The following is a 144179-nucleotide window of genomic DNA, read 5'->3' as shown; positions in this document are numbered from 1 at the left end:
CTCTACAGTTAGCCCTTCAATCCGGTGTGGATCTTGGCTGCCTCACGGAGAGGTTTCGGAACATTGTTTTACGAGAAATGGATGTTAACCACTTGCTTAATCTATTAGATCCATGCTCTACTTATTATGTAGAGCATACCACGAGGATACTACGCCATGCGGTTCCCTCAAGACTCTCTGCAGCTCATTAGAATTCTTGCGTCCTCCTAGGCTGCCAACATCTGCAAGTCTTCCATTCACACACTGTCGACGATATTTATTATCTAACATCGCATCTCTACCTTAAGTATGATAAGAGTGTACTCATATCCAATATTAGTAGCAAGAATGATTTTTTTTTTTTTTTTAAATAATTAGTATAAAATTTTACCGATCTTGTGTAAAGAACCGTCACTTGCTAGAATTAATTGCATATGCAGTACTAGTATTTGGTTTTAATCGAGTACAACCGTTATTAAGATATAATTAGTTATTTGCATAAAAAGACGTAGAATCGAAAAGAAGTGAGGGTCCATGCCAAACTATAATTATATAGTTATGATGACAAGAATCCACATAGATAATCACTGTTATCAGTTATAACGTATTTTGAATTAAATGTATTTATTGTAAGACAAACATCCGTAATATTAACATATTATTGTATGTTTTCCAATAAATAAATAAATAATTGTCAGGTTATTTTTATTAATCAGTACAAATGTTTTGTAGATATACCTACCCCTTTTTACCTGCGCAAATTTCAGTGGCATTTAATTTTTTATAAAAAACATATTCGTATGAGGAAACTGGGATTGCAGTGCACCTTCATCGTTGCATCTGCTCTATGCACCTGCTTTAATATACTACTTGCTCATTTTGGTAGTGCATACTTGCACATAAACGAATGTAACACATTGACATATATAGGCATTTACATATTATTTTTAATACCGTCTATACAGGAACTATAGAGGTAGATTTTTATTATGAAGTCATCCCTTCATGTCATATTTTTTCTACTTAGTGTAACTAAGCGTATATTAGGTACATAAAAAACTAAATACCTATCAATATCATACCTAAAATCAAATATTTTGGTAAGCATCTTCCATGAAGATGGAATTTAAAAACATATCTGAAAATGCAACGTTAAAAGGCATGAATGGGAAGTGTGCCTACTTAGAAATAACAAAGAACTTTATAAAATGTTAAGTTATAAGTTAATTAAACTTTTATTTGTACTTATTCCACAATAATTTTTGATAGTGTCTAGAATCTAGATAAATTTTAGAACTTAGAGTTCTTATGAATGGATAGTACTATTTTATTATTTTCTAGCGATAAACCATAATTTTGTCCACGTGCAATAAAAGTTGATATACAGAAAAAATAGGCTGATGCGATTTGATTTTTTTTAAATTGGTAAGATATACAACAGCTGAATCTAGACGCGTGTCCCTCTACGCTCTCTTACTTAACCACTATATTCTAACTATCTGACCACTTTACCAACTTGCGATCAATCGTTGTAAATTCGTTTTTGGTGACTTTCAGCCTGCTGTCCAAACCTTGATGCTGAAAAATTATTCTTGAGAAAGAGGACAATACATCTTATGACGCTGGATGCGGCGTCGAAGACCTGGTAGCAAAAGTGGGATACTTCTACCAAGGGCAGGCACACATATTATTAAATATAACTCATATAAACAAATTTTGTTCTTTCCGAATATACAATGGCGATTGGAGATAACCAAATTGACTCCTGACCACTACAACATCAGTCAGTTTTTGATAGGCCATGGTAGTTTCGCTGCCAAGCTCTATGACTTTGGACTTCTTACCCGGCCAACGTGTCCATGTGACGGAGAACTACAGGATGTTAACCACATTCTCAGAATGTGCTCCGAGAGGGAAGAGATGCTTAAGTTGGTCCAACCAGCTGTTATTTAAGTCTCCGTGTCTTTTTGTCCGATGGCACTTTTTATTAAATTACGTATTTCAGTAATCTCAGTCAAGAGCGTGGCGATCTCAGTCTTGGGTATCTGCTACTGACACATTCTCAGGCGTAAACAACTGCTGTTGCTTCACATCCAAATGTAGGGTCTCGTGAATCGTGATACGCTCGATTAATACCGAGTGTGGTGCGGGGTGAGTAGATTGGGTGGGTCCATGTTTGTGTTGTTGGAAAATAGTACCTGTCGAGAAGTTTTCTTTAAGCTTCGGAATCTTTTGAATTAGGTATTGAGATTACAAGCAAATTCATCTTTGATACATTGGACGCTAAAGACGCGCCCAGCGCGTAACAATTAGGTAGCCATTCGACATAATTATCCTGCTATTTAAATGTGGTAATTAAAAAGTATAGCAGTCAATGTGTTGCTATGTAAATTTTGTTGTAATAAACTTGCAGACAGAAATATAGAATTATTACAAAAAGTGTAGATTGTACTGATGAACTTATTTAACATGAAATACAAATTATATTAAACTTATATCGCAACACTTTACAGTGTATATTTTGCGTAAATTTAATTGAATTTAATATTTCGTAGCGTGTTGCTAGATGTCTCTAGTAACACTACATTTTTCTTGAGCCTGGTGTAAATAAAAAGGGGAAATTTTGGAATAAACATCCTTAATATTTAATATACCTATTTAACTCTAAATATATTACGCCGGCAATCACAATTACATCTAACAAAGTAACTATAATATTATTTATATTAATATTTTAGCTATTTTTTTGTATTAAACAAATAATTCATAAGATATAAAAATGTAAACAATTTTATTGACCCCGCCGGGCGTCGTATATATTGAAAAGATTTTTTCTAGTGGCTATATTATATCTGAGGTGTTTTCAAATTATGTATTTTCTATAAAAATATTTTTGTTAACAATTTGTTAGTTTTGTTAGATTAATATTACATGAATTTTTCTATAGAACAGATTTGCGCAACCTTTTCATTATAAAAATTTATAGACTTTTTTAAACAGGTGTTATTTTAAATAATTTATATTTTTATAACTCACAGGTTGAAGCACTTATAATATTTAGATCTTAATATTTTTATAACCTTTTTCTTTAGATAATATTATGTTTCTTAAATGACCAATAGAAACACACTTCTTTTTTCACTATTACTACTTGTTGGAAAGAATTGGTAATAATAAAAAAGAAATCCAGTCGGAAGCCAACAGCGGTGGAGTGAGGTTGTACAACTTCGCTTGCGTATTCGGGACGCTATTCGCCTGGTTACTCGCGAACGGTTATAAATACGGGATACAACAAAAATAATATTGTTTGTAAATGAATTTGACAATAAACTCAACATGTGTGGTCCCATGTGATTTTGACAAACAGTGCCAGTGCTTGAGAAAAAGTGAAAAATATTTATTGTTGCACGGATAGTGCTCTTTGTGCGGGGAGTGCGTCAAACGCTGTGAAGCGAGAGGTTGTCCACACTGTTTTTTGTTCACACTGTTGCGCGAATTCCAAGACCGCGTGAACGGCAAAAGCAATAAAATGGAAAACACCACGATGGAAGTGAATGAAACCAAAAAAACGAAGAAGAAAAGAAACGATGATGAAGAGGAAGTGGTTGGAGAAAAAGAAGAAGAATGGCAGACGGTGACCTCTGGAAAAAAACCCAGAAGAGACTCTGGGGTCACTCCAAAGGGAAACCAAAACATCGTCATGATAGCGACGGGAAGTAAAATTCCATTAAAATTGAAAATAGCGCAGATGCTGCATAAGGCAGGAGTAAAAGTACAGAAAATTTACAATAAAAATTTAAAGACGTACATCCAAGTAGAAGACGAAAAAGAAGCAGATAAAGTGAAACAAGCTGGAGAGCTCAAAGATCTCGGTTTTGTGACCAAAGAGAATGACTCCTGCTCTTATGGAGTAATAAGAAAAGTCGATATTGATATGGACCTCCAAGAACTGCAAATGGAAATCAAAAGTGATGCAAAAGTAATCAACCTTAAGAGGTTGACAAGAAAAGGTGATACAGGAGAGCTGACAAAGACCTCGTCAGTCAGTATTAAATTTGGGGAGAAAATATTGCCGAGAACAATTTACATATATGGAGTCTCTTTTGCTGTAGAACCGTATGTATTCAGGGTTATGCAATGCTACAAATGCTGGCGATATGGGCATATCGCGAACAATTGCGGACGTACAGTAGAAACGTGCCCTAAGTGTGGTGAAAACCACAAAACCTGCGAAAAAAATGAGGAAATTACGTGCATCAATTGCAAAGGTAACCACGCGGCAAACAGCCAAAAATGCCCAAAGTGGCAAGAGGAAAAGAATTGCAAAGAAGCAATGAAAAAAATGAACATACCTTTCAAGGAAGCAAAAAAAAATATGTTAAATAATAGCTATGCTGACATATTAAAACAAAAAAAAATCGTAGGAAGAGATGAAAGCGAAACAATTCAAAAAACTAAGGAAAACAAAAAGAAAGAAGAAGCGGTGGTAGAAGCTTCAGGCTCAACAATAATATCTACAGGTAGTAGCGTAAAGCCTACAAAAAATAAGAAAAAATCAAAGGGGAAGACAGAGGTTAACGCGATGGGAGAAATTATGAAAGTCTTGCTGAAAGGGGGAGACTGGCAGCAGATCATTAAACAACTAATAATTAAAGCAGTGGACTGGGTATGCAAACAATTCAAAGAAGGACACTTAAAGGAAATTCTAGGGGAGGTTCTGGAGCAAAATGGATAATAAAAAACAAATTAGGATTTTACAATGGAATGCCAGAAGTATGAAGCAAAAAAAGGATGATATAGAACTCTACTTAATAAGACAAAAAATTTCAATAGCATTAATCTCAGAGACTTGGCTGAGGTCTGAATTAGACTATCTGAAATTCAATGATTACACGATGTATCGAAAATACAGAAGGGATGGATACGGAGGAGAGCGATTCTGGTGCATAAAACACTGGCGTCTAAAGAAGAAAGAAAGAAAGACGGAAGAGCTAGACAAAATAATTATAAAGCCATTTAACAGAATAGGAGTGAGGACCTGATCGAAGGATCCCCTTCTAGAAGAGAAGAGGCGATATGACAGCGAGTCGCAGTCAAAGCCTCGGTAAAATCACAAAAAAAAAAAAAAAAAAAAAAGAAATGCTTAATTATGTTAGTAATCTTATTTTGTTCTTTTACATTAAATATTTCTAAAATTATTTTATTTACTCTAACACCATTTTCGTTCATAAACATTTTTAATTAGCGGTAGGTAAAATACCTACCCATTAAGTTTTAAAACATCTTACTTGAAATGACGAACAGAAAATACAGACATTTTATCAACAAAGTTATAACATAATAAATACATAATTTGTATTGCATCGTTCTTTCTGTTATAAAAGTTATTAGTATTGTTTCTGCTGGATATATCTATATAGTATGTCTTCAAACCGGTAAATTTTTAGCAAACTGTGTAAGGCCGTGCACATATTACGATATCCACTAGTGGTAAAGGGTGAAGGTAGGCTGTTAAGATCCTACATACAAAGTGTACACTAAACTTTGTCAGTAAAACATATCTGTTTTCATTAAACTAAGACTATAATGTGTAAATAGTGGTTAGTTTTTTAAAATTCATTTAAATCCTGCCTAGTCCAAGCCATAGTAAATAATTGATAATAGTCAAAAAATATTCTTAGGGACGTTTATCTAGAAAATATCAAAAATTATGCCATTAAACCATACATCATTTTAGATATTTTCTATTGATGAATTTTAAAAATAAACTAACACAGTCTGTAATATGAATACGTGTATTAATTAAGGCGCTAAGTACCAAAATAATAAAAACTGACATTTTTATAGAAAAGTGTTCTACATAACAACGCCAATAACTTCAACTATAGTCTAAGTGCCTCAAGCAAGTCAAAAAAATACAGCAAAATAATTAAACCTGTCGACGTTGTAAGTCCGTTGGCGTGTTTTATTTATAATGGTGTAAGTAGCACTGCAGTGGTCAACGGCATTAAATATAAAATAGCTGACGATGGTGTGTTGACACTTGCGAGTTCTTAATACCTAAAATTATAGAAGCTGCCATGATTGCTTCACACTGTAAAACTACATTTTTCAAAAGGTCTGCTTCATGAAATTTTACTGCAATGACTCGGTATTTTGTAAATACAGGCAATACTACTTTTTGGTACTTAGAGCGTTATTTAATACACGTATTCAATATTATATTATTATTTCAATGAAAACAAATAAGTATGACCGAAAAAATGTGCGCTATTTTTGTCAGATCGTATACAGCATACCTAAACTATTATGATTTAGTTTAGGTAGGGTTTAATAGAATTTTAAAAACTAACCAGCATGATCTGCAAATTATAATCTTAGTTAAATGAAAACAAATAAGTATGTTTGTATGTAAGTTTAGTGTGCACTATTTATGTCGAATCTTAACAGTCTACCTCCACCCCTTGCCACTGACATCCACCATACTTTACTACGAGTCTCAGCAAAAATCAAAGGTCATTGAAGTCAATAACGCACCAAATCGACCCACCCCACCATTTACCTACGGTCATAATCGGGCTTATTACGGCGACGTACGTTTGGATGGAAAGCATCACCACTTTTTATTATTAAGTCTCAAGAGTAGTAACTCAAGTCTGAAGTTGTTAGGCATTCAAATTTGTCTTGGCTAACTAAATACATGAATTAGTTAAGAGTGTCCATTAAAAAGAGGCAATATTAAAAACTATAATAAAATATCAAAAGTTAACATAAAACTACCAAACAATGTAAGTGATGAGTAGTTGAACATGCATCAAGTCGAAGGTCATAGATACTGTCAGCACCACTATTATATCCTGTCAAGAATTCACAGGTCATGTACGTATTCATTTCACTTCTCGAAGCTCCAGCGCGCATTATTCGATGTACAAATTATTCCGCCGGATTTATTCGCGTGCGGTACCTACGTCTCAACCATCTCTGAAATAAACACCTGCCTTACGTTTTCCTGTGAATTAATTAAAACATCTAGCGGTTATTCTGTCACAAAACATCAACAAATTAAGATCTCCTACGGTGGTGACGCGATGGCGACTACTAGTAAAAAATAATTGTATGAAAAATATTATTTTTATCGCCATGTTGATTTACAAGGAGATTGTAAATCTTGTCGTGTGACAGACGTGTGTATGACAAAATCCCTATCTAATGTTACCGTCGCAAGCCAACACTCCAATATGCCTACATGCGTTTAGTGTAGGTACTTATTTAACCTGAATTTGCCACTTTTGATAACAATATTTAATCAAAATTCGATCTTATGTTGAACAAAGAAAGTTGTAGTTTACTTATACAAATACTTTAATAAAATATGGATTAGAAAGTTTACGAATAAATTATTTTATAACTAATTTATTCATGATCAGTATACTGGCGCGAATCCAGCAGATACAAGTTAAAGTCCCGTCGGGTATCGTATTTTTACAACGTTTTTCTTAGCTCGTATTCTTATTTGTCCGGTGGTTCTTTGTCGGGTACAAATCTTGCAATCGATTTTTAACTAACTTTCCGACTAACTAGACATTTGAAACATTTAGAATATATCAGAACACGATGCCAATGCATTTTTTTAATACTTTTAGCCATCTTTAAGTAGAATTGAATTCATTTTCAGTTAATTCTGTTTTGTATGAAAAGTTATTTCGACACCATTATTGGTTGCTAGGGGTCTGGGGTCTAGGGTCTGGGGTCCTAGCAACTAAATTATTAATATATACGTGCGTTACTATGGAAATCAATATGACATGTCAAAATGTCATTTCAGTATTATTTCTATCAAGTACAATTTTTTTTGATCGTTTAAGCTAGTCAAGTCAAGTTTATATGATTTATCAGAAAATTTAAAAACGTTGTATATAAAAAGTTATTTTTATCTTGTAATTATTTTTTTACAAAATGATTTTTTTTTCTAGTGGTTGTATGCATGAAATGTTTTAAATAACTTTTGTTTTAGCAACCTAGTTAATCATAAAATGAAATAGTTAGGTATACAAATAGTTTAAAAATTATAACAATATAATATAATAATGTACGTAGTAGGTACCTAAGTATTTTTATAAAATTCGATTATTACTGTTTTATTAATTAATATTTCGACGTGATGACATTGAAATTTTAAAAAGAGACTTGTTAACGCAAAAATAAAAATAAAATATATTTAATTATTATTATTAAATATGTTTTAAAGAATAATAATAAGATGTTTTATTTATTAAAAGTTTGATATGCAAAAGTGTTTCTACTATTTTTTTTATTTTAATAAAGCTTCTTTTTAAGACTCTACATTATTATGATGCTGGTATTTAAATCAGTAAACATTTTCAATTATCTTCATGACCAACTCGCGTAATGAGCTTTTAAAACACCTTACTCGAACACCTTCGTTAGAAATTCGTCGAAATGTTTAGCATAAAAATACAAGAAGCTCATTAACTGAATACCAACTGGCCAGGCAATTACTTCAACAGATTTGTTCAAAGTTTAAATCACTTTTAAGTTTTTGGCTGTCGGTTAGACCCATTAATCGATTCTCGTCATGATACCGCAAAATCGATTCCTCACCCTTGTAGTACACGTGTCCTTTATAATTAAGTAATTGAATTTTAACAGTACTAAACATCTCCTAACAATGTTTTTTTATCATATTCATTACAAGAGCTAAACTTTTTCTAAAGACATTTTGTAGTATTTGTATTTTATTTTGTAGACACGATCGTATTTATCAAAACACGTGGCATGTTATAAATATTACAAATAAAATTATAGTAATAAATTTTGGATTTATTATAGGATGTTTCATAAAGCGCAATCATATTTTCACAATTTTAGATTCACTAAATCAGCAAACACTATAAAACTATCATATCTAAAAAAAAAACTTAAATGAAGTATGAAACATATATTATTATTTAGATGAAAAATCACAAACAACTGAAATAACAGTATGACATACAAAAATTATAAATAAACTCAAAACAGCTCATCAAACATGGTGGTTATAAATAAGAGACACCCAAAAGAGATAATATTTTTTTATCCTTAACTAGTCAATCAACAAAAATGTGAAATTGCTATGAAGTGTTTTAATTTAAAAAAAAAAAAAAAAACCTATGACTTTATAGGCCGTCATAATGATACTTAAAAGAAGCTGTACCAATACTCATTCATTTTTTATAAATAAAATAACCTTCATTATTTCAATAAAAATAGCTTATTTCGTTTTCATGGTGTTAGGTAATTACTACATTTGTATGGAAACAGCTACCGCCAAAATCATTTAAATGCAATTAAACGCATGGGTGAACGATACATTTATATGTAGTTGTAAGCGATTGGAAGTCGTATGTAACAATATTGGTTAGAATTAGCGTAGTATTTTCTTAACAAAATGCCAAAAATTAATATCAAGCGCCTGTACACGTGCATAGATACTGGCAGCAACATTATGTATTTTAAACTACCGTAACAATAACTTTACTATTAACACGTAAGTGCTGACTGTTTCTCCAATCTTATTCTTTAAGAGTGATGTTGTCATTTTATGTTACCTAGTATTCGACAGGTCATAAAAATCGGCCGCGGTATAGTTCGTTTATTAGCCTATACGTTCGCCACTATCGTTTTACTGCGCAGGCGCAGATCGAAAAAAATCCAACTGTCGAAATCTATTTTCAAAATCCAATCGATTGCATGGTACCCAGTTGTCCCTGCGCCGAATTGTCCTATACCCTGATTTAACGGTGGAAAAACTTGAAATAACACTTATTATAGCTGCTTATGTTACAAAACTTGTATATTGTGAAGTTTCCAATACGCTACACGGAATGTACGAGTATTACACACTGCAATTTAATCTAATACCATAGTTTACAGGTAATTTTCTATATAAATCGATATGCAACTAAGTGTACCTTTTCTTCAATATATATAAGTGCGTCGGCAATCATTTTGTGATAGGAATATTTCACATTAAACGTTTCAACGGAGCTACTATCGGCTCCCGTTCTCACTATCTTCACTCTCCCTATTATGTAATAATATGATATACCAGTCTTGCATATTATGTACCTATATCGTAAAGGTTTGATTATCCGTTGCTTATATTTTGATGCCAGTAACGCATGTTTTAATATAAATAATGAGTGTTTCCTATTAAATAAACGACTATTTTTATCCATATAAAATAATTATAACTATAATAAGATTTTACCCATCAAATTGTATTGAAATTATATACTAATTTTATTGTAAATATCCAAAATTCTTAAAGTAGTTACGTCATAGTTTCCTTAGTTAAATAAACAATACCTAAGTAGAGCACATATACGTTTTATAATTATGCACTTTTTTACTAGACTGATACGCCTCTATGTCTGATTACCTCGCATAAAACTAGATCAAACAATATTCACATCTTGTATTAATAAATAATATATATTTTTAGAATATATAACACCATTTTTATCCTACAGCCGGAGTGCAATGTTATGAAGCGTATACTGCCTTTCTAGGAAAGAAGGCAGTAACTGACTCTCACACACTTTCGAGATAAATGACATAATGTGATGTTTTTCAAAATTTTAGTAATACTGTAAATAATTACATAATACATAACTGTGATATTTTTTATTTGTAGGATGTTAAAATACAAACAAAGTAATAATAAACAAGCATTAACTGCAATAAATAGGTGCAATGACTGCCTTTTTGCTACGAAATGTTTATCACCAAGGATTTTAACGGTATTTTAGTGATAATACTGATTTTAAGTGAACAGAATAATATATAGCTTTCAAAATTACCTAACGGATGGTATTTATAACTCAATTTCACAATTGGAGACATCGTTGAAAATTAAAACAATTATTAAAAAAAAAACAATATATATGTGAAATGGTAAATTACAATTTTTAGTAAGAATTAGAATTAAATAAGATCATAAAGATAAATAAATAAGAGACTTTTGTTAAGTTAGACACTCACTATAATACATATGTATTTGTTTCTTTCAGTGAATTGAATTCATACTGAAACGTAAAGTTATTGTTAGTGTAGAAAAACAAAACAAACCAAACGATTTTTTGTCATCATTTTCTTGCTGGGACAACTTACTATTTATTTCTTTAGTACTTACTATTTTTTTTAATTTTGGTATACTTAATGTTGTCAAATAAACAAATAAAACAAATGATATAGAGAAAAAACAAAGAAAGTTTCTTTGGTGAACGTGTTTGATCACGCGATAATCCTGTGGATGTATATATAAGTATAAATAATTATTAATAAAACTCAGTAAATAATATGAAATTTGTTTTATTGGCAGATTAAATAATCATCTTTGTACCTAGATTCTTTTTATAATCAATGAGTGGACAAGTAAAAGTAAAATTCAATGATACAAAAAGTGAGATACTATACTAAAAAAATGCTATACTTATCGAATCAAAAAAAAAAAAATGTGCGCAAGCCTTAAGTCTGTAAATAGCATCACGTGTATTATGATGGACGCCGCCTTAAAGCATATAATCAGTACCAAACGGCGCATTTCAGATGTGCAGACGATATAAAAAATTAATGAATATGTGCGATTACTGTAACACTCGTTACAAAATCGTATACGATCGCCTCGAACTTATGTTATTTATGAAACGCGCACTTACTCGTACATGGTTCATAATATGGAAGTTTTTAAATTAATAATTTCCACCTCGAATGTTATTTATTTATATTTATCACTGTAGAATTTTTACTGTGGTTTTATAATCAGTACGAATCTTGGTAGTTATTTTTCCAGTTGTATTATCACAAAAAGTATATTATATCCCTGATAACAATCTTAGAAATAGAGAGCATCAGTTCTTTATTCTCCCAAGGTGCAGAACCAACCTGCCAATTGAGAGGGCGATAACTATGTTTAACCAAATTGCTTCGGGTGTTGATATATTCTGCTTGCGTGAGGGTGAGTTTAGGCAGACACTATTTTATGAATTCCTAAAATAGGGTCTCGTTAGCAAACTTGATGTACTTCTTTGAACTTCTTTAGATGTATAATTTTATTTTCACAGCTTTTGTATGTTTAATTTATTATTATGTTCTCATTTTATATTTTCATTTTTATCGCTTCTATGTCATGTTATAAGCGTCTGAAACTTATAATTTGTAATGTCCACAAAAAAAAATTGAATTGAATTAAAATTGAAATAAATTGAAATTGAATTATTCAATACACAACACTCATAAGTCACAAGCATAACGTATAATACTACTCAACAATGAACACATTTAAAAAAGAAAAGAAAAAATATAGCATCGTTTCACTTAATCAAAATATTTGTATAGTTAGTTACGCACTAAATAATAGTGCAAATCTCCTAAAATTTTGAACATACATAATTCTGAAAACACTTCTGAGAAAATATGTAACCAATAGAATCAGTCTTTTTTGAAAAAAAAATACGACACACAGCAGGAAACGATCCTGCGTCTCTCGAGTTTCGAACCCACGCATATTGACCACAATTCTATAGGTATCCTATCTAATTGCAAAAATTTCAACTAATGGCTCTTACAATACTCACTGAAACGCTTTCCATGCTTTTTCATATTATATTATTTTCTCAAGTGTTTTCAAAATTATGACGTACTTATTCAAAATTATGTATGTTCAATAAAAATACAGTTACATTCTTAAATCTTGTGAATTATTCATTGAATAAAAATATGGTTAATTCATAATATTTTATTTAAAAAAACACTATACCAGGCCATGAAGTCCAATGACAGTTGTGTATTTATAATAAATAGAAGTAAAACAATCACAAACACCCAGGCTTTGAGAAATCTACATAAATATATTGTGACCTCACCATCAGTCGAACCTGGAACTCCCGGATGAAAAACCAGCGCCTTATGCACTGCACCACGAGAGCTGTAATATATAAAGTATAACTGAATTAGTTTACCTTATATTAACATAAGTTGGGATTATAAACAAAAATCAACTAATCCACTACAAAACAAAACTACTTGCTCCACAATATAAAAAGATAAGTAAGACCTTTTCAGTTATAGTTTTTTTATCTTACTCCTCTTATAACCAATGAATAGAGTATTTTCAGAAATACTAATACAGTGGCAATAAATTTTATTAAAATATAACATTTATTTGGTCTCCATACAATGTTCATAAACAAAACTAACTATCGACCTGAAAGCTTTGGCAATAACTCATGTATAGTTTTTAGATTGAAATATATTATGTGATCTATATTTCGAAATAATACTGCATAAGAAATGCATTATTGGGCGAGGGATAAAGGAGCCCTAAAATCTAGTAAGTATAATATACTAGTGGTGTTTTCACCTTTCTCCTATATAATATATATATATATATCATCATCATCATCAGCCGGGGTCAATCCACTGCTGGATGAAGGCCTCCCCAAGCTTTCTCCAACTCTCTCGGTCCTGTGTCGTTCGCTGCCACGTATTTCCGCCGAACTTTACCAGTTCATCAACCCAGCGGCTTTTAGGGCGACCCTGTGGCCGTTTCGTACCCCTTGGGTACCATTGGATGACGGCATTTGTCCAGCGGCCGTCCTTTCGGCGAGCAATGTGCCCCGCCCATCTCCATTTCAGCTGTTTGGCAACGTCTATTACATCGCGTACTCTTGTCTGCTTCCTAACCCATTCGTTTCTCTTGCGGTCCTTTCGCGTGATGCCCAACATGCACCTCTCCATGCCTCGCTGTGTGACTCTTAGCCTTTGGACATCTCTCGTGTTGAGGGTCCACGTCTCGCAGCCGTATGTGAGCACGGGTAGCACACATTGGTTGAACACCCTACGCTTAAGACATTTATATATATATATATAAATGTATGTATGTGCATCTTTGTGTTGGTGATGTGTCAGTACAATTGTGAGTTAGAACATGTTATTTTTAATGGTTTTAGTATTATTGGAAAGTGAAGTTTTTTAAATTAATTAAAATAAATTATTAAATGCTCTTGTGAGTCCAAAAACAAAATACTTCGCTTAGTGTTAATGTAGAGCTTTTATACTTTACAGCAAAATTATACATATAAGTAACTGTTTTTACCAGAATTCTTCAGAAACCTGTTTGATTTATACATAAATATTATAACACATTATACCGCGTAGGAAGTTTATTTTATTTGCAATTATATTGTTTTACGGCCGTTCTCGCAAGTGATTCGCCTTTACGACCAAAAAAGTCACATGCATGCTCACATTATTTTGCATCTACAGGGCAGGGCGTATTATAACACACTACCAACAAGCCTGTTTATCAGAACACATTTTTTAAATATGAAAGCATATTATTATTCTTTATTTTTTAAACTAGCTTCCTTTTTTATAAAGTACCTATATAACATTGCTTTGTAATGGAATCTGGTTTATAATGCAGTTTTAGTCTTTTTTTTAGTATAGTTGGTATTGTTATTGGTATTTATTAATTACTTAGCTGAGAAGGGTGACCAAAAATTGGCTGTACTTTTTATACTACTAAATACGTTTGTTATTACAATGTTGATGAATATAAAATATTCAAAAATAGTAATTTAATCAGCTGTAAGTATTCCTAAATAATGCGTGTTTAAAGTTATGTAAGAAATACTCCAATCAATATTATTATTATGCGTGTTCAAACAAAATGAAAAATATCATAATGATAAGTGTTGCCAAATACTGTCGACTATAATTCCGTATATAAATCTTCCGGAATTATACATACCATCATCATCGGTTAGGGTCAGTCCACTGCTGAATGAAGTCCTCCCCTAGCTCCTTCCATTCTTATTGGTCATTAGTTCTTCGCTGCCACGTACCTACATATACAGAATTTTATGAGTCCATATTATATCCAGCGGGTTTTAGGTTTTAGGGCATCCCTGTGGGCGTTTAGTGTCTTTCATCTACTTAGCGACCTTTATAATATCGCTTACTCTTGTCTGCTAGCTTATCCATTAGCTTATTTTGGAATACTTCCGCATTATGTCCAATACCTATGCATATTTCCGTGCCACGTTGCGCTAACCGTATTTTTTTTATTTATCTTACATTAAGAGTGCATATTTTCAGTGACGTCCCTAGACAAAATGCCGCCCCTAGGCAGTGCCAAAATGCCGCTACATTTTTTTAAACAGTACCTTATAACATCATTCTTTCATGTCTCCAATTTCTGAGAAATATGTGTTGTATGGATACATTACTAACAATATAAATCTAATTTAATACTTTGGACGTGGAAGACGCACACGGCGCGTAATGACCAGGCGGCCGATCGATGTAATTAACGTGCATTTTAAAGGGGGCAATTAAAATCTCATTATCTCTTCAGCAGCGAAAGCGTTAAATGCCATCTCTGCTTCAATAGACAATATTGCGAGTCTACGATTTCAGATAGATACATTTAAAAATACACTTGACAATTTCCAAAACTCGTGAGTGACTGGCAAACATATGTGGATACATTTTAAATTAGGTATGCACGTGTCATTGCTGTTCACCAAGAACGTGACGTCGAAGGACAACGAAAGTAAACTAGACATCGCAAACCCGACAAAAATTCCTTATTCGTACCTAATTAATACATTTTGTTTCCAAACAGTGAGCTGAATTTTTTAATGGAAAGATATTTCCGTTATTACTAAGTTTAGGTATTTATTTCTATATATACCTAGTGATTCTCCTCAATTTGCCGCCCTTTGGGTAACTGCCGCCCCTTAGCCTTATTTCACACGCATATTTGAGCATATGTAGCACACATTGGTTGAACACTTTACGCTTTTACACCATTCATGCGCTCAAATGTATTCCGTGATAGTTTGGTTCTGCGAGCAATCGCGTCATACATAACACCACCGTCAACCTACATAACTTTTAATATTAATCGCCATACTTAAGAGGAACCTACGTTGACGATCTTTTCTTATATAATATTATAATAAATTATATTGAAAAGAACATAATATTAGGATTTCTTCATATTATATAAACACTATTGCTATATTTATTATAATAATACATATCATGTTTATCATAAAACTTTGTTCACTGTTCTAATGTGAATAATTAAATCTTGAGTTTATTATAATTATTGAATTCCGTCCAACAGGCAGTTTTCACCACAGGTATAGTATGCTTTATTAAAATTATATGTATAATATAATAAAATACCTTAATAGATTTTCAAATCTATATTGCAATGAAAAAAATGCTAACCATGCAATCTTTAAAACATAATAAAAAATATTATATTTAGTCAGTAAATACATACGTGGTTCGCGGATTATCAGTTAATTCTGGTATTTATGTTTTATGTTTATAGTACAAGAGTAAATGTACAATTAAACAATAAATTGATTAAAAAATTCGGAATCCCGATCCCGGGGTCCATTCCGATTGATTTTGAAAATCTAGGATTTCTTATGAACTTAAGAAAATGATAACTATATTCTTTATGGGTACATTTTTTTCTTATTCATTATGATTAAAATAAATCTTTTTTTCTATTATTTTAACAGACATATTTTTTTATATAAATCTAGGTACTACCAGGATTCCGAGAGGAGATTATTGTATTATATTGTATATATACATGAAAATCGGACATTGGATTTTTTTCTGAATTGAAATCTTTAATCGTATTTCAGATACTTAGGTGTTACAACTATTTTAAATTAGGTTATTTAAAGTTAACATGATAAAGAGGTATAACTATTGACAATTTGAATCTTATCGAGAAAGGATGCGTGTATTTCCGTTTTTTCTCAATGAATTTATTTATAAGTGTAAATAGTATATAATACTACCTATTATAATCTACGCATTCCAGATAAGTAAAATCGGTTTATATTTACTGACAACAAATTGACAATACAAAAACTGATGAGATTTTTAAAATGTAAATTAGAAATATAATCATAATTTAAATAAAAGTTATTAACAAGTACTGTTCTGATGCCATGTTAGAATCTTGATTTAAAATAACAAAATATTATTGCAGTGTCATTTGAAGGAAATTGAAAAACTACTCAATATATCGACATGGATAGTACTGTCTCTTTCTCTTTCTGTCACTTTCTCCCAAATACCGATAGATGTGGTCTTGAACAACCTTGCTGACTGACACTCCTTGCTGACTGACACTGAACATCACCTTCACCGCGCTCCTGTCTGCTCGCTATACCGGCCCGAAGACTTCACCGCCTCGCCGCTATCATCGCCGAACCAGAAGACTCTTGGCAGAAATCCACCATCGTTGATAAGTCTTTATCAAGATAATTGACGACAGCCGACTAGCCCAGGAATCTACTGCAAGCCATCATAGCGGAGACGCCTGCCAACAGTATCAACAAAAAATGAGCAAAATATCTTCGCTCGTTGGTTTGTTGGTACCTGAGTGCCACAAACAAGTGGACGACAACATTCGAGTGGACCTACTGAATCTCCATGGACTCAAGAGGAAGCTGAGGGCAGCGGACTTCGCCTATATCTACGGCTTCCTCACGTTAGCCTATGGAGTCCAGCCCCACGAGACACTCCCAGACCTTCAAAGAATAAGAGATACTCAGGACAGGAAGAGAAAAAACAAAAACATATCAAACTATCAAAGGGTCCTTGACGAAATCAATGCTCTGGACTCTGGCCTCAAGCCTTCCTCGGACGAGGAAGACGAAGAGTACGAGGACCTCGACATCGATGACTCGGACTACTTCGACGACGACTCAGACGATGCCGATGACTCCGGCAGACCATCACAGATAAAAGACGCTGCCAAACCCGCCCAGGCTTCCACCGCGGCCACTTCCAAGGCCCCCGCCGCGGCCACAGCCAAGGTACCGGCCACGAGCGGCATGTCGGCATCCACCTCCCAGTGCGAAAAAATGGACACCACTCCGGCGGCTACATCCGTTTCGCTAAAACCAGACCACCAAGCGGCCACGCCGGTGAAGCCCACCTTAACCGGCAAGCCTGATCCACGCGCCGCCGCGCCGGAAAAACCCGCCTTAACCGGCAAGCCAGACTCTCGTGCAACCGCACCGAAGAAACCTGCCACTACCGGCAAGCCAGATCCTCCTCCAAAGTCGTACGCAGCTGCAGCCAAATCCTTGCCCAAAAAGGAAGGAGCCAAGCAGTTTGAAGCGCGCATGATGAAAATCAGCGAGAGCCTCCGCGAGGAAACGGAGGAGTGAAACAGAAGACACTCTGGAAAAAAGGCGACAAAACGCCAAACACCCGACCAAGCTGACCAAAATGCAGCTAAAAAACCTGCCACGACTACGCCAAGAAAGCCAGATATGCCACTCATCGACGAGCCGGCACCGAAAAACAAGACCACACCCAGGAATGACTCAAGAGCTAAAGCGCCCTCGAAGAAGCCTGGCAAGAAAAACATGGACCGCACGAGCACTAAAAAAATACCTCTGATCATCTTGCACGATAAAAAGACATACAGAGAGAACATAACGATGCTGAAAGAGGCAGGTGTAAGTATCTCTGATGCCAAGAACATCAGAACAGGGATAATTCTGACCATCAAGGAGATAGAGACCTTCAGAAAAGTAGTTCAGATATTAGACTCCAAGAACATCGAGTTTCATTCATACAACCTCTTCGTGGAGAAACCCCTCAAAGTGGTGCTCAGGGGCATCCTATAAGAAACGACCGCCGAAAAAATTTGCCACGAGCTCGTAGATCTGGAATACTCCATAAAGAGCGCATACAGAATGACGCAAGGCCACCGGAAGACACAGATACCGCTGGTCTTAGTGGATGTTGAAAGCACCAGCGATGCCAAAAACATTTATCAGCTAGCCCAAATATTCGGGCTATCAATACAAGTGGAGTCATTACGCAGGAGGACGACGGACGGGCAGTGCCATCGCTGCCAAGGCTTTGGCTACGCCGCCTCCTGCTGCCACGCCAAACCGATGTGCTTCGGCTGTGTATACGATCACCTTACAGCGGATTGCAAGAAGCCGAACGCCACAGACCCAGCTACGTGCGCCAACTGTGGTCGCCCTCATCCGGTCAATTACAGAGGCTGCCCAAGGCACCCTAAGCACTACCGACGCGGATAAAAGACAAACCGAGAAGACCAACGACAGATACTCATTCAGGCCTGCCTGGATGAATACGCAGGAGAGACCCCAGCCCGAACAGATACAAGACATGATAGCTGCGCTGAAAAACACCATCGAAAGCGCAAGCATAATGATCGCCAAGCTGACAGACATAAAATAAACCAACATGACACGACCTGAAGTCCAGCAGTCACGACCAGAAGACGAGAAGAAACGAGGAGGTGACGAATTACTTTTTAATTTTTGATATTCATCATCGCCATTCCACAAAACACAGTAAACGATATCCAACACGGAACTGAATGCGTTACATGGAGCAGATTTCCACCAAACGACAAAATTCAGATGAAAGGGACAGGGGGCAGAGCCCCGGGATCCCTATAAGCCAACCATACCACAACAACATCTTGAACAAATTAGTTCACTTTCTTCAAAGAGTTTACTAAAGCTTTTCAAAATTAAATTTGTTCAATAAATTATGTAAAACTCACATAATTCATCACTTGCTTTACTTTTATACTGTTATTATACTTATACCGGTTATTTATATTTTTAAGTTGTGATGTACCAATCCGTTTTTCATTAATTTTACTGCCGCCAAGTTGGCAAGGTTCCCGCTGTCATACTATTCACATTACGTATAAGGCAAATCATTTAAAACCTATTTTTACTTATTTTAAAGGTTGGCTAATAAAATTATTATACAATTTCATACCAAAGTTTAAAATAAATAACTAACCTAACAATTAATATTATAATTTTGAAAACACTTCTGAGAAAATATATTTATAACCAATAGAAAAAATCTTTTGAAAAAAGCAAGTCACCCCAGGAATTAAAACTGTATCTTTCGGGTATCGCGCCCATGCACATTGACCACAATGCTAAATGAGTCATACTTAATTACGACAAATTTTAACTAATGGCTTTTAATACTCACTGAAGGCCCTTTCCAAGTTGAGCTACTTTGTCAATCGGCTTTAATGAACTAATTAAAAATGTATGTTCAATAATTAGAATGTTACATTCTTAAATCTTGTGAATTATTCGTTGAATAAAAAAATAGTATTATATTTTCAAAAATTTGATTGATATTATTATATAGGTAATAGCTCTATTAACCAAACCTTTCCGTTAAATATTAATACTCTGGCAGTATAAAAAAAAAATTAGTCACACTGTATGATTTATAATTTAATAGTTAATTATAATTACTATTTTAAATGCCTACCTCCCTAATATGTAAGAAGGAAGTAATTATCAATAACATCTTTAATGCTACAATACTTTATCAATTAATTTTTTTTATTAATAAAATAAAAATTAGAGTTTCACACAATGTTATATTATGTGTACCTATAGTATTTAGGTATGCAGTCCTTACATTAGGTTTGTTCCGGCAGACAGTCGGCGGCGAACTAAAGCCCACCGTTGTGACACGTAGTGGTAATCTGGTGAATTAACTGCATTCTGTGCTTATGTCACGGGACTGATTCGATATCATTATATCATTTAATCAGGGTTGCCAGCATTTAAATGGCCTCATTTTATATTTCATTACAAATAATACCAAAAATAAAATGTCCCTAATACCAGATAATATTATCAGTTTTAGGTCTCTTTTTCACTTCGTTCTAAAATAACCCACATTTCTACTCACAATAAATAAGTAAGTTATTTCATAAAGCCCTTTTTTTATGTGAGTAGTTACTCGTGCATTACATAAATACTTTGGATTCTTAAAGTATGTACAGTTTTAAATAAATGAAATACTACGTAGTAAAATATTAATTAACAGCAAATTGTAATATTGAACTATGTTATGTATCATTATTCTCATCATCACTAGCCTAGATCAATCTTCTGCTGGATTTAAAAATGAAAATAATAAAAATAATTACGATATATATTCCGAATTATATATTTATATCGACTGTGAAAGAAAAAGGGACGTAATCCACATAAATCAAATTTTACAGGAGGCACAAAAACGTTTTTTTTATGGTTTTCGGTCAAACTTAAAATAAATAATTACAAGATAAAAAGAACTTTTTATATTCAACCTTTTAAAATTTTCTGTTGAATCACATAAACTTGACTTGACTAGCTTAATACTTTGGACGCGGAAGACGCACACGGTGCGTAATGACCAGGCGGCCGATCGATGTAATTAACGTGCATTTTAAAGGGGGCAATTAAAATCTCATTATCTATTCAGCAGCGAAAGCGTTAAACGATCAAAAAAAATGTACTTGATAGAAATAATACTGAAATGTCATATTGATTTCCATAGTAACGCACGTATATATTAATAATTTAGTTGCTAGGACCCGTAGCAACCAATAATGGTGTCAAAATAACTTTTCATACAAAACAGAATTAACTGAAAATGAATTCAATTCTACTTAAAGATGGCTAAAAGTATTTAAAAAATGCATTTGCATCGTGTTCTGATATATTCTAAAAGTTTCAAATGTTTAGCTAGTCGGTAAGTTAGTTAAAAATCGATTACGAGATTTGTACCGGATAAAGAACTACCGGACAAATAAGAATACGAGCTAAGAAAAACGTTGTAGAAATAGAAATAAACGTGAAGCGCATGATAATAATTAATAATTTGGTTTTTGTATTACTAATCCGATATTAATTATTGAGTCAAAAATGATGATTAAGTCGTTTTTCCCACTTTACTTCCTTCTTTTTTTTTTAAATTTGTCAGCAAAATTTAGATACATCGGCATGTTCAGCATACTGAACGTAACGTATATTTTTTAATCGTGTATAACGTAATTATCAAATAAAACCTCTTTAGAAAAAATTGAGTGTTACGTCATTTTTGCTTTCTACAGTCGATATCCATTCCAAATTATAAAAAGTATGTCATAATATTTTTTAATTAGCAACAATTATAGAATAATATTATTATTCAATAACATGAATATAATATATGTCATTTTATTTTCGTCATGGTTACGTGAAAGCTAAATATACCGTTAAAATCACGTCCAAAAAAGTGTAAAAATACTACTTACCACTCTCTGGATTTATAATTATACAATTTAACTAATTATTAGCATGCAAGTCGCATTTAATATGTGTGACACACATTTTATCAGCAGTCATCCCAAGGTAATATTTCAGATTTGAAAAGTAGCAATTAGTCAGCTTTGTGTCAGGGTAAAGCTAACAATTTGACGGTATTTAACCCGAAATACTTCCCAAATTACAAATTACTCTTTTTTTAAACCAGTTTTTGTTATAATGTCTCATTTTCACACTTATAACACCGCTTTTTAAAGTGGTTTTTAATATTCCGCGTTAAACGTGAATACAAGTTATTATAAGAAATCCAGAAAAAAATGGAATCATGTTAATGAAATAATGACGTGAGTAGTTAGAGATCAGCTACTCATTAAGTCCTACAATTAATTTATTGTTCAATAGTTAATATATATTTTAACCAATGTTACCATCAATCTAATAATATTCAATTTCGTATAATATTGAGAGATGGAAAGATAGAATGACGGAAGATAAAAATGGATAAAGCAAAATGTAGCATTTCATATTTCAATAAAATTATGTATTAATACTGTCTGAGAGACATCATAAAACCACATTGGATGTCAATATTACTATTTATATGTCGATTTATTAAAATACCTGCTTAAAATTCAATAAATTATTACGATATGACTATATCGGTAAAAGTGACATAGGTAATTGAAAAGAGTCAATAAAAATAATGGTATAATGTATTTACCTAGTAATAGACAGAATATTTTTGATAATATATTTTAATTTATTCACTCGTATATTGGTGAACTTAAGATAACTTCTTATTCGGCCATATCCGTCCCTTAGTTGGAGCATACAGACACCACGAGGCACCTCCAAGAATCTCTATCGCTCGCCAGTCTTCTTGCATCGTTGCAGGTCAAACCAGCATTCCGTAGCTCCGCCGTATACACTATATAGATAGTATTTCGGTTTGTTTGAAGAACAGGTAAACCAGGTTGAAGTTCTCTTCTGGCAGCCGTAGCACGTGGCCGAGCAAGTCCAACGTCGCCTCTTCACTTGCATCATGATGAGAAGCTGCTTGGTGCACTATCTTATCTCCTCGTTACTCCTAAATTCATACCACCGCACACCCAGTATCCGTCGCAAATATCTGTTTTCGAAGCTTAGTATACGGTTGCTCTTAGCCTTCGTAAGACGCAATGATTAGCTACTGTAAATCAGCACCATCAGAATGCATGCGTAAAATGAGCGGCATTTGTTTTGACCGAGTACAATCGTGAGCCCAAGACACTGCGCATAGAGTTGAATGTTGCTCCAGCCATTCTCATTCTTATAGCGAGCTCTCTCTGCATAATGCCATCTCACATGATGTGTACCCCCAGGTATTTGTAACTGTCGACGCACTCGATGTTTTGCCTCTCGCTAGTCAGACGAGTTGTCATGCAACCCGTTGATTGTCTCTTGAATGCCCTCGATTGAGTTGTCGAATAGGACAGCGTCATTGGCGTTTTCCAGGTCAAATTGCTTTACCGTGGGGGTAACAGATATGCCTCGGTCAGGTGATATTGACTTTCGTAGTATAAAGTCAAAGAAGACGATGAAGAGATACGGAGAAAGAACACAAACTGAGTCTGACAAGCCTGACTCCGGTCATGTCTCCGAACCATTCCGTGACAGTCTCACCAATTCCGACACAGAATTTGTTATTGTGGTGCAGGCATTTGATTATGGCAACGATCTTGGGGGCGATCCCGTATGCTCCCATTATCTTCCATAAGGAGAGGTAGTGCGGACTGTCAAAAGCAATATCATAATCCACAAAGCAGCAGGGCAACGGACTATTCAGCTCGTGGCTCTGCTGGAGAAGACACCGAAGATTGTAAATTTGGTAGAAGGTAGAAACCCGGCCTGTTTTTTCCTGATTATGTGCATTATCGGGTTTATTATTAATTCTCATCAAGAGGATGTTTGCCAAAATCTTTCCCGGAACGCTGAGTAGCGTAATTCCTCGGTAATTGATGTCGCAGTTAAGAGGGTCACCTTTTTTGTGAAGTGTGATGATTTTACTGTTCACCCTGTCCCTCAAACAGTGCTCTTCTTCCCACACCTTTGTCATCAGATAAAACATAGGGTGCAGGATTGCGCTTAAGCTATACTTGGGGAATTCTGGATGTATGCCGTCTCCACCCAGTGCCTTTCCGTTTTTGAGTTTTTTTACAGCCATTTCACATATTTACTTATTCATTTAAAAGAACAAAACATTGTCGACATAACAAATCTAAATTCAATTCTACACAAAATGAGATTTACATTATAACAAATTTTACTCTCACAAGGGAGAAGATGAGAATATATAAAATAATAAAAAATAAAATTAAAATAAAAACATACGTAAGTTCAATTTTATACAGAAAAATAATATTTTGAAAACAAAATAGATAGCACGTCACCTAAAATATCTACGTCTTTGGGGAGCGCATTGACCAGTCTTGCACCCTCGCTAATGGTGCCTGATAGGCTTGACACGATCACGTTCGTCCTCAGTAATAAATTATGCTAAGCAATATTAAATGAAAAATTAAATAATATAGAGTGACTAACACTGTCTGAATTTTCGACATATTGTATTATAAAAATCTTGCCGAAATTGCCAAATGGAGGGGCCGTTACGTTCGGCCACTGTAATCATATGGCAAGAGCCTTGCATTTACTCGGACCCCATTGAGAGTTGTCACACGCCTCGCCAATAAGCGGTTTGCTGGCCGTAAATGGGGCGAGAAATGAGGAGAAAAGTTCTTCCGTCCAATTTTCTGGAGCCCTAATAACCAATTAGCTGCACCGGTGAAATATACACGCCTATGCGTAAGTGACGGCATTCTCTTTCGCGAAATAATTATTTGTAATTTGCACATTCGTAAAAAAAAATATGGAATAGCTACTATGTACGCGGCTGAGTAATGTTAGTGCCATGCTTTCAATGTTACAAAGAATGTAATGCATTTTTCCACGTATGATCATCCTAATTAAATAATGTTCCTTGATTGGTTATGTAACAACAAGAGCATTTTTATATGATAATAGCACTCACTATCATAATTAAGGTTACATTACATTGCATCCCATTCAGGAGCGCATACAAGGGAGGTTTCCGGGTCCAGATCCGCAACAGAAATGAAAAAAAAAAACTAATTATTTATTTTTTATATATTTTTTTTATATTTTATAAAATATTTAATATTTATTTTTTACAAATTATTTTTTATAAATTAAATGTATTTTTATATAGGTAAATGGGATATTACATTTTCTTTTTCTTTCTCATGACTGAGGTTCGTAACCCAGATGATTTGCCTATCGAACAGCCTTGTCAATGGGTTAGCGTCACTGCTCTCGGCATTCTACGAGACGCAATGCATGTAGTCCCTGGAATATACGTGGCACTAATTAATTGGGCACTTTTTTTAATTGCTCTAATATTCCAATTCGGTATGTTTAGAGATAAGACAGCGCTGACGACACATACGGACACTATACGACGAAATAACTGCAAGCCATCTATTTATCACTAGACTCAACGTATAGAGTGTCTGAGTCTGAGGAATGTATCTGGAAAAGTCCGTGATTGAAGCGACGAAAAGTTTTTAGTAGTCGAGGTAAATTTGAAATGCTGTGGCACCTACTAGATTTTGTTACCCCCACCCCTTACGCTTACACGGTATTAAAGTTATTATTTTTAAAGCAAAATAGACGTCCCCAAATCATTTTTCAGTATGTACACCTGAGCCTATCGTTTTGTTGATTTATTTGTTATGTACACTATTTGCGTCTAACAAATATTAAAAAAACTACATCTGAATTTGTCAGAACCATGATTCGAAATCTAAAATTATGATGTCATAATTACCACTCTTCCATCACGGGTTTATAAGCTCCTGTAATATCATGTTGAAATAATTGGTGACAATTGGAGATTTTACGTTAATACCTATCAATATAATATTAAAAAAAACTAAAACTAGGTTAGAAAATCAATGCTACGAAAAACTGGAATAACCGATACGATTCTCACGTCATAGTGTTATCTGATATCAATGACATTATTAATTTACAACGTACCCAATACAGTAGCTAGCAAGTAAATTCGCCCAAAGCGACATTCGCACGTATATAGGTAGACGTCACGCAATTTCCATTATCCGATATCACGCATCGGGAATTTATGGCAATATCACCTTTATTGCAATGGCGTTAGAACAGTGTTTCTAGTGTCAATGTTTATTTGAGCGAACCCGTTCGAACCGAACCATTCAGCAGACCCAACAAAAGGCATCGGGAATTTAGAGCAATATCACCTTTATTATAATGGTGTTAGAACAGATTATGCCATTCGGCAGACCCGATAAAAAAGTGAATGTCATTTTTTTCCAGATGCTTCGTCCATATTAATTTCATTGTCTGATATATATAATTATAGTAATATACTACACCAGTTAAGACAATATACTGTCACATCATGTGTGGCAACACAGCTTTAGTGTGTAGTATATAACACCTTAAACAAAAACAAGGATAAATGATTTACATATTTTTTTTTAACGGGTGACACATTCCTTACATTATAATAAATTATTCTTAGCGTAAATGCACTAGTTATCATAAAATTACAATACAATTTAAACAAACAATGGTCATAATATATTTATTAAATATCAGAAGTATGTAAACTTTATTAAGAGCTTTCAAGGCAATATTTTATTTATTTTACTGTAGAAAATTTAAAATGAAAATAGGTACTTTTTTAATATTTATTTAACTATATGATGATAAATATAATAATATGTTTGTACTTTATACCTTGACAAGAAAATCATAAGTGATATTTTGACGGTACTTTAGCAGTAATGCTAATTTACTGGACACAATTTTTACAGTATTTTGGTGGTAGATAATGTGGAGGAGATAGAAGGTTATTGTTGCTTCTTTGTTTGGAGGAGAGTTTATTTATCATTACGATACTAAATAAATACAATAATAAAGATGACTGCGTGAGGCTATAATCGCGGATACGGATGCACTGGTGAGATCGATGAGATCGAGAGATTGGTTATATTAATGAACTGAGAGACTGGACTCGAGTGAATTCGTGATGATAGTAGTACGTCGCGGGACGGACTCGATGAGTGAGTAAGGATTTATGGATGGTTCTACTTATTTATACTAATGCAATATATATTACAAGATACATTGTCGCAATTATTAAATCATAGCATACCCTACTGATCTAGTTATGATTGAGGAAATTCTGATATATTATATAGATAATTTTCGCTCTATTATTTTGTTTTGACAACAAAACATACATATTAATGTTTCATTCATGTAATGTTGAGTGGTATAATTGCTACAGTATTATTATCTCCATTTGCGCCGGTTACATATTGTAACACGTTAGTTACAATATGTCGATAATTTTGTGACAAAACGACAAATGATACAATAATATTATTATGTTATTCTGATACTAACCGAATACGTGAAAGTTTACTATCGAAACAACAAATGATACATTACGCTATTATGATACTTAATCAGTTGGTTATATTGGAGATACGCATCATATAAAAAACATGTTTATGAAAGGGATGGAAATACGTCCTTTTAATACATATAAGAGCGAGTTTTTTTGAGTATAAATGTCTAAAAATCAGAAAATACCATTTTGGTTCATTCGTTCTTATGATACTTGCGTCCCTTGATGTGTCAGTACTGTGCGATATATTTTAAAAATACTATAATCTCAAATGCAACATCAAAACTGCTTTAAAGATAATTTCAGTTGGCATTTAATAATATAAATATATAATAATAAATTATTGTAAAGAAATTTAAAAAAATATCTTTCTTACACAGTCCGTAGACACAAGTAGACGTTTACTATATAAATCTAAACATAACTATATTTAAATTCTGAATTCAATTTCGATCATCATTAAAACAATATCAAGAAATATGAAACATTGCCACCATTTAAAATAACGAAACTAAAACAAAGACCATTCAAATTAAATATACCGCATTTTGCACTGTTGCAATGTTGCACTCAATTGCGTGCAGTGAGGATTTCTCATAAGCTTGCTGTTGGGAAAATCCATTTAAACCAATATTTAGGCAGGTATATTACAACGTTTTTATTAACTCGTATTCTTATTTGTCCGGTGGATCTTTGTCCGATACAAATCTTTCAATCGATATTTAACTAACTTCCCGACTAGCTAGACATTTGAAACTTTAGAATATATCAGAACACGATGCCAATGCATTTTTAATACTTTTAACCATCTTTAAGTAGAATAGAATTCATTTTCAGTAACTTCTGTTTTGTATGAAAAGTTATTTCGACACAATTATTGGTTGCTAGGGGTCTGGGGTCCTAGCAACTAAATTATTAATATAAACGTGCATTACTATGGAAATCAATATGAAATTTTAGTATTATTTCTATCAAGTACAATTTTTTTTGATCGTTTAAGCTAGTCAAGTCAAGTCAAGTTTATATGATTCAACAGAAAATTTAAAAACGTTTTATATAAAAAGTTCTTTTTATCTTGTGATTATTTTTATTAGCACTCACAGAAGTTTTTGGTTCAATGAAACTATATTTAGTTACATCATTTGGGAGATAAAAAGTAAAAATAAATATTTCTTACACTTAATTATATAACAACATAATACAACATAAAAATTATAATACTTATGCATCGAATGCCGTAAAAATAAACAGTAAATAAAGTATATTCAAGCATACAATGTTATCAAGACAAAGTATATCTAGGCATGCTCCGTATCAACAGCTTCTATGAACCACATTCCACTGATCAACATATTGATGTCTCCGAATATGTGTGATCTAAAACCTATATAATATTATTATATAATGAGAAATCATTCTTTAACTATATTTCCTGTTTTATCATTTATTTTTATTTATTTATTTAAGAATACAAAACATTGTGGACATAACAAATCTAAATTCAAGACGTACACAACATGAGATTTACATTATAAGTCAAACATTACCCTCACAAGAGAGAAGAGAATATAGAAAAATAAAAATATATATTATAACAATAATAATAACAAAAAAAAATAATCAAAACATACTTAAGTACAATTTAATACAGAAAAATATAATTTTTGAGAACGAAAAATATACAATTTTATACAGAAAAATACAGTTTCAAAAATAAAATGCAAAGTACATCATTGAAAATGTCTATATCTTTAGGGAGCGCATTTACTAGTCTTGCACCCCTCGCTAATGGTGCCTGATAGGCTTGACACGAGGAAACGGTTCCAATCCAGAATAAATCATGACTGCGACCACGTAGGTAATTGTAAAATATGCTTTGATGAACAAAAAATCATGTGCCATCACACTCATGGTTTGCTATCTCTTACTTTCAAACGTTACAGTATGTAACGGTTAATAATAACTTATTATCATAATTGAATATTGAATTTTTTTACACCTTTTTATTTATCCGATATGAATACCTGTATATATTTTATATGTATGCATCGTATGTCCATACGTACAGCATTACACCATACTATAATAATATTTTAATGTAGGTATGTATTAATATAAGTAAGTTTTAACATTGACATTTTTACCAACTGTTTAAATAAAAATATTGTTCATTTTATGAAAAGTGGTTATTAATTGCATTTGAAGATGATGTACCTAATTAATTATTAAAACTTGCTGTAGCTCTCACTACCATACACTTCTTCGCAATATTATCTTTATTTGTTCATAAAAATATTTATCTAAATATTAAGAAATTTTGTTTTCTATGGATCCTTATTAGAACCGGTACCCGTGTGTCAATCTCGGCCCGATGAGCGTTTTTCATAACTTTATTTTAGTTAGATACAATATTCATACTACTTACATGAAAAACTGTACAATTAATTAATGAAAATAATCTCTATCTAATCTAATGCATATACAGTAAAAGCATATATTTAATGTATAATATTATGTTGGCTGATTCACATTACATTAAAAAACGTGAGCTCGAGTCTAATCTGCTCAACTTTTTACCCTAGATTTTAATTATTGAAGACAGATCAAACTCATTTTAATTTGTGGGACTACTACCACAATTTATTGTATAAATATATAATTTATATATTACGACTCCGAACGGTTTTGTTTTTACAACTTCTACAATTTGAATTAATGTTAATTGGCATACATCTAAAATAAATAATTTTTTCAGAAAAAATTGGCATATTGTGTAGTATTTTAAATTTTAACCTATTTGGTAAAGCTTGTTGTCCGGATTGTAATGGATGTGAATTTAAGTCCCATTAAAAAAAAACTAATATATTTCTGAGATTATAAAGTTGGAATTTTGTACGTTTTAACATTTTAAAATTTTGTGTAATACTCAGCACTAAATTTTGAGTTGTCACTCATACCAAATTATTTTTTGAATGTTAGTTCTTTTTACAATATTATATTTGTACGCAAATATTTTTGTAATTGTATCAGTTTTGTTCCTACACAAATTGGATACAAATGCCTGTGTTGCTTCCTACCAGAGCACGCGTGGGTGAATTCGCCAAATGAGGCGCCTAAAATTCACAAGAACTGGCCTCGTTTGTTGTCGAAAGTGCCTTCACGCCCTGAATGGAAAGCGTGATGTCCTGACAAAGTCTTCAATACTGTCAATCAACTGGATCTTGAGAAAAAGTAACAAATGCAAGTGAAAACTTTTAACAAGAGTACTTACACAATTTGTTTTGTTTACCATACGTTTTTAGTTTGTTAACATTGCTGGGTAACTTCACATATAAAAAAAAAACAAACATTATACATTTTGATTGCTACATTGTAGTGCCTATTGAAAAATTGTATTTCTCTCTGTAACTGAGTAAATAAAATGCAATGGTATATTATGTAAAAGTGATTTACTAGTAAATACTATCATTTTGTCTTTCAATTGTTTCGATAGATCAATTGAAAAAGCCCAAAAAATCTAGTAGGGTACATATTGTATATAATATCTAAAATTATCATGATTTGACCAAAGACTACAGAATTAATCTTGTCATTTACTTAAAAAAAAAATTGGGTGTTTATAAAAAAATAAATTTAGCTAGAAATCTACCCTCCCTTTTAGTAAATAAAATCCTAATCTACCTATGTTTTTAAATATACATATTATTTTTAATTACTGAATATATACCAGGTGTAATATTAGAAGAATCTATGATGATAAAATTACATATTTTGAAACAGCAGCAATAACAAAGTTATTATAAAAATCTTGCATCAAATGGGATTCCAATACAAAATATTTGCTAGCCAAAATACTCTTGGTAACGATAGGATAAAAATTTTGCGTTACTAACAAGCTTACGTTGTGTATTTGAATTTTGTTGATTTCAAGTTCTTTGCTGATGTTATTTAAAGTTATGAATAATGTTTCTCTTACTAAATTTGTATTTCAATTTTACTTACAAACTAAGCATTTTTACTAATTTAAAAGAATGTGTAATTCTGAATCCATAGGTATTTACATCCATAAGTACCATTTTTAAAAACCCTTTTTTTTATTTTTGATGGACAATCACACGTCATTTTTTACAAACTTCTACCATAGTGAAACAAATTGCAATACAAAAGTGCCTGTCGGCTGTGAGAAAAATATAAAAGAACAGCATTTTTATATAATCACCGAGGTGTAAAATGACTTTTTAACGAATCTACCGCTAAGTTATAATAGTGACGAGGCAGAAAAATATTCTTAGTATCCTTTGCCTACCTTTTGGCAAGCAATTTCACTAGAAATATTAGCAGCATCATTCGACTATTATACGTAATCATGAACGCCTTAAAAAACAATGAGATGAGAGCTTTTGGAAAAGAAAACCGTTGTTTATAGGATAAAAAGCTCTTAGTTATTTTACTTTTTTGTAAAGGTATGCATAGAAAAAAGTTTACGCTGATTTCAATGTTTGTTTTCTTGATTGAAGATTTTAACACACCGCTTTGTGAAACATCAAAATATCTTTAAAATTTTAGTTAGGCTTTTTTCTCAAAATGAATAATGCATTAGTGACTTGGAAATTTTATTGGTCGATAAAATCAATAAGCAAGTATCGATAAATTATATGAAATTATCTATTTAATGGTTGAATTTAATAAAAAAAAAATTTTAAGTGAACACAGTAAATATTAGTTACTAAGTATAATAATATATAAAGATATGGCACTTAGATATCTTGAGCAAAAAAAGTATTTATTAAAACACAATAAAAATAATTAACCAATATTTAGGATTATTTGAGTCTGGCTATTTTTCAGTTTGTATAAATTCTCTAAATAATAAATTAATAGAACACTATCTAAAAAAATGAAAACAAATTTTAGTCTTAGACATTTGAAAGGGTTTTTATTTATACAAAACCGAAGTGACAATCAATTTTCATTAAGTATAAAATATATTATATTAATTTTCGCATTTCACTAAAATGTATGATTTTCAAATTTATTTGTGATAGTATTTATATGATTTCTATTTGACAGCAGTATATTAACAAAATTATTTTATTTTTCGATATCAAACCTATAAAACCATTAAGTAAGTATAATCATAACTGAATTACATTTTTTTAATGAAAAATTTGTTTTTTTTCAACGAATAATAATTCACCAGTTTTAGGAATGTAACACTCTATATTATATTGAACATACATAACATGAAAACACCTCATATGTACCTACTAGATAAAATTACATTTGTAAAATCAAAAATCAACGCAAAAATAACGCAATTTGATAAGCATTTCATGTAAGACCTACTAGTTGAAATTATCGTAATTAAGTAGGAGGTCCGTAACTTAATTGGTTAAAGCATATTGGCGCGATAACATTGGATACACGGGTTCATTATCAGGCGTCGTATTATTTTCTAGTGGGTATTTTCAAGGCATGTAAATTACAAATTATTTAAGAAGGTATTGTTTTGTTTTGAAAAGTATTCTTGATAATTAAGAAGGAAGTATTTTTTTAATATCATATTTTCTCGACAGAAATATATTTTATTTATTATAATGGGTATAACTAATAACACATAAATAATGTTTATAATTTATTTAAATAATAATAAATTGAATCAGTGTAATAAAGGTAGGTACGTTAATTTCACATTTTAATACACGAAAAGCTTTTCTTACAAAACGCATCTTCCTGAATGGTATATTTTAAATTTTGATCATAAAATTTAAATAAATTCTCACCGCATTCTCAGTTTCAATAATTATATATTAAAGTTGTTTTAAAATGTAATGAAATGAGTAGCCAGCATTTAATAATCATCATATAATTTATATGCAATTGAATTTATATGATCTTTCATTATTTTTATCACTTAACAGCTTTAAAATAATAAACGTTAGCACCTACTATATAATTAAAGCATTAGTATAATTTTAACCAGAGGGTTTTATGGAAGTAAAATATGATGTCAATTATCATTAAGAACCTTTGTAATTTGGAAGATTTTCTACATCCATAAAAAACTGGTTACTGTAAAAAAATATATATATATATATATATTAATAACGTACGTAATGCCAGTCTATACGTAAAGTTGGTAAATTACCAACGTAATTTGCATAACTACGACAAACTACTACACGATATTATTTATTTAATATTGTGTATATATGTAAAAAAAATACCACAATAGTTGTGCACTACTAAATCAAAATAAAGTAAAAAGAATAATTATTTATATTATTTCCCGATAAAACCTTCAGATTAAGGAAATCTGGATATATTTAAAGCTTAAAATAAGTTAACTATAATGTTGGTGAAGAAAGGGTGAACAACTGCAATCAAGATAAAACACATAATTTTATAATTAACTATTTCTTTTATTCAACGAATAATTCACAAGACTTAAGAATATATCATTCATCATTCATTTATAAATTATTAGCAAGTGCAAGTAGTTACTTCTAAAAAATATTGGAGAAATTCCACGACGTCGGTTAGTAATCGAAGTAATAGTAAATAGTTACCTACTTTGATTTAAGAAACACAAATCGATTGCCAAAGTAGCTTGATTTGGAAGAGCACTGATAAGTAGTTATTAAAATTGACCAATAGCTAAAATTTGTCGCAATTAGTATGTCACCTCGTAGCATAGTGGTAATGCACGGATCAGGGCATAAACCTGGGAGATACGGGGTTCGATTCCCCGTCGGGTTGGCTTACTTTTTTTAAAAAAAAGATTTTTTCTATTGGTTATAATATATTCTCTCAGAAAGTGTTTTTCAAAATTATATATGTACATAATTTTATATTCAGAATTGTCCAAGATCTGGACATCTGAGAAATAGTGACTTATTGCCATTATCCTTTTGCATACTTACTAAATTTATGAGTTTACATCTAATTGCATATGAGCAAAGACACAATCCAGAGATAATTATAATTAATTCAGTTTGGCAAATAAATCGCATGATTTTAATACGCATCATTACGGCCAATTACAAGATGTAAACTACATTAAATGTAATTTTAGTGTAAAAGCACGTCTTACTCATTATTTACACTGGATATATCCAAAAAACGGCTTAAATGTATAAAATAACATATGAATAAAACATCATATTTAGTTTAAAATATATGTGAATTAGCATTTTGAACAATTAATTCTACAAAATTGTTATAAACAGTGAAAACGAAAAAAATTAATACATTTCTTTTTATGATGTCCTACAGTATAGACGGATATCATATTATATAATATATTTAATAACATTCCACTGGCTAAATACTTAAAAATCAATAATTATTGCTGGATTGATATTTAATAAATAGAAAGAAAATGTATTCCTGAACGATAAATATGTATTTATGATGAGGGTTTATACTCTATAGGACAATTTTAGAAATAATTGTAGCAATATTAGTAATTTTAAATAACCTAATATTTCGATACGAAAAATAAAAATTAATTTAGGCAGTTAGAAAATTTGGTACTGTTCGGTTATCAGGAATACAGCGGAAAACACATTTTTAAAATACCCGATATACTGGATTATTTGTTAGTTTTGGATAGTTTAGGTTAGGTTAGGTTGGGTTAGGTTTGGTTAGGTTAACCCAGGGGTCCGCAAACCGCGGCTCGCGAGCCGCATGTGGCTCTTTGGGTATTGGCGTGCGACTCTTTGCCAAATTCCCAATTTTTACAAAAACTTTTGCAAAATTCACAATTTTTATTTTTGATTTGTACACTTATTGTAATATAATGACATTATCGCAAGTCTAATTTTTCCTCCGTGATGGTTGATGCAAAAAGGTATGATTGTGTTGTTTTAAATCCCCCCATTGCAAAAGTCGACATATTAAATTTTTCTTCACTTGATATTGACACGAGCACTTTTGAAATACAATTTTATTGGTGGATTTAACAAGCAAATAGTTATGGAGCTAAAAATTTGTATGTCTTGCCACCAAAATTGAGGATTTGGAGTGAGATAAATGCAATTTAATTTCACAACACACAGATCTACATAAAGTAGATACTACGATCGAACTCATATTCGAGTCTACACAATAATATGTATGTGAACAATCATTTTGAAACATGAATAATATAAATAGCATTTAGATAAGCCAAATAACCGATGAGAAGTTTTTGGAGTCGCACCTGAAATTAAAAACTACAAGTTACATACCAAACATACACACTCTCCATAGAAATGCAAGGAAGGTCATTGTTCATATTAGTTTTAAGGAATGCGTAAAAATTGAATGTAATTCATATTCTGTAAAAATTATATTTATAATGTCAACCTTAAAAACATATAATATTAAGTATTTATGTTAGTTTTATTCGGGAAATATTGTCCACTTAATAAATAAACAATTATAAAATGTAATTAATTCATTTAAATAAATCATATTTATAAAAATATACGTATGGCTCTCGAATTTTTTTTAACCGTTGTGCCACTCATATTTGGCTCTTTTGGTTCAAGAGTTTGCCGACCCCTGGGTTAACCTAACAAATAATCCAGTTTATCGGCTGTTTTCAAAATGTGTTTTCCGCTGTATTCCTGATAACCGAACAGTACTGAAAATTTCTAGTTCCCTGGCGTAAAACTACCTTAGGATTTTGTTAGTACGTCTATATTATGTTGTCACATTATTAATGGTAATATTGTATCGAAGCCCTCATCAAATATCCTATTCATAAATATCAGGGTATTCTCATAAAAAAATAGATAATTTAGAATAGAAATAAATAACTGTATATACATCATGGTATGGTGCATAATTATTACAAATTCGAATTGATATTTTTACAGTATATTTTTCCTATTCTGTTATTGACATAATAATTTTGCATTTTTTTGCTGCACATTGTAATAATACCTAATGCGTTTTGCATATCTTCGTCTATGACATAATCGGCTACCGTCTATAAACAACTCTACATAGATAATTTGTATGTAATGATTTGTACATATTATTATGTCCATGGTTGTCACATTAAAAATAATATAGTATTACAGAAATAAAATATAATTTTAAATAATTCTATCGAGAACTGATTTTTATTAAATTTAAGCCGGTTTTTTATAACCATGTTCATTATATGTATCGTATATGTAAACAATTATCGAAAAATTGAGTTGTATCATTCCAAGTAATAATATGATAAGATTATACTAACAATAATTATTTCAATTCGTATAGTACCTACCTACTTTGTATCAAGCAATACTATAATGACGATCTTTATGTCCGAAACTTTAAATTCAACCATTTTGTTTTAGATTTAGTGTATCGACTTAGATTCGGACAGTGTGTTCGTTTATTTTATGTGTATCATTAGAGAAGGTCTATAATGCCATTTGATCACCGTAAAACGATCAATGGAACTAAATGAGATTCTACAAAACTTTTCAAACTTTACAAACCGAACAATTAAATTTGAATATTTTGAATTACTTTTTACCTATAATATCTAAATAACGAATATTATGTGAACAATAATTAATCGGTGCCGTAGATTAAATAAGTACTATCAAGGCTTAGAATTTATAAAATACTAGTGTGGCTCCCAACTGATCTCCCGCCAGACCTCTAACTGTACTTTGATATTATCAATGCGTTAAATGACAACATGCACCAATGCAATCTTTAAGCTCCATCATCTCAAAAAGTATATAAATGACACCCTTTTCTTACATTAGTGATGGGTTCAGATCGGTCATGGCATTAGTAATAAAAATGTGTTTTTTTCGGACTGCGTTCAAATTCTAATAATATAATCACAGAACAGATATTCCCTGAATATAATATATTTTCACTTAATTAGCATGTTTCTCCCTGGGTATACAGTAATTAAAGTTCCCACCACCACCCGTCATATATGTACAGCCGTGGATATGCACGGCCGCTTTCTATGACGCTTTAAACGTGTCTGAAAGAAGTGATTTTAAGTGCTCATTCCGTCCCGAGACGGAGCCGCACGGGACTGATGCTGCAACCATGCACCGTAGTGCTTAAAGAATAAAGTTAAGAAAGATTTTTTTTTGGACTGGCTCTGCTGTCCGCTGACATTAAGCGCTTCGTGTACCCGCATACTGAGTGTCACGAATTGAAATGGATGAGTCTACAGAAGAGTCGGGACTATCCCGCTCCCCATACGAAACTGCAAATTTCTCGAATACCGCAAAGTTGGCCTCGGTTGCTACCAGATCTCCATGACCAATTGGGCTCGTGTGAGGACGGACCCTGGCAAACAGCTCCACTCGTTCGAGTTCCATAAGCGGGCAATCCCAGAGGATGTGTTTAACATCTTGGTGGTCATGCCCACATGTACAACCCGGCCCATCTACTATCAAGCCAAACTTCGAAGTTGCCATGGCCGGTAAGAAACTGGCTAATCCAGTGCGAAGGTTGGAGTCTTCTAGTTTGGTGCCTGCGTCTGGAAAAAAACGGTAAGTGTGCCGCCCCTCGGGGGAGGCGATCCACCTCGCCTGCCATGCCGCAAATGCGGTCTTGTACACAATGTCACTTATTATAGAAAAAAAATGAGCGGAATACAAACATTGCAGATTTCAGCTTATATTTTACACAGCAGATAACAAATATTCAATTTAATCGCAATCGAACCAATTGCCCTTTTACATACATATTTGGTAAACGTGTAGTTTTAATTTAGATACGAGAATAAGTCCTTAGAAAAGCCGACAGGTGGCGCGACTAGTACTGTAAGCGGTTTGTTTTCATGCAGCGGCACTACCGATTCAGTATGCTGCGAAGTTTCAATCAGATTGGTCGGGTTGTTGTGTGTTTCTCGTACATTTAAAAAAAAATTTGCTTGTGGAAAATAGAAAAATGGAAAATGGAGAAAATTGAGTTTAGAGCTGTTATTAAACATTTTAATATAAAAGGGTTAACAGCAAAGGAAATATAAAATGAGTTGGATTTAGTTCACGGCATATCTGCTCCTTCACTTGCAACTATTTATAACTGGTTAAATGAATTTAAACGTGGTCGTACATCAACAAAGGATGAACCACGCTCAGGACGTCCTGTAGAGGTGACTACATCAGAAATGATCAATAAAATCCACGATATGGTGTTAAGTGACCGAAGATTAAAGTTGAGTGAGATAATTGAGGTTACAGGGATCTCAAAAGGTAGCGTCATTTTTATTTTACATGACAAATTGGGCATGAAAAAAGTTTCTGCAAGATGGGTGCCGCGTTTGCTCACAGTCGACAATAAACGCAATAGGGTGGTGGCCTCTAAAGCCCTGTTGTCGCTCATGCAACGCAATCCGGATGAATTTTTTCGTCGCTTTGTGACTGTAGATGAAACATGGATATACCACTATACTCCCGAGACGAAAGAACAGTCAAAGCAGTGGATTGCGAAAGGCGAACCATGTCCAAAGAAGGCGAAAACCGTAAAATCATCTGGTAAGGTTATGGCTACTGTATTTTGGGATGCACGTGGAATTATTTTCGTTGACTATTTGGAAAAAGGAAAAACAATAACAGGGGATTATTATGCACCTTTATTGGACCAGCTAAAAAACGAAATTGAAGAAAAACGGCCTCATTTAAACAGGAAAAAAATCCTCTTTCATCAGGACAATGCCCGTGTTTACACATGTTTACGATCAATGGCTAAAATTGAAGAATTGAAGTTCGAATTGGTCAACCACCCGCCGTATTCGCCAGATTTAGCCCCCAGTGACTTTTTCCTTTTCCCAAACTTAAAAAAATGGCTAAGTGGACAACGTTTTTTTTCAAATGAAGAAGTCATCGATCGGACAAATGCTTATTTTGAGGACCTTCCGAAAACTTATTTTTCTGACGGTTTAAAAAAAATTGAGAAACGTCTAACCAAGTGTATTGAGCTCCAAGGAGATTATGTTGAGAAATAAAAAAAAATAGAAAAATAAAAACTGTTTTAATGCTTTTTTCTAAGGAATTATTGACCCACCCTCGTATCTAGCGAAAGAATACGAAACATGCAATTTAATACAATTTACTGTTAACATCATGTCATGTTTAGGTAAGTGATACAGGTCCCTGAAGAGTCTTTACTGATATACTGACACGTCGGTGAAAAAAAAACTCAAAACAAATAAAATCTGACTAAAGAACTGACATCTAAGCCATCCGAGATAACCAATTCAAGGTGGTGATTTTATACGCATGGACGACAGAAGCGTTGATAGGTGTTGAAGGCCCCTTACGAACATTTTGGCTATGTGTTAAACCCTCATTGGGTAATTATTCAAATGTAGCATTTCATGATTTTTATTAATATTCAATTGATTTTACATTCCGAAAACTATCTGAGCACTGCTTCATATTATTATTGTATATAATATTGTGTAATTAGTGTCAAAAGATTATATGTGCTTATAATTCCTCATTCATTCCGACCATGTCCGATCCTAATAGGTTCATATGGGCCTCCACAGAATGTAGGTTTGTATTAACAGATTTTGTTTTTTTAGGAGGAATGGATGTCACCCACTTCCTCTACCTATTAGGTCCATACTCTGACTCATCCACAAATTGAAAAAGAATATGTGTACTTGCCAGACCCAGGATTTGAACCTGGTACCCACGACACTATAAGCCGACGCGTAAGCCGCGCGGCCATCGTGGGGTTTATTATATTTTATAAAATATAATTAACGTAGTTTTAATCAATGAATATTATTATCTAAGTTTGTAAACCTATCTAATGAGAAAATAGTCGTAAAAGAATGAAGGCTACGATGCATGGTGACACAGTAAGTCGAACCCTTTCGAGTAATCTAACCCAAATGAAATGTGTATGATTACTCAGAGACGTATCATTTGATGAGTAGAAGCTAATTAGATGGATTTTATTGGGTTCAAATGGACCACCTAGAGAGCACGTACCAGCATTCATACAACAAGCCTCGTGGTCCTATTAACTTGCGTAGGAGTTTTATTGATCTTTTCTCGGGCGGATTGTATTCCTGTTTTTTTAATGACGCTACCAACGATTAATAAAAAATCGTAGATGTGGACTGGTATAATCATTCAATAATCAGTACTGACATAATTATACTCTAAAATTTTGCTGAGAGTTTAAATGAAAATAATACAATACAAATTAATACAATCAAATAAAGGGTTTGTTTATTGCAAAATAATATTTTCTGGAGCCGGCAGTAGAGTGGTAACAGAATGTACCTTCGCCTCCAACAGCATAATATTCCGGGTTAAAATTCTACAGTTGTCTTAATATCACTTGGTGTTTGTTCAATGCGTATGTTAACCAAAGGATTTTTAGTATAATTATATCCAATCGTTCCTTATTAAAACATGGTTTTCAAGTTAACCTTCGCTCTGTGGATACATTGGAGCCATATTCGAAAATGAATGTTTTATATTATTCTTCTTCTTTATTTGCCATATCCGCCCCTTAACTGGAGCATATGGATACCACGCGGCGCCTCCAAGAATCCTTGTCGCTCGCCAGTCTTCTTGCTTCGTTCTAAGTCAAACCTGCATCCCGTAGCTCCGCCGTATACACTCTGTAGATTGTATTTAGCTGCCTTCCAGGACGCCGGAATCCGGTCGGCTTGAAGAACTGCCAAAGCTTGTAATTTCAGTATATAATAACCAACCTCAGTAATGAGCCAAATGATATGGAGAGCGATGCGTTTATTTATAATTTATAGAATATTTAGTATTTTTTTAAAATACGAATTTGTTATTAGATTCACATTTAATACTGTTGTAGATGAATCCTTTATCAAGCAACCAAATTAGAAATAATGTTCTTCATTTCCCTTGATTATACATACAGATTAGACATATGCAATTAATAAACCAGATTAGTTTGCAAAATGCGTTTTTAAACTCTGATTTTAATTGACGATGATTGATGTAAAACGCACACGCATATGAGAGTTTAGATTTAAAAGTAGTACGTATCAGTGGAATTATTCCAGTTGCCTAATTGATACTTAGGTATAAATGAAGTCCATGCAATTTCATCTCAATTTAGAAACTCATAATTGCAAATACGTTTTTTTATTTGAACCTGAAACGAATTTGTAAGCAATCTGTTTTACACGTATTTAATGAAAATACTATAGATAGAGAACTCGTTATGATTCGCATTCGAAAATGCATCATTTCAGCAATTTTAATCAAGTACTTAAACATATTGTGTTGAATTGGTAAATATATATTATAAAAAATGATTATTTTGCTTTTTTATAGCTATAACAGTGGCGAAGGGTGGAGTTATACTGTTAAGATTCGATATAAATAACTTTGTAAGTCATACTTATTTGTTTTCATTGAACTATGAATACAATTTGCAGATGGTGCTGGTTAGTTTTTAAAATTCAAACCCTGCTTAACCAAACCATAATATTTTAGGTATGCTATGGGCGATCTTAAGAACCTCCGTGATTGGTACGAGTGCAGCTTCACTGAACTGTTCGGGGTAGCAGACGACAAAGATAAGATCGCCTTGATGGTGGCCGACCTCCGATAGAGGATAGCACAATAAGAAGAAGATGGGCGATCAGACAAAAATAGTGCACACCTTTTCTGTCATACTTATTTGTTTCGTTAATTTAGGAATACACATTATAAATAGTGGTGGTTAGCTTTTATTCATTAAGCCCTGCTTACCGAAACATAATCGATAAAAAATATAAATATAAAAATATTCTTTTATCTATAAAATATTTAAATGGAAAATATTTTATAGCTAAACGAAAACTTTTTGGCTATTATTTTCTATAAATTCGATTAGGCAGGGTTTAATTGAATTAAAAAAAAACAAACGTAGTGTTCTTAAAAGCCTTCCTTCGCCCTTCACCATAGCCAGAGTAAAGAATAAAATTGATATAATATAGATAGATACTCACCGATTTAAAAAAATATATTAATGTTTTAATTTTTTAAATAGGTGCCGGACAATATTTATATTCAGTCCCTATATTATTTAGTTTATTGCATTCAGAGGAAATATTTTTATATACATTAATTAATTAAATATTTTTTTTATTAAAAGATGTCAAAAATTCTATATGAATTTCCTTAATTATATAGATTTTTTTTAACTTTTTGTAAGTACCTAATTTTATTGTTGTCATAATTTTATTCATCTAATTAAATTATTTAATACTACTGCATTTTACAAATTTAGCATAATATACAATATTGTTATATTTATGTCTTGGCTCAAGAATGAGTGAATAGACTGGTTTGAACGTAGAATTCCATCCCTATTTAAAACAATGACAGGCAAGGAAAAAATACCCGAAATCAACTTCCGATAACTGAAATGGCTCAAAAAGATGAGATACTATAACGATATTATAAAAAAATATATATTTTAATAAGTCATACAATCATCATTTATCATATTGATATCATGATGCAAGGATTAAAATGCGGGTATTTTTATAAAAAAAAAACTTATCGAAATGGAATCAGATGTTCCATTTTTTCTGGGAACGAAAACGGTAAAAATATAGATCGTGTTTGGATAAACACCCCCTGCTTTTAATAGCAATATGATTTAGTATTATTATTTTGAGGTATTATTTTTATTATTTGGTCGATCCACCCCGGGGGGGAATTGGGAGCCGCCTAGTGACAGAATGATGAAATGAGAGAATCAAACTAAATGACGTGTGTAAAATTTATAAAAAATCTCGAGTCTGGTGGTCTAAAATTTGACGAAGATCGTTGTAAATAATCAAAATATTTATAAATTTTGAATAATACCGTCAACTAAAATAATCAAGTATAATCTAAGTTTTTGATAATAGTATTGGTTGGTTGCCTTTATTTTGAGTTTTATCATCTACCGCAGATATTGTTGAATAAAAATATTTAATTTCAAGCAAACTTAAGAAAAATACAGAAATGTGTCATCAAACATAATATTATCTTCAATCTCATGTAATCTATTGAGACTTTCTTCGTAACAATCGATAACACAATACATACCAGGTTGGGCCATTTATGTTCCCATTCTACTCCTTATCTCCTCACACACCTCCTAATCCCCAGTGTTATTGTTACAAGACATTCAATAAGCAATTAGGGGTCATGAGAGACGATGTTACAAAGAACATTCAGTTGCATCTCGACAGAGGACGCGTGCGGTCTTCTAATAGTTTTCCGTCGCTTAAGTGATTGATTCAATAGATACAGACTCATCCATAAACTATCATCGTCATTCATACACCCTCACATATAATCCATAAAACTGTGTCACAAAGTGCGTGAGTGTACACGAATCGGGTGACCCAAAACAACAATACCGCCCGAGCGACAGTTGAAACCAGACCACGGAGCCATCAAACATCATCACAAAAGTCAGTGTCTGGTATTCTGTTCCATCTCCCCCGCCCCTAGATCCGACCTCCTCATCTTCCCACAAAATAATTACAGTCCACTTAAAAAGCTCAACCAATACATATCAACCGCTTGCGGAGTTCACATTTTATTTGCTTATATTATGAAATCTGCTCTGTTGAGTTTCTTGATAAGTTTCATTATCCAAGCATACAGAAAATAATTGTATTATGAGACCAGCAGTTTTTTTAAATAGATATACGTAGTATGTATTTATGTTTTTATGGCACCCATATGTGTGAAATGGAGGTAAAACAAAACATCTGTATGAAGTTACTTATTTGTATAAACATTGAAAGACGGGTTGTGCAACGAGACATGGAAAGGTGCATGTTAGACCTAACGCCGACAAACCACAAAAAATAATGCTTTAAGATGGCAGATAAGCTGGTTAAAATATGGCAATGGTCTAGACATGACTTAAAAGTCGCTAGATAAAATAACTAACTAAGTTTGACAGATATATGTGACAAGAAAAATTGAGGACCCAGATGTAGCTATAGAAAGCCTTTACCCAGTAATGGAACGAGTATGGTAATAAAATTGAGCAAAAATATATAACAACTTGAATATTCAGTGCAATAATATTGATTCTAATATTTGCAACATTTCTTTAAATTTTTTTAAATCAGATAACATTCAAAATCAATTTGATAAATTTCATCTTAATAAATTGATAATCTTTCCAAAAGTATCAATAATCTGATGACGTATCTATATGTTCATGGGAAAATCTTGCAATCGGATACAATTTGTAGGTACAATGACATTTTGACAATAGGCCATAAACGTTTTGTCAACTTGTTCGTTTCGGAGGACAATGCTACTATGGTTTGGCCGGTCAATTTAAAGAAAACGATACGCAAATATTGCATTTACAGCAGAAGGAGGTTTCCACGTCATTATAATCCACATTCATAAATGTCAAGCTTACCTCAGCCCCAGTATATGCAGTTTATTGCAGAGCGTGTAACAAGATAATGTGCACTCAATATGGATCATTGTTCGAAATATTAAATATTTACGTGAAGTTAAAGTTAAAAAAATATTTACCTGTTTGCATAGTTAGTACTCAATGAAAAAGAATCATTGAATTTTATTTTTTAAGTATTATCAAGCTTAAAATTTCATTGCGCTTCTCCTTCGTTGAGTTTGCTTTTCAATGGGGCTTTGAGGCTTTGTGATCAAGATATCCTATTTTACCATATTACACCAAGTACACCCAACAATGTTTTCCTTGGGAAGAGGGGAGAGAAACTCTGCAGGCCTTACCCATTTTAAAAAAAAACTTAAAGATGTTAAATCCGCTTCCCGTGCGGATAGTCAGTTTTCTTTGCTGGAGATATTCAGAAATAGGGTTGGTGCAATGTTAGCTTCATTGCCACTAATGCCACTTGCAAATTTTCTTACGTCACGTTTGTCACTATAAAATAATGATAAATAAAACAGATATAAAAGAATTTCATCAAAATTTATTATGGTTTTGAATATTGACTTAGATCATAAAATCAATGTATGTACCAGTAGCTATAACTCTAGTACAAATATATTTATAGGCGCTATGTAAACATTCAAGATATAATAAGAGTGCCTACAATGCTGTAACAGCTCGCCTAAAACTTTATAAACCGTCTTATAGGTTTCTTACTAATAAGGTTTTTCTAAAAGATAATAAGCTCTCATCCAAGTTTACACATTGAAAATTCTTCTCATGTGATTTGATTTGAGATTTTTTATCTCATTCAGATGTCATTTTTGTTTTTGCGATATACTTAAGAGACCTCCAGGATAGAATAATGCAAAACTTTCAAATGAAAGTCGCAAAGTAGGCTTAGAGAAAGTCACGAAGTCAAAAGTATTTTGATAAACAGATTTATTGAACCAAAAGCGATTCTCATCAATTACACCCAAATCGAGCGGATTAACAATTACGTATATCTTAGATAACAAAATTTCAATAGACTGTAGGATATAACATGGCAAATTATATTATGAAATAAAATACAAATTCTCAATGTTTGTTCATTGTTTTAATGAAGCTTCATTTCGTATCAAGTGCAGTTTATAGTCTCAACTTTGGCAGAGATTAAACTGACGTTCTCAGCGGATGCAGTAAAATTTAGACAAAAAGCTGCAACGGGCTTCATCCTATCTTCACTCTCATATCAATATCTCGTTCGACGTATTATGCAAAGCTCACCTCATATGAAGCTTTCTTGACTTGAATTCAGAGCGCCGGATCTGTGTTCACTACAGTACAATCTTACACGCGCCAGAGTTTTTAATGGTCTATTGTATTTATTACAAAATATCAATCGTCTGCAAATATAAAAATTATTCAGAGATACTTTGAGATATATTATAGGTATATAACATTTTTGTGGCGTCGGATATTACATTTTTTTTTTAATTATTTTAACTTAATAACCTACTGAACGATTGTAAGCACAAATTAATATAGTGTATACTGTAGTTTTTTTCCATATGTAGCAGGTAATATTGATAATAAAATCAATATGTTTACACATAGTTATAAACGATAATATAGTTTCACGTGAATAATATAATATTAAATTGACTGGTAATTAATACACTAAGTCACATTTGTTCACATAGAGAGTAGTACCGGACGGCTAGTAAATTAATTCGATAAAACCAGTGATATTTTATAAAAAAAATAATGTTAATAAATTTTAAAGTAAAAGTAAATTGCCATTAAGCATAGATAGGCTTCCGCATTGTGGAGGTTATTCTAGATTTTTTTTAACGTAATTTTTAGCCAAATCATTCTTATCTTCATCAGTCTGGATTGACCCACTACTTAATAAATGCATTTCCAAGCTAATTCTATTCCTCTTAGTTTTGGGCATTTTATTATTCACTGATCCATTGGCCTCTAGATGTACCTTTAGGATCATTTCCACTGAATAACTGAAATATAATAAAAAACGTTAGGTACGTATCTCACAAAAATGTCGTTTATTTATTTAAATATTCCAAGTAATTATTAATTGTAATAGTTTAAAGGTAGCAATGCTATTTACCTATATAATCTATGCTTTTTAAGAACCTATCTATGCATATTGAAACGTGTATCGAATCATAACGATGTGATGAATGCTGTGAACTTGTACTGTATGCAGATATCAGTGAATAAATGCACTTACCCAATAATGGTTCGGTGTAGCAAAAATATATCATGACTCACCATACATTGATCAATTACTGCGCAATTTAAATAGTAATAATTGACGTATAATATCTATATATTATTATGAAACAAAATATAGATAACATTTAGGCACGGTCATAATCCACCAAGAATCATATAAAAAGAAGAAGAAGTCATAATTTCTGATAGAAAAGCATTTTTTCGATTTAAGTATTCTTATATTGTGTATTAGGAAAAGCTGAAAATTGCATAGTGAGAAAAATAATGTGATTTACTTAGACCAAAGAGTTTGGATTATAAATTTATTGTAATGGAAGCAGTCTTACGAATATTTTCTATTATCACACATGATTGTAATCCCTGATCGTTTTTAGTGTGATTAAATAGATAACCATAGCGAACAATATTGTTATCATTTTTCTATACAATGGCGACCGTGGTTAAGAAACCTTTAATTATATACTAAGAAAAATTTCAGTCCACTAAAAAGCTCAGCCAGATACTGAGATACATTATTCAAAAAGGTCTCAGAAACTTACCTATTAGAAAAAAAATTGACAACCAGGGAACTCAGAAATAATGGAAACTGAAATACACAACGGGTAAGGCGATAGCAGGTAACCGACTCGAGTAAGGATGAATCCTGGTTAAACTTACACACGTGTTTAGAATACGTTTAACGTCGAATACTGAAAACTGCTCTCGGTTTATGCATTTACGCTCATTTAATGTTGGTGTATTACACACACTATTGCACGTGCATAATGCGTGCTTCATTTTCGTAGGACACTCACACATTCAAAAGCCTGCTTCACCATGCGGCGTATTGAATATAGCCTATTGGTATTCTATTTATTATCTGTTCTGTGTTGACAACGCTATAGATGCCGGATGGCATTTGAGCTCTTATTCATTGGATTTTGACAAATTTTCCTTTACCACAAAATAGTCGATCGCTAATAAAAACGAAATTTCATAAATACTTCAGTTGTAGTATTGCTATCAGTTAATTCCGTCATACTTATGTATGGTGCCAGTGGCTAAATTCAATTAAGAATATTACATTCCTAATTCTTGTAAATTATTCGTTGAATGTTTAATTTTAAATTTATTTATTTTTATGTGTACAATAAAATACTGACATATTATTATAAGTCTCCTTACGCAATGACCTCACGCACATCAATGGTAAAGAAGGACGCGACGTTTTGCATTCGTTCGTATATCAAGATACTTATCAAGAACAGATTTACAATAGTTTGAGAATGCAGAATCAAAATACTCACTGCAGACATTCCCTGGCATGTCTTTTATTCACAGTAAATTTGAGAAACATGTGAGTATCGATTTCACGTCCAATGCGAAGAAATGTTTGCGGCTTCTCTTATTCATGACAGCACATTAGTTTGACAATATTTACGTTAATTGTTAAGAGTAAACATATCATCAGAGATTTCATAAATTTTAATTACTTATTATAAGCGTAATTTAAATTTATATAAACCAGTATTTTAAACGATGAAAATATTCATAGTAGGTAACATTTATCTCACACTCGGTTTTTATCACACTTAATTTTTTTTAGTAAGTAGTGTTAAAATCATAAATAGCAAACTTAATCACGTATCTGTACCGTAAATTTAAAATTATGGTATCCATACAATATAATGCTTACTATTATAAACAAGTACGTCAACCAGGAGAATTGTTTCTTTTTTTAAATTATCATCAGTGGTTTTTCATCTACTTACGCATTGTATGTAGTCACTAACAACATCTAGTAATAGACATCCGTTGAAGAATTTTATCTTAACCAAGATGGTTGCGCTTTTCGTAGTGGACTGTAATTGATCGGTAGAATGATTGTGATTGTGGATGTGGATACTGGGGGGCGAACACACGTAGGATGCCAGGCACTGTGCCTATATGATGTTCTGTCGTCTGGCTGGAGCTAGTTTCTGGTGCATGTTCCAACGTCGTGGTAGGTTCTCGCATGGTATACTTTTGATAAATGATATAATAAATTAGAATATACCCTGTGCCGGTAACACGAACATAGGTGGTTCGATTAACGGAGTTTGCACGGAGAACTGAATAGAATTATGGTTTCCAACAACAGTTGCACTAGACACGCTCGTGGTATCCACTCCACTGAATCAGTTTGTAAGCTTATAATTACTCGTTAAACGACGGTTTAGCTGTAACGAGCCTACACCCATCCGTTGTCTTGAGGTAACTGCCTGTTATTCAAATCACGTTAGAAACAATAACTGGGAATTATAGGTAGGAGGGATAATATAGGGAAATACGGGGCAACCATAAAATTGACCCAACCAATAGTCATATTTTTTTAAAACTGAAATGCTAGTTAAGTTTCATCCAAGTATCGTTAAGATTTTTGAATACCTAATTAATTTATAATTTTAATGTTTTTTTTTATTTAACTTAGGAAAACATCGTTTTTTCAGAAAACTACAATTCTAAAATAGTAACTTGAAATTATTATTCGTATTTATACCTAAGTGAGATACAATAGTGTACTAATTGGAGCAATCAAATTTCAAATATTTATAATAGTTTAATTGACTTGTTATAACAATTACCTATTTTAAAATTATATTAGAAAACATTGTAACAGAACAGTCACAACAGAACACAAAAGTAAATATTATTGTAACTAAATTTTAGATTCACTATCTGCAACTTGGGGTGCATTGGCAATTTTTAAATATGCACATTGAAATTTTTACATAACCCATAAATCCTGGAATAGACGTCCGATCCTCGCTTTTGGGTTCAACGATAGAGTGACAATGTTGTCGTTGGCAAATCTCCCGCGTCAATTGACAATAGATCTCTGATGGATGATTTCGATCGGTCGCCGATTGGCCGATTGTCTCCAGGGCGGATATGCAAAGAGCGGTCGATTTTTGGGATGCTAATTTTGAAAGAGATGCCCACAGGTGCGTAGCTGCATCACAGTATCCACGAAATGCATAAAAGTACCTACCGAGAAAAGCAGGAATGAGCAAGACTTCACAGTAATTGACGCGAAGTGCTGTATTACTATAATAGTTTTACTAGAGTTATCTACCGTTAGAATTCAAAAACATAATTTTAATAATAATTTGCACTTTATTATATTGTTCAATTAATCAGTACGTATCTAAGACATTCAAACGCATTCGTTTCAAAAACAGTTTCGTCTGATTATTATATTATATTATTTTATGATTTTTAATTTGTAAATAACGTAATTTTTAAAAATGTAGTTTAATAAGTTCTTTCGAATAAATCTCTGAATTATGAGTATTAATTATTAAGATATTATTAGTGAATAATTGTATTAAATTTAATGTTTCATATTCAGTCGTTAGATGATCTTGGCAGCACTTCACTTCCTCTTAAACAACATTATTCTAAAATAATATGAATGGTTGGGCCAATAATGGTCGATCTCATCCCTATATTTCACTCTTACCTAAAATCCACAGTTATTTTCGCATGTCCAGGTGCAACTCAGTTATGGGTCATCAGTCGATTAACTAACATATAGTTACCTCAATACAACGGGCACGCCTAGGCTTGTTATAGCTAGACCATCGCGAATAATTCAAAGCGCATACAGACTGATTCAATGTGTCCGTGTTACCGGTACAAGTTGTCTCTTCATTTACCATAAACCCAAGTGCACCGTGCGAGTTCCTATTAGGACATAAAAGCATACACCAGGGACCACCTTCAGCCAGACAGCTGAACATCAGTAGAGATAGTGCCTGGACTGACTCCTCGCCTAACTAACCCCCCCCCCCCCCTCTCGGCATCTACATCCACCATCACAATCATTTTATCAAAATCAAAACAGTCCACTATAAAAAGCGCAACCAATAAGAATATAGTGGAAAAGTACCATGATCTAATTTTATGTACTTTAATTTATATATGACACAATATTATGATAATTAAAAATATGATGTGAATACTTTGCTTTTAATTTCATTCAAACATGTCTCGTGCTCAAAATAGTATTACCTAATTCATAATAAAAACAATTCTATTTGTTATTAATCAAATAATACAATTACCAGGGTAGTTTATCTTTATGACACTATAATAATGTAAAACAGATAATAATTTATACAATTAACTCGTTAAGTGAATTTAAAATGTTTTTTTTATGAATGAGGGCTACGATATTATTTAGGTTACACACTACCAACTACTCCACTGGTTGCCAAGATGCAAATTTTCCCTTCAGCCTGATGCGACTTTCGGGATAACCTCCCTGGCGTAATATATTGTGAATGCGGTGGTCCGAATCTGTCATCGATTGATGTAAGTACACGATACGGGTGGATTTGCTATGCTACATGATATATACTTTGAGGAGAGAGGAGGAATTGAAATGATAATTTATATAAAATGACGCTTGTACACTTGTTATTCATACAAAAAAGTAAAATCTATATTTACTTAAACTTAAACACAATCAGTAGACAGGAAGGTGAAGTAAAACAAACCTTTTAATTTTATTAAATGTAAAATGCATGATAGATTAGTCAGTATCCTGATTGGTCAAATCACTTCTCACTAAACGAAAGACGTGTAAAATTTCCATTCTGTTCAAGATTTTTTTTATTAGATTATTCTGATGTGAGTGTCGGAACGCTTTTAGGTTATTTATTTTAAATAATGATTTCTTTTAATTCACTTCGGCGGCACTTTTCAGTGGACTGTGATTCGAGTGCTCGGCCGGGGGGTTTACCAAAAGATGCCAGGCATTGACCTTTAATTATGACGATACTGGCTCCATGGTTTGGTTATCACTCACTCGCACTACCACTCTCGCGTGATACTGTTTATTGAGTCACCCTGTGCGTGTGCGTTTTACAGGTTATAGGTGCTTACAAGCACACGGTTGCAGTATGACTGCCTGTTAATAGTAGTCCTGGCAAAGGATAATGGTGTCAGGTGATTGGCCCAACCAGACTGTGTTTTTATGTGGATCTAACGAAGTAGTTTCTTAAATTGCTCAATCGTTTGGGTACATTGACTGAGAATTCAAATACACATTGAAAAAAACAACATGTAAATTTGTCAGACTCGGAATTCAAAACTGAAACCCATGTCTTTATTAGTGGATATTGCTCGGTCATTAAAAAGAATAATACATTTTTAAATCTTCTGTCATAATTAAAAGATAATTCATTAATTACATAAATCATTTATTGTTTGTTATTTTGGTCATTATTTCGATGATTAGAATCGTCTTTTTGCCAGTGTTATTTTGGATGGTCTACGTGAAACTTTTTAATAACAAAAACAACCTACCACGACTAAAAATGTCAACCCACGCACATCTGATCGTTATCTTGATTAAAAATTGCCAAGTACAAAGAACTGCCGCTTGGCGATATCAATTACTTGATTGATTTTCTTAAACGTCGTAACTGGAAGGACTTTATCAATCGAAAAGTAATTCAATTAAGGGGCGAAGAATGAAGATGGATAAATAACGATTTCCTCTTGAGACAGCGCAGTATCGCCCTCTGGAACCTGTGCCTTGTACTACACATGTTTTGTCAATTTGAACTGCCACAGGCCGCGTACTAAATCTGTACGAGACAATCCAACGTTCAATGTACTAAGAACACTAAATGAAAGAACATGCAATACTGACAAATCGTGAGTTAGACTAAAAAATATATCAATTTAATATATTTTGTAGACAGAACAATATATACGAACACGATACAATATAGACGAATAAGTATAATTTTAGAATAAGTGATTATAATAATAATATGATTGTCACATACTTATTAAGTATGTGGCAACAAAAATATTAAGCAATCCTAATGCTATTGTTGAATCAAAATTAAAGATATCATTAGGTTGATTTATATTTAAAGGATTGTAGACAATACATAATATATTGACGAAATTGAAGACATTCTTAGTTATATTGTATTAAACATTTAATGATCCGCAACAAGAAAACTTGGACTCAGTTCAATTTTTTTACTGGGATTTTTTCTAATATGAATGTTTCTAAGACTTTCCAAAGTCATAATTTCTGAATACATTTTTTGCAGATTAATTCATAAACAATGTATGTAAAAGTACCTATATGTATGTACACTTAATTATTTTTTATTGGGGAATAAATTAATTTAATATATTATGTTGATACCTATAAATCTATTTTAAAAAAATGTAAAAATATTTGAATTTAAATAAATCAGTTAAAAAGAAAACCTAACATAAGTAAGCCTTCAGAGTTTATTTGAACGCACGTTTAACTTTCTTTTCCCTCCACCACCCGCCACGTCTCCACACCCGTTATGCAGTCTTAAACCATGGCGTAACGAACGTCAGGCGCTCTTTAAAGTTCACATGAGTAACTTCCCGAGATCTCGGTTGGGGCGCGCTAGAGTGTGCGTGGTTCCTATACTGATATAATATAATTATTACGGTAGTATAATGATAGTATCCCGCCTGTCACACGTTTTCCTATGAATAGTTGTTAGTGATTTAAAAAAACCCATTGGGTCTTTACACTAGATCAATTTTACATTTAAAAAAACTATAATTTATTAATTTTTAACAATTATTATTTATTGCGTTCCAAAAATTGGACATAGTATGACTATAATATAATATTATATGGATTTTTCACAGATTAAGTAAGTTTAAAGGGCGGATGCGAAGCGGAAATAAGAGGGCGCATACAGATTGCAAAAAATGGAAAAGAATCATCCAGAGACAAGATAAAGGAACGGCTCTCGACAATATGTCTGTGAAGAATTCTGAAGTTTTTTTGGACATATTGTCAGGCGCGGACCGGACTACCTAGAGAGACTGGTAGTTTTGTAGTGGAAGGCCAAGCAGAGGAAAAGCGTCTGCGCGCTGGAGCGACCAAGTGAAAGAGCTGACTGGGGGCACCATTAATTCTGTCCTGAGAGAAGCGGAAGATCGAGAAGGATGGAAAGTCGTGGTCGCTCAAAGGATGGCAAAATTAAAATGTGGTCACAATCCTCAGCTATGAGTGTACGACCAAGAAGAAGAAGTAAGTTTTGCTGATTATTTTTTCTTTTAAAATTAACTCTTTCTATTGTCATAATAGCAATAATTCATAAATATCGATATAGTGTTCTTAAATTTGGTGATAACGTATTAGATCTTGTTACAAAAATTATATTTTACCGCGTGACGGTGAATTGTTTGGAAACATATATTATTTGTATTGTTCTCAAAATGTAAAAAATAAGTTTCCCAAAGTTTTTGTAAACTTGACAGGGTAAAAAAGACCACCAATGTTTTTTGGCATGTTTACTGACGTCATGACGTTGACGACTGAAAAATGATGATTGGCACTAAATTTTCGTATTTAAGTAAATAATGAAAATAGCCATAATGATATAATAATAACGGTACAATCCATTTAATTATAGAATTAGTTGTATTTTGAATGCATAACAAAAAAAACAGTAAATTTGTAGGAAATGATACAAATACAAAACAGTTATTTCAATTAATAAGTTTACTCTCATCATTATGACCATCGTCATCCAGAGTTTATACATTGTTAGATAAAAACCTCCTCTTGTACAGGTAGAACAAAAATAATTGTATCAATATTTCACGATTTAGGTAAAATGAAAGGTCTCGTAGATATATCAATAAACAATTAATTAATTGTTGATCGAGATAGACGCAGCTTCTGTTGACATACTTATTGACCTGTCGAATTCATTGATGACAATTATTTTTGGGTCAACAAAGCACTTTTTAGTTTGTATGTATTTAAGAGCGTACATAAGTGAAACGGCAAATAATTTTCAACAGTATGTGGGACGTAATTTCGGCTGCGTTGCCAGTCGGAGAGCGATAGTCGATCTGTGAGCAAGTCAATTTGTTTTGTGATGGCGTCGGAGGAATATATTCTTACATCGTGTAAAGATGACGAAAAAACGTTCCGCATATACTTGAAAAAGAAAACATGTCAATGAATATACTATTATTATTACGAATATAATAATAAACATAACATTAAAAGGACGCATATTGAATTTTTACGACAAATTATATTTCGTTCGGCACGCGTCATTTTCACAATCCGCGCATCGCCTAGCCACGATCTTTTTAGACCATGCCTCAACTGAAGTTTAGCATTAAATAAAATTATAAATCATTTTGTAGGTAAGTATATTGATTTTTTTATTTACCAACCTTATGAATATACATTTCATAAATTTCAAAGTCATTTATTTTTACAACCCTTTCGGGTAAACCTTACAAAGTTTTGATATCTAAATATTATCTGCATTCAAAGCCCTTATTGTTCGAATAGCTTTAATGCGTGCTTTTCACGCTGTGTTGTGTGAAAAAGAAAAAAAAAGGAAATGAATAAATTGTAACAATAAAGGTATACTGTCGGATTCGATTGAGAAAATTAATATATCATACACACATGACAACACTTTGATATTAATTCAGTGTGAAAACAAATGTCGACACCTCTGGGAGGTCCACCGAAGCAGTAAATTTTGTATCATTCTTGTATAAATTATGATAATATTATTCTAAAATAAGTAATTTATTACATTTCTCTGTTTGTATATCACAATATTCTTAATTTAATAACCCATAGTATAATATTAGATATTTATTATATCGAAATATATATTTTTTTATATATAAATTAGGTAACAATGGTTAAATCTATGCACGCTCCTCTCTCTCCTCTATACCAATAATGAAAAAGTTTATTTATTATGTGAAAATAAATTTAAAATATAAAAAAGAACACAATTTTGAACCGTATTCATGATCTCTGAGCATCTCTTGCTTTGTCAGAATCTTCTAAATACTTAACAAAATGCTTATTATTTACAATATGAGATTTAACAATATTGCAGCATAGATCTTGGTATATTCATCTTATAAACTTTATAATATAAAATAATTTAACTAACTAATTATTTTACGGCTATAAGTTTATTGTCTTAATTAACATCTTTGTGAGGCACATGATCACTCAATGCCAATTACTTTCACATAACTTAAACAATTCCTGCAGTTCAAAGTATGCTTGCCAGTGGGTCTATTATTTGAGCACCGCATCAGTTGAAGTACGGTTATGGGAGAGTGTTCAAAAAATATTCTTGAGACTCATTTACTTGAAGATGTATAGATACTATACGTGTGTTTATCCAATTGACTTTCTCTTAGGTATTCTGACATACTACGAGTATAATTAAAAAGTCAGAAGAGATCTATTTATGACTATGTACTTTTCCGACTTATACGGGGCATAAATGAGTTTTCTGCCATTCTTGGCAATGCTGACCTATGTGTATTTGATAACTACTGTTTTAATAATCTAAAACATCCGTTATTTGTTTTCCCAAGGTGCCATTAGTAATACCAATTGTGCGGGCAATAACTTTGTTCAACCAAATCGCTTCAGATATTGATATATTCCATCTACGTGAGAATGAGTTAGGATAGACTTTCTTTCATAAATTCTTAGAATAAGGTCAACTTTGTTGATTCGGCGTACTTCTATGTACCTTATAATTTTTAATTTGCTCTATAAAGAGTAAATATTGTAAAAAGCGTATAAACATGTTAATTATACTGTTTTTCTAATAAATAGGTACCTACTGCTATATTTCTGTGTTTTATGTCATATTTTGAACGTCTTGAATTTCTTACTTTATAAGTTCAATAAATATGTAAATAAATAAATTTGAATCAAAAGTCATTCTCAATTTCATCATCATACTGACAGCTTTCCATTAAGCAAATGAGGCACTCGTTTCTTCACACAGTTTAAAAATCATAAAGATAGGTATGCGATTTGTATTACAATCAATATCTACCTATAAAATATTGTAATATGGGCAACGTAACTATTGTTATATATTTACCACCCAATGATGGTTTAACCGTTTAAGGCTATACCTCAGTTGAGGCATGGTCTAAAAAGATCGTTGCTAGGCGATGCGCGGTTGCGGGTCGTGGGTGCAAATGACGCATGCCGAACAAAATATAATTTGTTTCTGACAATCATAAATCCTGTTTCCATGTTCTGTTTATTATTCTATTAGTAACAATAATAATATATTCATTGACATGTTTTCTTTTTCAAGTAAGTGGGTAACGTTTTTAGTCATCTTAACACGATTTAAGAATTAATACCCCCGTCGCCATCACAAAAAAAATTGACGTATACACCTCGACGTTTGCTCTCCGAATGCCAGCGAGTCTAAAATTTCGTCGCGCCTATAGTTGAAAATTATTTGCCGTTTCACTGATGCATCGTCTTACATCTACACGCATATGAGTCTTCAAACCTATCACCACCTTGAGCATCCACTCCCCTCAATCACTATTTATTCTTAATACCAACTATAATTAATTAACCCTATATTATTTTTGAAATGTTAAAAAATTAAGTACTTATACACATATATATATTTAAAGATTTATATTTTACATCTATACAGCACAAATTATATATAATATATTATTATACATTGTGTGCCTACTTTAATCATAAATTAAAAAAGGTTCTATCTTCAGAATAATATTTATTAATAGCGCATCCGGACGTGATTTTGATCCTTATTCATTTTTATTCAGAATCTTATCAATAATAACTACATTGTATAAAGATGTTATTTCAAACACTTTTGTGTGCTATTTTTCATTTATATGTTAAGAATAGGAAGCGACAATTTCATGCCGAATTTGAAAATCAAGTATTACAAAATCATCTCCCCTTTTGCACGTGTTCAAAAATCCTTACTTCCGCAGATTTCTGCAAAAGGATTGAACCCGGTCCGGCTCAATTGACATCCCCACCTGTTGATTGTAGTAAAGGTGCACGCATTGATGCCATTGATAGATGTCTCATCTTCTGCCGTATGAATGGTACAAGGGGATTTCTGATGCGCGAAATTGCATTGAGGGATACTTTAAAATGATTTCATTCGACAAATCTTAGTATTGAAAATATTGATATTAATATGTGACGAAGGGTGGAGGTAGGCTAATAAGATCCGACATAAATAGCGCACATTAAACTTTGTCAGTCAAACATATTTATTTTCATTTAACTAAGATTACACCGTATATAGATAGTGTCAATTAAACCATACTTAATCCAAGCCATAGTAGATAATATAGTCAAATATTCGTTTATATCTAAAACCATACCATTAAACCATGTATAACTTTAGATATTTTATAGCTGGAAGATAATTTTTTATCGATTATGTACCTATAGTTAAAATTTTAAAAACAAACCGAATATAATATGGTATGTATATTGTATATATTATATAATATGTATTCCTAATTCAATGAAAACAAATAAGTGTGATATAAAAAGTGTGCACTATGTTGTCGGATAGCCATAGCATACCCAAACTATTGTGGTTTGGTTAGGCAGGGTTTAATTGAATTTTGTAAAAACTGACCAGAACCATCTGCAAAAAATTTTATTCTTAGTTTAATGAAAACAAATAAGTATGACTGACAAAGTATAATGTGCAATAGTTATGTCGAATCTTACCAGCCTACATTAACCCCTAGCCACTCTAATATACATATTATAAAAAGGTAAACAAAGTATTTTAGAACGTCATATCTTTTCATTGTCTGTAAGACCTAACCGATTTTTTTTCAACGGTACATGTTCAAACACGCGCGTAAACATCATTTTACTCCCTACTTTAATTATAATTTTTCAATTTATGGCTACGGCCGTATGTTGTAGCTTAACTACTGGGGAATGCCAAAAGAAATGGCGTATTAAAAAAAAACACTACCTTATTCTTAGGTCAATAATTATTATAAAGCAATCATTATTCGTAAGATGTTCATCACACTTGAATGGTCAACGGCATAGCTTATAATCAATATCTTTAGAATTATCTTCAATAGTGTTAATCTTGCCCATTTTTTGAATAATAAAATGCCCAATTCTTGTCAAATTTGGGATCACAGAGATTATCAATATAATTTTTTATCGTAAATATTTCACTATAATAATTTCGATATAAATTATACTGATAGTTTTATAAATGCGTTTAAAAATTAATAAATGTAAAAAATCTTAACACCACTGCACATTTATGTACTGAAATATGACTATTCTAAATTATTAGAGCGAGAGGTTTAAAATAATACTATTTTATGTAATAAAAATACTTTATGCAGTCATCAAATGTTTAAAATAAATATAAAAGATAATAAGGCTTCAAAATTGTATAAATAGATTATCTACAACGTTTAAGGTATGTCCAGGATCATGCTTTGAAAATAGAACATAAGCTCCATTTTGACCTACGCTGAGCATGTCCCCCCTTAAATTTTAAATAAAATAGAAGAAAAAGTAAAATAACATAAAAGCAGCTTATCAAACTACGAAAGAAATGAGTAGGTAAAGACCAGAAAAAGATCATATATCACATTTAAATTAATATCAACAGTTTGAACATCAGTCAAAGCATTTATAAGCAGAAATCTTCTCGCTCTCTATACTTCGCAAAAATCAAAGTGCTTTTGTTTTAAGAAAAGCCTTACGTTATAATCTATTTCGAGACCAAACTACTTGAATAAGGTCATGGCAATATTATTTTATTATTAAACTCTCTGCAATAAACGTTCGTGACAAAATACGCGTTTAACCATACAGGTGATGGCTTTTTAAAAATCTGAAACATGGGCAATTTTGTGCTTTAAGCCATGTGTACTTCAGTAAGTCATTATAAAAATCAGGTAAAAGAGCCTGCTGCTGAAAGCTTTGCATTGTTTTAATGAATTATATTTATGAGCAGATGTGGCACCTTTCTTTCGTAATGAGGTAAGGTGTATAAAAAGCTTTGCCTGTTCTGATACAACCGAAAGTCTAAGTAAATGAAGTACATAATGTTTAAATTTTACTCTTATTATTTTAAGTACGTTTTATTGTGTAATTAAACATCATAATATTTTCTTAGAATACTATAAAAACTAATGCACATCATGTTTAGTTATTGAAGCAAAACTAAAAAGCAGTCATAAATGATTTTTTTTGCTTTTAATAATTTTGTTGTTAGATTATCTATGTATAATATTTTTATATACTGTGAATTAAAATTATCTATTATTGTTTGGTGATTGATGATATTGTAAGCAGATATAAACTAATAGAATATACTATTCATTTTATTAGAGATACCATCTTTAAATGTATAAAAATAGTGACAAATAAAGAATAACTGCAAATAATGCGAATAATGTAGAAAAGGTATTTTTTTTTTGATAAAGAGGAATTCTTTCGCCTGTGGCGCTGACAAAGTTCACGTGCTTTAACATCATAATAATTATATTGAATGGGAAAGAATGAATACTGAGGTAATAATATATTGAAAAATTATAACATAATTATCTATAAAATATTAATTATCTATAAAAAATTTCATTGTAATAATCATTTGTAAACTCATTTCAAAGTTTTACCGAATACATTTTACCATATAATTCGGGTAACGAGTAACAATTAATAAATATAAATACAATACTTTTAGAGATGTATTGATTAATTCAAATAATTTATGGCAACCCTTGTGTGAGCCTTGACATCCAAGGCCTGAACAAAAACGATGCATAAGTGCGAGTGAGAATGTATTCGGCACCCTTATAATCTCTGCGACACGCGCTAGAGTAAGATAAAAGGTTTACAGATGTGTGGGATGGTTTGCTATGCTGTCGCCGCCAAATCTTAGTTTGTTGCATAGCTAAAAGTCGATAACCTGTGAGCGCGTGTTGCTAAAATTGATATTTTTTTGTGTTAAACATAAAGTCAATGGTAAATATTTTTAGTTCATTAAGTAGAAAAAATGGTATTGTGTGTTGCTATAAAATGTGGTAACCGTATTGATAAGCAAGAAGATGGTATTACGTTTCATATGAAAGTTGATACATGTTCGTGATAATTTATTTGTATATTATTATATATTTTAATATCAGTGACCTAGTGTTTCTTTAAAATAACTTAAATTATGGATATCTTTACCTAATGGTTGCATTTTGACCCCTTAAAAATACTATATAACGTAAAAAAAATAGAAAATTATATTTTAATTCTAAGCGTCTAGCGCGAGCACTTTGGGCGGGCACTAGCGAAATGGTCTATGGTCTCAGACATTTGTATATGAATGCGTTCGCTTGCTCACAAACCAAACGCATGGCACGCAGTTTCATTTAGCAATGCAATGGGTGGCGTCTAGATGTATCTATACCACAGAACAGATAATAAATAGAATACCGATAGGCAATATTCAATACGCCGCATGGTGAAGCTGGCTTTTGAATGTGTGAGTGTCCTACGAAAATGAAGCACGCATTATGCACGTGCAATAGTGTGTGTAATACACCAACATTAAATGAGCGTAAATGCATAAACCGAGAGCAGTTTTTAGTATTCAACGTAAAACGTATTCTTAACACGTGTGTAAGTTTAACCCGGATTCTTCCTTACTCGAGTCGGTTACCTGCTTTCGCCTTACCCGTTGTGTATTTCAGTTCCCATTATTTCTGAGTTCCCTGATCTATACTCTAAGTTGACATCCTACAAAAACTTTCTCTCTCTTGGACGACCCAGCACTGACACTTCCTAGTTACTTTGGTCGAGTACATATTCTAAAATCTCCAGTAGCGTTCGTTGTCCATCCATCTTAGATTTAGCCGTCCGGGCCTGTTGACTTCATTGGAAGCGTACATAGCACGCCTTGCTGTTACCTTCTTCGGCATTCTTTGCACATAGCTAATCCAGTTCCTTTTTTCTCCCTAAAATATTTACAGCCCTTCATTCGGATTAAACCTCGATCTCTAAATGCCAGCTTCTTGAATAGCCCCAAACATTCTTCTCAAAACTCTTTTCTCAACAATATGTATATTTATCTCATCCTGCTTGCTGAATTCCACGCACTCTGATCCATACGTAATACTAGGTATATGAGAGCTTTATATACAGTTTTTTGGCTTTCCATCATAGAATTGCCTTTAAAGATGAAAATAGCAACTGTTGGCAAGGTTCATCCAACGATTGATTTAGTCGTTTGTGTAATTTGTTTATATGACAAGGGACTCGATATAAACAAATTACTCCACCGTGTCAAAAACATCGCCACCAGCAATAATGCTGCTATTATCATTTTGTTGATGAACTGTAAAGTACTGGCATGTATTATGTTTTACTTACGTTTATTTGAAGTTTTTGCCGAACCCAACTTTACTTAAATAAATGATTTTTCGAGGGCTTATTGGGACACAGCAATGATACCAATATCATCTGCATAACTATATCAATAATTGAAATGACTTATGGAATAATATACTATTTGGTTTCAAATTTTGCATCACGAGTCACCTTTTTAAGGATGAGGTTTAAGGTAGGCAAGTGAGTCCTCCTGTATCACTAGACTATATTAAAATAACACACAGTTTTTTATAAGATGACATATTTTTATTATTTCTCATTTAACTTTTTTGAAAGATGTCACTGCATAATATAATAATATGTTTCTATTCAAAAAAAATCCTAGTTTACGAGCAAAATTATTGTTTAAACATAACAAAAGTTAACTTCACTTTCATTCAACGCGGTTTTGTCATAAATATTATAACTACCTCTTTTCCAATATTACGATAAATTGTGGTTACTAGTTCCTTTTAAAAATAGTATTACAATAATTTATCACAATGTGTTATTTGTACGGGTAATCGCTATATGGTGGAGAAATACAAATATTGCATGCATATTAAGTATTTTTTTTGCTTAACTTCTTACAGTTCACCAACTTAATACCTATAACCTCAATTAATAATATTAATAGTATTACATAATGACCAAATATGTTATATTTTGATCGGATAGTAATTTAATCATGTGTATTATTAGAAAGTTTACACGTATTTCCAACATAAAAAAAATACTGAAAGTTTATCGGTACTTTCTTGACACGAAACACTGACAGAACAAATCAAGATTGAAAAAATATTTAATTTTGGCAGACATCATATTATTATTTAGTAACCGATTGACAATCACGATTTTCTGACATAGAAGATAATTTCAAATATAAAGTTTATTTATTCAACTAAAACAAAATGGAAAATATTTAAAAGAGATTAGATTTCATTTTTATTCAATTAAGGGAGACATGCTCAGCGTAGCTCAAAATTAAGCTTTTGTTCTATTTTCAAAGCATGACCCTGGACATACCTTAAACGTTGTAGATAATCTATTTATATAATATTGAAGCCTTATTATCCTTTATATTTATTTTAAACATTTGATGACTGCATAAAGTATTTTTGTTACATAAAATAGTATTTTTTTAAACCTCTCGCTCTAATGTTTTAGAATATAGTCATATTTCAGTACATAACTGTGTAGTGGTGTTAAGATTTTTTACGTTTATTAATTTTTAAACGCATTTATAAAACTATCAGTATATTTTATATCGACATTATTATAGTGAAATATTTACGATAAAAAATTATATTGATAATCTCTGTGATCCCAAATTTGACAAGAATTGGGCATTTTATTATTCAAAAAATGGGCAAGATTAACACAATTGAAGATAATTCTAAAGGTATTGATTATAAGCTATGCCGTTGACCATTCAAGTGTGATAAACATCTTACGAATAATGATTGCTTTATGATAATTATTGACCTAAGAATAAGGTAGTGTTTTTTTTTAATACGCCATTTCTTTTGGCATTCCCCAGTAGTTAAGCTACAACATACGGCCGTAACCATAAATTGATAATTTATAATTGAAGTAGGGAGTAAAATTATGTTAACGCGCGTGTTTGAACATGTACCATTAAAAAAAAATCCGTTAGGTTAGGTCCGAGAGGTTTAAAAGAATACTATTTTACGTAATAAAAATACTTTATGCAGTCATCAAATGTTTTAAATAAATATAAAGGATAATTAGGCTTCAAAATTATATAAATAAATTATCTACAATGTTTAAGGTATGTCCAGGATCATGCTTTGAAAATAGAAAAAAAGCTCCATTTTGACATGCGGTTCAATTTGCCAAGATTAGGTATTTAAAAAAAACTAAAAACAACGTTTATAAATAATATTATAGCAACTTCTTTAAAATTATGAATAATTATTGAAATTTCCCAGTAATCAAATAATATACACTGGTCAGTGGATACCTTGATAATTTAACAACCATAAAATACACAGATAAATTTAAAAAATCTGTAATTTAAATATATCGTCTGCGTCTGAATTAATTATCTGCAACGTAAATTTTTTATAAACTATATATGGAGTGCCTAGTTTCAAAAGCCCCTATAACGATTTTAGGTAGTTCTGAGAAAAATGAGAAAAACTAGTTTAGGTAATTTTGAGAAAAATGAGAGAAAATCATATCTATTAAATCTGTGAACTTCATGTATGTATTTTTTAATTCGTTACATTCTAAGGAGTATTTTGGCTTTCCATTTTAGGGGTATTTGATAAGCATACCCAACCATTTTAGCAGGTTTTGAAATTTACCCTAATTTTTGATCATACGTATTGACGGTTATTGACGTTTTTGAAAGTTGAGTCTTTGGCCATCATATAGGTAACAAAAATATCCATCTAAATATATATCTAACTCAAAAAATTTCAAAAACCGTTTTAGGGGCTTTTGAAATTAGGCGCTTCATATCTACCCAAATACCTACATATATAATATAATACGTGATATAATATAAGTATCGTAACTACCAATACGTATATAAGCATGTTAAATAATAATGATATATATTTTATATCGTTTAATAAACGTATTGGTATGACGATGCTTGCTGAAAATATATTAAAATTAAAACAGATATATTATAGTGTTGACAACTTATATTAGAAAGGGTGTGTTGATATATTTGAAAATTCTCTCAGTACTTATCCATTTATAAATAATATGTGAAATATAAATATATGGTACTGTTCGGTTATACCGGAGGCAGCGGAAAACGCATTTTGAAAATAGCCGATAAACTGGATTATTTGTTAGGTTAACCTAACCAAACCTAACCTAACCTAACCTAACCCAACCTAACCGAACCTAAACTAACCCAAACTAACAAATAATCCAGTTTATCGGCTATTTTCAAAATGCGTTTTCCGCTGCCTCCGGTATAACCGAACAGTACCAAATATATTTTACTGGAGGTTTATTGCTTTATTATTGTATGCAATACAATTTTACCCTCCAAAACGATAATTGATATACTAACGTGCTCATAAAAGTAATACAATTACTGTCGCTCTAGATAATTACTATTTGATACTACAATAAATAAATAAAAAAAACATCCCCATTGTTTATTCTCACGCGAATCAATGATTGTCAAACAAGTACCCTTCCATTTTATCATTATCTCCGCGATCGGTGCAACAGAAAATTTCACAATAGAGCTTTTAGGGAGCATTTTTTAAAAACTGACCTAGTAAAAATACTTTTAAAAAATGTCTCCTAATTAGGATCACAATTCTAATTATAAGTACTAAATCCAACTATTCCACTATATACTACTATTGACACTTGAAGGCCGATTATTATTATACATATTACAATAAAATCATGACATAATCATCAACAAAAATACATAGTTTCAAATAACTTCAATATATTATGAATATTATGTACAATTAATTGACTATTTACATATTGTTTTATTTTATTTTCGTGGGTAATCGTGTACCTAACGGTTAAGTATCATATCGATTTATATCTAATAGCAGGGGTGGGATGCAGCTGCTCGATTTTATTTTATATAAAAATCAAGAAGGCTCAAATAGAATATTTTCTAGCAAAATTTAAGCAAACATTATTTTTGAATTATATGTGTGAATATCGACCCTCTTAAATTAAATCAAGTGACTAACTTTACTGTACTTGTAAATACAACACTCACCCATCTATTTATTTTTATGATTCTTGTTTGAAGTGTCATAAAACGGTGTAGTTACTAAATATTACATACATACGCTACTCTTGTGGTAGTGCGTTTTGATCCCGTTCCCCATACAAGTTACCCACGCTGACTATATCCTACGCTTCCTATGAGGAAGATTTGTGCGAATTGTGATGAAACTGCAGTGGCCATATCAGTGGCGAAGGGTGGAGGTAGGCTGTTAGGATCCGATATAAATAGTGCAAACTAAACTTTGTCAGTCAAACGTAATTGTTTTCATTGAACTATGTATAGATAGTATTTGTTACTTTTTAAAATTCAATTAAACCCTGCACAATCAAAGCCATAGTAGATAATAGTCAGAAATTTTAATTTATCTATAAAATATTTTAAAAATATACCATTAAACCATAAGCACATCATTTTATATATTTTATTTATAGAAGAATATTTTTATCGATTACGGTTTTGTATAGGCATGTCTTAATTAATTTAAAAAAAAAAACTAACAAACATCACCTGCTCTTCTAATTCTTAATTCAACGAAAACAAATAAATATGGCTGAAATAGTGTGGAATATTTTTGTTGGATCACCCTTAGCATACCTGAACTATTATGGTTTGGTGTAGGCAGAATTTAATTGAATTTAAAAAACTAACCAGCATCATCTGCTAATTGTATTCTTAGTTCAACGAAAACAAATAAGTATGACTGACAAAGTTTAGTATTTATGTCGAATCTTAACAGCCTACCTCCACCCTTCGCCACTGGGCCATATAGATGTTCTAATGAGCGTCAACACCAATACTCTACATTTCACACTTATTACGCATTGTGAATCATAATAATTTTACTGTCACATTAATAATTAATGTCAGATAAATGAGTTATTTTGCATTCTCACTCTACTCAATGGATACAATCTTCAATAAAATATATTTTTATAATTTATTATCATTTACGGTAGCACACTTTGATAAAGCGGGTGTCTATGACACCGGGGTTGTTGAATTGATCCCGCAGCTGCGAAAGTAAATAATCATTTATTGTCTTTTTCAATTTTTGGTTGATCCATTACCCACTCAACAACCATTTCTCGTAGAAACTCCGTGAAAGTCTAAAGTCCAGTTAGAAATAAACGAAGTAATTATCGTTGTATTTACCTACGAATTATACAAATTATTTGATTGTATAAAGTATTAATTGTTAGTAGAGCTATATAAATATATAATGTTGTAATATGTATTTTTCTATTCAAATTAATTTCCCCTTAGTAATTTTAGTCATTAAAATCAATCTTTTTCCAGATAACTTATCGAACTTATCTTCATGACCGATATGAAATTACAAAAAAATGAAAGCCACTTTTAGAAACTGAAGACACTTTGCAACTATTTTTATTACCAGTCGTAATATAGCGCCAACAAGTAGGTAGGTACACTAATAAAAAAACTGCGTCTGCTTGTTGCTACGCAACCATTCACGCGATACCTATACAAACAACATAGTTACATTATCTCATGGGAAAAATAACAGATCGACTCGTAATTATTATTATTGCATTGAAGTAAATAGTAATTAATTACCGATCACTCAAAATTGTATTTCCGATGAAAAATAAACTATCGTGGACATTTTATAGTGTAGGGTTCATTTTACCATATAATAATTATGAGAGAGAGAGAGGGAAATAATAACTTTTTTATAGTAGTTATGTCATACCTTTTCCGGTTTAAAATAATTTTATTTTCTTAATTGCAGTTTCAAATCAATGTACCCAGCGCTCGCAATGGTAAATTTTACGAACCAGAATGCTAAATAATTTTCCGAAAATATTAACATTGGTATTTAATTTTATGTAAGAAAATAATATATTGTATAAAAATAAGTGTAAGTATTCATTTTTCTGTTAAATTATGGTCTTTAGCTCAGATGGTCAAATTAATTTGTCCACGAGACGGAGCAATAATTTTGGGGATTTTATGAACCGGAACGGAGCTCTGATGTGCACCGGTCCATTTCGAGTCCTGAATGTAACTACGTATGTATCTAATCTGCCCTTATAATTACAATAATCTTAATATTTATTCTGAAATTATAAAACACGTTTACAAGACATTATTTTTAAATACATATAGATTTCTGGGTTTTCATCGCGTGTTCTTCCTCATTTTTTCCTCGAGGTTTTGGACTCGTTGCAGAGGGTATTCTCAAGAGATAACGAGTCTCAAACGATATGGTATAATATTATTATCTCTTAGATACTACTGAATGATATAATTTGATCATCAACGATAGAGTGTAAAGACCTTTAAGTGGAAACGAGTACCTTTATTCTACATTTATCTTTGAATTAAAAAAATACATATTAGTCTTATTATTGTTTTCAGATATTTATTAATTATTGAAAACACTTTAAAAAGTTAATTATTTATAAATTGAATTGAATTCAAATACCTATCCTATTTTACCGCTAGGTACCTCTAGTAGGCAGAGCATTCGCTCTAAGCAATAGGGTTTAGTCACGTCTTTTTCAACTTAACAACAACTTGATTAAGTACCTAATTATATCAACGTATATTGAAACTAATATTAAATTATTATTTTATTATATTGACCGTTGAAAATTTTACTTATTTAATATGTACGATAAATACAATATTAATAATTTTATCTGCAGTTGAGAGCCAGTGTACTAAAATTTTGCATTTCAAATAAATTCATGACGTTAATGTAGGTACTTACTTTGTATCTTTACGAATTTCGGGTTTGTTTTATTAAAATAATCAAAAATTTAATTAGCGAATAGTGAATGGTGAATTAGTAAATATTGAATGTATTTGTTACTTCACAAACAGAATGGCAATATATCATTTTTTTAGAGTGAGTATCCAATATTGAAATAATGATATTTTATAGAACGTTGGAAATTTTATATAGTATGTATATTTATTTAGTATGTACCTACTAAGAAAAATATAATATTAATACTAACTGCAGTTGAGAACCAGCGTATCAAATTTTTCATTTAAAAAAAAATCAAGACTTTAATGTACTACTATGTATTATTTTATCAACAGAATCAAAAATAAACTAGCCTTGAAAGATATGTATAATAATTTATCTGGATAAGAAATCGAGTCCTGCTTCGTACTGATATTAAAAAAAATCAATAAGCATGTTCCAATAATTATGTGTACAAACTGTTTACCTACGTATTTTCGATAGAATCAGACTCGAGTTACATTGGCTCTGATGACAATATATACATATTATACTAACCGTATCACCCGGCGCTGCCCAGGAGTGGATTGATTTAATATTTTAAAATAAAAATTCTAAATTTAATACGTAGAGTGCAAAGGATTGAATTTAAAAATGAGTGGAGCACACCGTCGCCCGCGCCGCCTTTAGCGATTCTAATAACACAATTATTTGCATCTAACTTTGCCATTTGACTTCCGATCGAGCTGAAATAATCACCAATATTTTTTAAATGTACACATTTTAGCGACATATATAATAAAAATGGGGGTTGCAGCATTAAATCCCGCGCTTCAGGGCCCTGTACGCGGCGGCATTTCCGCAAAAACCGTAAAACTGTCCCCGGGGTGCAATGGGTTAAATCTGAAATTTGAGACCCACACCACGCATTCCGGCTTGTTGGCCTCCGTCCACTGTCCAAAGTTTGTCGAAATCCGACTGCGCGTGTGGATTTGTATAAAGAAAAACCAACGCGACGGTACATACAAACATCCAAATATATTTTTGAAATTATAGTAGATATAGATAAAAATTGATAGTATTAATAATATAATTTACAATATATTTTTTGTATGGAATATTCAATTAATGTATGCAAATATATATTATTAAAATAATTATACCTTGATATCCTTTGTTTTATTATGATTCCGTGGCCTTCTTTAATAATATTCATTATAAAAATAGGTATAATATGTTTAATCTTTCTTCTGAGCTGCCAATTATTTTAACGGCTCGTTAGTAAACGCTCGCAGTGACATCTCCATACAAAACATTGTGCTAAGTAAAGTGACTTGTCATATTGTATGACAGCGCAAATGTTCGATATTATTAACATCGAATTGTGTGGTAAAGTCATGATTAAAAATTACTTACGAATTGACAGCGGTGTTTTTACTTTCGTTTTAATATGCAGCGAAACTGATTAATCGTACTGATAGCCATAGCATTTAATTAATAACAACAATATAACCATACAAAGCCTACATTGTACCTACATAATAATACCAGGTGTATATTGTTAATTGAATCATTTTCATACAGTCTAAGTTTTCATACCATTTTTCATGACACCACCTTGGACGTGAATCGTGGAGGAAATATTGATTTACTAAGTGCAGTGGCGATTTTACAACGTTTTTCTTAGCTCGTATTCTTTTTTGTCAGGTGGTTGTTTGTCCAGTACAAATCTTGCAATCGATTTTTAACTAACTTCTCGACTAGCTAGATATTTGAAACTTTTAGAATATATCAGAACACGATGCCAATGCATTATTTTAATACTTTTAGCCATCTTTAAGCAGAATTGAATTCATTTTCATTTAATTCTGTTTTGTATGGAAAGTTATTTCAGAAAAATCCGTAAAAAGTAAAAGACTATTATTGGTTGCTAAGGGGGTGGTCCTAGCAACTAAATTTTTAATATATACGTGCGTTACTATGTAAATCAAAATAAAATGTCAAAATGACATTTCAGTATTCTTTATTTGTTCGTTTGTTTGTTTTTTTATTTACTTCATTTCAAGTACAAGTTTGAGCATATTGAGCATAATAATTTAACAGAAAGTTTAAAAATGTTGTATATAAAAAAAAAATTATCTTACGTAATAAATTCGTAAAAAAATAAAAGAGGGCCTCGAAAAAGTTGAAACTTGCCTACCTGAAAAAAATATTAAATAATATTAAAAAGATTCGTATTTTTGATAAACTGCTTGTAAAACATATCTCAACGCATAACAAAATCCTTAAAACTAAAATTAAAGGTGTCCTAACATAACCACTAAAACAACAATTAAAAATTACTAGTATTATTTGTAACAGGATATAATTTTAGGAATGAGACACATTGGCACGTTTCTTATGTTGGTAGTTGGAATCTTTGGTTTTTATTTTATTTTATTTTGTGTGCCGTCTTATGATCTATGCACTCGTAAACTTTAAACCAGTGGTTATACTTTTGTTCAACTTGTAGCGTCTCCTTCTGCACTAGTCCGCGCCTCCCAGTTTGAAAATCGCGGACATACACTCACTGCGTATATTATTTTCTCTTTCTTTTTGATACCTTTTCTACAGTTAACAAATATGTGAAAATTAAATTAATTCTTTTTGAATTCGTTAAAATTAACTTGCTAGATTGGCATTATAAATTTTGGTTATGTTTTATCTAATTAACAGTAACTAAACGGGTTCAACAATCGATATTAATAAATAAATAATAATCTTTAAGTCATCCTAACGGGTTGGGACTAACACCTATTTACCTACGATATCAAAAGACAGGCTGTTGTGATCCACGCGCAGGATATCAACCTCATTGTGATGATACGACAAGGTGTTTCGGAGTAGGCCTGGCAAAGGGCGTCCACCCCGCTCCAGGTAACTAACTCTTCAAACACGAAACATCTGCCCTTGTGTTGATTATGGTTTCTGGAAGATACCTACATACGTGAATTGCATCTGGACTATCACTGAAAGTACAGGGTGAATGATAACGTACGCACAGCTTTATCTTACAATTTAATTACAATTCTCAACACTGCCTTGGGTAGTAAGTGCATATTTTTATACTATAAGATACCTTCAAAAAATTTAGAAAATTAGAATATTTCCTTAAACTCTTACAGATACGTAGTTATAATGATTTAAATATTAATAATGTTTTAATAATCACGTCTTATTTTTGTACTCGTCCTGAAATAAAAATAATGTGTACTTATTTTACAAACAAATTATCATCTGACTGCTATTTTACAACGTTTTTCTTAGCTTGTATTCCTATTAGTCCAGTGGTTCTTTGTCCGGTACAAATCTTGCAATCGATTTTTAACTAACTTCCCGACTAGCTAGACATTTTGAAACTTTTAGAATATATCAGAACACGATGCCAATGCATTTTTTATTACTTTTAGCCACCTTTAAGTAGAATTGAATTAATTTTCAGTTAATTCGGTTTTTTATGAAAAGTTATTTCGGAAGAAATCCGTAATCCAATCCACTATTATTGGTTGCTAAGGGGGTGGTCCTAACAATTAAATTATTAAAATATACGTGCGTTACTATGGAAATCAAAATGACATTTCAGTATTCTATATTTGTTTGTTTTTTTGTTTTTTATTTACTTAATGCAATTTTTTAATACTTTTAGCCATCTTTAAGTAGAATTGAATTCATTTTAAGTTAATTCTATTTTGTATGAAAAGTTATTTCGACACCATTATTGGTTGCTAGGGTCTGGGGTTCTAGCAACTAAATTATTAATATATACGTGCGTTACTGTGGAAATCAATATGACATGTCAAGTACACATTTTTTTGATCGTTTAAGCTAGTCAAGTCAAGTTTATATGGTTCGACAGAAAATTTAAAAACGTTGTATATAAAAAGTTCTTTTTATCTTGTAATTTATTTATATATATTTTTATTATGTGGATTGAGACTGCATCAGGAAAGTTTCTTCAATACATTTTTGACAGGAAATGGATATCACCTTCTATTCTTGCTTAAATTATTAAGTTATTATTAGACAAGTATTAGAACTTATGTAACAAAAAACATTAGAAATTACGTGTAAATTTGCCATACTACGTGGGATTTCTTAAAAAAAATGTTAATACTGCAACGAGATTTAAGCCCAATGACAGTAATGCAGTATAATTGAAACACTACTATAGTAATAGCAATGGAACAATCTCATAAATATTTCGAGGTTAAAATAAATCCGTAGATAAATGTATTTTATCTACACCAGAACATAACGTCAAAAGATGGCGCCATTTTTTTTCTTCAACCAATTTACGTACAGAATATTATTTTTATATTGTTACTAGTATGAAATATGAATATAGGTCATATTATAATATGTGAATAATTTTATTCTAATATACACTCGTTTAAAGATATTTATAAATGGGTGTGTTTACTGGTTTTGGGAAATAAAGTATGGATTCAAATATTAAGTATTTTATATTTTAACACAATGCTTACGGGCCCTTTTAATTAATTTTGTTATTAACGTGTTAATTTGCATTTGAAAAGTAATTAGCAAAAACACAATTTTGTGCGGCCCGTAAGCTATGGGTTAAAATACATACATAAAAAGTAAATAATTACGAAAATAATTAGTAATATAATATCAAACACTTATTAAACTTTTTATCCAATAAATAATTCATAATATATAAGAATGTAGCATTCCTTATTGAACTCACATAATTCTGTATGTTTCAGAGGTGTTTTCGAATTATGTAAGTGGTTGGGCCATTTATGTTCCCATTTCACTTCTTATCTCCTCACCCACCTCCTAATCCTCAGTGTTATTGTCACCAGACAATCAATAAGCAATTGCGGGTCAAGAGAGACGATGTTATAATGAACATGCAGTTGCATCTCGACAGCGGGCGCGTGCGGGCTTCTAATAGCTTTCCGTCGCTTGAGTGATTGACTTAATAGATACAGACTCATTCAGAATCTATTATCATCATTCATACACCCTCACATATAATCCATAAAACTGTATCACAAAGTGCGGGAGTGTACGAACCGAGTGACCCAAAACAACAATACCGCGCGAGCGAAAGTTGAAACCAGATCACGGAGCCATCATACAATATCACAAAGGTCAGTATCTGGCACTTTGTTCTATCGCCCCCACCCCTAGATCCGACCTTCTCATCTTCCCTTAAAATAATTACAGTCCACTTAAAAAGCTAAACTAGTAAGTAAAACATTTATTGACTGAGTCCCATAACCTAACATAATGAGCACATTGACTCGTTAAACTTCTATATTCATTTTCTGTTGTAGATACTCACCCGACCGGCATTCACTTATTTTGGAGACAAAAAATATAAATCGTACTAATTCATTGAAATATATTAGTATAAGAGTGTTTTCATGGAAGTTTATTAATAAAATAATATTTCCATAAATATATGAATAGTTAAATTGCAGATCATTATCTCGAATCTTGTTAGTGTACCTACCGACTTATTAATGTCCGGTTCAGGGTAGTTGTTTGGCATAAGAAGTTAATTAAATGTCTCCTATACGACAGTGGTGCGACATCTAGTATTGTCACTGTCGGATTCAAGCCCCGGCGGCTTAATCTTAAAGCATTTCAAGGACAACATGTCTGTCCTTCAACATGACGAGACTCACGTAAAAATATAGTCATTAATAAAAGAATGTAGGAGTTTAACTTGTGCTGGAGATACCCAAACATTATAGATGTACATCGGATGTGTTTATTGTTACACATAATTGTTTTTTTTTACAATCATAAATTAATATTCGCCACATACTATACAAATTGTTCCATTATCAATTCCAATCATAAGTGTTACCACATTAAATAGGTCATCACGTATTGACTATAATATTGGTAACAAAAATAAATACATAATTTTGAAAAACCTCAGAAAAATATTATAAGTATACATACTTACTAGAAAAAAATCATAGAAAAAAGTTAGACCGAGTGGAAATCGAATTTACATATTTTACTTCCCAGGTGAGTTTTTAAAAAAATATGTTTTTTTCTATAATAAAGAAACTGACATTATTAAATCTTGCGTGTTTTTAGTATTGAATAAATGGGTAACAATTATAATATAAGGTACATAATATACTCAGGTATAAATTTTAGTACCAACTCACTTCAAAATAGTAATTATTTATCTATCTATAAACATCTAATAATAAAACTTTGGCATATTCGTTTTCGGTTTAAACTCAAAAACTCTATGCACAGTTTATAAATTTCATTTTTGGTACCAAGTTAGTTGACTTTAATCTCAATTCCCTATAGGCCTATAATATCTTAAAAATGAAAATAACGGACTTACAGCAATATGAGATGAGACGTAATAATACGAATCAGTTAACTTCTTTAAATAGCTTTATTTTGCATATTAAGTCCTAAGTGAGCGCTAGTTTAAAATAAATTTATCGTATAAAAAATACTCTTTCTGGATAAATTTATTGAAAGTGTTTATCAACGTGAATTTTTTATATATTGTGTACTTCTATGTATCTTTCATATCTATAATATTCAATAATGATTTATGACCCATGTTTAAATAAACGGAGGTCCGTAACAAAGTGTGCACTGACACGCGTTTTTTTAATACAGACTCATAGAACTTTTGATAATTCACAAAATTCAACAAAAATAATTATTGTCTTTCTATATTCTTCTTTTTTGTCAAATCCATTATCGGATATAGGCGATGAGTTCAGCCATTTTTTCTATATCCATCACTGCTCTGAATACGGATGGAGTTCTGGGTTTTAACTAGTCACTACGGTCCTTGAACCAGGACGTTCTTCTCCTACCAGGATTTTACTTACCGGAGATCTTCCTTTGAATGATTATATACAGAAGTTTATATCTGTCGGGATGATGCAGGATGTAGAAAAGCAATCCAAATTCCTTTGTTATTCTTTCTTTTTTTGTGTTTTTCATTCTCAATAGTATTAACTTTATTTTTCTAGCTGATAGGGAACATACGTTTGCACATCACAATTCGAAAGCTTCAAGTTAATATATCTGTTCAAATATTTTCCTACATTCTCAATATAAGTAGGTAGTTCATTCTTTTCTTATAGTATCGTTTGATATCGATGATTGGTGACCAAATTGCTGTAAATATCCGTATTTTGAACTAGTGGTATCTTTTATAATATACTTCATATACGACTAGGCTGTCTTTCACCAAAAAAATATTTAGTTAGATTAAAAAAAGCATGTCTCACTGAAGAATTTTAATATTTGAGGCGTCTAATTCCAAAAAACGATAAGTCCACATTTGGTCAAAATCAAGAAAAAAAATACGCACGTATTCTTTGTATAATTTTATACAATATGTATTGATCTATAAATTCCAAAACACGACAAAACTCTACGAAAAAAAATATTTTAAGTTGCGATTTATTACAAAAAGCGCCAAGTCCGTGTTTTATATTATTTAAAGCATGGTTGATTTCAACCAATAAGGGAAAGTTCAATATTGAAAATGGCGTATCCTATGCTGTAGCATCCGGTAAACTCATGACAGTGCCAAGGAAATATGTGCCTTATGCCGAATAAATTAAAAAGTGAGGTACAAGTAGAGCTACGTCCAATTTTATTTGGCCTATATTAATTACATTTAAGAGTTCATCGGCTGAAACAAATTGCTATTTCGTTCTAATTTTGACATGGAATACAACGAAAAAAATAAACTCACGTTAAAACAAATAATTGAAGCTTGAAACATAAAAACGTTGTTTCCCGCAAATATAGAATTGTGGACCTATCGCTTTTTGTAATTAAACGCCTCATTTATTCGTTTAGGTATTTAGAGTTAATGTAGAAATATGTTTTATTTCGATGTTTAGTCAGACACCATTGGAAAAGTTGTTAAAAATATATTTCGCGTTAAACTTGTGTCAAAAAACCTTTTCTTTAGGCAGCCAAGATCCACATAGGATTTTTAATGATAATAATAAAGATACCTACTTATCATTGCGTCGCTGAAGTATGCAATTTTTCTGCATTTAATAGTACCTACAAGATCTCTTGGCTAATTGACTAGTCTAATAAACTACTCATTGATAATTTATAGTGTATACTGACACAACTATATCTAATCTTAAAAAAATATAAAAATTAAATGCACATTATACAATACCATTTCGCTATTGCTACATTAAGTGGTTAATATTGTATAATTAAACGGCAAATTTATTTGGGGATCTCTGATTTAATAATATTATTTACTTACTATCAACCGTGAAACGGTCATGACCGTGGGAAATCGTTTCTCTCGGCTAATACAGTATTAAATAAATACCTTATTTTACTCGATCTCTAGGATGAGTCTCTAAAAATCTGTGAGAAATTCTTATTTAATATACCTATATACGTATGTACAGTAAGTGGTTGTCATATCAACATACTTTGTGTCCGTAATTAAATAAAAACATATCTCAGTGACGTGCGGCCATATATGCATTAGTTACAAAGCATCCCCAGAAATTTAAGGGCGGACATGCTCAGCGTAGGTCAAAATGGAGCTTTTGTTCTATTTTCAAAGCATGATCCTGGACATACCTTAAACGTTGTAGATAATCTATTTATATAATTTTGAAGCCTTATTATCCTTTATATTTATTTTAAACATTTTATGACTGCATAAAGTATTTTTATTACATAAAACATAAAATAGTATTCTTTTAAACCTCTCGCTCTAATGTTTTAGAATATAGTCATATTTCAGTACATAAATGTGCAGTGGTGTTAAGATTTTTTACATTTATTAATTTTTAAACGCATTTATAAAACCAACAGTATAATTTATGTTGACATTATTATAGTAAAATATTTACGATAAAAAAATATATTGATAATCTCTGTGATACCAAATTTGACAAGAATTAGGGATTTTATTATTCAAAAAATGGGCAAGATTAACACATTTGAAGATAATTCTAAAGATACTGATTATAAGCTATGTTTTTGGTCATTCAAATGTGATAAACATCTTACGAATAATGATTACTTTATAATAATTATTGACCTAAGAATGAGGTAGTGTTTTTTTGAAATACGCCATTTCTTTTGGCATTCCCCAGTGGTTAAGCTACAACATACGGCCGTAGCCATAAATTGACAAACTAAAACTGAAGTAGGCAGTAAGATCATGATAACGCGCGTGTTAACATGTTAACCTGTCAGGTTAAAAAGAACTTTTTATATACCACGTTTTTAAATTTTCTGTTGAATCATATAAACTTGACAATTCCATGTATTTAGAACAAATAAGGCAATTGTCATCAAATCATTTTTTTGCTATTTTGCAACAAACAAACAAATATAGAATACTGAAATGTCATTTTCATTTCCATAGTAACGCACGTATATATTAATAATTTAGTTGCTAGGACCACCCCCTTAGCAACCAATAATAGTGAATTGTATTTTTATTTTTAAATGTATTAACACTTATTTTATGTCATGTCGTGAACGCTTTGAATTTATAATTTGTTATGTTCATTATATGTATAATAAATAAATTTGATTTGATTTGATTTGATTCCGAAATAACTTTTCATACAAAATAGAATTAACTGAAAATGAATACAATTCTACTTCAAGATGGCTAGTATTAGCTATTAGCTAAAGTACTAAAAGAAATTAAAAAAAGATATATTCTAAAAGTTTCAAATGTCTAGCTAGTCGGGAAGTTAGTGAAAATCTATTGCAAGATTTGTACTGGGTAAACCGGACAAACAAGAATACGAGCTAAGAAAAACGTGGTAATATGTAGCAAATATAAAGGTAGGTACTAATATGATATTTTTAGGATCGTTTCTATAAACAAAACTCACCTGATGTCGATGCGAATAATCGGCAAAATAGATAATACTACAAACTACAAACTTTAATTTGTCTACTTTTTATAATGGCTCTACCAATCGATTCTTGGTCTCTTCAATTCTCTTTCTCCATTCCCATCAGTCCTTCATGATTTGACTTTACCGTGTATCACATAATTCCATCGATCTAGCATAGCTATGGCTTTACAACATTAATGATTATATGAGGATTATCTTTGTGGACATGTCCTGCTCATCTGATCAGCAGCAATTTAATATGTATAAAGATCCTACATGCATTGTACGTGCTGTACCTACAATCCTTCATTATGTATTGTATCCACTTTATTCTTCTTCCAGTGCCATTATCGGGAATGGGACGACTGGCCTCCGGACAATTGGACGCCGCACTGTCGTAGACACGTGTAGACGAGGTATTTTAATCAGTTTCTATCGACTACTTAGTAGTTTGAATTCATTTTACTCTTAACATAATGTATTCTTTATCGCGGATTGAGAATTACCATGCCTAAGGCTTTATATAAAATAAAAAACTCTTTTTTCGTTGGAACTTAAACATATGCACGATTAAATCATTGTTTACGTCTGCATATTTACATTCTCACCAACTATTAAATCATAATATAATCATTGAAATATAAATAATAATATTGATTATTTTTTTAAAGTACCTATAAGTACCTAACGTCTATTTATTTTTGAATTCCGTGGCGTCCAGTTGTCCGGTACCAAATCTTCCTAGACCCCCATTATCGATGAGTTTGGTTATATTATTATCTGCCCTGTCTGGCGCCGCTCTAATCAGAGCAAAGTACTGAGGTCGTACTTGTATCTGAGATTCTTGAACCAGACTTTCTGCTTTGACTATATCGTTATCGATATCGTTTACCAAAAATACTCCCTAGAAGATAAAATGTAGAATATTATTATAATATCTCATGTTATGACATTTTTTTTTAGTTTTTACTTTTCTGATTATTCTCTGATCTTTTTTCCAGTTGATACAGGTGTCTATCCTTACACTTCACATAATATAACTTACAAATATACAATTTTACCATTATCAGGTTACAGGTTTACCTAATCATCATAAACTGGGGTCGTTATACTGCTGTATGAAGGCCTCCCTTAGCCCTCTCCACTCTTCTCGGCCCCTCGTTCTTTGCTTCCACATACATCCACCGAACTTTATGAATCCGTCTATTCAGCGAGTTTTAGGGTATCCTAAGGGTATTAAGGGTTTAGTGCACCTTGAGTACCACTGTATGACGCCAGCTTTGTCCAGCGGTTATCCACTCACCGAGCAACATGTCCAGCTGAACGCCAGTTCATTTGGTTAGCGACCTCTTCAGGTATTTTCCTCAGTCAAAACATTTTAACGGTTCTTAAAGAAATTTCCTACTGTATTTAGTAGATTGTTATCTATGCTGTTAATAAGTGTAATATCTTAATTATTGTATTATAACTATTAAAAATCTTAGACCAAATACGATGGAAATAAATATGTTTCATTTGTTAGGGAAGTGAATTTACCTGTAAAATATCGATCTGATTGTTATTTTTTTCAGATCATATCTAATAATGACTTTTAAAGTAAAATGAAAAAAAATATCTTATACAAATTATTTTACAACTTAATTACAACCTTTTATTTACGTAGAACTGCACTAAAAAAGGTGGCCCCAAGACAAAAGAGTAAATGAATTGGTTCGCAAAATTACAAATGCTATGTTTTTTTAAACATACCTTTCCAAATGCAATGACCGCTTTTAACTGCAACTGGTGCAATCTTCAATTGCCCTAATAATAATGTCAGCATTTTATTTGCCATGATTATCGCTTCACTTTCCTCGTAAGAAAAGTTTTTTTTATTCAAATTTTATGCAAAATCTTTTGGATGGAATAATAAAATATTCAAAAATTAAACTAACCAACAAAAAATATACTATCACAACAATTGCACAAGATCACTGGCATTTTTTATAATTCAATCTTAGGTAAATATCTATCACATAATATACCTAATGATTACAGCAACTGTTTGTATTTAGTGATTGATAGTGGATTTTTCTAAATCTCATTAATTGTATTATTTAATTAATTATATATAATTAAATAAAACACAATTTTATAGTACTTATTCTACTTTTTAATTTCTTTTATAGTGTTAACTGTTAATTCATGGTGGAACTGCATTGTGTTATTTGTAATTAAATAAAACACATTTTTAGTACTTATTCCAGTTTTTTATATTAATGAATTCGCGTAATTAGTCCAGGGATAAATAAACATACTAGAGTCTACTTCGTAATTGATGACACTTCTAGATTTACTATTATCTGAAGGAAGAATACTAGATACGCGATTATCATAGTTTTACGATAGCATAACGCGTTAACCGGTTAAAACCGGGCGGCCCTTGTGGTACAGTGCGTAATGCGCTGGCCTTCCATCCGAGAGTTCTGGGTTCGATCCCGGTGAGGACATTTACATTTATGTGATTTTATCAAAGCCTGGGTGTTTGTGATTTTTCAAAATATTACCAACAACTACCTTGTGCGAAAAAGCAAGGACATGTTTATTAATAATTCTAAAAAAAACCGGTTGAAACCATCAAATTTAAAATAGAGAATGCATTTTTCAATGTATTTAACATAAAGTTCTTTAAAAATATCGCAAAGGACTGCTTTATACTTGATAATTGTATACCCTTGTAAATGTATCTACGTACCTACTTCTTTTGTTGGCCATTATGCAAAGCCGGTTTAATAATAGTAGTTATAATAACAAAAATATTAAATAATATATAACATTAATTATTTTCCAATTAGTATTCACCATGACACCATAAGTGTATAAAAAACTTTTAAAACACGTATTTAGTACACACAGTAATGTTTAAAGCTACTTGCTTAAGATTACAATACCTAGTTGAAAAATTTATAAAGTTTCATCATATTTTTTTCCTTCTGTTTATTTCACTTATCATTATGTACTATTCACATATATCACTAGTTATGTATGTATAATAAAACTATATCTATATTGCATTGAAACAAAAGCGATTTTTTTAAATAATTATCAGCTTTTTTTGATAATTTATATATTTATACTTGATGAATGGTATATCTTAGCTATAATAACTGCAATGACACTAATAACTTATCTAGAGGTCATCCATAGACTGAAACCGTATGCGGTCTAGAGCCGTGTGCTATAATAAACTTATGATTTCTGTTCACGGAAATATATTTTCACAATCTTATCGTATTCGTTTATGCCAGGCTGGGCAAAATCTTTATTTTTGATAAGCACGTGGTGAAATAGATACAATGTAAATTATTGGTACTTCTCAAGGGGAATATAAAAACGGATTGCTTGCCTTCTTACTCCAATGCATAAACACGGGACAGAAAAAATAATAGGCAGGAATATCTGAACAATATTTTTAATATCACACTAGGCGAACTTAATTGATTTAAGGGCGGACGTGCTCAGCGTGGGTCAAAATGGAGCTTTTTTTCTATTTTTAAAGCATGATCCTGGACATTCCTTAAACGTTGTAGATAATCTATTTATATAATTTTGAAGCCTTATTATACTTATGTTAAACATTTGATGACTGCATACAGTATTTTTATTACATAAAATAGTATTCTTTTAAACCTCTCGCTCTAATGTCTTAGAATATAGTCATATTTCAGTACATAAATGTGCAGTGGTGTTAAGAATTTTTACATTTATTATTTTTTAAACGCATTTATAAAACCATCAGTATAATTTATGTCGACATTATTATAGTGAAATATTTACGATAAAAAATTATATTGATAATCTCTGTGATCCCAAATTTGACAAGAATTAGGCATTTTATTATTCAAAAAATGGGCAAGATTACACAAGTAACACCATACACTTACACTTACACTTAGAAACTTAGTGAAAATATATTTTCATTAATAGAAATCATAAGTTTAGTATGGCACACTGTTCTAAACCGCATACGATTTCAGTCTATAGATGGCGTCTTAATATAAAGAATACTACAATAAAAATTACGAAACTTATACCCGGTATTATGATTAGTATTAAGGCTGTAAAATACTAGTATATCTTATATATTATATTATCTGCTATTGTCATAATATATATAGCCACATGTAGGTACTCTTAACAACCGACAGGAGACAAAAACACATTTGAATAAATTGGCGAAGAGTTCCTTACCACTTTACATACTGACGATGGGAAGCAGAAGCCGCCATCTTTCTCGGGGGCATTCTTTATTTTGTCATTCATGAATCTCCGCTGGAAGATGCGCCAAAGCGACGCAAGTCCGAATTTTTGCATAGCTTCTCTTTTTGCCAAAAATCAAAATGTTTTTACTTTTTCTCCGACAATGTGAAATTAGTAAAATATTCGGTTGCCATACATAGTTGAAAATTACTTTGTTTTAATTCATTGCATACCATGAAATGTTTGAAAATGTCTCGCAATTTGTAAAGCATTACCGAAATATTTTGAGATAAATAATTTACACACTCCTAAGTATATATTTTTAATACCTACATATATATATACTTTTCGTTTATTCTAGATTCAAATAATTACAAGATAAAAAGAACTTTTTATATACAACGTTTTTAAATTTTCTGTTGAATTAATATGCTCAAACTTGTACTTGATATGAAGTAAATAAAAAACAAACAAACAAACAACTATAGAATACTGAATAATACATTTCATTTTGATTTCCATAGTAACGCGCGTATATATTAATAATTTAGTTGCTAGGACCACCCCCTTAGCAACCAATAATAGTCTTTTACTTTTTACGGATTTTTTTGAAATAACTTTCCATAAAAAACAGAATGAACTGAAAATTAATTCAATTCTACTTAAAGATGGCTAAAAGTATTAAAAGAATGCATTGGCATCGTGTTCTGATATATTCTAAAAGTTTGAAATGTCTAGCTAGTCGGAAAGTTAGTTAAAAATCGATTGCAAGATTTTTACTGGACGAACAACTACCGGACAAACAAGCATACGAGCTAATAAAAACTTGTAAAATGTATTTAATTTTATTAAGGAAATAAGATATTAATCGTTTTATGCAAGCATTTGGCATATTCGTGCTTTATTTATAAGAATCTAAATATATTTTTCAACAAAGAATTTAAAAAAATCATTTCTATACGAGTATCGTTAGTAAACGATAATAATTTTCTATTAATTATGTCTGAAATAATAATTGTCAAAAGCAATAATTGATCTTTGCTTTTTAATTTATTTACTGACACACTAGAGAAAAAGATAACCATATCATAAAACATTTACCTAAAACAATTATTATGGTAATTTATTTAACTACATGCGATAATTGCAGCTTCGTTAATATTACTTTTATTTAAGATTTGATATTCGTATCGAGCCAAATTGTCGGTCCCTTGATGCTGTGACTTTTGTTTGCTTAGTCTTTTTGCTTACTTATCGGTAAAATATAAAAACAGCGCTTCAAAAACTTAAAAGTTCATAAGCTAAGAAAATTTTCTGCTAATTAAATAACTATATGTCTCAGAATGAGTTAAATCAAGCATAAGTAAAAAAAAATTAAAACAATGATATTCACATGGAAAATTTGTCATTCTAAATTAAACCATAATAAGAAATCGTATATTAGTACATTCAACGCACCTACTTATGAACGTGTGTCTTTAACTAAACATTTTTAAAAATCTGTAGTGTATGTAGGTATGCTTAGGTTTAGGAGAAAGCCATAAACTAAAACCTTAGCAAAACAATGAAATAGTATTACTTAATTACTAAATTTAACATTATATTGTATTATAATATTATGGTACGAGTATCTACTGTAATAATAATTAATACTATGTCTATAATTTATTAAAATATTCAGTACATACATTAAGTATATTTAAATGAAATAATAATACATAGGATAAGTTAAATGTCGTCAAAATGAATTTCAAAATATCATGAAATTATTTTTAAAATTTTTTATTTCCAACTAATTTCATAAAATTTCACATATTTTGCGATCCTTCTTTATATTGCAGTGTATTGTTATATTATATGTCTTTCTATAATAATTGATAGTGGATAAAATATTATAACAAATATATCCAACATAGAAATCACTGACAAACGATGACAGTGCTCTATTTATTTTAATATATACAGACATGGCTGTAGCGATTCTATAAAATGTGGTGTTCGAGTCTGTTTCAGACCCAATCACGTCCGTTTTAATGATATCTACTACTACCAAGATGATTTACGGAACAGTTTATTTTTATCCCACGAATGTATTCTTAGTCAGAAGAATATGTATGTTATTATGTTTTAAATGTTATTATTACCAATTGAACATACATAATATATACATAATAATTTTTCAAGTGTGATCGCGACGTCGCTTAGTAATTAAGAAATTAATTGATACCTACCTTAATTTAATATACCTACTAATACCGATACCCAATATTATAACGCAATTCGATAAGCATTTCATGTAACAACTACTAGTTAAAATCATCAAGTAGGATGTCCGTAACTTAATTGGAAAATCTCACCGGCTGCGAATTCAGCAGATACATCTTCAAGTCCCGTGGGCTGTCGTAATTTTTTTTCTACAAAAAAAAATCTAATATGATAATGCATATGCATAAAATGTTTTCAAATTATGTAGGTATGTTCAATAATATATAGAATGTTACATTCTCAAATCTTTATTCTTATTCGTTGAATAAAAGAAATTGTTTATTATTGTACCAATTGTTTTACGTGCATATTGATATATTATGTTACCTTCACAAAGGGGGATTTTTAGGTCTCGATTCCTCCCCTAGGACCGAAAAGAAATACTAAGGTGAACAATATTACATTATAATATATTCTTCTTCTTCGTGACCTTATGACTGTGCATCGTGGCCCGGATTAAGTTTCTGCGGAACACGTGAATTGGTGAAACTATCTGAGGTATTCAATGTTTGTTTTAATATTCCGTCAAGAGGTGAGACATTGTAGACACTACACAAACGGATACTAATGATCCTAATAATTATGACAGGCCAGATTTTTATCATAAGACTCAAAGAGCATAGTGTCTGGGTATGAAATATGTACTTGGAAAGTGCGGGATTTGCGATTAAAGCCTTAACCTCATTTTCTATCGTCATCTTGAAAAATCAAAAATAAAAAGCTATGGATATTTTAACGAAATGCCCCCCCCCCCACCCAAACCATTTCCTGTGTACGTGTCTGGTTAACCTTAAAGAGCTTTTTTGTACTCATAAATACCTCAAAGCTTAATTAAAATTACGCAATAGTGTAAGATAGCGTTCGAAAACAGAGAATTTGAAATAACATTTTATGTTTTTTTTTATCCCATTGGAGATTCTAATCATCGGATGTAATTGCCAATGTCAAACTGTCCTAAGCCAGTTTATAGTACACTTAGAGTGGCGTTTGCATACATACCTAACTACTTACTAGGTACTAACTTAACCTAAAATTTTCTTGAACTCTACAATATACCCAACATCTTGAAAAAGATGGAACCTACGGTATCAGGTCAACAGCCAAATAAATAGTTACGATATTTACTTCATCAAAGAATTTCACTGTACAGTGGGTCTATTCTATACTTATCGAACACTAAATTGATAAATAGTATCAAACTTAGGGTAGGTTTGTATCAAAATATTAGCACTTATTGTAACAATTACACGAAGCTGGTTTTTATTGTTGCAATAAGTGCGATATTTTAACAGCACCTATCTTGCTGCTGTTAAAATATCGCACTTATTGCAACAATAAAAACCAGCTTCGTGTAGTTGTTACAATAAGTGCTAATATTTTGATACAAACCTACCCTAAGTTTGATAATATTTATCACTTTAGCGGTCGATAAGCATAGAATAGACCCACTGGTCAATACATTCTTGTTTTCGTTATTGCTATTATTATCATTCGGAATTTATAGGCAACTTGGCTTTCTAGGGGGCAGGTCCCGCGACAGAACCACGTCACATCACGTGACAATAATAAAATTGATAGCCTGACCACCCGCAGATCGCGGTCCATGCTTTTGTATTGAGACGTTGTGCCTTTTATAACCACTTACTGTCTTGTCATGATGGAATTTTATATTTTGAATGTATTTTGGTGACAGGTTGATAAGATTTATTATTATTTATATTGCTAATAAAAACATTAACTAATAGTACTTATAATACATACACATCGTCACCTCAATAATACTACAACTAGATAACTTAATTTTCATTGTTTTTGCGATAGCTATTGAATATATTGAAAAATATTTAATAATTGTTCTCAATTAAACAACCACAGTTTCCATTTTTATTTTAAATAATAATTATAGCCTAGATTTAAGTTAATCAAGCAAAGTTAAAATTCTATTTTCTCAACAATGATCAAATCAAGGTTATCTAGATGTAGTATTTAGATAACGATATATTGTCACTAGCTGATTTCGTCATAATTGCGTAGGACGCAGGTTGCTCAATTATAAAAGCACATTAGGCGGAATCTAATAAATGCGGGTTCGAGTCCCTACTGGTCTCGTATTTTTTCAAAAACTATATATTGTATATTATATTGCGGACGTGAAGTTTTCTTCATCCGTATTGCTTTAGATTTGTTTTTTCATCATCATTAAATTATTTCTGTTAAGTCTCCGTGCCTTTTTTTCTCTCTCATGACATTTTTTTATTAAATTACGTCTTTTAGTAAGCTCAGTTGTGAGCGTGGCGATCTCAGTCTTGGGTAGCTGACATAGTAGTAGAGGGTAGAGACATTCCCAGGCGTAAACAACTGCTGATGCTTCACATCTAAACATAGGTCCTCGTGATACGCTCCAATAAAACTGTGTTGCGGGGCGGATTGGTTTGGAGGGGTCTTTGTTTGCGTTATATAAGTACATATATTTGAGGTATTTTTAAATAATCTATGTACAAATTAATAATTACAAGATAAAAAGAACTTTTTATAAACAACGTTTTTAAATTTTCTGTTGAATCATATAAACTTGACTTGACTAGTTTAAACGATCAAAAACATTTTTACTTGATAGAAATAATACCTACTGAAATGTCAATTTGATTAAAATTTTATAAGATTTAATATATAAAAGATTAAAAGAACCATTTAATTAAACGATCGAAAAAATGTGTACTTGACATATCATATGATTTCCATAGTAACGCACGTACATATTAATAATTTAATAGCTAGGACCCCAGACCCCTAGCAACCAATAATGGTGTCGAAATAACTTTTCATACAAAACAGAATTAACCGAAAATTAATTCAATTGTACTTAAAGATGACTAAAAGTAATAAAAAAATGCATTGGCATCGTGTTCTGTTAATATATTCTAAAAGTTTCAAATGTCTAGCTAGTCGGGAAGTTAGTTAAAAATCGATTGCATGATTTGTACCGGACAAATAAGAATATGAGCTAAGAAAAACTTTGAAAAATAAAGTTATTATACACAACACTTATCAATTTATTGTGTAGACACTTCTTTTATAATAAAAATGCTAATAAGTTTTCTAACAAATTAAAAATAGCTGGTTCCTACTTGTTATAAATTTATCTATTTTTATAGTAAATTGCAAACATTATAATAGTCAATTTTGAAAACCTATAAGGATATTGATCTAGTACCCATATAAATCAAGATTGTGGTATATGACAAATAAATATATCCTTCATACAAGAATCATTCTTGCTAACTAACCAAAAACCGGATGTTTGCAAGTTACACCCCTATTTGTAATTCAGATCACGGTTGAATATAACAATTCCATTCATTCAATGAAACGAGCAGATTCTTTTAGCTTGTTTAATTCAGAACACGCAAAAGTGAGCTTTGTGAAGCTTTTATGTAATGCATGGCTTTGCTTGGTACGTTTTAGATTCTTGCGCTTTTTAGAAGTCCAGTTTCACTTGCCACCTTAATAAGGAAAGACCAGGTAGTATAAAAGTAGATACGATGGGACATTAAGGCTTCGACAAGATTTTTGATTTTCTTACTGTAAAGCTCCCGTTCACTTACTGGAAAAGCTTAAGCTCTGAGTGATTATGAGAAACAATTACATTCCGAATGAATATTTTAATTACTCTTAAATAAACTACTAACAATGCATATGTATTTACATACCAACTGTCTGCACGTTTTCTCATAAATATAAACCATTTGGTACTTATTCACCACATAGAAATTTATTTTATCACAACATGCTTGATAAAATATGATAAAGCTTACTTAAATACGAATAAAAGATAATCACCGACTAGATACTGAATATCTCACATAAACGTAGGTACCTATGTATGATATTAATATTTAAGTTCTGTGTTTAACTTCTAAAATAAAAAGGACTAGTGAAGATTATAATATATAAAGAATTAACACAGTGAAATAATAAAAAAAAATATGCTGTTAATAAAACTTATACAACAAAATACTTAAAAAAATATATATATTTTTAAATTTGTACAATTTTATTATAAAGTTGGGTACGAGATAAATAATTGTCAGTAAATTGCATACTTTGTAGCTTCACTCGTAGATGGGCTTAGACTTTTTAGTGTAGCGATGGCAAACCTATGGCACGCGTTTCACCCATGATACGTACTGAAATTTTACTGGACTGCAAATCATTTGTATCACCATTAAATCAATTGTATACCTTATATGCATATTATAGATATATAATATTGGATAGTCTCAATTATGCTTTCAATATTGCATTTGTTTTACCAGAATCGGCCGGACTACCCTAATTATATTATGAATAAGCAACTTTCTGATTTAAATATTTTTCCATCACTAAATAATATTTTTACAATACTTTTAAATGGACACATCGAATTTATATGATTACCTATATACTAATTCGTTCGTTTCTGTACGCATGTAGGCTTTACATTGGGTTTAGTGTCAGTGTAGGTAATTTTTTTATACACTGAACTCCCTTTTTACACGGTTTTTTACACGATTTCGAAATAGCAGTACAACGCCATCAACTCTGAACGCATGTTGGAGACCAATTTGGCCAGAATGTGTTAAAACATAGTGAATAATTTGTGTTACCTTTGATTTTTATTAGTATTTTAGTATATACTTTTTTTCACGTTTTCTTTAACATGGTATCGCGTGGAACGTATCTACCGTGCAAATGGGGAGTTCAGTGTAATATAATTATAACAATATATTGAACTCGCATAAAAATATTTTTTTTAAAACAAAGTAATATTTTTAGTATCACTATAGGGGTTGGGGGACATTAATAAAAATATATTGCTTTACATCAGTGGTGCATAACCTATTTGAAAGAAGGGTCAATCTATCCATTTTATAATTTTTCACGTGCCGCAGTGAGTAAAAAGTGTTACAAAAAATAATGATACATTATACTAGATGAGCTGATAAACATTTTATTATTTTTAATTTAATACTTACATATCAGATACTCTAATCACTTTACACTCTGCATTACGTACATATTTATTTGCATGACATAACTTAGTACATAGGAAATTAGAATTTTGTCGTATTCAATGAAAAATTTGGTGATGATGTACCTGTTATTTTGGATCGTAGAAAATGCCATTTTATGCCGCATACGGCCCGCGGTTTGTGCATCACTGTTTTAGATGTTACTGATATGTAATTGGCTCACTGCTTAGTGAGACTGTTGCGATTTTGCAATGTTTAACGTAAACGCAAAAAGATATTATGATGACATAAATACGACAGCTTATCAAGTGAATTAGACGGACAGCTTTCAAAGAGTCGTCAAGTTTTGCTCAATTATTCATGTCACTGATAATATGACAAAAAACAACTATTATGGCTTCGGTTAGGGTTAGACAATGCATATAACAACAACCGTATGTTGTTATCTTTGGTTTTGTCCATGAGTTCCCTGGTTTTGTCTCTGTCTGTTTTTCTATTGTATTTTGCACCCACCACCGTACAAGAATAATAATTCGAGTATATATATATTATTATAATGCTGTAACTATAATATATATATGTTAAATATTTGCATTTGGCACGGCAACCATTATTACACTTTTGTTATAACCTGTAAGCATTAAATGGTTCAATATCGATGGTATTTTATTTACAATAGAAATTTTCCGTACCTAATAATGATTGTCACCGGAAATTAAAAAAAATATTGATTAGGTACACTGAAATATTCTCATAAAATGGTCGCACGTTAGAATGATACATACTATATCGTCCGTGATTTTCTAACAAAACACCATAAAAACAAATAAAATATTCCAATAATAGAAATACCATGAAAATGTTATTTCTTAATTACAACCGAAGTCGTATTTTATAAACGTGACAATATTTCCGTGAAAAGAAATATTGAACTGAGTAAAATGAATATAGCTGAATGAGTGATTCTGCACAAGATCGTATGAGGCTACCTCATTGAATACAAATCACGACTCGAAATGAATTCCGCAGTTTATTTTTTATGTTTTTTCTCGGCGACTTGGTGGGCACAGCAGGTAAAAGATCACCGTTTCTTGAATTATGAAACGATTGGTTCGGTAACGAGAACAAATCTTGCCTTCGTATCACCTCGTAATTTTAATGTCGCTAAGAACAAAGGTGTAAAATAATTCACCTGTACTGCGCTTTTATCAAAAATAACATCCAATTACGGTGAATATTGCTGGATACACTTAATATTATTAAGTCAATAAAATTAAGTAAATATAGATTTTCCACATAATTTCATGACTATTAAAATCGGTTTTGTCTACTGGCAAAATTATGGTTATTTTTTGATACATGTATTTATTTAAAATTAAAATATCAAGAAAATTACATCAAAAGATCAAATTTATCTATATCTATTTAATAAAATACAACTAATATTGACTGATGACAATATACCGCTATATCAATATAACCAGTCACGATCATTATAAAATTATATGGATTATTTAATATTTTTTTGTTTTGTCGACAGTATGTTATAATAAATTGTTAGTTAACACCATAGTAATACACAAAATAATCATGTACATAATTTGCATAATGATGTTAATTTTAAGTTGATTGAATAAATCCAATCTACATCAAACCAACCGGTCTCGTGTGTAGACGGACCGATAAAGATTGTTCCCACCGATGAAGTTTCATTTTTATGAATTACCTTTATTATTTTTGGGTAAAAATGTCCGGCTGATTTTTTCATTGCTACTCCAAGCCCATATAGTGAGTCATTCAATTTAAACATACACAGTATTAGAATATAATATCATAATAACAACAAAAATTGTCCCGATTATTATCAAATTAAGTGAATTAAATACTTTTATTTAAATAATAATAATTAAGGTATCCAATAATTTCTCCTGGATATGGGTTAAAAGATATATCTACTTCATGGCCCGCAAATCGTGAAGCGGGCCCCTCAACCTATCGCTAACGTTAAAGGGCAGTATAATGTTCTACAATAGTGTTCCCCAAATGGTATTCTGCGGAACTCCAGGGTTCCGTCTAAAATAAAGGGTATTCCGTGTATTTTTAGAGATTTTTAGTATTTTTAAATAAATCTACTTGAATTTTCAACACTCGGTATCATATTATTATGAATCACTGATCGCGACCCCTTTTTGTGATAGTCAAATAATATGCGACCCTTCGCCATATTGGATAAATAGTAATAACATACTAAAATTTACTATTAGAGCTAATTTGTTGTGTGTTTATCTCACTTAAGTGGTCGACCCGCCACGCCGCCCCCACCTTGTGGGGGGCATGATCGACTTACACATATTATACAAACCTTAGGATATAGAGCATATGCAATACATTTCATATTATCATTATAAATCAACGGTTACATGTAATTTGTACGTATGCAGTTCATCGTAGGACATTTATTCGTGCGCCGCAGTAAGTGAAACATGAGGTCGTATAACATTTTATCAAATGACAAGTTCTTCGTTGAACATTTCACCGTAAAATACATTTATACGTATCTTACAAAATGGTGCGATAGTTTGCAAATAGTACTGTTCCAATTAGATTAACCCTAATCTAACCTAACCTAGTAAAGACATCTCCACATGTTGAAGCATACGTACAAATATACTCCACGGTGAAATGTTCAACGAAAAACTCGTCATTTGATTAAATATGTTACACGAACTCATGTTTCACGTACTGCGGCGCACAAATAAGTGTCCCGTGGTGAACTGTTTACGTACAAATTTCCTGATACGTAAATCAATTGCTATATTTCTAACCGCAAGATTTATGATTAAGTGTAATTTTAAATTAATTTATATTTTCACATGTACCTATTAGTCTGATTTTTTTAAATTTCAATCAATTAACAACTTTTTTATTTTATTTGACCACATAGTAGCAATTATTTATCATAGGTAAATTTTTACAAGAAGCCTCACAATATACCTATCATAAAATAGCAATAAATAATAATATAACATGAAACCAAACATCAGTCTGTTGACACAAAATAAATTATTTACTTGGATATATATTATTATATTATAATATGGATATATATTTTTTTAACTAAATATTGGTTGACTCAATTTTTATACCCACCATGGACTTTAATTACTTAGGGACAATTTTTTATCTGTAAGTACAATATAGTAAGTATATTTATTTTCAATAACAACTCTTAATCATGCTAACCATGAAATCATTGACATGACAATTTCGACAACACAACATAAATTATTAAAGTTATAACGACCAATCATTACGTGATTTACATAATACTATTAGATACATCTTAATTAATTCCCATTCAATGACAGTATTCGAGATCATGTTAAAGATTAATATTGATATTGGTGGATATTACTTATTTAGCTCTAGTCTTAAATTGTTTCTCATGATTTGGATTATTTCTATGTGGGAGGTTAAACAAGTTTCTTTTGAAGACTAAAATCTCCGACAAACTGTTGTTTATTTATTTACAAATGTGTCTCTTCGATGAATTGAACACGTAAAAAATATTCTTATCTGTCATATATTAGAGTACCTATTTAAAATATTGATAAACATTTTGATCTCATTTGAGCGATCGCCGCATCTCTTTCGAACGCATTTGCATGAATTAATGTGAATGAGATCGATATATGCGCGTCGTTGGTGAAATGGACAACTATTTAAATTGTCTTTTAATATTATCAAAGATTTTTTTGTAATAAGGATTCGTAGTACAACATGAATTAGTAATGATGTCGTAGACAACAGACGAATAGTGAGGCTGTTCAAATTTAAACATTTAATCTCAATTTATTTCATAAGAATAATTAATAGTTTTCTTTTATACTAAGCCAATTACCTTATTTAATAATTAAAATATTTGAATAATATCCATACTTTGGGGATCGTATGTGGTGGAGGTCAGTGATGAGTCGATTGAGGTAGCGATGTAGATGGATTTGAATGTTTATTGTGTTGATGAAGAGTACAGAGAGTCACAATGGTCGGACTAATATTAACGGTGTAGAGTCATAGCGGTAAGCTAGGTGCTCAGACAGAGCCGCAATCTGGTTATAACGACTACATATTTACTGCTGACCAGTTAATTACTAATTAATTACCATATTTAATTATCATGCTAATAGTATCTAATGGTCATCTAATGGCCATACGCCAGTCGCGTTATCAGCGCTAAATGAGTTAAGCAGGTGACTGTTTCGAGCAAAAGACTCGAATGGAGTAGTGAGTCAAGTGACGGACTCGAGATGAGTGGTGAGCTATGGATCGTCCTTGCCATTTATACAAATTAACTCAATACATTGTCATTGTCGCAATTACATAAATCATAATAGAGACTGTTGATCTAGGTTATGATTGAGGAAATTGCTGACAATCACTTTTGTATGTTATTAGTATTCGTAAATGATATTATGCATAACTCACATTCTATAAAAAAGGGGTCAATTTAGCTCATTCGGTGTACTTTCATGTATCTACTTCATAATATTTGTAGCTTTACACTCTTTATATTGTTTTTCTAATAGTTTATAATATGTTTTTTGTTCTTTATATCGTTTCAATCATGTCTTTGTTTTTATAAATGTCATTTTGTGAACGTATTAAATTCACTATAATATGTAAAATTAAATAATTTTTAATTTAAAATTAAAAAGAAATACTTTTTTTTAATGTCAATATTGACGTTAACTTATCTAAGAACTACAAACAATAGAAATTTAAGTGCTGAGGAAAACAATTTTTTGAAATTAGAATATGATTTCACAATACTTTGAATCACCCTAATACTCGTATCATGTGATGAAGATAGATAGACAACTAGTTGGGTCATTTAAAAAATAACATATCGTGCGGCGCTTTGTCGGCCCAATCTTATCACTGAATGTATAATAAATATACTTAATATAACACACGAGTGAGCACCAGTCAGTCTGTATCCATACAAAGCTTTGTACGAAGCCACATACAAAAAAAACTTTCGGACAATATCACGACAACGCGTCAAGCTGAGTTAGAAATCCTCTAGTGCGGTGACAAACTTGTATGGGAATTTCGTTGAGCGAGTATGCTGGGATAAAACTATATTGTGGTAATTAGTGACTCGATTCATTACTTTCAAAATTAGGCTTAAAGCCAGTTTTGTGTAGCTTCTTATGCAATAATCAATCAGCGTTGCCAATTTAGTGATTTTATTACTAGATCTATTGTTTTTTAGTAGGTATTTGGCTTAAAAATACATATTATCTAACGTATGGCATTAAATCGAATATTTTTTAATCAAGAATGTTACATTGGATTTACTTTAAATCAACATGAAAATTGCGTTGGTAAAGAACGATCACAGAAATATGATACAGGTACTGATATGACATATTAAGAGCCAAGATAAATTTCGATCAACAGAGTTTACCATATATGAAAAGGAAAGATGTCAGAATCTGCCACCCTAGGAAATCTATTTGGCTGAGTTGACTATGAGAACAAAGAAATCCAAATCATCACATTAAAACCCACTAGATCGACAAACTCGCAAAGATCATTGGATCCTTTTTTTTTCAAATGCATTTGTTTTACGTAAAATGAGCATGATAAATCACAAATTTCAAGCGTTCACAATAAATGACATAACAAATAAATCTTGACTATATTTAAATAAATAATTTAAAGATAAAAAGAACTTTTTATATACCAAGTTTTTAAATTTTCTGTTGAATCATATAAACTTGACAATTCTATGTAATAATATTTTAGGACAAATAAGGCAATTGTCAACAAATCATTTTTTTGCTATTTTTCAACAAACAAACAAATATAGAATACTGAAATGTCATTTTGACATGTCATATTGATTTCCATAGTAACGCACGTATATATTAATAACTTAGTTGCTAGGACCCCAGACCCCTAGCAACCAATAATGGTGTCGAAATAACTTTTCATACAAAACAGAATTAACTGAAAATGAATTCAATTCTACTTAAAGATGGCTAAAAGTATTAATATAATGCATTGGCATCGTGTTCTGATATATTCTAAAAGTCTATCTAGTCGGGAAGTTAGTTAAAAATCGATTACAAGATTTGTACTGGATAAACAACCACCGGACAAACAAGAATACGAGCTAAAAAAAACGTGGTATGGGTAAAGAAATAAATTAAAGGTATATGGAAGCACACCGGGTGAACTAAGTATAAGTAGACCTGACCTTAAAAACCTATAAAACAACATTCTTGTTACTAAACTCACCTCACGCTAGTGGAGTATAAATATCCAAAGAGATATGATACTTTTAGATTTATACACAGTTTTTTCCCTCCCAATTGAGATTACCAATGGCAGGTTCATATTGCACCTTAGGAGTATAAACAACGATTTCTATGATAATTATCAGGGATACACAAAAAAATATGTGGCTAAATGTATGATTAGCTAAGAGAAAGTCAGTCAGATTTACAGACAAGGGTATAACTATGGACCGAGAAGAAAGTAGGATGGGTTAGAAAAAAGCTTTCTCTACCAGCAAATCAACCCTCATAACGATGAATCCTAACATAGTATTAAATTTAATGCCAGAATTATATTTAAGGATTGAGGGGTTTCTTTCTCAGCTACGTGTAGATATAAAATAATAATATCTAAAATAAATCACTGTTTCCAGTTGACCAGCTCTACTCTACCCTTAAAAACTAAACCAACACGTCATCATTGATGGTGGTCACAAAATGAGTTTCGATTGAGATGTTTGTTTGTTCAGACATGCATATGAATAGATTTTTTATAAAGTTGCGCCAAAGGAGACATATAATACTCGTATATACCTACAGGTAAATATATTACTTTATAACGTAATATAAATATAGCGTATCGTGTGTAATTAAATATATTTATTACAGATAGTTCTTGCATAACAATATATTATTACTAATTTATTCAAAAAATAATTTATTACTAAATAATATTGCAATATCAGCAACAAAGGGATTGAATGTTTTAATTTATTTTACTAAAAGGTTTTTGGATGGATTTATAATCCATTATTTTTACAAATCTTTTTTTATTTACATTTTAGTATTGCAAACAAATAGTTACATATTATATTACATTGGGAATTATATAGAGAATTAAAACAATCTAAAGAAAAACAATAATAATAATAAAAGTGTAAAACAAAATAAGTGACAAAAGGTGTAAAATTAAACAATATAAGTACATTATACACAAACCATTAAAATAATAATTAAAAAACTATTGAAATACCTACTTACTAGGTTACTCCAAGTATATAAAATACCTCATCCAGTCTCCTGGATACGTCAAGAACACCTAAAATAGCAACTGCAAAATCTCTTTGAATTCATATGCTTATTCACTGTCTCAGGTACTCAGTTGAACGACACTCACCTGTCTTATCAGTCAAGTGCTGACCTATTCCAGCCACCGAGTTCAAAGAAGAAGGTCTCCAAAGAATTTTTACGGAAGATAAAATTGAATAACATATTAAGGCTCTTCAGCTGAGGCACGGTCTAAAACGATTGTGACTACGTAACGCACAGATTGTGCAAACGACGCGTGACGAACAAAACATAATTTGTCATAAAAATTCAGCATGCGTCCATTTAATGTTAGGTTTATTGTTATTTAAGTAATAATAATAATACATTCATTGTCATGTTTTATTTTTCGAGTAAATACGTAACATTTTTAGTCATCTTTACACGATTTAAGAATTAATTTCACCGACGCCATCACAAAACAAATTGATGTGCGAACAGGTCGACTATCATTCTACGACTGGCAACGCATGCAAAATTACGTCCCACCTATTGCTGAAAATTATTTACCGTTTCACTGAAGTATGCTCTTAAGTAGGCATCTATCTAATTATAATATTCTAGTCACGAATATATTCATTCGAACTCACATCTTACAATGTCCGGATAAATGCTTTTATCTTATAGAAAAAATGTAATTCTAATAAATTTGTTATGCGAGATGTTTTTATCCACCAATAGAAAACAAGCAGTTGTGTAATTAAATTACTAACACGATTACTGATGGCTTCCGGTGTTAAGTAATTTTATTAATTATTCGCCTTGCGTTTACATACGCATGTTTTTTTTTAAATTAAATTTCTAATATTCTAAAGACGTATCAATTAACACGTTTGTTAAAAAAACCGACTTATTACGAATGCCTAATTAAATTGAACACTTTTCATCATTTCATTTTAATATTATTAATAATTATTATAATACTGTGCTTGATATATGTATCGAATTTCCATATATCAGCATGAAAAATATTTTGATAACTGACATTATTAGTTTTGTCATTGGAAATCCAAAATAATATGTACAAATTCCAATACGTGCAAATAACATCGCACTAATTGCATGTAATCTAGAGGGGCCAGTACGGTGATGAAATATTAATCAACAAGCAACGGAGTGCATAACAGTTGATATTCATTCAAAACCGCCCCAAGTCAAAAGTCTTCGATCCTTCACCATATTGTAAAGCAGTTGTGGCATATCTTTCATTTTAAAACTAAAATAAATATTGTGTATAGTGCATAATCTTATATTGTACATTTTGTGCAACATGATAATTCTGTAACTTAATTAGACTTACCTACATGAAATCACAAAAAATCAACAAAATAAGGAAAATTTTCCAAACTATAAATATAAAAATTATTAATAATCCAAAAACATTTAACGAATGCTCATTTCATTATACTTTCATAATACGTAGTTATAATTAAAATGATGTTAAGTGTATTTTCTGTAAATTATAATTAGTTCAATGTATCGTAATAATTACCCTATCATCATAATATTATTATGTTCCTAGTAATATTGCAAATAATGAATAAGCAGATTTCTTTAAGATACCAAGTTGAGTCAAAAAAATTAAGAAAGTTTTTTTTTTAATTATAGATAACAACACTTTAAACCAAAATTTCAAATGACAATTTCATGTAATAAAAATTTCAAAGATTTTCTACATAATCCAGTGCCAAGAAAGTACAATATATTTCAAAATTGTTGATAATATTTTATTTATTCATATCACTGACAAAACTTAATTTAATGCCGTATATTTTCGGTCAATAAGATGACCAATTTAACAATCTTAAGTTATTATTTAAAAAAATAATCATATTATGTAGGTACGAATGATACTGACTCATAATTACAATTATTGAATATTATTGATTTAAATGATACGAAATCTTATCGTACCAATTGTACCGGTTTCGTCTGCTTTATATGGACATTTTTAATCTATTTTAAACCAATAATACAATGAAAGTCCACCGTCAGTTGACAATTAGCACAATAAAAGAAAAAAATGGTTGAATAATTACATTTTTCAATAATATGAAAAAAAATATTGTAAAAATTGTGAAGCGCTTCATAAATGAAAAACACTAGTTTATTTTCTGGTAAATAGATAAGACGCACGTGGCTTAATTAGATGCAGGTTTTTACTATCGATAAAATAAATGACGGGTGGTGGTGGGAACTTTAACGTATATCGATAAGATAAAATAATAATTGTTAATCTTTCATTATCAATCAAAACATCGAGATATTAGAATAAAGGTATTGACAACCAAACAAAGTTCATTGACAAAAGCTCACCCATCACTGATACGTCAAAAGTTTTCTGTAAAGCGCAAAAAAAGCTCTAATGTATTTCAGTCACATAGTGAAGAGGCAACGATGGCTCGGTGGCTCAGTGACTTGTGCATCAGTTATCACGTCCCTGGATTCGATCATATCCATTCTGCATAACAAGCAGGGCACTTTGTATTTGTCCCCATTGTTCCACCCAAACGCCACCGCTCTGACACTTTCAGAACACTAACTAATAAAGAGCGCATGGCCATTTTAGGCAGCTGATTATATAATATAATTAATTTAAAACATTTTATGTTAAATTTATAATGTCTATAAGTAAAAAATTAAAATAACATAAAGTAAACCAAAGCCTCGGATAGTTAAAAAATTCTAAGCTAAGATACATTTTGTTAGGGTAATTGTACTAATAAGTAATTAGTATAATTTATTTAAATTTCAGAAACATTCTCATTTCAAAAAATAAATTAGAATATGATAATTTAAATAGATAGGTTTTATAATTAGTCAAATAGATTGAGACATATTTGAAACATAAATAAATATACATTCAAAGTTAATACGTAATCATCTTTATTGCATCACTGTCGACTAAATATAGTAATACCTACTATCCAAGTATATTTCATCAAAATCAATTTATGTATATGTTATCAAAAAGGAAAAATAACTACACTCTCTTTTCCTGGACTTACAGGTCTCCTCCAGCACTTGACATCCAGGATTTTTCTAAAACCACTTCTCCTATTTTTGAATGCCGAATCCATCCGGATGCACCCATCACTTTTATCAGGTCTTTAGGCTTCCCAAATGTTAATTCCAGTGTCAAGTGAAAAAAATGGCGAGAGCCTATCAATCATGTGTTTTTAATAGATATTTCATATTAAAATGTGAAGAGAAGTTTTTGAAAATCTTTTTTTTCATTGTCTCTACAATGACAGTACATTGTAGTGCATGGCGACCTCAATCTTGGGTAATTGCTCCTCACAAATTCTCAGTTATAAAAAATAATGCTTCAAAACCAAGCGTAGGGCCCTGTTATACGATCGATTAATACCGGGTATGGTGCGGGGCGGTGTAGTTTAGTGGGGCCATTAACTAGAATTAAATACGAATCTTGATCTTGGCTCCCAAATAGGTTACTGAAAAGTTTAGTTATTAACGAAAAGTAGATGTGAGCTGCTAGGAATACATTTAGGCAACATATGAATTTGCCAAATGCGGGATTCATACCCGCAACGGCCGCAACCCGCAACTTTATTAGCAGACAATGTATTTTTGCCATTCAATATTATATTTTTAACGGTATTTTATTAATGGTACATACCTCAGAGTAATAATTTATGTACATGCAATATTTATTATGATTACAGTTTTAGTAACAGTTAGCTGTAACTGAAAATTTATGTTGCAGAATTGTATCAAAATAAATTTTATTTCACATAAATTATTCAATTATTATAAAATTAATTTAAATTTTAAATCAGTATACCTACCTGTGACGGTCCTTAATGTATTGCATTTTTTTCAGTTGAACGTTGTCATAAAACTTCATCCGTGTAAGGTAGATTGTTTACAATACAAAAGAAAAAGCTTTGAATTTCAAACCTAATTGCACAATCCAATTAGATAGACGTGTCAAAATTTTATTCGATTCCTGATCCTTAGAAAGTTAGCTAAAAAACTATATACGTACAATGAGCTTTTTCGTAAATTTAACAATGAACGTTGAACGTTTGAAATATTGGCAAGTAAATTGGTCGGCATTTATTGCTGGTACAAGTCGATATGTCGCAAAAGCTTTTACGTGATACTGTAGCAGGCACTTATAAATTGTATTTAATATTTATAGTAGCTATTCAATAAATTCATTTGAAAACAAGGACATATTATAATGGTCGCAATGATTCAAAGAAACTTTTATCGTAGGTAGTGGATAATACAACTTATTCACTTAAAGTGTACCAACAATAAAGTGGTTTGTTAAAATGTAGGTTATTAGATTTATATATCAATTAATGATAATACCCTTAAATAGTTTCGTTATATACTACAAGGATCTCAAAAGTGTATGCCGCGTTATATTATAATTTTTTTGTAAAAATACGTCAGCTTTAGTTTCGGCCACAGAACAAATCCTAATGCTCCAAGGGCATTGTGAACTAGAAATTTTTAGAAGCTTCTGTCATATTTTATTTTTATATAATTAATTTGGCCGCCTGAATAATATATCAGCCTCGTAGCAATATCCACAACTAATTAACTAAAAGTTAGATTTTCTCCACAGATATGAATTTAGTATGTATCAATCTATTTACGAAAAAGTGACATGTTACATATATGTATGAGCAGTGTTGTTCATACAATCCTTTTATTTTTAACTTGCTGCCTTCATTAGTAAGTCAAATGGCTAATAATAATATATAACGTTTTCTGAAGAAGAGCTTTACAAAAATGTGCTTTGACTTTTCAATTTTAAAAGTTTACAACTTCAATTATCACGTTGGTATCCATTAATTTTCACACCTTATATTATTGAGCATTACAATAAGATAAAACAAATAGGTATGAACGGCTTAAAATTAGCACCTTCTCAACAACAACGTAATCTAAATCTTAATTAAAAATACATAAAATTTCATCGGATAATACGCGTAGTGCGTAAGCATCATTTTCACATTAACACCTTTAGTTCAAGCAAAGATAAGACAGAATATCCAGTAGATGTTAATAAGGACTTTGGTTACCGTAAATCAAGTTAAATCTTACCTGGCCATTTTAAGAAATCTGATATTAAAATTCTCTCTTATGTACGTTATAAATTAAAAAATTTGGCCACTGTATCAGCATTAAATTACTTTTTGTAAGTATTTGCCTCTGTATAGTAAGGCCTTGTTTAAAACAGGCTATTTGGATCATCCAATTATAATCAGGATATCAGAAAGTCGGTAGATAAGAATGCAAACGAGCGTGTGAAATAAATTGCTTGTTTAACATACAAATTTAAATTGCACTTAACTTCTTATTAATGTTTTCATTATTTTTAAGACTTAAGTTTATATTTAATTAAATAACATGTCCGGAAATACGCAAAAAATCGTCATTTAACAAATATTCCTAAAAGCACTGCATGGTGCCAATATACTTCAAGTAAAAAGCGGACATAAACGTAAAAAGTAAATTTGTTTTTGTATACCTATTTTTTTTATCGCACTACGATACACATACTCTTTGCAGCTCCCAGTGGTTAGGAGGGATGAAAATTTGGGAACAAAAAAATTAAAAATATATGTAGATACTATGGGCCGTATGTATGAGATTCCGAAATTCTTTATAAACTATTTAACCGATTTTCCACCATATAGCGTATAGCACTCTTTGTGACGTAAGCAATCTGACGTCACACGTCATTCAAAATTGCTGCTTCATTTGTCACTTTCAAATGTCATTTTAATAATGCATCCATTACAACAAACGTTTGCTTGAGGCCATCGTTCATTTTGTAGACTCTGTAAAACATTTGCGAACTTTAAAAATAGATCCTAGTCGTGCTGTTTACAAAATACGTATAATTTTGATCCATAGTCTATAATCTAGATAGTAGGATGGTATATAGATACGAGTAGATAGATAGTAGGATAAGATAAAATACCTCCGCCAAACGACCGCAAAGATATGTACCTACTGCTGTATCTGTATAATATTATACAAAGATCTAAACTTATAACTATTCTAAGCTAAATCCATTTTCATTTCTGTCATTTCTAATTCCATTTTGACATCTCAATATAAGTGATTGAAGTGAAGTTAGTCATAATATAACTATGTATTCCTAACAAATGGAAATGTTTACCGGTAATACTTTATCCTTTCGTAAAGTAGAATTATCAAATAAATGTGATAAAATAACCGATAAATTATTTAAAGTTCATAATAATTATTCATTTATGATTATTAAATTTATATGGTACCGTTCGCACACTTTCAGACACATTTACAATTTCAAATTAATGATCGGGGAATGAAATTTTATAAGTTTGCCAATATATGGACGCCATGACACATTATGACGTCACATTTTGGCGTCGCTAACCAACAAATTACATTTACAGTCATGCATACAAATGAGCAGTATTTAGCCTATAAAGTATTTAGGAATCTCGTGCATACGACCCTATAGCTACAGTGAATAGAATGTTACTTCTCCTTTGTCTTCATCAGGATCTTATGTCTGACGATTTGCAATAATTGAAAATTGGTAATTAACGTGGCGTGTCTAAATGACAAGACAGGGTGGACGACACAAGCGTCTACTCACAATCCTAATAATTATAACCGATAAGGCAAGCGCATTCGATAACGACTTGTGGGTGCGAGAGGTCGCAATACTCATAATAACTTGTGGGTGAGTATTCTGCAGGTCAAGTGTATGATGACGCTTGACTCAAAGTATGATGACTTGTTATGGGGTATACGGTATACCCCGGAAAAGTGCGAGGGTTCACGGGGTAAAGACGGAAGTCGGTAAAATCTGCTAGATTTTGTTAACCCCGTCCCCATGAACACCTTAAAAAACTGTACTTATTTATTTTAGATATTTTTTTTGAAATGAACCCCCTTAGTTCATTTTTCTATGTGCGCGCCTGTATGACTAGATAACTACCGTTTTAATCCCAATTGAATATCACATTCGCGATTTACTGTGACAGATTATTTTTCCATATTAAAATGCAAACAAGAACTCATTTAAGTTTACTGGCAATCAACCGTTTACTTGAGTCAGACGTGGATTGATATTTATGTGGTTTATCACTGGGAACAAGTTTAAAGAATTAGCATGTCGTTAATGCATTCGACTTACAAGTATTTGATAACGATGTATTTTTACCGACGTACAGATAGTCTAACAAAACGTATTGCTACGTTCAATGGATTTAATTGAAACTGGAACATGTTCATGAAAGAGGTATACGCAGATAACAATGTTCGTTGATTGATAGAAAGGAAAAATGTATAGGTACTTATATAATCGCTCTCTTCTACAATTTATAATCTCCGTCAAATATAATACTATGTCAAGACGTATTAATTCTTCCACTTACATCTTGGTTGATATCGTTTTGAGATGTTATATGTATCCAAGGTACTAACTAAAAAATAAATAACTAAATTACGAATTCGTTAACTTTTGAAGATTTGTTATTTTTTGTACGCAGCCGACTAATATAAATGTATGTTACTATTTTTCTACATTCATAATTTGAAAATACTTCTGAGAAATAATATAATCATGAGAAAAAACTTTTTGAAAAAATATGACACCCAGCAGGATTCTGGATTCGCGCCCATGTACACTGACCACTAAGCTATAGGTGTCTTATCTAATTGCGACAAGATTTAACTGTTTTTTACAATACTATCAGAAACCCTTTCTAAATATTATATTATATTTCAACATAATTCTCAGAAGTGTTTTTAAATGATGTCATCATCATCATCATCATCAGCCTGAATCTATCCACTGCTGGATGAAGGCCTCTTCAAGTTGCTTCCACTTCTCTCGGTCCTGTGCATTGCGTTGCCACGTACTTCCGCAGAACTTTATCATTTCATCGATCCAGCGGCCTCTAGGTCTACCTTGTGGACGTTTTGTACTTCTTGGATACCACTGGATGACTAGATTTGTCCAACGATTGTCTTTTCTTTGAGCTATGTGTCCAGCCCATCTCCATTTAAGGCTTTTAATAAACTCTATTACATCGCAAACCCTTGTCTGCTTCCTTATCCACTCATTCCTCTTTTTGTCCTTTCGCGTTATACCCAGCATGCACCTCTCCATACCACGTTGTGCTACTCTAAGTTTCTGGATCTCTCTTTTACTTAGGGTCCATGTTTCACACGCATATTTCATCACGGGAAGCACACACTGGTTGAACACTTTGCGCTTTAGGCACAGTGGAAGGTCACTTTTGAAGACATTATTCAGGCGGCCAAAAGCACTCCAGCCTAGCTTTACTCTGCGAACAATTTCATCAAATATACATCCATCTATAGATACTTGTTGTCCCAGATAGATGTAGCTTTTCACCTGTTCGAGCTGAGTGCCATTGATGAGGATCTCTTTTTGGCCTGCAAAGCAGTTGAACATGACTTTCGTCTTTGTTACATTTATTTTCAAACCTAATTTGTTGCTTACTTCAGCGAGTTCCTGCATTCTGCTTTGGAGGTCTTCTGAGTCTTGCGAGAAAATTACTATGTGATCGGCAAAGCGCAGATGACTCAGGTATTCTCCATTTATGGGGATCCCTTTGTCATTCCAGTCAAGTTGCCTGAATAAGTCTTCAAGGGTAGCTGTAAATAGTTTAGGTGAGATTGTATCACCTTGTCGGACTCCTGCGCGATGCGCGGAAATCTGCGCGATGGTTTATGGAGATTTACAGATGCTGTTGCGCTACTGTATATATTATTGAAAATATTTATATAGCGTCCAGGGATTCCTTGTTTTCTGAGTGCGTCGAGTATTGAACATTTCTTTATCGAATCAAACGCCTTCTCATAGTCTATAAAACCCATGCATAGTGGCAGTTTGTATTCCTGGTACCGCTCTATGATTTCTCTGACGACTTGGATATGGTCCATAGTGCTGTATCCTCCTCTTAATCCGGCTTGTTCTCTCGGTTGGTTCTCGTCTAGTACATTTTGCAGACGGTTTGAGAGAATTTTTGTGAACGTCTTGTAGAGAATAGGGAGTAGACTTATTGGACGATAATTTGCTAGGTCTTCTCTGTCACCTTTTTTGTGAAGAATGACAATGCTGGCATTTTTCCATACCTCTGGGACATCCTCTTTGCATATGCAGGCTGTGAACAATTGTGCAAGTACTTCATTTGCATCCTTTCCTGCTTTTTTGAGGATTTCTATCGTTAAACCGTCTTCCCCGGGGGCTTTCCCACTTTTCATGTAATTTAAAGCATGGGTTACTTCACAGGATGTAATTTCGGGAGTATGGTCTTCCGAATTTCCATTTCTCTGAAGATCTAAGTCTATAGTCGTATTGTCAGTGTCATCACTGTAGAGATCGCTGTAGAACTCTTCAACTCGGCTTAACAAGTGTTCCCAATTTCTGACGATAGAACCATCTTTTGCTTTTAGTGCTGTGATTTGACGTTTACCTATCGACAAGCATTGCTTGTTTTTGTTTAAACTTCTGCCTGCTTTCACAATTGCTTATATGAGGCTTACATTGAATTTACGAAGGTCTTCTCTAATCTTCCTTCGGAGGGTTTTGCAAAGTGATGAAAACTCCATATCGTTTTGTGCCTGTCTATCGCTCTTGGTTTTCCTTCTCTGCTCCATAAGATTCAATGTTGCCTTCGAAAGCTTGGTGGAAGGTGTAACTTCTGAGCTTTTTACGCCTGTTTTTTCTGCACATTCTGCACATTCTGCACAAAAAAATATTGTTTCATTCTTCTTGTAAATTATTCGTTAAATAAAAAAAAATACTATTTTTGTTACTAATGTATATTTTTGATTTTCTAATATCCCATATAAGAATAATCAGAATAATGTCATTTAAAGTAACCTTAACCAGTAAGCACCCACTCCAATAGATTTTAAATCATTGGATATTAATTATTTACCTATCTATGTAATTGTTACATATTTCATATTATTATTATGGAAGATGCATTACTATTTCATTACTAAGTTTCTTTCAATACTAAGTTCATACAATCTCAATATATCAGTATTGTTTCAGTTATCACAAATTATTTATGAATATAATGTTGGAGAGAAAGACTTATAAAAAATGTATAAAATTTAATAAATTTGCGATACGGGTGTAAAAAGGTACTCAGTTTTAGTAATTTTCTAATGATATTTTTACTACAATAATAATATAATTTCACTTTGAAGCATCGTAATATTATACCTATTTATTTCATATGTATTTAAAATTTATATTTAATATGGTAAAGTTTGCACATAATCATTACATTAATAAAGTATACTGTGTAAAAGAACTTTCTAAAATATAATAAAATAATAATTAAGTGCTTGCTTAATATCGTGCGTAAGAACAGAGAACCTTTGCTCATTAAGAAAGGGAGGTGTTTTATGGACTACCTGTAGAGTGGTTGGAAGCGCAGTCAAGACAGGAAATGAACTGATTTCTGTCCGTATTCGCGCTTCATTGCCTCCGTTGCCATGACAATTTCAGTAAATACCAACGCTTCTCTCGCCCTTATCATAATCAGTCTTACAACAACAACACGGGGTGATTTCTGGCTTCCGTTAGTTGTTGTTCCTATTCCAACCCATCGTCCGGTCTGCTTCGGGATGGTAGATACAAGTCGATTCGTTTGACATGACCAGTACATCTTGGCTTGTACTGGAGATGTTATTTCTATTATGCTATAATAATACTTATGCTTGATAATAATTATTGAATCATTCGTATAAATAATCGATGATATTTCTAATTTTTCATTCGCGTAGGTAATGCAAGAGAATTTGCTTAAATAAAAACTATTCATTTTTTAAATAAAATTTATAAATAATAAAAAAAAAATTTGTGGTTTATACTCCAACCAATAAAACAAATAATATATCATATTATAACAGACATATCCAACTACTAGTTCAGTCCAGATCCAGTATCAAAACTAACAGTGATTTATTCTCTCATAATATTGTCATTCATCAACTAAAATTCACGTATTATTTCACTGAAGACAAACACAACAATATTATTGTATATCATTATCACGAAGATGTACTCAATATCCCATTCATCGTGAAAATTATAAGTTTGTTTCTTCTTTTGGCACTGATTGTGGAACTATTATCTTACTGTGCTAATATTCTGATGCGTAACGGTAGGGGGAAACTACTCATCGGTTTAAAGTGCGGGAATTAACAAAGTATTTTCTTTCTCACACTCATGTGACAGTGATGCAATAAAAATCAAGTGATATGACGAGGTCACGTGGGATTTCTTCTGAAAACGACTTTCAGTATATATATTATATAAATATGCATCCCTTTCAAAATCTCAATAATATCATATTATTATGTATATTATTACAATTGAATGTAACATTTTATACGACTCAATATCTATGGGACAGTGGTGCGATTGCAATCAACGCGTTGGGCATGCCTGTTTTATAATATACAAAACTCAAGAATGTTTGAAAAAAGTCTCAAACACATTACCACGCTATAATATAAGTACTTATTAATGATTATTATGTTCCAGGATCAAAACACTTTCGATAACTATTAGATTATTTTTTTATAAAAATGAGTTATCACTTGGTATTCACCCACGATGGCCGCGCGGCTTCCGCGTTGGCCTTTGGCGTCGTGGGTCCCAGGTTCGAATCCTGGGTCTGGCAAGTACACATTTTTTTTTCAATTTGTGTATGAGCCAGAGTATGGACCTAATAGGTTGAGCAAGTGGCTGACATCCATTTCTCGTAAAAAAAATCTGTTAATACAAATCTTCACTCTGTGGAGGCCCATATGATCCTATTAGGATCGGACATGTTTGAAAAAAAAATTCACCACATTTAGATACACTAGATATTTCTACGATATACGTTGCTAATTTGTTGGGTTTTTTCAAGTATGGGTTCAGAAATTCAAATTTGTAGGTTAGGTATAATAAATTATTGTCAATGGTAGAATAGTAATATGTTGTGAGAATGCGATAATTAGTATATAGTTATATGTCTGGAGGAGGGGACTTGCTGATTTAAATATTAAATTCAGACTGTGAAAAACTGAAAATGATACACAGATAGTACTGTATAGCAACTGAGCAACTTAAAGTGGACACAAAGCTTAAATATATAAAAGCTTCATGTATAAAGCAGAAAAATTTTCTTACATATTTGATGCCAGCTTATGAAAAAAGTTTTGGATAAATCTACAATATCTATAAATGAATAAAGATGTGGTTAAATATTGGAAACAAAATATAGAATAATTATTGCTCTTCTTTTCACTGATGCTTCGTTCTTAGGCAGAGATTAAATCCTTCGGAATTACACCCGGCGTGCGTTTAACTCACGAGCAAGAGTGTTAATGTTATATTACCTCAAGTACAAGAGAACACTTTGGCGCACCGACGTCCAGCGAATAAAAACATGAAAATAATGAGGTCTCACATTTAAAATGAAGGAGTAGAAATATGCGTGCGTGTGTGCGGACAATTAAAGCGAGGCAGTTTACAAGGACGAGACAGGTATATACACATCAAAAGCTCTCACAGTGGCGTCAAGGCGGAAGCTTTTTTGAAAATTTGCAAGAATCATTGATTCACTTATATTATGATGATAAGGTATTAATGAAAAAATAAGAAATTAAAAGTATTTTGTGATATTATTAATTCACTCATTCAATCATAATAATTATGGCATTTCTGTGTTTCGATGATAGCGATAAAAAAATAAACAACCTACAGTAATTTATTAAAACACAACTTTCGACTTCGGATTCTTATGTATATGAGAATATTGAAATACAGTCGGTTTCTGCGACTTTCTACTCTTCACAGCTCATTACTTCTCTCAAGATATAGTGAAAGCTGATTCCAGAGAGTTTATTCATTTAGTCGCTTTAACCCTCAACCTAATTATAATATTTAAATTCAGCAATAGTTAAATGCAATTTTCCTTTTACGTTACGTATTGGTCTACCACTCTTCTTACCAATATTTACTAAAAACCAACTTTAACCATTATGAACTTACTAAGAATAATTGAATTGTCCATTTTTAAAAATTATCTTGTCCAGTTTTGACCATAAATTAACTGAATATGCAATTTTATTCCTTATTCAAAATGACCTACACATATTTTATAAATATTTCCAAAAAACTTTACTAGTCTTGCAGTCAGTATAACGGATGAAAAATATGATCCAATTTTAAAATGCATCTTGTCCGTGAGGTGCCAATATTCAAAAATCATAATATTTTCCATTGTTTCAGAGTGAGTATTTTGAAACTTTCACTCAATACGGGAAAGTATATCATGTTCCGCAAAAGTTTCAACGGCCAAAGAAAAAAATGGTTATTTTTATGTAAAGGTTCCATACTCTTATATCTCAAAACAAAAAAAAAATGGGGAAGGTAAATTTTGGAAATAGGCGACTCAATTATAACAGTTTGTCTTCGAGAGAGACGCTAGAGATATCATATCGATAATAGATAGTTTTATTGTATCAAACAGAATTATCAATACCGATATTGTATTCAAACAATAATATTAATATTTGTATTGTTTTAAGAGAAAAATATCGGTTTAAAAGACCATTAATACTTTTAAACATATCTGACAGTGGCACCAGCAGTGTCAATCTACAACAGAGTGTAAATTGTAGCAGCTATATTCAGTTAATTTTATTGAATTTGATAATATTTAATAAGCTTGAATCAATATTAGACGTTTAGTCCTCTAGCTATAGGTCTAAAATCTAATCTATCTGCCGTATTCATACACTTGTGAACCGCATTCAACGCAGTAAGCGGTTTATCGGCCAAATAAGAAAACTATAAAAAAATGCATACGTCACGAAGGTCACTTTAATATACGTCTAAAATGAGTTCATCACAACAAGCGTTTAGTAGGAGACTTGAAACGTGTCGTTGTGCTATAATCGGATTCATGATGATGCTAAATAGCTAAATGATGCTAAATGCTTGTAAAAATGTATACAAATCGTGGATCGATTGAGATGTATGTAATATTGTCAATGAGTCCACGAAGCTGTATTGCCATAATATGGAAATATTTACTGGGTATACTTTATTATTTTGTGCATTAAGAAGTATAAAATAAATATGATTTTATAACAAACAAATTATTTAAAGTTCATGATAATTATTCATTTATAATTATAAAATTTATATGGTACCGTTTGCACATTTTTACACCAATTCACAATTTCAAAATTTTAAATAAATTATCGCGAAATTTTAATTTAAAAGTTGGTAACATTGGCCACGGCATGACGCGTATTACGTCAACGACATGACGTCACTGTTCTACAGATTCAAATTAGGTTTATGCATGCAAATGTGCAGTAAATAGCTTGAATGCAAGAAATGAAAATATAATTAATATTAAAATCTACAGGTTTTTAAAAAGGTTTGTCGATAGCTATTTCGGTTGTAACACCATTATCAAAACTATTCAGATAGGCCGTTTGCCTTTGCTTAAATACTATACGTGTATAGATAGAGACAGAATACATTTTCTTATTCGTTCCAGCAATATTATGAATTTGTACATTATTATTAATTGTAATATTATTAATACTTTGAAAACCCTGAGTGGGTTTTTTAAATGGATATCAAAATTTACAAAATTTATCAAAATTACAGTATTCGATGGTTATTTATTGACATTATTAATCAATTTAAATATTATTAGTATAATTGTCTTAATCGTGTGTTTAAATTATATTTAATAGTGGCGACGAATACATTACCAAATTTTCATTAATTATGTGATTACTTTTGGATAATTCGCGATTAATTTCCAACTGTTCGAGTAAATTTAATTTTAGACCTTTATTACATATATGCAAACATTGTGGGGTTATATTATTACTGATGCTATGCGAATTTGATATCAAATGTTTAGCAAACTGAGAATCTGTTTTACCATTCCTGAAAGACCGGAGGTGCTCTTCAAGACGAGTTTTTATTGGCCTGCCAGATTGACCAATGTAGCATAGACTACATGTGCCACATGTTATTTTATAAACTCCGCTTTTCTCCAGTTTGTTGATTTTATCTTTACTATTTTTTAAGTTTAATCCTAGATTATTATTAGCTTTGAATGCTACGTTAACGCTATGTTTAATTTCTTGATAAATTTTGTCTGAAATAATTCCGTGATAAGCAATGGACTTGTAATAACGATTTGAATCTTTAACGTTAGGGTATATTGTTGATCTAGCTAATTTAAGTTGTTTTTTGTATAATATTTTATCTACCATTGATGTTGCATATCCATGGTGTTACAACCGAAATAGCTATCGACAAACCTTTTTAAAAACCTGTAGAATTCAATATTAATTATTTTTTCATTTCTTGTAAAATGGAATTTTACCAAGTAAATGCTAACAATTAATAGCTTGAACGCAGTTTGCTGTTATATGCATGCGCCAGTATGTCGGTCAAATATGTCAAACAAGTCTGTCAATATGTTTTTAACCATCCCTCAGGGATGATGTCAGTATTTCTTTAAATTTTAGTTTTGGCGTCCTTTCATTTGTATATTTTCTGTTATGTATACAAATGAAGAGATATTATATTGATAAATTTTGCATATAATTGAGTTTATATAAAAAAAAAATTACAATATTACATTTTTCGCCACTATCGTACGTACTCCACTGTGTGATATTGAAAATTATTATGCACAAGTCCGGAGTAAAGATCTACTCACTACCGTCTGAGGTCTGGATAAACTGACATGACTTGAAAGGGTTCATTCAAATAATTATGATATTGTTGATCATGTGGATGAAAGAATATTAATACCCCACATTACGAAGAAAAAGAATTCAACATGGCGTACTGAAATGGTATAAATCTATAATTAATTAATAACACAATAATACAAACTTTCAAGTCTACTCTAAAGATGTCGACAGGTAGAGCTTTTTTATAAAAATAAAATAAAATTGTGTAAAGCACTCAAATTGAATGATTATAATGATTTAAAAACGCGTTAAAATGCAAGCCTTCTTGTTTAAAAAACACAATATCTTATCTTTTCTCCTAAAAGCATTATAATATTATTATGTATATCTTTTTATTGTGTTTTGGGGATATTCCTTGCGTTACAATTCAACTTTGATCAAATTTATTGATTTTTACTCTCTTTATCTTGTTTATTTATTATCAATTATTAAATTTTATTTTACATTATTAGTCGATTTTATTAAATTGTTTTGATTACATTTACAAAAAATATTAATTTTCATATACAATGCTAGCCAACTTTTTACACTGTATAACAATTCATTCTTGTTTTACCTTATAATTGAAAACCACTGAATCATTATTACTATAACCTCCCGTTTGTTGGAGCAACTAATGATGAATTTCTCTACAAAGGGTCGAATATTTGCTTTATTAGACCAAATAATTATATTTTTAAATACTTATTTTTGCAATTTTCCGGATATTTTTTGGCGATTGTTGAACTCCAATTTTCAATTATTCCAATCATAAAACGTAAAACTATATCTATATATTGCTGACATAGCAGAGTCTTGCCAGTGGCATGATTATCCACTGGTATGTGTATCAACAGCATTGATCTTAAGCTCACATGCCATGTCGTTCATTCAAAATCGATGACTTCTTCGAATCAAAATACACTCTTAATATTATGTGTTATCTGAATTTACGATTATTTAAATAGGCAGTTAGTAAGGGTCGCTGCATGGAAGCCGGCGCTGCAATACAGGATAATGATTCAGTGTTAAGTAGCTTCGTTCATAACATTTCAATTAAATTGACTACCTTTTAAAATCCTTTAATTTTTCTTTCAATAGCTTGACACAGACGAGCGCAAGATAGAACCCATATATCTTTGAAATTTATTTTTAAAAAAATCTAATTTTTACTCAGCAATAATATTTTATTTTTAAAAAGGTATCTGCAATTCTTAGAATTTTCTTCTCTTGTAAATTATAATTTATACTCAAATGAGATGTGATTACCCTTTGTTTTCAGTTTGAATTTATTATTAACATATTATTATTCAATATACGTACATCAGCAAAACTAAAATTTTCTCTTGTTTATAATAAATTATATTGTTAATAAACCATTTATTTTTTTCACACATGATTTGAGAATGTAACATTCTACATATTATTGAACATACATAACTTAAAATCACCTCAGATCACCTATTAGATCTACAAGATTTACCAGATCACCTCACCTAATAGAAAAAATAACATTTGAAAAAAATACGACGCCTGACGGGATTTAAACACGTATATCCACTGGTATTGCTGCAAATACGTTTTAACCAAATAAACTATAGGCTTCTTATTTAATTACAACAATTTTAAACTAGTACTTCTTCCATGAAATGCTTATCAAATTGCATTTTTTTTGATTATCGGTTTTTGTGTTTTAAATGTCGGGCGTCTTATTTTTTCAAATGTGATTTTTTCTAGTAGGTACATCTGAGGTGTTTTCAAGTTATGTATGTTCAAATTATATTATACTGAATGTTCCTAAATCATTGTCAAACTGCAATAAGTATTAAAAAGTACAACATTATTGATATAATTATTGTAATATTAATTTAATAACAGTAATGAGATTAGGATTGAAAAAATATAAGTGCATTAGTAACTAGTTGTATTAATCGACTTCTAAGTTATATTACGTGATTGAAAATTGTATATAATAGTTTTCAATGTTCGGTAAATGGTCTCATGTTTTCAAAGTTTATGCAATTATTTTTCTAATTTTTTGATAGAGTTTAATGGATGAAAAGAATAATACAAATTTGCAAAAATCCATGTTAAAAAAAAAATTTTCAGACACCAAAGTTCCATGTTTGAATCGTGCTTTACGCATAAATAAATATACATGAAGATTTAAAATATACTCACGACTCATTTTTTATACATATGTTTTTCATTTAATCTACAATATCCCAATTCCCTTCTCTTGTATCCATCTGCATCCTACTTGATCTCATTTTGGCATTTCTCTTCTCCGTGTGATTTGCATCCATTCTGTATATGACAGTGTTTGGTCGAACTTTTATGATCAATTAAATATATCAAGTGTTTGGATGTGAACATAAATTCACGTGCCATTAATGTTAGTTCATAAAATCATTCGGAAAACATAGCCACAGGAACATTTTCGCTTTTAATTATCTTTTAAGCGGAATTTTGTGAGCTTCAATAAAACACTTTTTGTTTCACACCTCTCATTAAAGTGTGCAAAATCAACGCAATCTCTAACATTGTGCGCAATAGAATGTAAACTGTAATTGGGTTTAATAATTTTTGTGACGTAGCTTTATATTTTTGTTCCACATGTGACTCCACCGAACGAATGTCCATTTCATATTAATTTTTCATAATAATAATATGTTCTACGTTTGATTACAACTTCTAAATTTTATCCAGCTATAGGATTCAAAACTATGTAAAACAGTTTTATCGATGAGAGCTGTTTAGTTTACTATTTCTATACGATTTCATTGTTATTAATTTCAATTCTTTTGTCCATGTCCGATCCTAATAGGATTATATGGGCCTCCACATAGTGGAGGTTTGTATTAACAGATTTTATTTTTACGAGAAATGGATGTCAGCCACTTGCCACACCTATTAGGTCCATACTCTGACTCATACACAAATTGAAAAACAATATGTGTACTTGCCAGACCCGGGATTCGAACTTGAGACCCTTGACACTATAGACCGGCGCTTAAGCCACGCGGCCATCGTGGGTGCTACAGGTATACATGATCAACATTGTGTTTAATTAAATTCTGATCGTACACATAACCGTTTTGAAAATGTGTTCATCCGTAAATATTCTATGCAACTTGAATAATTTAAAGCCATTTGTGAATTGGCGTGATGGTTTTGGCCAATTTCTCTTCGTACAAGTGTTTATTAAGAAATAAAAACGTGAATTGAGATAAATGTACCTAATATCAATAATTTCATATGACATGGAAATATGGACGCTAAACCAAAGATGTCATAAAGATTTAAAGCCTTGATGTAACTGTGTTCATTCCATAATCTATTGTATTAACACAGTGACAAACAGTGACATCCTCAATAAAATGGAAAAGGACCGAGGAATTCTGCATAGAATCAAAACCAGAATACTGCAGTACCTACTTCAGAACCATTATGAGAAAACAAAACTAAAGCATTCTCAACTAATTATCAATGTTTAACGTTAACGTGACAATGAAAAATGCCGCATTTTATAGTTTAAGACGATACATCAGTGAAACAGCAAATAATTTTCAACTATAGATGCGACGAAATTTTGGACTCGCTGGCATTCAGAGAGCGATCGTCGAGGTGTGAATATGTAAATTTGTTTCATGATGGCGACGGGGGTATTATATCTTAAATCGTGTAAAGATGACTAAAAACGATACCCATTTACTTGAAAAAGAAAACGTGTCAATGAATATATTAGTATGGTTACTAATAGAACATAAACAGAACATTAAATGGACGCATTTTGGATTTATATGACAAATTATATTTCGTTCGGCATGCGTCATTTGCACCCGCGACCCGCAATCTGCGCATCGCCTAGCCACGATCTTTTTAGACCATGCCTCAACTGAGGTATGAGTACAGTTCTATCCAACTTTTCTGGATAATGTAAAAATTTACCTTAAGTTAAACGACTTTTGACAAGGGATGGCACGCGAAGAAGACAATAATAGTGTTCTTAATTCATAAATTTAACCCAGGCTCTTGAGTGGGATATCTGTTTGAGCTATATCAACTAATAATATAATATTACTGAGACATCTCCATCTGAGACTATAGTCATTATCTGTGGATACATATTATGATTAATTATATTCTAGTTAGAATATAATTATCGTTGATTGGGATCTGCGTATTATCAGTCTATGTATGGCTGATAATTATATAGAAGATCGAGAGTATCGGTTATTTGGTCATCAATGTTGTAAACAATATATTATTATAATCAAGCTTTGGTATTGTGACAAATTATATATTATTTTATTTCACTATTAATAATACTATCGACCGAGGATACTTGATAGAATTTGATTTTATTTACAGAACTTAAATCCATTAGAATTTATATTTTCACAAAATAAAAAATAATTCGAAAGTTCTATGATAGAATTAAAGATTAAAACAAATTCAGTGTATAGGTATTTACCAAGTTTAAAGCAATTAAAATGTTGTTATGTTCTCGTAAAATTACAATGTCCGCATTACACGATTCGTGAGTTTTATTTGGATGTAATAAAATGTCTATAAACGCCCTTATGCCTCTAAAACGGTATTGCTACAATCATATCGACTTTCGATCGTTTTATACTTTCCTCATTCACCTTTATGGCATTTTAATTATTTATCCGAGACGCAAACCAAGGTGGTCCAAGAAGTATTCTACCCTTTTTCATTAGTAAGCTTAGCTAATTGCAGAGCACTTTCATGAGAGTGTTAATATTAATATATTTTTAAATATAGTCATATTAAAGAACTCATTATGTTGCTTTGCAATAACTACAATTATATTAACTGTATGTATTATTATATATTAGGTTATTATGCAATATTCTCTTAATGTATTTAATTAGTGTAATAAGACTACGATACATTCTTATCTTGCACTATAATAATGCCCAAGGTGAACTTTGTCCGCTTGTAACAAACTTCTCCACTCATTTTCCAGTCAACCATATACAGCCTTTGCAAGTTTCTTTAGTGGCCATCAAGTCACTGAAGTCATCGTCTTATCACACTTCATTTTTCACCTGGACCATTTAAATTGGGTGCCTGTGTTTCATCATCCATACGAGTCAGATGCCCTGGCCTATCGCAAACGTTGGGTACAAATAAATCTAACGTTGTTAGACTCATCAAAATGTATGTAAATCTCGTGATTATAGTGACGTTACTAAATGGTATCCTTGATGATTGGGTCAAAGATTTTTCACAAAATTCTATACTCAAAGCCGGTAGCTTCTAGGAGTGACTGGTAATAATTAATGTCCACGACTTTAACCCGTAGCATAGTAGTGGACTCGTTTTATATAGGCTTTTTTTAGTGTTACCTACTTAACCTTTTGAAAAAATATGAAATACGCATAAAATGATGAAAAATTGTGAAACCTTACCAAATTGACACGTTTATCATCAACATATAATAATAAATATTGTTTTGAAAATATACTTGAACTACCACTAACTTTGCTGCTACGTCGACAAGGTCTCGCGAATTAATTCACCTATGGCCTGACGCTACATAAAATTTTTGGCGAGTAAACTCGCTCGTGGCACTTGCAGGGTTAGTAGTCTGAAGCTTAAGGGCTCAAAGTAATATTGAGTTTGAGTCTTTAATTTATATTTGTAAAGTGTAAACCGAAGAAAGAAACTGCAATAGTGAATTCAAAATTAAACAAACCATCAAAAGTTCTACATACCTATATATCATTTTAATAGTGCGGAGTAAACAAACGAAAAAAGACCTACTGCTTTATAAAACTATAGTAGTACCTATAAGCTATATATACTTATCTATATTGTAAAAACAAACTTTATATGTATCATAAAATTACCGGTAAAATACGATAATGCTATATTTTTTATACAGATAGGTATACTATAAAAGCTATAAGTCATAACTAGGACATGCAATAGTGTATCTAATCATAGTATATAGATAGATAAATAATTTAAAAAAAATTCAGATTAGTATGTAATCTAAGATTATTTTTTAATGTTTGGAATTTTCTAGATTTAGAATTAAGGGTTGCGGTCCCAGTTCTAGTTTTAAAATAACTAAGGGGTTCTCAGAGTTTAAGGTTTGGTTCTGATTCCATGTTCAAAACTGGTTTATACAAATAAGTAGAAATATATTAGGTATTAAAAATTAAAGAAGGTGGAAAACTTTATTTTATTTTAATTGCGATATAAGAGACAAATATAACATTTAAAACAATCAAAGATATTGGTTAGATATATCTACTAATACGCTGTTTTCCAGGGAACTCAGAGTGTACTGTTTTCAAAAGCCCCAAATAAAATTGAATTTTAATCTGACTAAAACATATGCGTTTGACTTCTGCATATCGCCTTACATCCTGTTTGACGCCATGGAAAAATTCGTACTTGGGTATTACGAAAAACGAGCACCTTGAAAACATTGTTAATTAAAATGCCTGAAACAAGTTGGTCCTGCCTTTCAAAAGGATGCTTCCAATGGACTGCTTAACTGATTATCAGGAATATAGATGTAGAGATAATATAGAGATAAAGGTAAGCAAGGCCAACTCCTTGAGACATTCCCAACGAATTGAATATAGCTTTATCTTTACATGTAATTTGTATGAAAATTTTGTTTCGAAAAAAAAATCCCGGTATTGTTAGGCCGATCATAATTGTAGAAAAACATTCAAAACAAATATATAAAATGTATATACAGTTTTAAGTTAACTATACATCTTTTATCAGTAATAAATCCTCTATCTAACAGTAGGTATGTACATTCAGTGTTATTGTGAAGTTATTCATAAAATTAGTCATAGTTATAATGAAGTTATACGTACATACTGGAAAATACTAACTACAATTTAGACATGGCTCGAAATCAAATACTATTAATTTTCTTTACCTAGATAACTGCTTGTCACCAGTTATTATGGTTTGGTTAAGTAAAGCTAAAATATTTGTATTCAACACGATCAAAAGTATGATTTTACACATACAATTCTGATGGCGAAAAAGTATATTGTTAAGGCGAAGTCTTCATTGAGCCTTTTTTAAAGAGGCACCTAGCGGAAAAATACGAAGCTTGCAATTTGAGACATTTTTTTGATAATTTACAATTTCAACTGTAATAATGTATAAATATGTATTTGAAAACATTAAAAATAAAAATATTTTTTATTTTAAGTCAAAGACAAACTTACAATTGTAAAAATGTAATAAAATGTGAATTTGTTCTATCGGTCCGCACCCTATTATTACATATATTTTATGGTCATATTTATTATTAATATTTAGTTTATTAAGTTTTCTAAGCATCAATTAAGCGATTTTTGACAAATTCATAGTTTTAATATTTTTTATATCTATTTTAAAAAACATCGATTTTTATAAAAAATATAAATGTGTATAACTTGAAATCCTTTTTATTTATATCAAATCAATTATTTTTATAAATATAAATAAAATATTAATAAATATATTATTAATAAATATAAATATATAAATAAAATAATGCATGCATTGGGTAATTTTATATGATATGTTCTGAAGTACATAATATATAAATGTAGGTATACCTAACTAAAGTTACAGAAACTATACACAATGATAATTATTCAGTGGAGTTTTAATATTTTTGGACACGATGCGCTGTGATTTTTTCAATTTGACATTTTTTCATGCAATACTACTAAAGAATAGCTTTTATTTTTGACTCGATATTTGCATTTATATTAATACTTAATAATTAAACAAGTATATTTTTGTAGGTAAGTATATTATACGGTGTTAAAAAATTTAATTAATTAATTAAAACATAATATTATTTATTATTATGTATCTCAACGTGTTGAAGTAGAAAACCAAGTCTTATCAAGAAGTCACCGCTAAGTATTGCATTGCAGGTTTAGGGTTTCACGTTGGATTGCGTTCAAGTCTTTTCACATTTTAATTACTATATTTGCTTCTTTGATAGGTGCACATAATTATTTTTATCTCTTCATAATATATTCATACAGGTTGAAGACAATATATTATTAGTATTACGTATACTCAGTATAGTATTATGTTGTACAAACATACTTAAGGCGATACATCAGTGGAACGGCAAATAATTTTCAACTATATATAGGCGTGACGAAATTTTGGACTCGCTGCCATTCGGAGAGAGAACGTCGAGCTGGGAACACGTCAATTTGTTTCGTGATGGTGACGGGGGTATTAATTCTTTAATCGTGTAAAGATGACTAAAAACGTTACCCATTTACGAGAAAACGAAGAAAACATGTGAATGAATATATTATTATTATTACTAATAAAACAATAAACAGAACATTAAATGGACGCATTTTGGATTTATATGATAAATTATATTTCGTTTGGCATGCGTCATTTGCACCCGCGACCCGCAATCCGCGCATCGCCTAGCCACGATCTTTTTAGACCGTGCCTCAACTGAGGTACAGCCCTAATAAATCAATCTATGTAGGTTTCAAAATATATATTACAATAATGTAATTTAAAAATAAATAAATACCTGTTGAACTCCATTTTAGAGATCAATGTGCTGGTAAAAGTCTAAAAATAAGAATTTAGGGTATTTTTGCGAATGTCGTGATCTTGTGCTTGCCTTATGCTTTGATTCTGGAGTATGATCAGGGGAAGCAACAATGTATATTAAAGAAAAACACATGATTGGTATTCAAACTAAGGCCGCAGACACACGCCATTGCAGTAGAAGTGCGTAAACGTACATCAACTAAGTAGTCAACGTAGTACGTCAACGTGATTCTAATTGCATCCGATTAGAATCGCCAATTGGATTTGTTTTATCGATTTCAATGCCGTGTGCCTGCACCAGGGAACTCAAAAATAATGGGAACTGAAATACACAACGGGTAAGGCGATAGCAGGTAACCGACTCGAGTAAGGATGAATCCGTGTTAAACTTACACATCTGTCTAGAATACGTTTAACGTCGAATACTGAAAACTGCTCTCGGTTTATGCATTTACGCTCATTTAATGTTGGTGTATTACACACACTTTTGCACGTGCATAATGCGTGCTTCATTTTCGTAGGACACTCACACATTTAAAAGCCTGCTTCACCATGTGGCGTATTGAATATAGCCTATTGGTATTTGTTATTTCTTATCTGTTCTGTGGTCTGCACCCTATAATTTTTATTTGTTATTATTTTCACTCGAATTATTTATAATGCTAATGTGTAATAAATAAATCAATCGTCGATATTTAGTTTTTCATACAGAAATGTCTTTTTTTATTATAAAAATCTTTAAACATAATTTACTCAAAACAATGTTTCATCATAGTGGTAATGAATGCTCATTGCATACCAATAATTGGAAAATGCCATATATTAAAACTATAATTTGATATAATATCTAATATGAACTGTGGAATAAAGGTAATAAATGCAATAGCATAAATGTAAGTAGGTATATTTTTTGATAAATATTTATTTTAATAAGATTAAGAATAATATCGTAGATATGAACCATTTAGTATTCACGAGTTACATACGAGTAATTGCTACTGTTTAGAATATAATTTTTCACTTAATAAAGTCCCAATGGGATAATTTATGCCGGAATCACAGAACAGATTAATAAATAGAATTCAGATAGGCTTTACATACCCCAATACACTACATTTTGAAGTAGGGTTTTGAACGTGTGAGTATCCTACAAAAATGAAAGACATATTATAGACGTAGATACAATAGTGTGTGTTGCAACCATCAAATACACCAATATTGAATGAGCGTTAGTGCATAAATCGAGAGCAGTTGTCAGAACGAAGGTCAAAGTTAGATTGGCTTACAATTGACACGTGTTTAAGTTTATCCCATATTCTTCCCCACTCGAGATCGGTTGCCTGTTACTCCAGACTCGTTAGGTATTTCAGTTCCCATTAATTCTGTGATCCCTGGCGGCAATGTTTTAGTAGGTATAATACACATTGTATATATTATATAATTGTAAATAGAATCGTTAGATAATGTCAGTAATTAGGTAATTCATTTTGTTCTGTAAAATTGTAAAAAAACCCTTTATAATTTGCCTTAATAATAATTTTGATATTATAATCTGTTTAAATATTAATATTATTTTCATTAACGTTTATATCAGATACGAAGTCGTATTGTGTGGCCGGTACTCATTAAGCTGGACTTAATCAAAAGCTCGATTCTCTATTTTATAGCTTAATTAACTTGGAGCAAATCATACAGATCCAATTAAATGGATTCAATGAGAGGCAGTGCCATAAACAATAACACACACGCTCCCTGGAGTGAAATTGGTGCGCTACGTGTAACATTTTAATGAACCTTACTAATAAAACTGTGCTTTTTCCCGCCCTTAGGTAATTCTCGTGTACAAATGAATGCATACGATAATAATATACGCGCCATGTTTGTTTGATCAGGAAACAGAGCAGTCGTTACGATAATAAATAAATTAAATAAAAAACAGTTTCAATAAACTTATTTTATGTGGCGACTAGGATATCATATTTTTTATATGCTAATAAATACTCAATAAACGTATTACAGCGCTCGAAATGGAAAACTTTACGAACCGGAGCGCTCGAAAATTTTCTGAGGATATTAACATGGTTATCAAATTTTATGGGTATTTTATAAACATAAATGTACTATATTTTTTATTATATGGCATATCTAGCTCAGACGGTCAAAATATTTTAACCACGAGACGGAGCGATAACTTTACAGATTCCACGAACCGGAACGGCGCTCCGGTGCGCTCCGGTCCATTTCAAGCCCTGGGTATGTACCATCTGATAATAGATTAAGTTAATTCAAGATACATTTCATATGTCATCAACATAGAGGAGTACTTAAATATTTTGTAATCGTTAAATTTAATAAAAAATTATAGCAATTATATTCAACACTGAATCCATCAAAAATATGTGAATATTTCACATCAATTAAATACACCATTCATAAAGCGTTTCATGTTTTATTTTTGGGGCACATAACCACCCTTAAATGTTTAGACTTTAGTTTAGAGAATGTATTGACATTTTCCGATACTTTAACAAAATAGTGTAATTATGCTAAATTGATTGAGGGAACTTGTCCATCAAGCGAAAGACATGATGTTCAAATACCACTTAGTTCAATATTTTTACTAGTACTGAATAATATGTTTTAAAGCTATTAAAACGTACACATTTTTAATACAAATATAATACATTATACTTATATATAATATATCGCATCGATTTGTGTAATTCGATCATTGGTTCAATTATGTTTTATTATCCTGAAAATGTGAAGATAAGTTTCTAAAAACATAAACAATACTTAAAATTTTACATAGGATTACTTCATACATTCTAAGCATTTTTTTCTCAATCCTTTTTTTATGCGTATACATAATAAGAAAGTTTTATATGCAAGTAAGAAACTAAATTACCAAAATAAAGCATTTAATATGAGCTTCTAAAGAATTGAGGTTACTTTGCAATGTTTTTTTACCAGTTGTGAACCATCATTGGCCTGGATTTAATAATAATTTTGGTTGCATAAAACAAAAACAAACAAAAAAATGTGGGGGTGCAATTATTTTGTATCTACGCCAATGGGTAATTGAACTAAGCCACATAATATATGAGCGTAGACTATTGGTTTTGTTGTTTAATTTTATTAACTCAATTACCATACATACATAAGTGTGTACTACCTTGAATTACCAGTGGCGCCAATATAAATTATTTGTAGATATTATAAAAATGGTCATGATTAAATAAATGTGCGTTCTATAATGTATTATTTAAATGTGTCCAATGTGTGAAATGTGTTTTTCATTTTTGAAGCATCTTTGCAGAGTAAGAGAGCATTGATCATGACGCTGTAATCCGTGCGACTGTGCCATAAGGAACGCTCTATTGGGTGGCATACACAATATATTACCCAGTCACGTAAAGCACATCTTCGTAATCATATACGTCACCAATAACTGTCGCTTCTACTCACAAAATTGAGTATTTGTGATGACGATGAGGATCAACGGGAAACAAAATTTAAATATAAAAAATAGGCAAAAACATAATTATTCTAAGTTTCAGATAATATAAATTATTAATATCAACAGCATTTCACTAACGCATTACATAAAACAATATTTTTAATTGTTCATTTATCAAAGATACTTCAAAAGTAAGGATTTTAAATGTATCCTTACGGTGTAGTATTATTTTTACGGGGTGAAAGCTCATTTCTGGCAAAAATTACACCCTGTTTTTCTTCAATGCGTGGTTCATCCAGAGGAATATCTCAAATATTATATAGTTAATAACTCTATGTCTGTAAGAAATATATCATTTATATATTTTTAATATTAGCGGTATCTAGCAACTGTAAATGAAATTTTTTTTAAATTACTTATATTATTTTATATTTTGAAGTAAGTATTTAATTAATCAAAACATACCTGTAAAAATAAAAATGTATCTTTTTAAAGAATTCTAAGTTAACAAAATGCATTGCAAGATTGTATGCGACTCACGCAATCCATGCAATGTATTTTGGTGGATTAAATTACCACAGTAAAAGAAATATCAGAGTATCTTTTACCATTGCAAAGATTTTTCAAAAAACGGGACTTTATAAAGCTCTTCCATAAAAAGCTTCAAATAACGCGGTCTACTCTGAATATCTATTGCCTTATTTTAAGAATGATGGGTTAAAAAAATGTTTCGATGTCATGATCAGAGGAATTCAATTCAGGTTTTACTGTCTAATTAAAGGTATATCCTTTCTTATAAAAGACTTTAAGACTGGTTGAATATCTTATTGGACACTTTAAAACAATGTATTCAACAATAAACACATGAAAGAAATCCTGTACGCAAGTATTATCTTTTATAAATTGGCTGTTATTTCATGAAACCGATTTATAAAAAGAAAACACGTGTGATTATTTTAAATGACCTTTTGAGAATAAGTTTTTTCCACGTAGGTATTCTTAATTTTTCATTTTCTCTATACTTGTTACATTCAGATTGGTCTTAAAAAATAGGGCATTAAAACATGCACCAAACGTTATTTACTATTTATTCATTTCATACTTTATAAACATATTATATTTTATGATATTTACATTTATTAATTTAAATAACTAGCATTTATGTGGTGTGGTCATTGTAATAATTTTGATCTTCAATACCTAGGTGTATATTTATATTTTTACTGATTTAAGAATTATTAATCTATTGGTATATTTTATTAACATTAGTATACTACTTACAACTTTAACTGGGTACATTTAATTATTGGTTATGTTCATAAGTATTGTTAATAATTGATTTCACCTGTACCTGAAACACTTACTATTATATTGTTACCAAATATTCCGTGTCATTAGAAATTATTAACACCCTTAGAAAACATCAGTATTAGAAAAAAGGGTAGACCAAGTGGGACACAAGCCTTGTATTTTGTATTATCAAGGCGAGTGCTCTCGTCATTTGAACTGTAAATCCGCCGATAACTCATGTATAAACAGTAATGTATAATAGTATGCTAAATGAATCACAAATATTAATTAAAGAAATAATATTTCTCATAATAAAAATATACAATTTACACAAAATTAAAGATTTTTTGTCACTTAACAATTGACTTTAAGTAATTTGTAGTGCTATCTGTGTTTGTTGTGTGAGTTTGAATAACAAAAGCAAGTTACCAATAATAAGGTAATTTCGTCGTAATTAGGTAGGACACATGTGGCTCAATTGATAAAGCACATTTGCCGGAATCTGGTAAAGTAGGTTCAAATTCTGTCTAAGTAAATGTCGAACGTTTCTAACGTGTTTTCAAAATCATATGTTCAGTTTAGAATGTTACATTCTCAAATCATTGAAAATTTGATAAAAAAAATGTTAATTAAGAAAATTTCAATGCTGAGGATACCATTAATTTAAATATATTGTGTAATGTTATATGAGCACAATTTTTAATAACAACTGCACCATTATATTAAAAGCTCTACATATACCATTTCATAAACGATAAAATAATATAAGATGGATGTTAAAATACAGTTATGAATATTTTACACATAAATAGATTATCACTCATATAAGCAAAAAGCGATATCCATCCACCAAGGCATGTTGCCCGTAATAATTAACCACATTTCTTGTCATCGACCGTAATTGATATTGCGGCAATCAGGACTCATCATGGTCGTCATTGGGAAGCAGTAAGCTTTTTGCTTCGGAGTAATGAACTTTTATAAAATTATACTGAATCTGAGGAAAGTTACTTCAAGGATCGTAGTTACATTTAGAAATAAGTCACCTTAACCGACTTAATACTATGCAAATTAATCATATTACATTATATTAATACTATCGACTGAAGGTACTTGATGGAATTTGAATTTAAATTCTAATGGATTCAGAATTAGGTGGATGGATGAGGATTTAGGTATGTTTTTTGATTTAGGTGTACATTAGGTGAGTTTATATTATATACTATTATATTCGGCGAGTTTATATGTATTTTTTTTAAATAATGTTATAAAAAAGTAGTTACCATTAAGAGTATTATTAAAGACTAATATCTCATTAGTTAGAATTGACGATTTATACCTCTTGAGTGTATCTAGTAATTGTATTGTTTATAAATAATGATCTATTATTAGGTTTTGACGACTTAATATGCTATCGAGTGTATTGTTATTAATAAGACAGGGTTTTTACTAATTAGGTTTTTTACTGACACTTCAACTATTCATAATTTGTTTATTGTATTTTTGTGACCTTTAACTTGATAGGTAGGTAATGGAGTTTTTACCTACTTTGTTGTATTGATTTATTATATAAGCTAGAATAAAGAGAGTTCGTTGTCAGTGTGTGTTTACTTTTGGTGAGTGTACACGAGGCTTGAAGATGCCGAAAGGCGAAACCCGGGTCGCAAAAAACGTCTTAAATGGAATAGTACACAGCTTGAATCCATTAGAATTTTATAATACATTAGCTAAGAAATATTGATAAAAGACATGCTTTACAATTTATTTAATCATCATCTTGCAAGCATTGATATTACATTATTTTGCATTAAACGTAAAAAATTCTATTACGAAAGTAACGTACTTCCCATTATTGTTGTATTCCTGAATGTAGCGACTTTTGTCGTTAACAAGTAGCCGTATCCAAAAATTATTGTTCTTGTGTATAAATAGGAGACTTGTTTTTTTATTAATAAAAAACATTTAAAATAAGTGAGTTTGTTTTATATCAGAATGAGAATGAAAATACAAAGAAAATTACTTGACATTCACTAAAATGAATATTTGTAATATCATTCTGTCACCAAGAGCTGTCATAATAGTGGCGAAGAGTAGGAGTAGGCTGTTAAAATCAGACCTAAATAGTGTACACTGAACTTTATCGATCAAACGTAATTGCTTTCACTCAACTAAGACTACAATGTATAGATAGTGTTTGTTATATTTTTTAATTCAATTAAAACAATCCTAATTCAAGCAAGTAAATAATAGTCAAAAATATTTGCGTATCTATGAATATTTAAAAATATGCCATTAGCCATACATAATTTTAGATATTTTATACATAGAAGAATATTTTTATCAATTATGGTTTGGTTTAGGCAGGGTATAATGAGTTTTAAAAAACTAAGCAACGTCATTGGTTATATGTATTCTTAATTAATCAATAAAAAATAAAATATATGATTGAAAAAGTGTACCGTATTTTTGTCAGATTGCCCATTCATAGCATACCTAAACTATTGATGTTCAATTTAGGCAGGGTTTAATTGAATTTTAAAAACTAAACAACACCATCTGCAAATTGTATTTTTAGTTCAGTGAAAACAAATAAATATGACTGGTAAAGTTTAGTGTGCACGATGTATCTATAGTCTATGGTGTGCACTATTTATGTCAAATCTCAACAGCCTACTTCCAGCCCAAAAATATAGATTGAGCCTACGTTATACTACATTTTGTCAAATGGCAATTCTTAGACAAAAAAACTGAAAAAAAATGTATGGCAGGTAAAATACATTTAAAAATTTTGAGGGCGCCCAAATTATTTTGCTGAACCAATAATCATCACATGCCTTTAATATAATGGTGTTGTTGTGCATTTTTATTTATTTAAAACAAATTGTTTAGCTTGCCCACTCCATGTGTAATTTTGTTACGTCATACGTAATTTTAATCTTGGATCCAAGCTAGGAAAAAAAATAAGTATACTTATAAAGAAAATACGTTTTTAAAAAATTCAGTCCACCCAAGTTGTTCTGATGGGTTTTAAAATTAGTAGCAATCAATAATTGAAAACAGGTTGTAAAATTGTCAATTTCTGTATGAAAGTGAAATATTAAGATGGGATAGTTATGAGTTTGTTTTCTTAGAATTTTTATAAAATGAGTGGATATTATATTAAGTACATTAGTTTCGACTGGTTATATAAAAATATATACTTATCGGAAAATCCCGCTTAAGATTGTAATATTTATGATGGTTCTGTATTTTGATTTTAAAATAGAATACAATTTGTAGACTACAGTTAGGTATATATTATTATACTACCTATAGGAGAAGCGCCAATAAGACATTCATCCATACCAGAATGTTGACACAATGATAATAATGCTGTGTATTACATTTTGAAATAATGAAGTTAAGGTCCTCCGATACCTATTTTGTATATAATTGAAACCACTGAAATTCTTTCATATCGTATATAGGCACAATACTATAATATATAACATAGTATACAACAATACTATATAACTATAAAATAAAAATAATTAAAAAAAACTTTTTTTATAATGATAGTGAAATATAACTTAACTTAACGTTAATAATATTTAAAAAAAAAAAAAAACATAAAAAAGCGCGTCGTTGAACTGTTTTATAAGATAGTTCACTCCATAAGCTAATCGAAACATACATTTATCTGTCATGATGTCTGAGAAAACAGTGGTTTTCGGCTTCCTGTAATTATTTTAATATCATGCGTTATCTGTTTTACGATAATTTTGTCGGCTTCTCTTTTAAACAATTTGTCAGATTCAATTGAATTCTTTTTTACAATATAATATTAAATAAACAATTTATTATATTAACAGTTTGATTTAGCTAATTGCTGACAAATTAGAGACTTAATTAACATTAATTATTGTGCTTTCGCATTGCGTAGATCTTTTTTTTACACAACACCTTTAAAATACCATACGAACAAAAAATATTCTTTTTTATATATTTATTTCCGAAATTACGTAGGTACCTAATTAACATTCTTTCATTAAGAAGATTAACTTTTTAACTTTATGTTCTCGATTGATTACATACTTGTTAAGTTCATTGGCCTTTTTCGGAAGGTAATTAATTTGAAATAAGTTAATATTTTATCAAAAAAACATATTTTTTTTATATTCTTTAATACAAATAACTGGCTGAAGAATTTAATTTTAAATACATACATAATTTTAAAACATTTCTGAGATCCTTTTTCTATTGGTTATAATATAATGTTTTCAAATTATGTATGTTCGATAAAAAGAATGGCGTACTATGGAATAATAGGTTGAAATTATTATGCAATAAATATCGAATCCTCTATCTCATAATATTACGATATCATATTATTATTATCATAATATACTGACTGATTCTACGTGAAAATGAATATTTAATAAATAAAATTATAATTGAGATCTGGGTCACAAGAATCCGATGAACACATTCTTATATCTTGTGAATTATTCGTTTAATAAAAACATAGTTAATTAATTTCAATTTAAAACAAAACATGTAAGTCTCCTATACCACAAATTGAGAAATTAATGTTAGCATTTACCTGTCATCTCGTTTTTTGACTTATATTGCGATATAAAGCAAAAAATCCTGTTTGACATCATTACTCTACTTTAATAGATTGTCAGATGAAGATCACCTCAAACTCAATCTACTCTTCTCGGTTCCTTGTTCTACAATGACCTTTTATTATAAATATTATTAAATTGAAGCCCCCTTCAAGTAATTTCATTCAGTGGAAATAATTATGTTACATGGCAAGCAAATAATTGCAATTATTAAAAAGAACTACTGACTGAACATCATCAAAAAGATGGAGTAACAAAATACAATGCCATAATATTTGAATCCAAGAAGTAACGTGACCATGTGAAATATGGAACTTTTCTAGCTTAAGCAAAACGCCATTATTTATGTATCTATTTGAATATATTAAATTATTTATTGAATTAGGGGAGAGTATGCTACAAGACGCATCTAGCGGCCAAATACAAAAGTTTCAATATAATACATTGAATTAATAATTTACAATAATACCTGCTCAATATGCATCTTAAAATAATAATAATACAATATTTGACAGATAAACTAACAATTTAAAACATTGAATAATAATTACCTACATATACATATTGGTTATTGATACTCGTATTAATACAGTTAGCTGAGTTCTTTCGGATGTAGGTATTACCTAGTACGGAATACGGAATGTATTGTATTGTTTTCAAATTTGCAACACATCAATATTTTTTGTAAATAAAAATGTGTGCAAATTGAAATCCTTTTTATTTATAATCAGAGTGTCGAGAGGATTGACACCGACATATTGGGTTAAATATATATATATATATATTTATTTATTTATTATCCACAGTCATGAGGTTCTGATGAAGAAGAAGCAATATTCCAATCACCCAAATAACTCTATATAATATAAATATAAATAACTATAACTCCTCGATGAGCACCCGTGGCTGCAGGTTAGGGGATCATCGCAAGACCTTAATAGCGGATTATGAGGTGAAATGCTCAAGAACATGACACATGCTAGATTTTGTTAACTTGGCTCCTCCAGCCGGCTTAAAAAAAAATTAGTTAATTAACTACTTTTTTATTCGTTGAATAAAAAATAATAGTTAATTAAAAATTTTCAGCAAGTTTAAGGAAGCCACAATACTAAACTATCTTGGGGTAGTCCGTGACGTCGGTTAGTAGTTAAAGTTGGTACCTACTTTGATTTAAAATACAAAAGCCAACACTACAATTATTAATACTCAATATTAGCTAAATTTTGAAAGCGCTTCAGAGAGTATTATAAGGGCCGTTAGTTAAAATTTGTCGTAATTAAGTATGGTACCTTTAGCATAGTGGTATATGTGCGTGTTCGCGAATCCCGAGGGATGCAAGTTAGATTCTTGCGGAGTGTCTTACTTTTTTTGTTATAATATATTTTCCCAAAAGTGTTTTCAAAAATTATGTATTTAAAACAATATTAAATTATAACGGATAATTTTACAAAATGTAACCCCCCATAATTTTTATATATGCGCTTCAGCTGACATATTAAGAGACTAATTTTATTAATAGATATTATATATTATATAATTATGATTATTTTTTTTATTCAGATCAAAATTTATGGATAAAATCGTTGATTTTCTGATACCGTATCAGCATGATTACATACACTTTAGATTCCTATCTAATCACTCTCACTGCCAATCTGCTGCTGCATAGCTGCTTCTTTCTGCATAGATTATATGTGATACTTTGCATGTAGCTTTTAAACGCTTTTGCTTTGTATCTAATAATTATTATAGCAAAACCAGCTTAGCCTATTTCTGGATTGCCGCACACGCTCTTTATAAATAAGCAGGCATAGTTTATGTGTAATTACTGTACCCCAGTGGCAAAGGGTGACTTTTGCAACAATATAGGCTGTGGATATCAGAGAAAAAGAACACAACTGTCAGGTATACTAACGGGAAAAAAAGAAGATACTACGATATTACTACAGATGAATAGGTACACACACTAATTCGATGAAATTTCAATACTCACTGACAACATAAAATAATTGAGCGATGAATTCAAATTATGTATTTTCCTTAACATTTATACACATCAAAATTCATTAAATGAAATTATTTTTAATTTTTAAAAACAATCTAGAATGCAGAGTTATCGACGTTAAGCAGCCGTTCTTATAAGAAAACACGTCACAAATATTCATTCTCTCTTAGACTTAGCCATTCTAATAAGAATAATATTTTTTCCGCTGAACATAGGTCGTCGAAATTGGCCTCTTACGTTAAGCGCAAATCTAAGAGCGCGATGCAGAACCATACTTAAGCCCTTAAGTCCTTAAGATAGGCGCCTAACTAAGGGGCTGATTTCGATAACCTAAGCTCACTGAGAATAACATTTATAATTCTTATTAGAACGCCTAAGTGGAAGAGAAAAAGAACATGTAATGTGTTTTTCTTGTTAGAACGGCTGCTTCTGCATCGCGCTCATGATATAGTTAGAATGCAAAAGTTACTGGACCATTTCATTATTCAAGAAAATAATATAATCTCTTCATGGAAGTTCGTATAAAAAGTAAAATAGTTTGGTTTTACGATTAAAAGTAATGATACAGTACTTTTGTCATTGACCGAATTATTGCATAATTAAAATATTGTAGTGAAATCTTCAATGAATTTTATTCTAATATAATACGAAAACATATTTAAATTAAAACTTCTGAAGTTTATGTATCTAATCAGAATCATATTAAAAATTAAATGGTATTTAACTAAAAATGTTTAGAGAAGTTATAATAAATATTATATAGTATTCTAAAATGAATTTATTATTATTAATATTTGTGCAACAATTAGTGTCACATTAAATTTGTTTGCACACTATATTCTGTAATTCTGTCAAACTAGTGTCACCAAATAAACTTTGTCAAGCCCAATTCTTCTTAATGGTACCTCCTTTAACTTAAGTTCGATTCAGTGTAATGTCGTAAGTAATTTTTAATAATATTTTAAAATAGGTAACAAAAAATCTTGAAAAAGTTGTTCTTATAATATATAGGTAATACTTTGTGATATACACGGGGCATTTAAATATTTTATGAATCGTATGTACTCATATTCATAGTATTTCATTCTAAATTTAAAATATTATATTGACGTTAAGCTTAAATAACATACTTACATAGGATTATAATCATATAATAATTTAAATATATATATATATAAATATTAATGTACAAATAAATATAAGTACCTACCTAATTAAAATAAATACGCCATCGTCATAGAGAAATACATTTTTTTCCACATTTAATAAGTGACGAAAAAACATTAATAAGATAATAGTATTTTGGTACACTTGTAACCTTGTAAGGATGTAGTTGTAAGTAATTATTTATCACACTCATATAATAGCCACGATGTAAAGTTATTATAATTAAATATTATCATTATTAGATATTATTCAACCACGTCCGATCCTAATAAGATCATAATATGGACCTCTACAGAGTGAAGGTTTATTTTAACAGATTTTGTTTTTACGAGAAATGGATGTCAGCCACTTGCCCAATGTATTAGGTCCATACTCTGTCTCATACCTATACATTAAAGCTAAGCGCCCTCCACCGAAACTCGCCCCGCACCACACTTGGTCTTAATCGAATTGCAAAACAATATGTGTACTTGCTAGACCCAGGATTCGAACCTGGGACCCACAACGCTATAGGCTGATGATTAAGCCGCGCGGCCATCGTGGATGTGGATCGTGGTGTTTTATCAAAAATATTTAATGTACATAAATGAATTGTTGAATAAAATATTAGTCAAAAATATACACAGTTACCTTTTTCAGGCATTATTTTAATCCAGTTGATCTGACTATTTTATTATTCTATACATTTTCTATACTTATATCAAAATTGAGTGGAATTCACTAATAAATATATAATATGTAATTAGAATATAATTATATTTATAATCTCAATATAGAATACTTCATAATATCATCTACCTATTATGTATAATAATTAATTAAGTATAGTCTTGATAAAATTCCAACTAAATTGCAAATGCGCATAAATATTCTTTTATAACAAATAAAATACACATACAGATTACCAGATTTAAAATTCACCCCCTAGTTACTAGACAGGTAAACATACCCTATATTCCGCACACGTGTGCAATGTGCATGCACCTACTCGTATATCGCGCACCCCTACATGCGCACGTGTTGAATGTGCTCCCAAAAATTCCAACAGGCGGCGTTGGTTACCAAGTTGATTTTATGAAACGAAACGCAATACAATTATTTTGATCCAGCTATTTTACTAGCTCTACAATTACATTATTATATTGTAAATTAGTACTATTTTTGTTAAGTTAACACAAGTAGGTACTATAATAAGGATGTATCGCATAATATGTTAGATTTTATGTCGCAATGATTTACGCATTTACAGCTATGTTTAATTATTGGGATAAGGTTTACTTTAACTAATAACTTTAAATAAATATTATTATCTAATAGCAGTTTGTAACGTTGCTCTACAGTAGTTTACAACATCTAATCTACCTCTACGCTAGTTGGACCTACTAGCTAGAAGCTCAAAGATTCTTTTCTATTCACCAAAGTCGTGGTCTCTTAGGGTTAAGACACACGATGATGCAGACTGTCGCGTTAACGCGGACTCTAAATCGGATTGGTACCTATCAAATATGCATTGCATTTTTTATCCATTAAAACAGTGTGAAAAGACAATGCAATGCACATCTAACAAGCAAATCAATCTAGTATATTATGTGTCAATACCGCGCGAACGCGGTAATTTATAGTTCAGTTTGTTTTGTTTTAGTATTAGATTAGTAAAATATTTATTTCTAAATATTTAATTTTGTAGTCTATATCGATTTCAATCGTAACACCATCATCAAGTGACGTCTAATAATGGTATTATAAATAAAATACTAAAAAAAAACAAATAATGCCTAAAAACCCAAATCTGTAAAATATAATTATTGTATTGTTGTTAGGTAGATACACTTTTGCACTTTTCACCACACTGATATGCCTCTTTGCCTGATTACCTCGCATAAAATTAGATCAATAATGATATTCTCCTTTATTAATATATCTATTAATAAATAATTAAATAGATAATATAATATGTAAAATTTCATTTTCATCCTAGTGCCGGAGTACAAAGTTATGAAGCATATTATACTCTACATAAAATATTTTATCGATTTCAAAATTTCAAGACATGATTTACCATTTCTACAATTTATTTAAGTAGGTATGTATTATTTTGTAGTTTATTAGAATTTAAAGCCAAAATCTTTCATTTGATCATCAGACGTACCGCCATAAATTTTTCATTGATTTATTAAACTCAATTGATTACAAAATATGTCAATAATTAATTATTATACTGCCAAGTCTAGGACGAACTACAAAGTGTCATTACTCATTAGATATACTACTAGAGCTATTTAATAACACCTTTCAATAAATCTCATACGGGGGCTAAAACGCAACCTGGCTCCAAAGGCAAGGTGAGTGTGGCGCGGAGGCACGCCGGCCAAAGCGTGCAGGTAGTGCCGGCGCACGTCCGCGGCACGCGCCGCGCCCCCTTCCCTCCACCACGCGGCGCGCTGCTACTTAGCAAAAGCAAGAAGGACCAAGGGATTCACTACGTTTGTAGACTTCCACGCGGTAGGACGCACAACGGAACTCCCAAAAATCACACCGACATAAATCTATCGAACTCATTGTTTTGATTTTATACTCGCGAGCTTTCAGTTCAAACGCGAAAGCTTCACTGTGCTTTATTATTATACATCACTGATTGATGAGTGATTTAAAAAATAGACTTTTAATTATTATTATTGTGTTGTGATAAAAACTTTCAATGCCAATGGCAGCTGTTCAAACGATCCAGAACTTAACAATTAGTCAAAATAAGATGTTGGGCAATATTCACTTACTGCAGACGCCGAGTGTTGTGAGGAGACTAGCGCCGGCGCCTGAAAGAGCGTCGGTTTTAGTTACATCAGATTCACTGCGGTGTAAAAAGAAAATCAACTTTACTCACCTTCCATACACTGGACCCGGACCTCAACCTGCATCAGTCGCAAGAAGAAATGCAAGAGAAAGAAACCGTGTCAAACAAGTTAATAATGGATTCGCGACTCTGAGACAACATATACCTACGTGCATCGCAGCCACTGTCACGGGAGGTGGAAGAAGTGCTTCAAAAAAGCTCAGCAAAGTTGATACTTTACGCTTAGCAGTTGAATATATTAGAACATTACAAGAACTTTTAGATGAACAAGAATCAGAAAATGAATCATCCGTAGAAATTCCTGAAAGTAATAGCTTTGATAATTATTACTTTGCTGATAGTCCTGAATCTCCTCAGCAATATTCTCAACATGATTTAAGTCACAGTGTCCTGGTAAATCATACGCCTCCCTGTTCTGAAGCATCCGTATCACCTACTCCATCGTTTACCTCTGAACATCCGTCACCAATTCATACGAACTATGGACAGACAATTGTTTACCAGCCGGCAGCTTTTGAAAATTATGAACCCATGAGCCCTGAAGACGAAGAATTATTAGAAGTAATATCAATGTGGCAGAGAAATTGAGCATAAAGGTAAGGATATTATTTAATTTACAATATATACAATACATATTTAATATTTTCCACTGTGCGTCACGTAGTTACCTTATTTTGTAGATTTTTATTTTTTTTAATATTAATTCTATTATCATTTCTACGAATTTTATCGTTATAACAATCTCTGAATGAATGATTTTCATTTTATTTAAATCTGTTTTTGCGCAAGTTATTTTCCGAACAATTCTCATAACTACCTTATCTGTTCGAAATTTGAACTGAATACAAAAACTTAATTGTCTACTGAGCCACAGCTGTGCTAAGAAAGAGTGAACAACGAAATACCTGTATTTTTCGCGTTTATAATCTAAATATACGAGTGTATAATATTGTGTTTTTCATAAATAATGAAGATTAGGCAAAAGTAATACATATCGAAGGACATGACTATGTCATTGAATATAATATTATCGCAATTCCATTTCACAAATAATATGAACTTCACTACCTAGGCATTACGAAATTATATAAATTCAATTAAGTTTTTGTTATCAATAATTTTGCTCTATTTTCTAACTTAAAATAAATTTACTACACTTACAAACATGTTTAATTAAGGAGATGATATTTAATGTTGTACATATGTACTCAAATAATATAATATGCCTGTAGATACTCAAATAATGGTTAGCGATAAAAATGAATAATACAAAATTGTATTAAAAATTATCTAATTACCTTATTTTTCTTTTCCCCTTGCGTACAGAATCATTATTATTTTTTTATTAAACGTATGAATACATAAGCCGGGTCGTACATATTAACTCATCTCGACTGCGACACGTCAAATATTATGTCGATGTGATTTTGTTAGTATTCATAAAACATAATATTAAATTTAATGTATTTCCATAGCTCGAAAGCGGTGTTTTAGTTTGAAAAAAAACCGCTGGTTTCGCAAGCAATTAATTTCACTCGACATGTGGCGCAGGCGTAACACCATATTGTCACACTTCGTCATTCATTTTGGCAAGCCGCGTGCCGTCATTATCCTCGCACGGCATTGCCTATGTACACGGAATAAATTTGCAATATTACACCAAATTTTGATTTATAACAATCCCAGTCATGATGATTTTCAATGTGCGACTGGCCTAATATGTAATATTTTAAATGTTGATTTTGTCCACCCCTAAAATTTACCTACCTATCTCGAAAAAATACTCACGGCATTTATACAAATTTATACATACTATACTGCTATGTACCTAAGCACACTTGTTACTTAAAAAATAAAACATAGGTAGGTATGTTATGTAGTGTGCACGTGTGGCATTCGAAAAAAAATTCATGGGTAGATTTTAGTTTAGAAAAAAATGTAATCCTCAGAATATGTACATATGGGTATATTTTAGTACCCATAAGGAGAGTACCTACCCGCTTAAAAAAACATACCAAAAAAACCCGATTCAAAAATATCTTGATCGTGGAAAATAAGAACGGTACGTACCTTTTGTGCTCTAAAATGTTTTTTTTGTGCTAGTCGAGGGTAGTTTTTAACGCTACATCAAAATGTATTATTTTTGAACAGACCCTGCACCCAAGGTTGATTTCCGATGAATGGGGACCCATTGGTTTAGCACAAAAGAATTTTTTCGTTGCCATGCAGACAAACTGTCTGCATGTTTCGTCTAATGTTGACGAATTGTCTTATTTTTATTTCAATCAAAAATAATAAAAACAACATACTATTAGGTACCTATATTATCTGGCTAAATATTTAATTAAAATTTTCATTAAAATTTTACGCACTATTATTAAATGATGTTTTGTATGGACGAACCCGATTCGCTGCAGGGTGTAAAACGGTATATTTGTATTATTAATATGATATTTAATTGAAAATATTGGATAACATATATTTCCATTTTCGTAGATATATTTATGATGGAATGAACCATTTATCTTCATCAAAAAAGAAATATTATTATTAATAGTTATGGAGTTTATCGTTCTGTTATATAGTTCATTTTAATAGTACGGTAAAATAGTAGCCTATATTCTGAATTGTACTTACCTACATCAGAAATAGTATTTGAATTATTATGCATATAAATTTACAATACAAATATTAAATTTATTGATACAAGTTTGTTTACTGGAAGCCAGGCGGGAACAGCGGCAAATTTCATAGCTGATTTTGGCAAAATTCGTGAATTCAAGAATGATAACCTAACCTAACAAATAATCCAGTATACGTAACAGCTATTTCCAAAATCTGTTTGCCGCTGGCTTCCACTAAAAAGTCAAGAACCAATTTATGTATAACTACATCTATCTAGATTGAATAAATTTAATACAACCGATATTTGGGAAATTAGATATTGAATAAACTAACTTTATTTATTAATAAGTAAAAAAATATTCCTAATGAAAATATAAAAAAATAACTCTGCTGAGAGACATAAATAAAAAGTCTCTTTGAATTTATTCTTATTCAGTTAGCTTGCTCTAATTTTACTAATACATATTATTATTAGATACCTGTCCTATCCCAACAAGCCTAACAAAAAGCTTTTGATTATATTGAGCGCTACGATTCCGTAATTATTAATTCATTATTATAAAAAAAATCTTATTTAATTCCAAAACTCACATTTTTATACCTATATTTTTATTGCACTCTTAATAATTAATATTAACTTTGATGATATTTTTTTGTAGCATTCTATTTTATGAAGTCGTCCTAAAACGCATACATACTCAGAGCTTTAAGCTTTGTATACACGCATTCATAATACGGATGCACGCATACTTAAATACTCTCATGCACATGAACCAACTCACGTGTGTGTGGTATAGTTTACGAAAGCTTCTTCTAATGAACAGTGCAGGCGAAAACTTTCATTTAAAAAATAGTATCTAATATCTATTGAAATAGCATAACTATGACAGCACATTTCTTTATAATACGTAGTTTTAATATTTTTTTGAATTAAGTAGGTAGGTACCTATTTTAAAAATAAATTATGTTTAAATGTTTGTATCTCCTTAATATGCTAGATTATAAATCAAATCACCAATACTTTAAAAATTGAGCCACTTATGAAGATAGCGTTTCAAGTAAAAATATCTTTCTGCATAATATACCTTTGCTGTCACCAACCGTTTCTTATTAATACATACACATAATTGAGTTGGAGTAATTCGTGTATTACCATGCTGGCGGTATATATATATATATATACTTTTGTACAAATACACGCACTACTTTACCTAATATATTATCGTTCATAATATCACACGTTTGATTACTTAAATAATATTATTTATTGTCAATGTAATAATTATAACAGCAAAGAACTAAAATATTTTTAATCGCAGTAAGTTTACGCCACTGTGCGCGATTATTAAATACCTCTGCCGAAATCAGTGCAGTTTATTGAAGCACTGTTCATACAAACAAACAAAACGCCAATACATGTAAACCAAAACGCACACTCTTACACGTTCATCCACAAATTGCTTCTTTTTACCTGGTAGTGGAAGCTGAACTCGGTGCCTGCACATAGGTGGTGTTTAATAAATCTGGTTTTTATAATAATGCGTTCAATGGAGGCTCGATTCAAGGCAAAAATATCCAGAGCCAAATTCAGATTGTTCTAATTATTATTTTATTGATTGGGAATAACAAAAAAATATTGGAAGTTATTATAAAATAATAATCAAAAGGAATAACAACATTTTTAAATTATCTTTATTGAAATAACATCGAGATTTAATATCATCATTGAACTGAGCATTGTCATAGCCCTGAGTTTAGCTCATCAGAAACTTTTAATCATCATCTAACCACCATATTTTGGTCTATCATCTTGTTTGTTATTTACAAAACTTCTTGCTGATTGTAAATGTTTATTTCGTAATTATTAGTATTCTAGCCTTAGATTATAGAAAAATATTTTAGCAAAGTACATATTTATGTGGGCCTTTGTATTCGCGTTATATTTATGTATTTAATATTGTTATTTAACACCACAAACTAGTAAATTAACAAGATAAAAATATAGTTGTTCGTAATTACTAGATTTTAAAAAGAATTTTTACCTACCTACCTAATTATGGTATTTGGATATATGTATATTATTTTTTTATAGAAATAATCTCCACTTTAATATTATACAATATTGTAAGTATGAAGAAAATAATACGGAAACGTTATTTTATGTACAATAAGTGTTTAATTTCTGATTAATTAATAATTATCTACTATTTATAAATAACATGGAATATTATTTTCAAATCCAACTCTGGTGATCATCTTTTGATGGTTTTGCTAGTGTGCGTTGATGTAAATTTAACATTTTTATTAATAAAACGGCGGCTCATTGTCTGATGCAGGTTCATATTAAATTTACGACACTGTACCATCATTTTATCAATAATTCATACCATCACAGTATACACCACATTATCGATTCATTTTATCAGCGCCTGCGGTAGACGAGTAGCAGAATATAACCTTCTTAAAAAGTAAGGTTTGAACCCCGCATGTTTGGGTTTAAATCCAACGCATCGAGCTAATTAACTAACAAACAAGAAGTATCGTAAAAAAATATATGAAGACACCTCATGGAAAGCGGAGATCCCGGGAATCCATGCTGATTTGTACAATAATTATAATATAAAAGCTTTATAGTCAATTATTAAAGATAATTACTTCGATACTTAAGAACAATTTTGTAGTAGATACCAGCATTTATTGTTATTTTTCTTATTCGAGGAAATTTAATCCTCACTGGCCATTATTTTATTAAATATGTTAATAGTGCCCACTTTTAATATATCCATGGTAATGGAAGCAGTTTTTTTAATAATATACCCCTCAATTTTAGTGGAGTATAAAATATATAGATATATGTCCAGTTAACACCACGAATATAATATTTGTTTTTCATATAAATGTAATCCCTTCAAATTTTATCTGGACAAATTACTCAAACATAATACTTATGTCTAATTCTTATTATTGTGCTTTGTTCTCATAATAGTTTGTGTTATATTGTGAAATTGTTGCCAATCATCAGTGTCACACATACACTGCAATAGGTAACCAGAATTATTCTTCCATATGTTTACCATTTTTGAAGAAACAAATTTATCTTACCAGAACACTTACAAGAAAATTAGTTGTCAATATCTAGTAAAAATGACGATTTATCAAAAAAACTTTTTAGTACTACCTACTCAGAAATTATATTATTCCCGAAATTCAATTGATAAAAGCAGTTTTTAGGTAGTATTCCATAATGTTGATAATTTAGTTAGAGTGTTTGCCATACCATTTTAATTTTACCTTAGGCAAAAAAGCTACCAATAAGAAATTCAATGTCTCCTTTTTTTATATTCTACAATGCTATTTCTTTTGTTTCTTGTACTAATGACATTTTTTCTTTTGTCCGCAGGCATACGCTGGAAGCACCGGCCAGTACTACCCCATCCATTCGCGAGGCACGCAGGGAGACTATGTATGTGATTTAATTAACGACAATCGACGGCCACGGGTCAGATAAGCGGACGCCACGGTAGTCTGACGTCATCAATCAAGTCCTCTGGTCGCGGGACGAGACCACTGGAGCCACTCAGAACATCCATCATCGTGACGTGACGGAGGCATACGTTAAAATCGAATAAATCATTAGAGGACGAGTAATTTGTGGGAAAAAATCAATTTGGAAGGCTGCTACTACTTCAAAAACAAACGAATACTTCATCTGCTCTACTTTGCCTACTTCCATTTCAAAAAAATATAAATGCATTCTGTTTTATAGATATATAAAATAAGTATAAAAGTACGATCATGGTGATTGTCTCAATGAATTACCATTTTTTTAAAATATAATTATTGATACTGGAAATCTGGTTATCAATGTTTATATTATTATTATTGTTATTTTGTTTGGTATTCTCAATAAATAATTACAGTTAT

General features: G+C 31.1%; 1 protein-coding gene across 1 annotated transcript; it reads left to right on the top strand.

Moving 5' to 3' along the window:
• The first annotated feature begins 23766 nt into the window (after positions 1-23766).
• LOC147063935 (achaete-scute homolog 1a-like) lies at positions 23767-138218 on the top strand. The gene is made up of 4 exons (XM_085959119.1): positions 23767-23899; positions 133991-134009; positions 137576-137937; positions 138052-138218. The coding sequence occupies exons 1-4, from the start codon at positions 23767-23769 to the stop codon at positions 138216-138218; spliced, it is 681 nt and encodes a 226-aa protein (XP_085815245.1).
• Positions 138219-144179: the final 5961 nt, after the last annotated feature.

This window comes from Rhyacophila brunnea, unplaced genomic scaffold, assembly GCF_057557595.1.
Source record: "Rhyacophila brunnea isolate RB1 unplaced genomic scaffold, BYU_Rbru_1.0 scaffold_8, whole genome shotgun sequence".
Classification (NCBI taxonomy): domain Eukaryota; kingdom Metazoa; phylum Arthropoda; class Insecta; order Trichoptera; family Rhyacophilidae; genus Rhyacophila; species Rhyacophila brunnea.
This window is presented reverse-complemented; position numbering and strand designations above follow the sequence as displayed.

Bases quoted from the DNA above. Each gene is read 5' to 3' on its own strand.
- LOC147063935 (XM_085959119.1), top strand. From the start codon at position 23,767: ATGAAGAGATACGGAGAAAGAACACAAACTGAGTCTGACAAGCCTGAC. The intron at 137,938-138,051 runs GTAATAGCTTTG...CCTGTTCTGAAG, and splicing joins ATCCGTAGAAATTCCTGAAA to CATCCGTATCACCTACTCCA.